At 41.1% G+C, this 128604-nt stretch overlaps 11 protein-coding genes across 17 annotated transcripts; 6 read left to right on the top strand and 5 right to left on the bottom strand.

The window, feature by feature from the left end:
• The first annotated feature begins 16190 nt into the window (after window positions 1–16190).
• On the top strand, window positions 16191–22466 carry LOC143426335 (uncharacterized). The gene is made up of 5 exons (XM_076899720.1): window positions 16191–16452; window positions 18425–18676; window positions 20892–21215; window positions 21662–21940; window positions 22030–22466. The coding sequence occupies exons 1-5, from the start codon at window positions 16436–16438 to the stop codon at window positions 22223–22225; spliced, it is 1068 nt and encodes a 355-aa protein (XP_076755835.1). The 5' UTR covers window positions 16191–16435; the 3' UTR covers window positions 22226–22466.
• Window positions 22467–24122: 1656 nt separating this feature from the next.
• Window positions 24123–25726, top strand: Ogg1 (8-oxoguanine DNA glycosylase). The gene is made up of 3 exons (XM_076894957.1): window positions 24123–24259; window positions 24671–24976; window positions 25041–25726. The coding sequence occupies exons 1-3, from the start codon at window positions 24156–24158 to the stop codon at window positions 25633–25635; spliced, it is 1005 nt and encodes a 334-aa protein (XP_076751072.1). The 5' UTR covers window positions 24123–24155; the 3' UTR covers window positions 25636–25726.
• LOC143423558 (SPRY domain-containing SOCS box protein 3) lies at window positions 24669–27215 on the bottom strand. The gene is made up of 5 exons (XM_076894970.1): window positions 26980–27215; window positions 26633–26823; window positions 26314–26542; window positions 26016–26243; window positions 24669–25953 (listed from the first exon to the last, which is right to left on the bottom strand). The coding sequence occupies exons 1-5, from the start codon at window positions 27068–27070 to the stop codon at window positions 25790–25792; spliced, it is 903 nt and encodes a 300-aa protein (XP_076751085.1). The 5' UTR covers window positions 27071–27215; the 3' UTR covers window positions 24669–25789.
• Window positions 27216–28867: 1652 nt separating this feature from the next.
• On the top strand, window positions 28868–30504 carry LOC143423719 (mitochondrial inner membrane protease ATP23 homolog). Its single transcript, XM_076895236.1, has 5 exons — window positions 28868–29088; window positions 29313–29358; window positions 29592–29673; window positions 29733–29957; window positions 30267–30504. Exons 1-5 carry the CDS (start codon window positions 28902–28904, stop codon window positions 30462–30464), a joined length of 738 nt encoding a protein of 245 aa, XP_076751351.1. The 5' UTR covers window positions 28868–28901; the 3' UTR covers window positions 30465–30504.
• Window positions 30505–32468: 1964 nt separating this feature from the next.
• Window positions 32469–34861, top strand: LOC143433337 (putative gustatory receptor 28b). Its single transcript, XM_076910639.1, has 8 exons — window positions 32469–32484; window positions 32748–33064; window positions 33210–33475; window positions 33694–33867; window positions 33988–34240; window positions 34331–34399; window positions 34477–34566; window positions 34631–34861. The coding sequence occupies exons 2-8, from the start codon at window positions 32780–32782 to the stop codon at window positions 34727–34729; spliced, it is 1236 nt and encodes a 411-aa protein (XP_076766754.1). The 5' UTR covers window positions 32469–32484; window positions 32748–32779; the 3' UTR covers window positions 34730–34861.
• A 1056-nt stretch (window positions 34862–35917) lies between these two features.
• On the bottom strand, window positions 35918–38221 carry LOC143429785 (PAT complex subunit CCDC47-like). 3 transcript variants are annotated; one of them, XM_076905579.1, is made up of 5 exons: window positions 38161–38221; window positions 36795–37791; window positions 36545–36716; window positions 36238–36462; window positions 35918–36179 (listed from the first exon to the last, which is right to left on the bottom strand). In XM_076905579.1, exons 1-5 carry the CDS (start codon window positions 38207–38209, stop codon window positions 36165–36167), a joined length of 1458 nt encoding a protein of 485 aa, XP_076761694.1. In that variant the 5' UTR covers window positions 38210–38221; the 3' UTR covers window positions 35918–36164. The 3 variants fall into 3 exon arrangements, with proteins under 3 accessions (XP_076761694.1, XP_076761683.1, XP_076761701.1); XM_076905568.1 differs by having other exon boundaries at window positions 35925–36462; XM_076905586.1 differs by having other exon boundaries at window positions 35927–36462; window positions 38054–38182.
• Window positions 38222–38614: 393 nt separating this feature from the next.
• Window positions 38615–42155, top strand: Klp68d (kinesin-like protein 68D). Its single transcript, XM_076905556.1, has 2 exons — window positions 38615–38981; window positions 39697–42155. Exon 2 carries the CDS (start codon window positions 39711–39713, stop codon window positions 41886–41888), a length of 2178 nt encoding a protein of 725 aa, XP_076761671.1. The 5' UTR covers window positions 38615–38981; window positions 39697–39710; the 3' UTR covers window positions 41889–42155.
• A 121-nt stretch (window positions 42156–42276) lies between these two features.
• On the bottom strand, window positions 42277–49535 carry LOC143429772 (uncharacterized protein CG7065-like). The gene is made up of 6 exons (XM_076905542.1): window positions 49389–49535; window positions 47823–47934; window positions 46743–47464; window positions 46447–46550; window positions 46256–46361; window positions 42277–46018 (listed from the first exon to the last, which is right to left on the bottom strand). Exons 2-6 carry the CDS (start codon window positions 47892–47894, stop codon window positions 43288–43290), a joined length of 3735 nt encoding a protein of 1244 aa, XP_076761657.1. The 5' UTR covers window positions 47895–47934; window positions 49389–49535; the 3' UTR covers window positions 42277–43287.
• Window positions 49536–50442: 907 nt separating this feature from the next.
• On the top strand, window positions 50443–62617 carry LOC143423677 (uncharacterized). Its single transcript, XM_076895181.1, has 6 exons — window positions 50443–50680; window positions 51265–51414; window positions 57227–57387; window positions 59661–59763; window positions 60859–61436; window positions 62225–62617. The coding sequence occupies exons 1-6, from the start codon at window positions 50443–50445 to the stop codon at window positions 62441–62443; spliced, it is 1449 nt and encodes a 482-aa protein (XP_076751296.1). The 3' UTR covers window positions 62444–62617.
• Window positions 62618–63871: 1254 nt separating this feature from the next.
• On the bottom strand, window positions 63872–104544 carry LOC143432568 (potassium voltage-gated channel protein Shaw). 5 transcript variants are annotated; one of them, XR_013103043.1, is made up of 6 exons: window positions 104374–104544; window positions 88878–89256; window positions 80634–80828; window positions 76842–77883; window positions 75974–76125; window positions 63872–64477 (listed from the first exon to the last, which is right to left on the bottom strand). XR_013103043.1 is itself a non-coding variant. In XM_076909266.1 (5 exons), the coding sequence occupies exons 2-5, from the start codon at window positions 89202–89204 to the stop codon at window positions 64419–64421; spliced, it is 1623 nt and encodes a 540-aa protein (XP_076765381.1). In that variant the 5' UTR covers window positions 89205–89256; window positions 104374–104544; the 3' UTR covers window positions 63872–64418. The 5 variants fall into 5 exon arrangements, 4 of the variants coding, with proteins under 4 accessions (XP_076765381.1, XP_076765379.1, XP_076765380.1 ...); XM_076909266.1 differs by lacking the exon at window positions 75974–76125; XM_076909264.1 differs by lacking the exon at window positions 63872–64477 and having other exon boundaries at window positions 75659–76367.
• Window positions 104545–117400: 12856 nt separating this feature from the next.
• Window positions 117401–124132, bottom strand: LOC143425159 (potassium voltage-gated channel protein Shaw). The gene is made up of 6 exons (XM_076897757.1): window positions 123826–124132; window positions 122361–122813; window positions 121086–121373; window positions 120472–120681; window positions 118433–118609; window positions 117401–117628 (listed from the first exon to the last, which is right to left on the bottom strand). Exons 1-6 carry the CDS (start codon window positions 124120–124122, stop codon window positions 117401–117403), a joined length of 1653 nt encoding a protein of 550 aa, XP_076753872.1. The 5' UTR covers window positions 124123–124132.
• Window positions 124133–128604: the final 4472 nt, after the last annotated feature.

The raw sequence follows: 128604 nt of genomic DNA, 5'->3' as shown, positions 1-128604 counted from the left end.
ATTCCGCAAGAATAAATTATTCCAGAATGTGAAGGTACACGACCAGTATAAGTATACAATACGAATAATACTCATTTCCATATCATCACCTTTCGCTGTATCATAAGAGGTAATCATTTTTAATCTTTATTATTAGGTTCTTTTCAATCCAATTTTTAATAAAGTTTAAACATATGCAATGAAAAGACTTTATGCAATATACACACACGTACAACCTCTTTCATTCATAGTTTCTCATGACAGTTAACATTTCAGTAGATCGTATTCGAAGCGGTTCCATTGAAAGTTCATTCAGTAATCGGATCGCAGGCAACGAGAAGGGGAATTTTTGCGCGGCAATTTTTCTCTACGCGCGCGAATAATTTCATAATCGAGGGTCAATATCACGGGCGCACGTCCGCGTGGACGCAATCGCTTTCATCATTTATAGCCGATATCTAGCGAGTTATGAGACGTGGGGGCATCTAGGTGGTACAGGGACAGAAACATCGTCGCCGCCCGCTCGGTTGGTCATCGTCGACGCAATAACGCGGACTCAGCAACTGATAAGCAATCCCGCACGTTAATGGCTCGCGCTCACGACTTGGCAAAAAGCCAATGCGTGCTAGCGGAATGAGGACCTTACAGATACGTTCATTCATTTTCTTCTTTTATCTTTTTCGCTCTATGTTTGGTGTATAATATATTGAATTGATTAATTCAACATATTATGTTGAATTAATAGTGCCAAAGCGCATTTTCAACATTTATTTTGGCTTTCAGACTCGTTTCTTTTTAATTAATATTAATCGTGTTATTCTGTGCTTATAATTATGCCTTAGATTTATTTTTAATTGGTTCTTTTTGCATGTAAACTCTCTTATATGTTGAACATAAATTAAGAGAATAGTCTTATAGAGTATTAGTAATTATATTTGTTCATAATTCTATATGTGATATAGAAAGAGTATACATATTCAAAGGGTGTATATTTTCTTAAAAATTTAGTCTATGCGAATAGCAGATCACAACTGAGATATTCAGATTAGCACGTAAAATATACCTATACTTATTTTTTTTATGAAATGTGTATCCGTTTAAGAGACGTTTACTCAGACTAAACATTCGTGGATTCAGATATAATTTACATGATCTTATTATAGAAGCTATGCCTGTTGCAGCTGCAGTATATAACTAACAAGTAACGAGGATTTTTACGGATGATTTTCACGGATTATACCAGCCTGACAAGATGATTAAAAGACCTGCGCATTCGCTTTAGCATAGCGTGACCCCTTTTTGGCACAGTAAATCCCGCAGCTTCTTACTCGACCCTTTCAGAAAAAAGTTTACCCACCCCGTGGTTAACTGGTAAGCGCCTCGAGCTGTCTGCACGCGCACCTGCTGTGTATATCGCCCGGCCGTTTCTTACAACGCTATACCACGACTTATTCCCTCTACCGATGGATAACTTTGCACGTCGTAGGGTTCCGCGTTTACGGTGGATTCTGTTAATAAATAACGTTGCACTTTGACAAGATGATATCGATCAAGCTATCGTAGAATAAACTCTCTATTTACTACGTGAACGAAGCGTATATTACAAATAACAAACGAGGACGTCTTTGTGCTGTTTGCTCTCTATTAGAGGCATTTCTTTGTTCGTCGTTCTCACCTTGCTGATTAGCATGCAGTCAGATCGGTGACTCGATCCTATTATACGATGGACACGTGAGGCGACTACGCTTGCAATCACGATCCGATCGCAAGATAGATTTTCCATCGAACAGCCGTAAGAAGGTTCACGATTTACGATTAGTCAACGCTATCTATCGGTGGGATTCTTTTGGATACCCTTTTATTTAGGTAATGCTTGTTAACTTTGCAAATTTTTCCACGATGCAATCGATGCTCGCAACAAACGAGCGTAACTATTCTCCAAGTTCGTGATAAATTGTTCAGATAAATTTCTGTGGATAACCAATGACTCGACGAACGATTTCCGTGGCAGAAGTCACGGGGACATATCGAAACCGCAATTTGTAAGACGAATGCGTTGTTCACCTAACCATCTGTTAAGTATGTTTCGCTGTGCGATAGGTTCGAATCCGACGATCGAGGGTTACGGATCGCCAGCGTCGGGAAGCCTCCACCGTTCCCTCTTTCTCTCTCTCTCCATGTTCCCTACCTTTCTCTTTTTTTTACGAGGAAGAGACAGCGTAGAAGCAGGGTGGAGACCCGAATCGTGAAGCAGTGGACCGTGAATGAGATACCAGGTTTGCCGTGCCTCAGTGTGGGGGTGGTGCCGTCAAACAACCGTTCGTCGACCATCCCTTCGTGGTATGGTCTCCATCCTCCGCAGGTCAGTTGCGATTTCTGCGTATTAATTATACCGCGATATACTTTGCAAACTTTTAAACAGCGTTGTTGTTTTCTATCTCCTCTTAAAATTCCAACCGATAATTGCTATCGTTATCAAGTTAATGCCTGAAGACACACAAGAACGTATCGTAGATTTATTTCACTTTCATCCCTTTTGTGAATGACAACGAAACGTTGTTCTTTAGTTATAATTTCTGCCAGTGTTGAGCTTGTGATATCTATTAATATAGATTTAAGAATAGCAGGTTGCGCAAAGGTAATATCGGTAGTCTAGGCTAAATCCAAAGGCGCACGATAGCCTGTACAGAATCAATTGGCCACTCAAGGTTGCTTCCGAGACTGTGAACGACGTCAAAGCAAGCGGACGTCGTAAGTATATACGTTCAAGACAGAGAATGCTTTGCGCTCTCTGGCTTTCGGAACAAAGGAGCAAACGTGCAGCGAAAAGATAAGGGATAGAGTGGTAGGGGTAAATAAACGATACCCTCAGATTTACTTTTCAATGTGTCGATTAACTCTCCTATAGAAAGATGCAAAAATATCCTTAATATCCACTTTTAATATCGAAATATACCTGATCGTTAGTAGCAAGTCCTAATATTTATTCTATCCGCGATAACAACAACCTTATACGATCGCATACGCGAAGCATATGATACTGTTTACAGATCGTCCCTTTGAAAACACGTGTTACTTCTGACACTGTTTAGAGAGAGAGAGTAGGCGTCAGTGATTACAAAGGGAAAGTAGACTAGAACGATAGCCTCGTCGCACGAGAAAGAAATGCACCTGATACAGTGGTTATCCGTGTACGCGAGATTAGAGTGCGTCAAGTTCTGTGTCAGTTCCCATTCGAAGGCAGAAAGCTGCCTGTTGAACCGGTAGAGCAAGGTAATCACGGTCTCGTAGTCGCAGACGGCGTTTTTCCGTCTGCGGCTTAATTAAAAGATGATTACCTAATGAGGGTCATCGATACTCCCGACCACTAACGAGCACCCCTGTCGTCGAGAACATCTACATAGCCAGCTATAATTTCGAGATTTCCATCTAGCCATATAGCACCATTCGGGACCGTAGGGATTTCTGAAAGCGAACGCGTCGGTATGCGTGTCCCTGAACCTTATACCACAGCAATTTCGATTTAGCAAATTTGACGCGGTAAATCGTGTTGAACTTTGAAGAATTAAGAGGAAGGTGATTCGTAACCTGACGCACGCTTCGATCACCTTGTCTTCTCCGCATCTTATCGCGCGACATCGCGTCTTTGTTCGTCGAATACTAGATTAGCCTAAATAAATAAGCGTGAAAAAAGGTTCGTCGACGAGGGAGAAGATTGAATTCGAAATAAACGCGCAGTATAGGGCAAGATTCGTGGCGGGGCGTTAAAAAAAATGATGCCTGACGAAAGGGCGAAATGTTTTCTCGGCCATATATCGCGATCAGTCGTTTCCACGCGATAGATCACCGGTCACGTGCCGCTGCGCGCCGACTCATCGATCACGATTAGTCGTACGACCTGCCAGAAGTTCATCGATTTTCGAGCCACCCTGAAATCAGCTCGTGTAACGACAATTCATGCGTTCATTGGACGAGAACGGTGGACCCTGTCCGCTAATGCCTCTCACACGAGTCAATAGAAACCTAACGTGATCAAAATTTCATGTACAACTGCTTACATGTGAACAATTCGATGAGAACATGTTATTCTAAATAAGACCTATGCCAAGCTTAAACACGTTTATTATTGTCTTATCGAGGAACAATCGTTCCACAGCAGGAAACGCTTATTCGACACTGGAAACAGATACAACCTTTTGATCTCCGATTCGATGCATCGCATATTTAAGCCCCCGAAAGATGCAGCGACGTTCGCCGCGATACCAAGCCGAACATACGCGTGCACTCGCGAATACCTCCTTTGTTCCCCTTCGTATAAATTTCTGAACGATCCCCGGGGTACTTTGCCGATCAGTTCGCTGTGCTCACTTTCGAATCAACCCGCCAGGGAGTTTCGCGTTATGTTTTCCCATCATCGAGAGCGGAAACGTCGGCCTCCTTTGATCTGGCGAACGGCAGCGTTCGCTTTTAAGCTTGTAAAAGTAACGGGCCGATGGTTATGATAACGATAATTCGATACTCGACACGGCGAGGCCTTTTACAGGCGCATGCCAATACTGCGTTCCTGTTTCTGTAGAGAGAGTATTCAATATTTATGGGCTAAGATTTAGTTCTGATTTACGAATAAAATTAGCATAAAATCGCGGTCGTCGCGTGTCTGTCGGTGCCCGTCAAAGATTTCCTGTGCAATAAATTACAAGCCGACGATGTTAATAAATTTAAGAAGAAAATGCTTATCGCGGTTTTTGTATGACTTAGAAGCCAATAATTTGTTGCCGGGTTAAAAAGTTAATCGGTCGAGTATTTGTCGTTGGGCAAGCGCGAATTCCCAAGACGGGGAAATGGTTCCCTTCGGATCGATCGCGAATTAATCCGACTGCTATCGCGTCTCGCAAACGTCATTCCATTGTCTCATTGTCCATTGGAGTGAAAGATAGCGATGGAGCAGTAGAGAACGAGAGATGACTTTCCTTCGTTCCTATCTTGCCTCCTTTTCAGATCCCATCCCGATCCTATTCGAGGGCCAGGGGGATTCCTCTGTTCTCTCCTATGGTCAACTAAATGCCACTGGTCAAGAATCGTAGCCACGACCTGTATCCACGGCTCATTTCCTCGATTGCCTCCTATCGCTTTTCCTATATTTATTCGTCGACTGACCAATTAAAGGGACCGATATTTCATTAAGTCCATCCCCGATCAAAAGGGAAAAGGCGTTGAACGTGTTTTGGAGATACGGACGGAATAATCGAGGCTCGATTTTATGGTTTTAATCGTGTTTGTAAAACGTATACAGGGTGTGTCGAGACAGACCAATGAATTTTGCGTCTCGTTCAATGCTTTTTGAACGTTCGCTTTGAAAAAATCCATGATTTTTCCACCTGTTTTTTTTTTATTTCCACATATTAAAATAATAAAAGAGTAATAGCTAAAATATTTATTCTGGGGCATCCTGTATATACGTATTCAACACTTAATCGGTTAAGTACGAGTAAAGTATTTTCCAACGTGTATTTTAATCATGCCTCTCAAAGGTCTCAATTTAACCGATCTGCCTTCCGTTACCGGAGTCGGTCGTTATCGGCGTAACATTTAGCGAACAAAGAACAGACCGCGGCCGTAAACTATAGATCAGATCGTCTCCGAGGATCAGGGCACGTAGATTCCTCGGGTGTATCCGCGTCGCTGAAAAAGGGCGTCATGCATGGCCTCGCACCAGGGTGTCATCTGCGCCCCCTACAGGCTCTGGCTCGTCTGTCGACGATCTTCACGGTCAATATAACGGACATCGTAAAATCAATTAGTGGCGAATTGTGCCGTAGCCCGGATCGTCTGCGTAAAGTTCCTCTTTTTCCCTGTGATCTTCTCCGGGTGCTACGCGTACCTCGATCATCGGTTCCAGCCCATGATCACTTCCTACCATGCAACCACCTACATACCCCTACCCTGTATCGTCGGATACATCGTCTCTGCTCTACCATTCTTTTTAAATTGCTCACCCCCTTCGCTTTAATGTGCTTAACGTTCTATCGGGACGCACGTGCTTGTGTGCGTCGTTACGTTTCCTTTCTAATTTGTTCGTCCTTCATTTCAGTGTCCTCAATATTCCATTGAAATATTCAAGGAATTTATGTTAATTCTTCTGGACATTCTGTAAGAGTTCATTGAGAACAGTTGTTCCTCTTTAATTTTCTTATGATCTAGAAGTTACCAAGCTCTCTTTAACTCCTTCAAGTACAGAGGGCGAGGAACGTTCTAACGTTGTGCAGGTACAAAAAGTACTTAAATTTAATTTGCCTTTTTTTTCCGAGAATATAACATTTTGCATAGGGATACTCGTATTCACAATATTTACATCGCTGGTTGAAGAAACCTTGTATCCCTTTGCAACAATTGTAAAGTAGAAGTGGCGGGAAACAGAAAATTGGGTCATAGTATACTCGAAGCAAAATGAAAATTACACAATATTAATAGCCTGCTTCGATCTTCCCAAGGCTAAAGTTATTTTTCACGAATTATTCCACGAATTTTTATGAGAAATGAATCGCAGTAGCAACGAGAAGGGGTGTCGTTTCGTATGTAGTAAACGATGAACACTATCGACACCGAAGCATCTTGGTTTCGAAATTAGACAAAAATTAGTAGCGTGTTATTACGTTACTTAAAACCCTGTAGATCGCTTTTCCTTCAACAATAGCTCGTAGTTAATAGCGGATTCTGTATGGGTCGGTGTCAGAAGGATCGCGTCATCCCTTTTCCGCGCGTTTCAACCCGCAGTAAATATCATCTGATAGACACCGCCACGGATGTTTCCCGATGAATTGATGAGATTGCCTGTTCATTTTCATTACCTTTCTCTCGTCCACCTCCTCGTTTCCCGTTGTCCTTTTTCTTGGAAACCACCCCCGCATGGAGAGGTCCTGGACGACATTCTGACAAATCTTCGGGCCCGTCGGCGTAACCGATCGAGAGGATTCCCCGTGACGAACGGCTTATTGTACGTGTTCAACAGCCGAGCGATTTTCACGAAACATCCCGCAAGGATAAAAGAATTAAAAAGAATGTTAAACATTGCACAAAGCAAACGCCTCGAGCCGGGGGAAATTTATGTTGTCGAAAGTGTAAATGGTTCGAACTGGCAGGAGAAGTTAGAAAAAAAGATACGTGCGACGATCATCGAAGATTATAACGTTCCCAGATTTTTTTATTTCCCCCTCAAATGGCAATGACTCGGACGCGCAGTAAATTGTACAAGTTTTTATCGTCCAAGGGTGGGTGTATATCTATGAAAAAGAGAAATAGTCCGCGTAAAAGTTTAACGTCCTTTGTGCGAGCGTCACCCGTTACAACGCGACGCTACTTTGGCTAAGAGCCGGTAAAAGTCGAAATGAAGGAAGTTCTCCTCTGAATTCTATTTCCTTCGTCAAGCGGTTTGCAGCCGGGGCTATCTGTTCTCTCCTCGTTTCTCGCCCCTCTCGTTCCACCTCGTTGTCACACACAGTCACCGTCTCTACCCAACGAGTATAACTCGTCCTCGGCAATAAATCAAGTAATTTTCGCTCATAATTACCGGCTCGGTAATTTTTGCGTGACCACCGATTATGCGTTGTAAATTATTCCACTTTTATTGACCTCACCGCTGCCTGGTATCGTTAACTGGTTCTCAAGCGGACAAAAAAGTTCAACCGAGTGCCTCACTTGCTAACCGCGATGCTTCGAAACAAGTTATTAGTAAATGGAATTTCAGGTATGAAACCAGTCATGTCGGTTTGAATAAGCAATACATACCGGGTATACTTACTTGTTGACACCTGTCCAGGTATCAAGTGCGTACCTTTTTTTTTGTACACTGTTAGAAGGTAATGCGGATTCCTCGTTTCTTACAGTTCATTCCATGTTATTGTATCCCATTCTTTTCAATTACGATTTTCTCTATTTCCTTCTGTTCCCCAACATTTTTGTAAAACTAACAAATCGCCTAAAATTTTTACGTTCTTCTTGGATCTTTGATTTCAGATTGTTTCAAAATTTATATCTCGTCCTCTACTCTATCAGCGATCCTGATTACATCTGGTAACGCCACGAAACGTGGTTAACCAACGAGTAACGCGAGTAACGTGGAGCAAGGTTCGTCGAAGGGAAGACGCACGCGTCAGCGACGAAATTCATTCCCCTTTAAGCGGAGTTCGAGGAGCAAAAGAAAAGGTGGCTCTCCTTGCGGTTACAAGTTACAATCCGCAATTCGGTGGCTGGGAGGCCTGGCTACACCCTTTCGCGAGCGACCGCGGCCTCAACCACTCGTGACCCGACCAGCTTCGCTCCGAGTGGCAAGTGTGGCGGGAATTATGCAATTATTGCATTGCGCCCGACAATTGCCGCGGAAAACGGCGAGTGCCTGAATGGCCTGAGTGTCTAGCGGGCAAAGGGGGCGAGAAACGGGGATTTCCTCGCCGATTTACTACCGCGATCACCCCGTACGTTTCGTTCCCCGTTTTAATTCATCCCCGACGGACGAGGCGCCGGCGAAACCACGAATCTGTACACGATTCTGATGCAATCGCACAGACGAAACGGTATCTATTTAAAAATGTTTGTGAAATTGAAAAATCCCGGTGAATGTACACCCTCTAACTTTTTATTCTTCGAGTATAGTTGTAGAATTATCGCGTACGAATATTGATAAAATAATAACGAAGAAGTACTGACAATCAGTTAAAGCATCGATCAAATGCAATAATTCTAATCTATTTTCAGAGTCAAGGCTGCATCCAAGATCGAGAATCGCACGATGTATTCAAATGGAGGAGACAGTACCGAGTAATACAGTTGCGTGAAATAAAGATTATCGAGATCTGACTTTGAAAGTACAATTGAAGAGTCGTTATGCAGGAATTCTGAAAAAGCAATAGGGGATCGGAGATTCACTTCGATCCCGGTAGATACGCGTCGGCTTTACAAGATTCTCAATGGTAAATCAGCTTGTCAGTCGCGGGCATTAATCAATCAAATTGATATACCGCGCGACCGTCTCGAATTTTAAGATGCGCCGCTAAACCTGACGTACATCGGTAAAACGCCAACTGTTTCCTGTGTTACGGTAAGAAGTGGTTCGCGCCAGAGATTAAGGTGTATCGTCGCTGTCGCGATCGTTGATTTCCATTAGGGGTTCGAAGAAGTTCGACCGACAGAAGGAAAAAAACGGGATCAAGCTCTTGTTAATAAAGATGCCGATTTTTTTGATGCACACCTACATGCGGGCAGGACGTAGATCGAGGCCATGCGCGTGCACGCACACTCGTGGCAATTTTAGGCTCTGTTCGTTTGCGTTCATGCGTGTTCCTCCTCGTGTATCCGTTTGTTTGCACGCGCGCCATTTTACTGAACGCGGAGAACAAGCCACGATTTTATATTAGAGCCCGAACAACGCTTTCATTACAAGCTTCCATGGGCATTAGAGATCTATTGAAGACTCGGGCCGTTTCAATGACTCACTGTTTGCAATAATCTGCGATTCGAGTGTTCGGCATCTATAGTTCCACCGTGCACGGATAAGCTTTAATCTTGGTAAAAATAATTTTAACCGATACTCCTCTCTATTACAATGGATCTCTTGGTTGCTTTCGGTGATATTATTTCTTCTGAGAAATTAGTGCCGCGAACCCTCCTGCAACGCCATTTATTTAATACCGCGTCAGACGAAATTTGGAATTAATATTTGTCATTCTTTTAGTATTTAAATTAAACTGCATTATATAGAAAGATTATATAGGAGGGTTATAATCATTTTTGTTCTTCATTATAGGATAGTTCACAGTAAATACTCTACCGTATTCTTCTTCAGTGCAAAGAGCCGATCGAATTTCTCTGCACGTTCAGGAAAGAAAACTAATTCCCTTAGTCGTGCAGTTTATTTTTTCATCGAGCAGAGTTTGCTGATTCTATTGTGCGCTGCACAGTGTCGGCGTAAATTAAGCGAACGTCGCAAATTACATCGATCAAGGAGTAATCGCGGTATATTTAATCTACGCGTAAAAGTTCCCCCGAGACTATCCATTCGAACCTGTCACGAGCCAATTTCGAGTCAGTAATTTACCATCGCGCATAATAACGAACCTGTTTGATTTGTATATGCCTGCCCGGTCGAACAATCGGTGTATTCATGATCGGATCCCTCTGCGCCTACCCCGAAACTTAATTACCCCTAAGAAAGACGCGGCACCTGAACGACCGGTTATTTATCCCTGCCGAGCGACGAAGAACTTCATTTAGTGGAACTGCTTCGATTAAAAATCATGGCTTCTATAAATTTTACAGCCCGATCAGAGACCATTCCGTCGTATAATCGATCGTACGGCCATTCTTCGATTCCATTAAGCCTCCCTGAAGGAATTTTTACGCGGAATCGTAAAGACTGTCGAATCCTATGCTCATAGAAATCGATTGTGCTATTAGGAAACGAAGAAAATTGGAAAAATGAATGAAACGATACGAAGATCGTCTGTCCTTACTTTGTTCCGTGAACGTACAGATATTTTGTTTGGAAAGTTTTCAGATGTAGATCAGATTACTCTTGGGAGTTGTTCTCCAAAGATACATAAGTTATAGTAGCAGATAGAGAAACACAGTAAATAGAAGACGTAAAATTGCAAACTTAAAAAGAAATACACACGTCGATCCGTAAAAATAATGGTAGCTTATTAAGGCTAATGCAACGTTCCATGATTTCATATTCCCCGTCGGTCTCCCGTGATAGACGCGACCGTTTAAATGGTAAAAACTATTAAATTATGTGCTTCGACGGAAGGAACGGCCACGGTGCGGAACACCGAGGTAGCCAGCGCTATAACAACGAGACGATCCGCAAATAAAGAGGATCTACAGGAAATCTGCAAACACGGCCGAAGCAAACGGTCCGAGCCATTAATATTCCCTCGTAGAATCCGAGCAAGGAATGCACGATGGCCCGAGTCTCTTTCGGGCCGAAGCTATAAAAATTAATTAGCTCTTGGAAAGAGAGGTCGAGCGGTGTCCGTGTATACACCAGGACTCGTTCACTAAAACCGTGAGGCCATCCTTAGTGGGATACGACCGCTTCTCTCTCTCTTCACATTCGAAGGATCTAAGCCTGGCGCTGGTTCGCGTGTCATGGATTCTCGATGGATGATCGATACGCTGAAACCTTTTCGCCGTGCTGTGTTCTTACAAGGTATAATTAGTCATTGATACCTCGGTCGTTGATGAGCAACGGCTACTCGATTCGATCTGGGAACGTTCTGTTAAGACGATTACGTGTCTACAGGAAAGTTCGACTTCAGCGTCCCGAGTTGCGCTGCTGGTTTTTTTTTATATTTGTTATTTTTACCGATGGAACAAATTCTTTTAACGTGATCGTAAAACGACCTCGAATGAAAATACTTAGCAGTGGATAAAGTTAAGATTTCTTTTTTTTAGGCGCAACGCTTTAATTTTATTCTCGCCATGGGTAGAATATGTATTGTTATATTGATGTTGCTTATACAGTGATTATTTCACTGTGCGTGGTGACGTATGCTGATAGGGAGAACAGAGGTACGTCCTACAGAAAATAAACGAGAAACGTTCGATGCTGCGCGGCATTGTGTAGCACGGAGGGAATTCGATTATGGCCAGTATCCACAAATTGCCTTCTAGTTAGCGGGAGTATCTTGCGGTCGAACTATCGCGAGATAATTACATTTCAGTCACTATAATGGCAAGTTAGTTACAGAGCGATGGATCTTCGTCGGGAACTGCAAACTGGTTGATCCGGCGCATCCACGGGGCAAGAGGAGAGCCGTCCCAATGTCAAACGTTTTATTCTTCAAAATGACGAACTACGCAGAATTAAGTACGTGATCGTTCGACTTTCGATGAGGATCATGGGTTTTAACATTTCCAATGGAAAGTCCGCGAGAGATTTGGCATTTGAATAAATTAAAGAGTAGAACGTTGGTCAATAGCGGGATGCAAGAGGAAGAGGAGCCAGGTGTAACGCGACAAGAGGTAATAGATATTTTCCCAAGATTTAAAAGTGTCCGCAGAAGTCGACCCGTCGGAGTCTTCTCAGACTGTGTGTACCGGCGTTCGTGCTGGAGTGCTCTTCGCCTTCGGTACAACAAAACCGTTTCTGTGGGAGAGTGAAACAACTCTGGGAACCGTTCTTCGGATTGCTGACGGAACTACAGGTAGAGATCTCTCTGTTGGGGCCTCAACAAAATTGGAATCCTGTTAACGTACAAAATTTATACGAACATTTAATATTCAATGATGTTTAATATGAAACTTGATAATTGCATTGGCGGCACGTTTGCTATGTTCACAACATGCGGTTCGTTCACTTATAGGTTCGTCACTTGTATGACATTCAGAAACATACAAAGCGTACGTTGTACTCTACAGAATGTGAAGCAATTTTGCCTTTACTTAGTCTCATTTTTTATAATCGCATTTGTAAAAATATTAATTTGTACAGAGGTCTGCCATTTGATTATAATTTATAGCCGCAGACACAGCAGAGAATCAAATGGATACCGTCCTCTGCCGAAAGGATGCCGAAACAGAAGCCCGGCTGCCGCGAAATGAATTTTACGAGGCAATCGAAAATCAGGAGGGGATGACTTTCGTTTGGGACTCGTTTATGGCACTCAGAAGCGTGCATACGGAGGACGGTAGCTCGTTCACGAACCCTCGAGGGCCGAACAATCGAGTACCCCAAGAACTACCTACTCACTTACGGACTCTCACCTCGACCGACCCTCCGCCCTCTCTCTTCCTCTCTCTTTTTATCCTTTTCCTTCACTCATCCCCACCGTTTCACAGTTCTGTCCTACAGCACCGAGTCATAACCGCAAGGAGTACAATGGGTGGAAACCACTGGCGGCTTTTCATTGCCACTTCTTCGGCCCGCCAATTAATTTCCGTCGCGCTGATCTCGTTCCTCAAGAAGGCCACTCAAGAGCCGCCAATGGATGAGCATAAATCTCGAAATCGTCCGCGACCCTCCAGCACCCCTCTCGCTTCCCGGTGGCTGCAACGCGTTTCACTCGCGAGGCCCACCTGTGTCGCGAGACGCTCTTGTGTTTACGACTGCCCAGTCATTCATCTTTTTATTGCTGGTTGCTTCGAGGCACCGTGGATACGTCTAATTGTTACCTGTGTTTTATAGCCAGTAAAATAAGCTGTATGGAAAGCATATATAGGTATACTAAAGGGTTGTGAAGAATTTACAATTATTAGAAAGATAAAAGTATATCACTCTTCTGCTGTGCTTTGAAATTCTCGACCGAAGCTTGGCTTTTTACAGCGTGAATTGGTACTCTTTAATAAAAAGTATTAGATACGCTATTAGATAAAGAATGTCACGCGAGCCCGCGAGAGCCAATAACTGACATTGTTATTGCGCCGTTTACGTAATCTGTCCCAAGTATTAGTATCGATCAAAAACAGGAACGCTGCTCTCGTTTTTGCTATTTACGTGGAAATTTCTAGACAACTGTCGCTCGCATCGTCATATGCGTACGTAACGCGCGAACGCTGCCAATGTAAATAAAATCGAGTAAAAGTTGTAAACAGCGGTGGGTGTAGAAAGTCGTAATCTAACTCGATGTAGAGTCTAACGACGGTAACAATAATTGATGCGCGATATCGTTGCGAACTGTGCATTATACATAGAACGGAGGGCGAATGGAGCAAGCCCGTGAGAACCAGGACAGATCTTTCTCAGGAGCATCTGCAGATGAGATGGAAATCGACGCGGTGGAAACGGCGGAGATAAGGAATGGCCGCGCGAGTGATCCATTCCGGAAGACGCGGACGGGTCTGAATGGGGTGTCTAGCTGGCGGAAAAATTGAAAGGCCGCGCTAATTCGCGCCGACAATGGTTCCCAGCTGCGCGCCGCGCTACGGGACGAAAGTTTATCGCGGTGGCTCGCGAAAAACGACCTTTGGCCGCGTGCCAATCGCCGCGCGATCTTTCTGGAGCTCATGGCCAATGACGCGGACCACTCTTGTCCCATCCGACTTGCATAATTTATTATTGACGAACCGTGGATACCTCCGACCGAACCGTGAACGTCTCGCCTCTGTAGTCGCGAAAAATCTCGCGATCGATCGAGTCTAAACTGTTTGAACAAGTGTTGCACGATTTCGATTAAACGAGACAAATATAATACGTAGATAATGTAAACACATTTATATGTGTTCTTAACAAATGATTAAATATTTTCTTATTATTTCAGGGTAAATAAAAGTAAAATTATCCATTGTGCATTTTACATACGTGGTGACTCATCAGAATTTTAGCAGACACCGAAATATTTTCTTCGGATAGAAAGAGAGGGATAATATAGAAAATATTTTGTATGCAGTTTAAATACTATCTAAATATGAGTATACGTATATCGTAATGAATATCTTTATCTCAAGGTTGCTTGCATCTGACTTTTCTATGATGTACTATCTAACTTTTCTTGAACATTGAGGCACAATTTTTAGCTTCGTAATTAAAGATAAGTATATGTAACACTAACTTTCTTAGTTATTGTTTAGCAAGTGTTCGAAATGATGATTCTTCATACCAATACAATTTTATCTATTACGTTTGAAGCGAGCAATAAAAAATTTGCGATTTAAACTACTTTCTATCCAATAGCAAACATATTTATCTACTTTTATAGAGAGTTATCTCGGTTAGTCAAAACTCTAAAAACACATCGAATTTTCTTGAAACTTGCTGCTTATCCAGCAATGAAATTTTCTATGAAATTTCGTTTTCGACTTGTCCTTTAGTACGAAATAATCTTCCGTCACGTAGATGTCATCCGCAGGTGCATCGACTGAATTGTTCAATTCAATTTTCTCGATAACGATATTCGAACTAAAGAAACTCTAATCTATACTCAAGCACAGGTATCGTTGCATCGCGAACACCCTGTACACGAGCGTTTGTAAAATGACCGCTCGACTAATTGGCTATCGTCACCATTTTATGCGTATAATCTTCTATCAAATTAACGACCAGAATTGCTGAACGAAAAAATAGCTGACGAAGCGACGACTCTCGCTTTCCGCGTCACCTCGCGCAATACATTAGAAGGAAGATTCCGCTAAAAACGCGACGACTGTTGCGCTGATGCACCGAACGCTCAAAGCGCATTGCGAGTTACGTTAATCGAATATAGGATGAAATAAATTGGAAAGTTTCCTTTTTTCGGTCACCGCGCGTTGACCTGTCCACCGAGTGGACCTCCCACCGAGTAACGAAGATCCGGGAACGGTGATTCGCAACGCGGAATCAGTGGCTCTCCTCGACTCGCCGCTGTGACGCCCGGTGATGGATGCACCGGCATTTACCAAAGTCGCTCGCGAGAGTCGCCTAGACGATAGAAGGGATCAGGGTGTAAAAAACCAGCGACTTCGCCGAAAGAAAGAGCGAAGAGGGAAAAAAAGAACGGGAAAGAGAGAGGGGACGTAGGGGAGGGAGAGACACGCGAGATCCAAAGACGGCTAGAAGAGGGAGAGAAAGAGAAACGGTGGAAAAAGGAAGGTGGGATCGAGGCGGGGGTGTGGAAGTGTACGCGCGGAATTCAGAAGCGGAAAGAAGGGATGGGAAAAAAAGAAACGAGGGATAGGAACACACGGGAACAGGGTGGAAAAGACAAAGAGGATGAGCGAAAGAGAGGAAGAGAGCGGGGATTAGATCTCAGGGTGAGTGGGTAGGATTGGATTTGGCAGAGACGGCTCGTTGGTGGTAGAAGGTGCGCCGGCGAAGGAGTAAAGAGGGAGGCAGAGACTTTGGTTGGTGTCCGAGTGGTGGTGGGGTTGCAGATGGGGAAACGCGTAGTGCCTAGGGAGAGCGGCAGAGAAGGAGGAGACGTAAGTGACAGAATACAGTAGGTGGTGGTGTAGGTGAACTGGACAACCACCAGAACTCTCGCCAGTATTTAAGGGAGAGTTGCGAGCGTAGCGCGCCAGTTACTACGGCCGATTGCCTCCACGAGGTGACACCGAGCCAGAACGTGTACACGCAGGTACATACACTGATTTACGGGAGAAAGAAAGGGCGCGAAAAGTCTCGGACACGTGGCTTGATTTTCGCGAAACATCATACACGTCGTTCATCGTTTCTTTCTTTCCGTTTTTTCGTTCGCAGTCAATCGAATAAATTTTCTCAGTGACCCCCCCGACCACAGGGATCAGCGAAGTTGGAGCCTGCCGATCGACGGGCCGAACGTTACTCGGGGTTGATCGAATCCCGTCTTCCGATTGTTGGGTAGAGGAAGTGACAGTAAGAAGGTGTTTAAGGCCGCGATAGTCGTTGAATATGAATGAATGTGCGTCCCTTGAGGAAGTTCGCCGCGGTTCACGGAAGTGCACGATTTATGGAAGAGTTTGAACCGCCGCGTCGAGGATTCTTTGGACTTTTCGCTCGTGGACCGTGCAGATGAGCGTGCTACGAAGGTAATTCCACCGAATAAAATGCCGTCAGTATAATTATTTCAGAGAAATAATGGAGAACGCTCGCGATAAATCGCCGACAAGAGATTAAGTTTCTGCAAAACCCGTGAACAATCTAATTGCACAACGCGATATAGATTGCGCTGTTTTGTATCTACCCGTTCTTATGAATTAAACGAACTGCCGCGATAACGTTTTCACGGAGAACTGCACGGACGTATGTGTCAGCGTACCGCGATTAGATATACATGAAAATACTACATCACGTTAACATTATATCTATATTGCATATTACATTACGATTACTTTTAACAATAGCTGGTTACCAAACGCCAGAATAATCTAACTTTTCACGAAATAACAAAAAATGTTAAAATATAAATAATTCACAGATACAGAAAAAGAAGGAAATTAAAATAGCTCTTCATTCAAAAAACGCATAACTGCATCAATAACTGCGCGTTGTTGTGCGAATAGCATCCCATGCTTAACTCTAGAGAAGATTAGGTATATGTGATGCAGTCGAAAACAGAACGCATGGAACGTTTAAGCGAACATATTTTCAGGAAAAGTGATAAAACGATAAGTACCACTTTTGCCAGAGGTTTGGCTAATGTATGTATTTGTTTATCATATTACTTGGTTTATAGAAGAACACCGAGTGCTCCAAGTTTTATTGCTGAGGTAAACTCTCTTCGATACATCTTACGCCGCGCTAACCGTGCAGATATTGTTTATCGCTAGGTTTATTTTAGCGGGGCATGTTTGCCCGACGAATGGCTAATGCCCCAATTTTTTTATTTCGGTCTACAAGCGAATTATGACGTGTACGTTTCAAGAAAAGAACTTGATTATTTATCAGACAATATCAATAATTATCTTCAGAAATATCAGTGGTCATTCGTAACTACATGTACACCTGCCAGGAAAGGAAGAGATTGTTCTTCATGTAAGAATAACAGTGTTTATTAAATCATTCGATGGAACTAGTAAACAGATCCAAGTCGCACACGAGTTGCAGATATCGTACATGCTAGTTACGTAATAGCCGGGGTAAGGAGGCGCGGCATTTTTTTTATCTTTCCGATGAAAAGAGGATGATTAAGCGTCCGATGGTAGACCGCCGAACAGTTCTCCGTGAACGACGAAAAGGAAACGACAGGGTCGCGGGTGGTATCAGCCTCGTGGTACCTTGTCGAAGCGAATGCCGCTTTAATTTCTTTAAATCGGAACAGAACATCCAGGAATTGATACATCCGTTACACCGTTCGACCAATTTCATTTACAACGTACGTTATTTAATTTACTATCAACTACGAAAAATCGAGATTCCAGAGAATATATACACTTAATCATTGGAAACTGTAAGGTTAAAAAAAAAGAATATTAATCGTGTCACTGACAAAACAAAACTTGTTTGCCGCTTCCAAAACGACGTACTCGGAAAAGACTATGTACTTTCTACAGTAATTTTATTTGCAATTAAATATAGTTAGCTATACGCGGACTATTTTTTTTATCGCTCACTTGTGCAGCTGTCCGCGATATTATCATTATAACGCAGCCATTAACTCCCTTATCATTATATTATATATTCTTTAATACCCGTTGGAAATAATGATATATTTACAGTCAACGAGTTTCGTTTCGAAGATAAACGATTGAAAGCTTAATAAGCAGTTCGCGAGCAGTAACGCAGGCCGATCTAATTAAGCGACGGTAATATTTCAATTGAACGCAAGCATATATATTTTTTTTTCCCACGCATTGCTTTAATACCGGAGAAGCTATATTCGGAGAGCGTAAAAATACTGGCCGGTAATGCCGGAGTGAACAGCAAGAGTGGAGGAGATGTAACATGAAACTCCGCCGGATTCCTACGGGCGGAAAATAAAAGGATAGGAATAAAATTGAATTTGCTAGCAGGCGTAGCGGTGGATAGCTTAACGAGGCAATAAATATCGCGTGTGTCCAGGGAAAGAAGGCGAATCGCTCGGATTCGGTGCCCGATGCTGCTGGCGTTGGGTCTGCTTCTGGTGCTGCCGGACGCTGGAGCCGTTCACCAACGATCGAACCTCCTCCCACCGTACGCGAACACCTCCTACCGGTTAGCCAAGGGTGCGTCTAATCGCGGTATTTCAGTCACCAGGATCCTGCAGGATGGGGAACTTGAACGGGTCATCCGGTTGCCTCGAATTTGCGCCAAGGAAACCATCGTCAATTGGGGGTAAACGATCATCCTTCTGCTATCCAACGATTACTTCTACGGTATTAGCATTGTTGTTACCTTTCCGTGATATGTTCGTACAATTTTTTATAATCCCTTTTTATATATCCCTTTTGGAAATAAAAAATTTATTTGACGGGGTGGCAAGCAAAATGTGGCTTTGTCACGCAATAGAAACGTATGCGGAATATCTCTGGTAAAGAGTCAACGCTTACAGTATTACAGATGTAAAATTTCAGATAAAATTCTCGAACCATTTCAAATCTAAGTTCTTCGCTATATCAACCGCGAATAAAATCACGACAACTGCTCCCTAGGAATTCTTTTGCAATCAGAGAGTTCGGTTGTTTTTTCGGTCTACGTTAGAGCAACATCGCGCTATCCTCTTTGCCTGGAATAACATTTCCTTCGGCTGGAAGAGCAAATCTCCTCGGGAGAACATCCCCCGGTTGCAACCCTCCCAGTGGAACCGGAGGAGTCACTGTGTTAACGAAGAGGAAAACAATGCCTCCTTTCAGCATTGCCAATACGCGTGGGAGACCACGCAGACTGGCTACGTATGCATTTAACATCGGTTACCTCTTTCAATAAGCCCCCGTTTTTACACCGGCCAGCCGATATCAGCCATCCTGTTGCAGTTTCCCGGACGCGTTCTTGTCACGTTTCAAGCTTACAGGAATCACACGACCAGCGCGCAATGCTAAATAGAGTCTCTTCAACTTCCTTCTATTCTTTTTTCTTTAAAGAAATCCGTGTCCGTATCAACACTGTGATTTTCCTCTCGATGGTTAAACGTTTTCTTCTATAGCAAAAAATAATATGGATTTTATCTTAGAACAATGAACACGTAAAATTTGCCTGACTCCCGCCGAAATGAAATGCTAAAGCTTCCAAAGAGGTGGACTGCCAGGCGGTCGCTATATCGCGGTTTCGCTCGATCGAAAAACAATTTATCGCGTTCAGCCGGTGGACAGCGGCCGCTAAGCCAACCATGGCCTTAAGCCGAAAAGCGGCAAGTTAAGTAAGCAAGGATTAGGCGGAAGCAGGAGAGCGAACATCGAGAATCCAACCAAGGCTGGCTGCTGGCCTCGGACCAGCGGTTGTAACTCATCTGCGGATGCTCTCACGAGGATACCAGAGAATTCCACGACCGCGAAACGTCACCTTGCACTTAAATCGGTGAAAGCCCTTTCGTTGTAACGAGAAAAGCGGCGCGGCTTGCCTGTTCTCATGATTCGCCCTTAACCGCGTCGTGGAACCATCAATTTTTCATCGGGAAACCAAATCTTCCACTTCCGCGTAGTATTGCTAGATCCCATCACAAGGTATTGAATTATTAGAGTCTGGTGGGACATCGCTGATATGGCTTAACTATTTCAAAAATGTCATCGTAATACTACCAATAGTTTCGCGGATATGATTTTTTTTCTAGATGGTGCATTTTATTTACGCTTCACTAATTTTCGCCCGTCTGTGTGATATATTCACAGGAAACGAATGTGTAGATTGATTCACCGATACTATTAAACATTGTCTTATCGTGGTTCGAACGTTAACGAATTCAACGACGACCGTCGAGGATGCTTATCGACGCATCGAAAGGTGGCGGGGGAGCATCAATCATAGGTGAACGTTAATCACTAGGAAACATCGTGTAACACGTGCGTGTGGCCAATCTAGCGTGAATTTCCCGCCCTCTGTCCGCGTTAGGGTTTTAGCTTCTTTAAATTCGTACGTCGTAGCGTCCTCTTTTGAATTAAAGAAGAGTCTCAGCGAGGAGAAAAATTTCCTTTTGCGATAATATCATAATTAGTTTTCGTTACTTCCGCGTTACTTGCGAGAAATGCGCGGTGGTCAGCGTACAGTTTGCTCCCTCGCAGCGGTTCGCTAAGTGTTAAGTCACAACTGTGATCGCATTCTACGATCACTATGATAAATCACTGTTAGTAATTTTTTTGTGCCACTTATTCGTGCTTTTTTGGGGGATAAGAATTGATTGGCCATCTAATATTTTGAGTCGATATACATATATAATATACAGGTATCTCTCGAATAGCACGATAGTTGAATTGTGCGTCACTCGAGAGATACCTGTAGTTGTAGAAGCGAATGCGTATATAGAGATTGAAACTGCAGATTGTAATCATTTAAAAAAGAAAGAAGGTGCACCACCGTTTAGATGCTATTTTGTGTAATTTGCATATTTCACCGGTAGAGATACAAACGTAGCACTGAGGCAAGTGTGGCTACTGGAGTCGGGTAGAAATTTGCAGTTGATATACGAGGGCGACACGTTGACCGACTGCGTGGACGAGAAATTCGCCAACGGCGACGAGAGTTCCTGTACGTCGAGTGCACACACGGACGGCGATTACAATGACAGGGTGTCCGTCGAGCTGTTCGACGTAGACGGCCAAGAGGACTCGTCGAGGATTCCGCAGGATCTCTCCTGGCTCTCGTCCACGGCCGAGCTACGTCACAGATGCAGCCACACGAGGAACAGGGCGAGGAATCAACTGATGGCCCAACATCGACGAAGGTACAGTTACCACGAAACCAGCAACAAAAAAAAAGAGAGATCTAAATCTCTTGCTTGCTCACATCTCTTTTTGATCATTTGATAATTAACTTTAATTAGTCTCTATATTTCTTCCTTGTACGCTTTCTGCCTGTGACCACCTTGATTCCAGTGCAATGATATTTGCTGTGTTTCCATAAAAATTCCACAAACGGTTTATTTATGTTGATTATCAGATGGATGCAACATCAGGCACTCTAAAACTGGGTATCGTGACGTAATATGGGTATATAATACGTAATATATAACAGAGACTCGAACTAGATGAATATAAACAATGCGTTCGTACGGTTTACTCCTATATAAATCCATTTGAAAGCCGTGTGTCCGATAGCGTGCAGACTTCGCGGCCTAAAAAGCGAGGCATTGGAAATTTCTAATATAACGATATCATGTTGGGTATACAGGAAGTATTCCAAGTTTCTGAACGGAACAGGCAACAGCCATCGGCAGAGACGAGGCAAAAGCCGTTCGCGAAGGGACTTACTGATGATCCCAGGCACACAATGGTGCGGCCGCGGTCATCGGGCTACGAAATACACGAATCTCGGCGGTTTTGGCACGGCGGACGCTTGCTGTCGCAGACACGACACAGCTTGCCCCTTTTTCATCCCAGCGTTCGAGACGCGCTACGGGCTTTTCAACTGGGGCATCTCGAGCATGATGCACTGTGCATGCGACGAACGGTACCGAATTACATTCAAACGAATCAACCGATAGATCGATACGAACAGGATCATAATCTATCCGAACCGTTTGGTTACCGTTTCCGTAGATTTCGCACGTGCCTGAAGATGGCTGACACGGCATCCGCAAATTTCATCGGCAAGATTTTCTTCGATGTTCTAAGAACGAAGTGTTTCATATTGAAACCGCAGAAGGTTTGCACGAAATGGTCCTGGTCGGGCAAGTGCCAGCATCACGACTACCGGAAGCAAGCTCACGTTCGCGACAATGTTCCTTATGATTAAACGGGGATTAATGCGTACTGGGGATATTCTTCTTCTAGAGATGCCGCTACCAATTCTCAGGGATGTAATAGTTTATCGAGGGTGTTCGATGATACACCGCGGGGGTGTGCTTGGGAGAACAGATCGGAGATAAAAGCAATCGTCCTCTTTGACCGTCTGATTACATGAACGACAATACGTAGTGGTCAGGATAGGAACAGCCGGTAAAACAGTTTCGATACAGTTTCCCGCGTTTAGAGTTTCCTTTACCTATAGTTGAATTAATTTGAAACTCCCGGTTGGTTATCTGAAATACTTGAAATTAATATTACAGAATTTTGTATTTTTTATTTTTAATACAGAGCGCATTAAAAAATCGTGGCACGAGTTAAGAAGGAGTGACTTCTCGTGCGAAACTTACAGTGAATCGAAGATGTGGAAGATCGATGTTTTTATACGAGACCTTGTTCTTTAAATAATCGACTGTGAAAAGGAAAAGGGCTTTCAATAATTTATAATTTAATTGAATAAATACTTGGTTCGAACTTATCGTTTTAATTCTGATTCATATTAAACTATGATGTTTACAAATCGGAACGCACTCGCTATATATATAAAACAAGACAGGTTTAGCTGACATACTATCACTAGTCAAGTGCGTGGCTACGAGTAATTGCATAATTGGTTTCCAGGAAAACAAAGTCTCATATAAAAAATTATAATTTCACATTATTCATTTACTTTTTCATTACTTTTTCATACGGTTTCACGATTTTCGGCCTACTCTATATGTACTTACAATTAGATTGCTTTCAAATTGCCAAGTTTCGGTGATAACGCATCGCACGTAAGTAATATTGCGAAAAGAAATCGTTCGAAATAGACAGGGTATAATTTCTATTATCTATATGCTAACTATGTAGTCGTTTATCGTCCTAAAAGATGCCAAATAAATTATTCTATAGATAAATTATAATGAGACTGTACATATCACGAGTAGCATAATTTTTCAGGCATGAAAATTTAGAAAATATCTATTATATATTGAAGAAGTAGTTTGATCGAATCATTATCGAAGGTGATCATTAAAAAATAAAATTGAATCAACAATTTTCCTCTAACTATACGTTCCTGAAATAATGCAGTTAAAGTGTTCTGCAAAAACATATTGTTTATTTTATGTTTCATTTTCTCTAACGTCTATAATAACACTTGTTTCGTATTATATAATTATGTTCATGCATGTATTCGGTACGTTTGTATTTATGTATGAATGAAGTATGCCGTTCGGATGTGTAAAAATGTTAGCAAAAGATAAACTCAGATCGTAACATACATCGATACGACATTTAAATATTGAAACATACTAACGTTTCCCATTATACAGTTTAAACGTGATTGAACAAATTTAATATGCAATATCTCATCGTATTGTATAAATGAAAACAATTCGCACATTATCAAAATTCTTAATAGTAGATAGCTCATTGTAAATATGTATCATAGGAAGCTACAGTATAAAGCTATCATCTTTAACGAAAGATACATTATAAAATAAAATTGCAATAAAACCTTACGAAGGATCGTGAAAATATTGTACATCGTTTCTTCTTCAAACCCTATAAATTTACTTACTTCGATTTATAATTTTAAGACCGAAATCCAATTTTAAGTATTCATCTGAATTCGAGCAGTGAATTTTTATTTTAATTCGAATTTAAATTAGAATTCAAATTTACGTGTCATTCTGCACGCATGTCTCTTTGTTATGAGAGCTATCAAAAAGGCGCGATTTGTTATAAGAGGAAAACAATTGTCTACAAACGTTAATTCTTTTACGGACAATCAGAATTTTATGTCGTGACAGTTATTTTCATTGTCTAGTATTTAATCTTGCACATTGTTACACCATATGAGTATCAACTTGTTAAGGAATTCGTGACGCTTGAAAATGAAAATGTACAAAAATGAAGTGAAAACAAGACAAGGAAAAATCGTTTGTCCGTCAACGGAGCTAAATTTAGGTGTCACCTTAAAAGGTGGTCAAAGTTTTAGGTAATCAATTTGTCAATTTACGGTTACTTTTTTTTTTAAGTAACATAACCAATATTTCCAATACATATTATGTATTTTATATGAGTTCGCCCGCGAAGTTTCAAATACTGATCATCTTAACTTTTGTACTCAACATTCAAACGTTACAAGAACTATTTACATGCCATTTTGTTCATTTCAGCATTTATATATTCATTAATAGGGCCCAAGTATATTAAATTACCTCTCAAATAATAATACTTTCACGTAACTACAAAAATTTGTTAATTTCAAATAAAGTATAAAATATGATCATAAAATGTTTTGCAGACATATGTATCGATACTTTCTATAATCACTGTATATACTATACTTGTTATTTATACTTGTTATATTTATTGTCTATAAAACAAATAATGATCATTTCTACAGATGGTCTTCTTATAATGATGGCTACAGAGGAGTATTTGACAAATGCATTTGGAGTCTAACACAGGATGATACTCATCTATCCTACGTAGTGCAAAGTCCATTGCTCGACTTTAGCAATTACGATCAAATTCTATCCAATTATTTCAGATTGGATGTACATTTGGAAGATCTCTGCAAAATATGGACCACAGCAGATCATCATTTAAAAGAATCCTTAAATATAACAAGTGGTGTTAGAATATTAAACCAAGATGTTGTGGAAAATTTATTCTCTTTTATTTGCAGCTCCAATAACAATATACAAAGGTATGCAAAGAAACATCTTAATTTGTACAATCATATTACTTCCAACAATATGTTGTTATTGTAGAATATCAGGAATGGTAGAAAAGTTATGTACATTTTTCGGTGAAAAAATTTGTTCTATCGAGGATAATGACTACTACAGCTTTCCAACTATAGAGGCATTGGCAGGAGAAGACGTAGAAAACAAGTTGAAGGAAGAAAAGTTCGGATATCGTGCCGGATACATAGCAAATGCAGCAAAACGATTAATGGAGCTTGGTGGAAAAGAGTGGCTCCTAAATCTACACAAGAAAAATAATAACTCATATACTAAAGCTAGAAAAGAACTAATTACTCTGCCTGGGATTGGCCCAAAAGTCGCAGACTGTATATGTTTAATGTCATTAGGCTACTTAGAAGCTATTCCTGTGGACACTCATATCTTTCAAATAGCTAGAGCAAATTATTTGCCTCATTTGGAACAGAATAAAACAGTAACACCAAAAATTCACGAGGAAGTTAGTAGTTACTTACGAGAATTATGGGGTCCCATGGCCGGTTGGGCTCAAGCTATTGTTTTTTGTGCAAAGATTGACAATCGCAGTAATATCACGTCGAATCATAAACGTAAAAATAGTACAAATAAAAAATCTCACAAATCAAAGAATTTTAAAAAATAACATATCTTTTACTCAAGAATTTTTTTTTAATGAATATTTACAGCATATGTCACAGGTTTAAAAAAAATGTATAAAGTCATGTATACCTTTACACAGTCTCTCTTTTATATATTTATAATAACTGCCGTTATCGCAATTAAAAAGTTAAAAAATTTTATGAACTATTTAAAGTAACGTCCATTGTACACACGGAATTATTATTATTACGTGCGCACTTTTCGTTTTCCTCTCTTGCACCAACTAGGGCGAAATCAAATTCATCCACGAACATACATTCTGTTAAGTATTTCAGTTTGGACATTTCTTGCTCCTCATCGTCTAAAAAAAAAAACAAACCATGTTTATGCCATAAATTATACATTTCTGTATAATGTACCTACTTCTATTAGTGTTTAATATGTCAGCGAAGATGCTTTCACTAAGGTGCCGCAATCCAGGAAACGTAGTCGATAAATATGCTTTGTCCGATGGTTTTAATACTGACAAGCATTCCATTTGTAAAGACACTGGTGCAGAACAACTATGAATTAACCTCATTTTACTTTGTGCAGCCGTAGAACTAACCATAGGATATAACTCGATATTCCTTAGTCCACTAAAGGCAATACCTAAACCAGGAAAACGTTATAAAACAAACTACAAAAATATGCCGTTAGTTTTGCAATGCATCAAACTTACCTAGTGGTTTTCTGTTAAGGAAAAATTGTAAGGTACCTCTCCATGTATCCAAGTGTACACCGACTAAGGTACCTTGCCCAAAGCATTTGCTGTAACAACGATTTTGTCCGTTGTGTTGTATATATCCCTGATAAGAAAAGCCAAAAGATTCTTGGTCAAGTCCAAGAAAAGAACAAAATACGTGATTTGCACTATTTAGATCCACTTTACTTGTTCCAACTCCGACCATCTGAAAATATGCAAGTCACTATTAATCAAAGCTAAAATCTTATATGTACATAAACTGTAAATGTATTATCAATTTTGATCAAGGACTAACAATATCTGTTCCATACGTAGGACTAAGCATTTCGACTTCCCAGTAATGATGCTTCCCTTTTTCTAGCAGTTTGTTACCTCTTATAGCTGCTGTACCATAACTGTATCCATTATGAAACTTAACATCTAAGTTATCATCTGATAAAACAATGGTACGCGTAGCATTTTCTCTGTCCCATACCCATTCGTATTCTGCTGAAATTATGTAAACTTTCATTCAATGAGAAGTATTAAAATGGTGTTATTAATTTAAATTAATATCAATGAATTATCAATGAATTATCAATGAATTATCATTGAACGAGAAAGAATAAATTTAACGTCAATCCCAAACAAGTATACTCTTACCGTTGTTTTCTTCGCAACGACAGTTTTCCAAATTACACACACAAAATTTTTCGTACTCAGGTGACCAGATATATTCGCTCTGAGAATTCATAATTTCACAGTGAAATATTTCGATTGCCCTTCGACTATTCCTGCACGATGAAATTACACTACACTGCGCTATTGCATTCTAATTTACTCAAAAGCGACGCTCACAAGCTTCTGCCGCGGAAGCAGAATTATTTATGTGCAGGAAGATATCGCGCATTGCGTCTAATACGCGATAGACGCGTGGTATATATTAAAGCGCATAAATTACTAATTACTAATTAACATAACGATATCACGTAATCCTTACTACACACGTGACTAAAGATAAAATTTTACAACTATTTAAACTCCGGATGTTTATATAAACAAACATTGTTAAACGCTTTCTAAAAATTAATGAATCTGTCTAAATAAAAATTAATTTGCTTTCACCTTTAAAATATTATAACGCGTACTCTTTGCTTTTAATTATACCGTATTATGAATATCCTGTATATATTTTTACATATTTAAATCTCCTATATAAACACTAAATGTAAACATCCATAAGCGCAATCAATAACAAATATAATATCAACTTTATGATAAACAAAAATTGTTGCATTCATAATAAAATAAATGATCGATAAGTTAAATATAGTTTTAATTATGGAAAACAATTACATGAACGATGTTATATATACAAATTTTCATTATCCTTTATATAAATTCTTCCAACTTAAATTCTTCTTCGTTTAAATTGGATAGTAAGATATAAACACTGTGTATTTTATTAGTTGTCTAATATCTGAAAGAGTGTGTGAAATAATATAAAAAAGCTGAAAAAAGCGAGCTCTAAATTATTGAAAAAGCGGCCTAAATAAGAGAGCAAGAAAATAAAGAGCAAGTGAGATAGAAGATCATAAGGCGTTACGATCCAGTCATTTGTAAGGCGCATGCCCATTAAATGTTCGGTTACCTCCAGATTGAAATGCACCAGAATAGCACGCGATGCTGTTCCAGTCCTAATATCGCCTGCCAATGATGTTCATTCATCAATTTTAACATTTTTCCATCTACATTATAAATGAATCTTAAAAATGACAAAACTAAACAGTTTATCCATTTTAATTCTAAAATAGATTAACGTGAAAGAAAGATATAGGATTATACTTGTTTCAACAAAGTTATTGTAATTTATTTTATATTCTCCGCTTTCGAGATAAGAGAGAGAAAGATATATAGGAAAGCTATAGGAAAGAGTGAGACAGATGCTGTGGACTCTACTCGGGAACCCCTGGCGCCATCTCTGTGAAAAGTGCTCAAACTGGTCGCACAGCGTTATCGACAGCGAAGTGAACTACTGAAGCACTACCATCATCTCTCGGAGAAACTCTGAAACTAGTCGGGCATTAGTTTCAGTACTCTTCACAGAGATGGCGCCAGGGGTTCTTGAGTAGGGTCTGTATCATCTGTCTCACTCTTTCCTATAGCTATCTTATATGTCTTTCTCTCTCGTACTTCCAAAACGGGAAATATGCGATAAACACGGCGCAAGTAACATCACAATGCTCTTGCTGTGGCAGAGTTCTGTTGTCGGGGCTATTATTTCTTTTAACAAACAAGATACAAGCCTTCCTTTAAATCACAGCTCCTCCACAATTTCGTTACTTAGTCACCCATAACGCCGAAATTAATTTGCGATAGCTCAATGACTCAAGGACTCAGCTCAAGGACTTTCCACAAAAATGGCGCCAGCAGATTATCAGTAGTTATGATTAATTTCGCCAATGACCACACAGATTGCGACACTGGTTTTGTTGACGATATAAGATTGGATTATAACCTATACTTTATTATTCCATTTAACTTTTAGAATAATTCACGATACAAATAAATAATTGTAAATAGTAATGACTGTTGAAAAGGATGAAAAGGCAGTTCCAGAGGAACAACATTATGAAGATTATTCTGATCTTTATCCAGGAAGAAAGGGACCTGTAAAGCGCGGTTTTTTTGGGCAAATTTTTCTCCTGGATAGACAAGAAATAATGGAGAAAACAAAATGCGAATTAAATGTTTACAATCGTTTACAGCATAGTAAGTTTCTATATATGTGTTTAAACATATTCTTTTTAAAAGTTCTTTTTAACAAAAGGGGGATAATCGTATAGAGACCGAACAATGTTCTTTGAGAATTAAAATTAGTGAACATTTTTCTATTATAATTTTGAACTGAAACAATTTTTAGTAATGCTGCATGCAAAAATTAGATTGTCAACTTTCAAATGAATTTAGAATTTATACATTTGTATTTATTTTAGGTCCTTTAGTAAAATTAATGTTGGCAGCATTAAAAAGCTCAGGATGGTACGTAGCAGATTATAAATTTACCTTTTGTGAATCTGTTGGAATGGAATCTGTTTAGTCCTTTTTTTATATGAAAAGATGATGTATGCCCAAGATAGCTTTTTTAACTTTTCTTTACATATATTTTTTATTACATCTGTTGATGCCACGTAGCACATATTGAAAGTAATACCTTCAATGGAGCAACTAGAATGCTTCATTACATTTTTGTATGTTCTTTATGATAATTTCAGTGAGGTTGATCTGGGTCGTCACATTTCGTGTGAAGTATGCGAAAAAGAAGTTACCGGTGGTTATGATCCTAAACTGAATCAGGTAAGTGTTTATTGTACAAACGTTTATACAGTGGCATAAAATGTTTTTATCTGTTCCAGATTATAATTTGCCAAAATACCTGTCGTACCAAAAATCGTGTTCAAAGTACTTTGAGTCATGAGCTGATACATATGTTTGATTTCTGTCGTAACAAACTAGATTTGAATAATATAGATCATTTAGCTTGTACAGAAATAAGAGCAGCTAACCTATGTCACTGCAGTTTCATGGGTGCAGTTACTCGTGGGCTTGCTGGACCTTTTCATATTAAACAAGCACACCAGGTAAGATATATATTTATGGGAAATAACAAAACCATATTGCATATTGTAGAAATTGTTTTATTTTATATAAATGAAACGTAGTTATTTTATTAACAACATATAGTAGGGATAAGTGAATTTTTTTTGTAGCACATCCGAATTGTAGCTTGAATAATCTATACAGGGATGATCTCTTCTTTTTCCACTCTTTTAATAATATTTTTGACTATTATTATTATTATTGAACCTTGGCAACATTGAGATACATCTTCACAGACTAACTTCGAACATAATTTACTAATTTGATTATACGTGTTTCTCTTATATTAGGATTGCGTTGCGGACAAAGCTATTCGGTCGATTATGGCTGTAAAAAATGTGTCAAAGGAAGAAGCAACAGAAGCTGTAATGCGAGTCTTTTTAAAATGTTATAATGACTTGGAACCAGTTGGAAGACGACTTCGTAGAAACTCGCGTGATATGGAAAAAGCATATATTGAAGGTCCATTATATGGATATTCAGATTGAAATACATTTTATAAAAGTTTAGTTTTAGTTTAAAGTGTAATTGTTTGTTTCATTTATTATATACCTCTTAATCTACTGCACGTTCCAAAAAAAAATATACTATAAATCCTCCTTCATTTTGATATCCAAGTATAATTAAATTCACATTATTGCTATCCTATTTTTAACTTCTTTCTGTAGTTTTCACCATTTCCATTTAACATCAAATTTCATATCTCGATTATATCTTCGATGATACCATCGGAAAGCTTAGTGAATAAAGAAGTATTCAAAAGTTTTATTATAAGTTCTTGTATATTTCAGTAAGTTTATTATAATTCATTGCATATTTTAGTAATTTCATTGTATTTTCTTGTATATCTCAGTAGTTTTATTGCAATTTTTTATATAATTCCCGCTTTAGAGGTAAGAGAGAGAAAGATATATAAGAAAGCTATAAGAAAGAGTGAGGTAGATGTTGCCTACTCTACTTTAGAACCTCTGGCGCCATCTCTGCGAAAAGTGCTCAAACTGGTCGCACAGCGTTATCGACAGTGAAGTGAACTACTAAAGCACTACCGCCATCTCCCGGAGAAACTTTGAAACTAGTCTGGCATTAGCTTCAGTATTCTCCGCAGAGATGGTGCTAGTAGTGAATAGTGAATAGTAGTGAATAGTGGTAAGTAGTTCTTGAGTAGTTTACTTCGCTGTCGATAATTGTGTGCGACCAGTTTGAGCACTTTTCGCAGAGATGGCGCCAGGGGTTCCAGAGTAGGGTTTGTAAAATCTGTCACACTCTTTCTTATAGCTTTCTTATATATCTTTCTCACTCTTACCTCTAAAGCGGGAAATATGCAAAATATCGCAATAAAACTACTGAAACATACAAGAATTTACCATAAAACTTTTGAAATATATAAGAAATTACAATAAAACTAAGGAAATATACAATTAATTACACTAAACCTTAAGTTTTATACAATACGAATAGTCTAAGATATATTCACATAAAAAATAGTTATATTTTTTATCCTAAAAATAACGAACACCGACACAAAATTAATATACATACATTTAGGATACACGTATGTATGTATAAAATATTAATTTGTGTACCATCATTTGGCTCTTATTAGTACTTCTGATATTATCTAACAATAAATTACATAGGTCAAGGTGTGTTTCAGCAGACACGAAGCTTTTTTAACTACTGGGAGAGGCTTGCGATACTGCTTCGAGCACGGCAATATATTAGTCTTCAAAGATATTTGTCGTTCAATGTTGTTGCGATAGCTCGATACCTATGACAACGCTATGCTACTTAATAATCTCAAAGTTCTTTTTCTTCAGTTTTTATATCGAGTTGAAAAATGTTTCCCTTGGTTTAGCACATACCTTGAGAGATTATGCTGCAAGTACTGGAGTCGGTCATACAAGTTGTAAAGAGATAAGAGTTGATTCCTCATCAAATATTATTAATCTACAACAGTTATCGCAATTTTGTTTTCTCATCACTTTGTAAACGTTATAATGTTAAAATGTAATATGTAAATAATAATAAGTTAAAATGAATGACGATTATAAAAGTTAATATTAAGTGTCAACAACTATTAATTATCAACGTATTCCATTTTTCACGTAGAGATTATTGAATAATGTAAGGTGTCTCATTTTATTTTGCTACAAGTTATATGTCAGTAGCCACTTAGAAAAAATGAATTAAACGACACGCGAGATCTTCTATCAGCCTTCAATAAGAATCGCGTTTGAGTCCATTATGAATATTGCAAGGCAATATGTCGATTATCTTTAGTCGTGTACTGGTAAACATCATGTGAGAAAGTTTATATTCTCCCAAGTGTTGTATCATATTCTTTCATTTATTCTGTAATTTGCGATGGTATACGATAGTTTGAAAGAAGAACACATTTAGATGCATTACTTAGTAATATGGAGGGAAGACAGCAATTGTATTGAACTAAGAAGGAAACAATGTAGTGTTATTTGTATTAACTAAACGGGAACAGTAAGAAGATAAAAGGTACGTAAACGTAAAAAGTATAGAATATAATGTGCGCGTTTCTTTTGCCGTTTCAAAGTTTTATACAAATATTCTATTTAACTCGTTGCCTTTTTATTTTTATAAATTTTGTTCTTTATACGTTCTTGCGTACATTAACTCAAAATGATCAGCTGAATTAATTTGCAAACACGCTTGTCCGTTTTCCGTTAATAAATACGAGTGTAGCGTTGCCTTTATATCATAACTGAACAGTCGTTCTAATTATAATAATATGTATTTAGAAAAAGTACCGAAAAAAATAAGGATAGAAGTTATGGCGTGGGAACCAAAGACTCTACATGACGCGTTGTTGCCCTTGATTTGGATCAATGGAATATTCGGTCTAGGTGTGTTTGAAATAGCAGGACGTCCACAATACAATTTGACTGTAATTTACGACTGCATATCTGCCATATTATATGTTATCTTCTTTTACGAAATAAAAATGAACGATGACTATAATTGGATTGCATACCAGGAGATCAGTTATGCATTTGTTTTTTGGGTGAACATTATAGTAGCCCTTGTTTCTATTATTCTCGGATTCATTCACACAGAAGTAGGTATTTTTACAAATACAAGCTATAAGCATGGTTTATAATGTAACATGGATACATGTACATATGCTTATAGCTTGTTCATCGATCATATAATTTTATTTAGTACCTTATATTGAAAAGATTAATCTTTTTTTCATACAAAAGAGTTGGAGAGAAATAATTGTAAGGTGCGAACAAGTCGACAACACTTTAGAAATACTTGGCCTTAAAAAAGATTATCGAAAAACTTTACGATATGTAATATATATGATATTTATGTGGATGATCGTAAATTTATGCCTTTCTTCAAGCACTTTAATTTGGTTATTAAACAAAGTTGGTGTTAAGTGGGGCATATACTTAAGTATTCTATTACATGTACCAATTACCATAAATATTTTGCTTGTCTTCAGTTTCGGTGTGTTTATAAAGTAAGTATAGTTCGTATCCTCTGATTTCTGTGGGATATTTGTGTTTTACATTATAATTTAAAAGGCATTTAATTTTCTTTTTGGAACGCGATTCGTTTAAAAATAATTTGAAACGAACAATCGATAAACGCCTTCCGTAAAAGTATTTTTTCACTCTTAAAGACATTATTTCAATTGTTTATTATCTTTTACTTTCACGTTATTAAATTCTACTTTAGAATATTACAGAACAAATTATACGAGATAAACGTAACTCTGTCTGAAATGTATCAGCTATCAAATGACATAAACATGAAATATAAGAAACAATCTTATACGAGCCACAAGATTATGGTTGCAATGAATTATTATAATCAGAATTCATTTACCCAGCATTTTCTTCAAGTTACAAGGTATATTCAATATTGTGTAATAATGTATAAAGTGTAACTTTATTCATTATGTAACTGTGTACAAATAATGGGCACCAGTTTGCAAAATGAATAATTATATTTCTGTTTGTATGTTTTAAGGCACGTCCATCTTGAGATTGTTAGAATTTCACGTAGGCTTAATAAAATATATTGTCTTCAATTTGTACTAGAATTAGTAGTGGAATTTACAATACTAATAGGAACGCTATATAATTTCTATTTCGAGTTAATGCAGTTACATCTTACGGACGTTTTAAAAAGTGATTCGTTATTATCGTTGGTATTTTGGATCCTAATAAATTCTACTAAAATTATTTACATAAATAATCTATGCACCGGTTTGTGTCGCGAGGTACAATCATTATTTTTTGTAACATGATAAAATGACTAATATATCCCTATATACAGGCATTTGTATACATGTAATATTAATACCTTATAGGCACAAATAACTGCACAGTCGCTTCGAGAATTAGAAATTTCTATTTTGGACAACAATATAAAAAGTGAGGTAAAGATTTTGTGTGTATAATAGTTAAGTGGAAAGTTTAGGTAAAAGTATTCTAATTTAAATGGCAATAATTTCAGATACAACAATTTTCATTGCAACTGATTTTATTTCCTATATACTTTTCTGCTGCCGGTTTTGTTAAGCTTAATAACGAGTTTACAAGGACGGTGAGTTAAATGAACACGATATTTTAAAATATCGCAAACTTTTTAATTCAATATCCGTTTTCAGTTTTTTAATACAATAGCGACTGACATGGCTATTTTAATTCAAATGAGTTCCACACCTAGTGCAATAAAATCTTTAACTAAAATAGTAAAAGATTATTAATATTTCAAAATATTAACATTTAAGCTACTTATTGTAATTTATGAATAAAACGAAAAATAGTAGAAATACTTTAATTTGACTTGAGTGGTGAATAAATATTTTATGTCAAGTAAAATAATAGGTTTTATAGAGAGTGTTCCTAAGACATCCACGTTAGGCTTGTTAACTTTGTACAAATTGTATGTAAAATATTTATAGTTTTAGTATAAACTGGCTATGATAAAATATTCATTTATTATGCATTTCCAGTGAAAAAGTGTACTATATATTTTATTTCTCTAAGGTACTATTTATTTGTATTTATAATAAATTGTACAATAAATTTATATTTACGTTATTTTATTAAAAATCTATTATTTTTACTTTAAACTTTTGAATAATTCCTAAAATTTTATAACAATTAATCAATACGTTAATTGTTGCTGTGTTGTACATTGCTTTATTCATAGTTTTTGAAATATGTAAAGTATAATACTATGTGTAAAGAAGGAAGTAATGATTTCATGAAGAAATGTTTTAAAGAAGAGCAACATTTATAGTAATTGATTTAAAAATTGGAAACAAAGTTTCATACTTCTACAGCCATTTTATGCATATACTGAAATATAAGTACTCAATGGTGCACTTATAACAGAAAATTTATAAACGAATATAAATATCTTAGTAATATTTTATTCTTAAATTGTATATATTTAACATTTTTTCATTCGTATTGAAGAAAATTAAGTAAAAGAAAAGAAACGAGCATTAACAATTAAACAAAAATTTGTACTCAAAAGATGGTATGTACACAAAAAATTCTTTGTACTTGTTGTTCATCGTAAAAACATTTGAAAGATATAAGAGAGGATGGATTTGAAGAAAAATCGTGTAATAAATAATATTGATATTAGTTCAAAACAACAATTACATACATATATATTATTTGCATAACATACTGTTGCATTTTTGCAAAATCAGATATTCTATATATTAAGTTTATAGCCTATCTGACATGTGATAATATGTAATATAATGACATATGCTTTCAACAGGAAAAAAAGGGAAGTATATATTTATAAATAAAAAATAAAAAACGTTAAAATAACTTGTATTAAAATGAATTTTGAGTAAAGATGCTGATTTTGAATTAAATTTTCAAAATATCGATTTTAGAAAAGGAAATCGAATTGGTTCTTTTCTAGCACTCGGTGTAAATCGATTCGTAAAATCGATACTTTTAGCATTCTTAATTTCAAGCACTGCCATACTTATCTATACGCTTCTGGCATAATTGGAAATTATTTAATGAGAATTCCATAATTTAAGTAGGTGTGTAAAAATGGTCGAAGTATAGCTTTACTGATATGAATGAAATCAAATATGGGCAGTTCAATTGAACGACTTACGGCTCTTCAGAAGATTCAACAAGTTCTCTTTAATTCATTTTATTTGGTCATAACGCTTTCACCTTTAGCTGCTTCCTTCTAGGAACTCGCTTTTTATCCGTTTAGTCATAATGCCTTCACCTTAAGCTGTTTCATTCTAGGTGCTCGCTTTTTAGCCAGTCTTCGTTGTTCCTTCTCTTCCCATTTTCTTTGCTTGTCTGGATCTTCTTCTTGTAATATACGTTCTTTTTCAGCTCTTCGACGTTCTTCTCTACGCTGTGCAGCCGCTTCAGCTCTAGCCGCGTGAGTTGTTTTTAAGAATGCCTCCTGTACTCTTAATCTATTTTTGTCCGCTTTACTTTTACCCTAAATAGAACGGAACTTTAATTACTAGATAATATCATATATAAAAATAATCATATAATTTTTGAAAAAAGTACATATCAACCTCTGTAGATAATTTGAAGCGACGTAATTTATGTAATAGACAGAAGGTTAATTGTAGAAGAAGCTTCAATTTTTCTTGGCCTTCTGCATTAATAGTACGTCCTTTAATACTTATATTCAGTCCGACAAGTAAAACTTTTTTCACTTCAGGCATTGTTAATTGAGCTGTATCTCTGAAAAAATTATACAAACCATTAGAGCGAACATGTTGTATATATATGTTCTTTGATTAAAAACTATTCATTGCTTACTCTTGCTGTTTTGGACCACTGAATTGATCGCTAATATGTATATAATCTATATATGGTGCGAATTTAGAAAACGCTTGCAGAACTCTTGTATCTAATATAGCCGATGCTGCCTCGGCAATTTCAGACATCACATAGAAACCTGACGGTAGACCAAATTTTTCACCAGGTCTCTTTTCTGGGCAATAAACGCTAATATCAGCCATGTCGCGCACTAAATGCATTGCAGTCCTTTTCGTGGCGATTGCTAATACAAAACTATCCATGTCATCTTTCGCTAACTCTACGCGTATATGGGCTTGATCATTTTGAGGTCGCACGAGTTGCGCTAAAACAGCAACTAAATCTTGCCTTTTAATCAATTTCAATTCGATTAACATAGAGTCGCATCCCAGTCTTCCCGAACAATATAAACTATAATGGGATTGGCTTTCTTTTACTAGACCATTCTCAGACATATTCTCATTCGACTTCCCTGTATCACCAACAAGGGAGAAATTATCCAGCAGCAGCTGTTTGTGTTCGTCGAACCACATCTCTGCTATACGGGCGTTCTTGGCACGACCTGCTATGTAATTTATAAAGTACACTAACAACCCGATGATCATTAGTATTTCTACGTAAAAGCTGTCCCATCTTGTACGCAAATGAAGGGGTATTTTTGTAATGGTTAGAGTAGACGGCTCATCGGTTTTTGGGCCTGTGTTTGATCCAGCTGCGTCTAATCCCTCGAATTCCTCTTCATCTTGGAAGTGATCGAATTCGCTGTCACCGTCGACAATTAGAACATCTTCTTCCTCGAAATCTTGATTATCATTCAATTCTTTAAAATGTTCCGCATTACGATCGTTGATCGTTTGCACCGGTTTCTCCTCCTCAAAGTCTTCAAACTCCGCGAACTCGTTATCCTCGGGAAGTTCTTCGTGAAAATGTGCCGTGACCCATATATTCGTTGCAACCAAAACAATATGAACTACAACTAACCACAACTTCATTTTGTCTGAAACAACGAGGAGCAACGAAGTGTTATTATTTTATAACGGTAAAAAAGAAAACGTAAGAAAAAAAGTTTACACGTAACGATACATTTATTCGATTTGAACGTAGGAATTTTATGCGATAATCCTATTGACGATAGACGTGTAAAAGTAATCTCCAAAATGTTTTCAGGCTAAAGTATCGAATGCTTGGATAAAGTTTCATTCGTTACGGTTTTATACATCAAATTCGTTGTTTTCATTGATTTAATGTATTATACTCACTTCAGCGTGAATTTTCACAGGTCGCTCTCAAATTTGTGACATTGGTTTCATTTATGAATCAAGTACAACAGTCTTTCTAATAAATAATACTATAACAGCACCCTTACGTGGAGGTGACTTGCACGCCACGAAGCTGATCACGGAGCGTAACGTCATTTCCTCGATCAGAAATTCCATATAATGATAAAATATGCTTCAAATAATTCTACTTAAATTTCGTTAACATTTAAGAAGTACAAAACACATATCCAATTTCGCGAATTCTGTAACAATCTTAATTATGTTACAAATTTATACGGACGATAACGAAAATAATAAGTTATAGGTACGAACAGTTAACTTTTACTTTCACCAAAATCGATTTGTTCGCCTGTTGGAAATTAAAACGAAAAAAGTTCGGTCGATTTTTCAACATAAATTAACTACCAGATGTACACATTTTAAATCAAGCAAAATATAAAGTATGTAGTAGGTCGATAAAGTAAACTTCTCTCGAGTAACTTTCGTAAACGAAATTCCGTACGACTATCTCGTGGAGTGTACTTAATGGTGAAGCGAGAGATCGATTCAGTAAGTCCGTGGAAACGAGTGAGGGAACTTCATTGCGCACGCCTGATTCTAATGGCTTTTCGCTGTCAAAATACGATGCGGTTGTTCCTGTCTTTTTCCGCAACGTTTCGTATATAATCTGAATGATTCGTTCGAGTATCGAGTCGTGATTAAAGCGCGGACCCGTGGCGAACATCGGATGAAAACAAACCGAACAAGTGGAAGTAACAAGATCGCGTGTTGACAATGTAAATCCTAGAAAGCAAACAATGGATCAATACTTTGCAGAGAAGGGTAACACGCGAATACGACGAAAATCCATCGCCCTTTTGCAATAATACATTCCGTGTCGTGCGTTCGAGACCTAGAAAAGGTAAGCGTATTATATTAGAGGAAAGTATGGTCGCGACACTTAGAGCGTATCGCGTAATGTTTGGTTAAGACGTGCACATTTTCTTCTCACGTTAAAAGTGACAGAGAGCGTGCAGTCACAGAAAATGTTCGAAGTTAAAGATAAGAGAAAAGTTCCTCGTCGAACGTAGAGAAATTGTAGCTACAGTTCTGGAAAAAATGTTTCTCATCAATTTCCCTGAATAAGTTTTCAAACGAAAAATCAGCGTATCGTGCTTGATTTGCTTTTCTCTGCTATACTCATCGACGTCGACAGAGTATAGCTTTCCACGTGAATAAAACAATCGCGTTTCGATTAATCAACGTCCATGAAACGGATCCTACACGTTCCATCCCACACTTAAAAGTCACTCAAGTGCAAACAGTTACGTCAACCGGCGTTTCTCGTTCGGCACTTCTCCGTTTAATAATAACAAACGTTGAAAACCATCGTCGATAGGATTAAATAAAACGTAACATCAAATTACATGCTTGGAACCCTTTATTCGTTTATGGCTGCGAGAATTACCATATCCCTAAACGAAATCAGCGATTACTTTCGCGATACGATCATATTTGACAATTTGCCGGTTTTACAATAGGCGGATTATTGATTTGGCGAACCATTGGCGAGCGCTGATGTCCGTGTAGCATTCACGGCTGATCGTTCTGTTTTCTTTGCTTGCATAGGTGCGCATAGGTAGCATCGGCCGTTGTCATGGATAAGTCGGATAACCAGCTGAAAGCTTGGAAGAAGAAGAACATGAAGTCGAGCGGGTCTGCGGACGTGGTGACTCAGTGCGTCCAGGTGGTCGTGCGATGCAGGCCGATGGACGAGAGAGAGCTTGGCCGTGGGTACACTCGTGTGGTCGACGTGTTCCCGTCTAGAGGAGTGGTCGAGATCCGCCATCCGCGGGACGACCCGTCCAGCGACAATGTGAAAGTTTTCACGTTCGATGCGGTCTACGATTGGAATTCCAGCCAACAGGACCTCTACGAAGAAACGGTCAGGCCGTTGGTGTCCTCGGTTCTAGACGGTTTCAACGGCACTATCTTCGCTTACGGGCAAACTGGCACCGGGAAAACGTACACGATGGAGGGTCTGAAGAACGACCACGATAGACGCGGCGTGATTCCGCGATCGTTCGAGCATATTTTCAATCACATAGGCAGATCAGAAAACATGCAGTACTTGGTACGTGCTAGTTACCTGGAGATTTATCAGGAAGAGATTCGAGATCTCCTGCAGCCGGACCAGAGCCTTCGATTCGAATTGAAGGAAAAGCCGGACACCGGTGTCTTCGTGAAAGATCTATCCACCTCGGTATGCAAAAGTGCCGCGGAGATTCAGCAGCTAATGAATACGGGGAACCAGAATAGAACTATTGGCGCAACGAACATGAACGAGCACAGCTCCAGGTCGCACGCGATATTTTTGATTACCATCGAGATGGGATCGATCGGCGACAGCGGCGGAATCAGGGTGGGCCGTTTGAATCTGGTCGATCTCGCGGGTAGCGAGAGGCAGAGCAAGACTGGTGCCTCTGGCGAAAGGCTCAAGGAAGCGAGTAAGATTAACTTAAGCTTGTCTGCTCTGGGGAACGTAATTTCGGCCTTGGTGGATGGTAAAACGACACACGTGCCCTACAGGGATTCCAAGTTAACGCGGTTACTGCAGGATTCCTTGGGCGGGAATTCAAAGACCATCATGGTCGCCAATATCGGGCCTGCGAGTTACAATTACGATGAAACCTTGACAACGTTGAGATACGCTAATCGGGCTAAGAATATTAAGAATAAACCGAGGATAAACGAAGATCCGAAGGATGCGTTGTTGAGGCAGTATCAGGAAGAGATTGGCCGGTTGAAAGAGAAATTGGCTCAGAAAGGTACGGTGCAGAAACGAAAGAAGAAGTCGAAGAGAAAGAAGGAGGACGAAGCTGTGGACTCCGAGTCTGAGGCAGAGGACAGCCGAGGTGAGGATAATAAAGTAGAGACGGACAAAAAGTTGATCGCGGAGCAATTGAAAGCTGAGAAACAGGAGACGGAAAATCTTATAATGAGAATAAAGGATTTGGAGAGCAAGATGCTTTGCGGGGGAAAGAACATCATCGACCATACTAACGAGCAGCAGCGCGCGTTGGAACAGAAAGCGGCTGAAATTGCCGAAAGGAAGAAACGGGAGGTTGAGATGCAACAGAAACTTGAGGACGAGGAACTTACGATGTTGGGTGTGAAGGAAACTTATACAAACTTACAACAAGAGGTCGACGTCAAGTCGAGGAAGCTTAGGAAATGTTTCAATAAGCTGCAAGTTCTGAAACAAGAATTGGAGGATGTTACCAACGACTTCAACAGGGACAGAAGAGATTTAGAACAAACTCAACATGAACTAATGAAAGAGTTGAAGCTGAAATATTTAATTATAGACAATTTTATTCCGGAGGAAGAGAAGAACAAAATTTTGTCGAGAATTCACCTCGACGAAGAAGACGACTGTTGGATAGTAAAGGACCCGGAACCATCCAGTATAGATTTGATAAAGAGACCCACGTCCGTTCCTGCTGCCCGTAGGCCGGTTTCGGAATATGCACGGATCGCTCTGGCCATGGGACGAGGTTGTCGTTATGCGGGTGAAAATATACTAAATTTAGATTTAGATATGCCAGCCAGAACGACTCTGGATTATCAGGGACCCGCTATTGCGCCCACGATCCAGGCAGTTCTCGAGGAAGCGTTGCGAGACGAAGGTGATATCGATGTGGACGCGTCCAGTGCTAAACTGAGATCGAAACCGCGTTTACAGTCGGCAAAAATACGACCTAAAAGCGTTGGAAAAATTCCACAGATACCAGCGCCCGTTTATCCAAAGACGAGAGGTCTTGTACCGAAGTAGGCAATTTTTTAATACGTTCCAGTAAAAAAGTCTGTAAAGAAACGTGTAAATATTGTACGAACTGCATCGTGAGCTTCGTTCGATTAATTTATACATATATATTTAATTTTATGATTCGTTGTGATACGCCACATACTTGATGTATGTATCGCTAAAGCGCAAAATAGCCAACATCTTTGTAATTCTCTAGTCAATGTGCACCGTACAGCCACGTGGTATTAATATATCGATTATTTCATTATCGCATTAATAAAAGATATAAATAAATATCCTGTTGAAGTCAGATTCCTACTCGTTTTTTGAAGACTGGAATATGTGTGCAAATTTTTGCGTTTTTTTTTATTCTTCTTCTAGCGATATCCGTTAGAATGGAAATCATGAGACGTAGGATAGAGTATGGTTCGTTTATATGTTTTTTATCCTTTTGATAATACAATTAAACTTATGGATAACTTTATCAGTACTATTACCGGGTTTAAAAAAACATGTTCCTTGGTATGTTCGTAGTTTCACGGAGACATGAAAAACTTACATGCTTAAAAATATTTACAAATTAAGGTTACTGTTTACTCGTTTATCTTAATACTCCTTTACAATTTTTTTTATTGAAAAATTACACGTAATTGTTCTTATTATAATATATATATATGTATTCATATATATATTTCATTAAACATTTAAAGTGCTTGTAAAAATAACATCATTACTTTCGACTCCTTTGAGATTATATCACACGTATCTGAAATTGCTAAATTACAAAGATGATGAAAGTATACCATCGATTAATAAAATTTAATTAACATTATCATTATAAAATTGTAAATGAGAGTAAAGACGCTTTTTTTTCCGTTTCAAGTTTCTTTTTCCTTTACTTACTTTCATTCCGTTGACATCAAGGGTCTCTTTAACACACTCCATTGTTAAGAAATCCACATTCACTCCACAAGCATGCCGTACACTTTTGAAAATCGTGGCGAGATACGCGCGATAGTGGATGCTTGATAAGCGACGCGGGAAATAAATTTGCTATGCACGAAGAAAAATGATAAGCATGAATGTAAAATTTATGCGGAAGTCCTGTGACAATGAAATAAGCGTATTTTTTCAATTTTTTCTCTTCACTTCTTATAGAAATGATCAGGATATTTTTGTTCAACGAGAAGTGGCGGAGAAGTGATTACTATCCGTAACCGATATTGGAAGGTATTTACATTGTCACTTGAATTAAATTAGAAACTCAATAAGATCCTGGTCATTTCTACGCATCAATTAAGATTCTTGAACTAGTAACACTTAAACATTCCCATTAGACACTGGAACAGTGTCTAACTAGTCCCATAACAATTGCAAGTGGTTTTTACCAATTACATAAGAGTTCCGTGTATTCTTACGAGTGATTTTAATAAAAACGCTGCTGTTGCACGTAATTCCCATACTGTTGTTGCGGTTGCTGTTGGGAATAACTCGACGAATGGCCACCCGGTGGTCCGGCATAAGTAGAACCATCGTAATTCTGTTGAGTCGGATATTGATTCGTTCCCATGGATGGTCCACTGTATTGACCCTGATTCCCTAAACCAGCATAACCTTGGTAATTATAACCATTGTCCATATAACCCTGATTACCACTGTAAACCTGTTGGGGATAGCTTTGGAACTGCTGACCAGACATATTTGGATAACTTAACGGAGGTCCTTGTGGGCGGGTACAAGATTGTTGATTACCCTGAATGTAATCTTGATTATAAAAACTCGACATCATACTCGCCGACGTATTGGACATTGGGTCTATAGGTTTTCCCATACCTTGTTCCGTGTTTTCACTTTCGAGTGGTTGATGCGATTTTGGCACGTATTTGCTCGGAAGATCGCCCATTATGTTAGCTATCAATCGCTTCGTTTCGTTTAAAATCGCATTTGGGTCATTAGTCTTCGTAAGTTCTTTTGTTCTTACCGGAGAACGAGATCTCGAATGTGATCGGGATCGTGTCCACGAGCTGGGCGAGTTAGATACAGATTTTGAGAATGCTCGTGACTTTTTCTTCGCCTTCTCATTTTCGCTAACATTCTTGTCGGCTGCTTTGTATATATCCTCGAACGTGTAATCGTCATCATCGTCTGATAGATCCAACTTCGTTTTCTGTTTGTCCTCATTGTCATTCTTGTTTTGCTGTTCTTCCTCGTCGTCGTTCGCAAACATGTCTATTTTAGGTTTCCATTTACTTTCTTGCTCGACGGGATTCTGATTTCCTTTGCGCACAGAGAACGGTGATATACTTCTACTCGATTTAATGATCGTTTCCACTTTTTCCGGTGTCGGAGACTTTATTTTCGGCGCTGACATTATCGAGGTCGTGCCCAAGTTCACGTACGCTCTTAGCTTCTCTACTCGAACCGGATCGGTTACCTCTAACTTTTTCAAGAAGTTTATGAGCCCGTGTTGTTCCTGTGTGCTTAAGTCTTTGAAATTCTGTAAAAGAGACTTTAAGTCTGCGTCCGACAAGCTCTCCATCCTAGAAGTTTGATGTTCAACTGTATCAACCGTAGTCGAAGTTGTTGGTGCGGATATAGTGTTCTGGGGAAGAGAATTATTACCACTTGCTAATCCCTTCACGAAATCTGCAGTAGTTACTGGTTTGTCGGAGTTTTTTGATGCTTCAGCCATTCCAACAACCGCGTTAATGAGAGTTTCTAACTCTTCCTGAGATACATTGGATCTACCTTGCGCGACGAGCGCAGCTGCTATCTGTTGAGCTATAGCTACCTTGTCCACGGTACCGACCCCGGGCACGCTAACGGGTTCGGATTTAATTGCTGGTGCAATAATCTCGACCGGCCTCGGATAAACCGTTCTAGATACGTAAGTCGTAGACCTGACAGCTTCTAGTTCCCGTTTCTTCTTTTTCTCCTCCTCCATTTTTTTTTTATTTTCTGCTGCTCTGTGCAATAATTGAGCAATATTTTGTATCGCGGTTTTAGTCGGCGTTATGGCCATTTTTTCTATCATTCCCGCGAATAACTGCCCTTTCAGTTTCTCTTTAACCGTTTCGAATAGTACACTTACTTCTTCATCGTAGAGCAACTCCTCGGCAGAATTGGGCTTCGCCTTTTCCGCAGCCAGAGCCTTCGATAGAAGGGAGACTATCTTTGGTCCAAGCGAGCCCAGTTGACCCTCCAGTGCTGTAAGCAATCTTAGCAAACCAACAACTTCTAGATCCTCCGTTAATACTTCATCCGGTATAGGGCTTGGTGATTTATCTTTTACTGGGTACGGTGTTGCATAATGTATCTGTCTTGTCCGAGGTGGAATACCTCTAGGGTAGTAACTACTTCTGTACATACTTCCCCTTCCGCGTACGTACGATGAATACGCATAATCACGTTCCCTGGTATCATGGCGATCGTAATAATCTGACTTGATCGTTTTCGTGCCCACATACTCCACCTCGTCGTCGCTTTCCACGCGATGACGACTTCTTTTAGGCGGAGTTCTATCGCGCCTGCTCGATGGGATCCATTTCTCAGGCGGCTTATCCTCCGGTAATTCTAATCGCTTTCTGATCTCCTCTTTTCGTTGCTGTAGCTGTTCGTTATGAATCTCGCGCATCCGTTTGTTCCAAAACTCTATCCACTCTGGCTTGAAGTCGTGTTTACTCGGGTCTTTGCCTTCGGCTTGCAATTCTTTGTACCGTCTGTTCCAAAACTTTTTCCATTCGTCCGGATAAGACGGGTGCTTCTCCGGGTTTTTCTCATGGAACTTCAACGCACGATCAAGCGTCTCTTCGGCACGTCTGATCTGGTCTCGATATTTGTCCCATTTATCTCGTTCCCTGAGTGGCTCGGGGGAACGGGACCGCGAACGAGTACGAGAACTTGTACGATCCCGCGAATATCGCGATTTACTACGATACTTTCCACTTTTATCTATCGAGCTAGCCTTACGACTACGTACGGGCGACCGTGATCTCGAACGCGACGGTGACGGACTACTCGATATGCTCGAGAGCGACGAGAGAGATTTCGTCTCGTCCGAGGGGCGTTTGGGGGATTTTTTCACGTTCTCTTCGTCTTTATCTAGGGGTTTACGGATATTTAACTTATCTCTCGTGATAATGCGGATCTTGAACCCCCTAAAAAAGATAAAATGTTTACTTAACAATTAACCTTGAGCGATGGGATAGGAAGGGATAGGGGACAGGAATATGGATATGATTATATCGTATGTATTTATTTCTTATAGTATTTTCGTTAAATTCATTAGAATGAATTAAGTAAGAAGAGCAAAATGATGATAATTATTAAACCAATCCTGTCAAATTCAAAAAGTATCGTAATATGTTAATAATTGAAAGTAAGCGTTAACTTACGATTTTGTAGTCTCTGGTTTCGCCTCGATTTTCTTCGGCGACTTTTCACTTTTTTTATCTTCACTTTTATGCTTATCCTCTTGCTTCTCATCGGTTGATTGAGAATCTTAATACAAGATCGTTGATCGATTGAATTTTTTTGAAAAAACGTAATCACGATAGATTGAAAGTATATATTATAGTATACTCACCTTTCTTCGAACCACTATTACCAGTCATTTCTGCCATCTTCTCTTCGAAGTTTGTTACCCATCGCACATCGTAAACATCCATAAATGTTAACTCTGGCGTTTCCCTGCACGTAGGAAACAGCCATTGATTTGTAGGAAAAGGCAAAGTTAAATTACGAAAGATATTAACGCGCACCTTGTCGAATGACATCCATTAAACTTTCGTAAAAACTTCGCAAACTGAAGTACTCGATTCGTACAATATCTCGATAGCGTATGAAGCCAAAAATCATGGGAATAAACATAACATGACTTACCTAAAGTGATAATCCTGATAAACTCTCTTGATATATTGTATCCTACTCTTTTCAAATTGGTTCTTGTCTACCAGCTGCGGTTGCAATCTTCCAAATCGTTCTTCGATCTTCTTAGCCACTAACACCGATATTTCATTAGCTCCACGTTTATAATTAGGCGTTCGCGGTAATTCCATAATTGCTCGCGATATCGTTGGAAAATGTCTATTTAGATAAGTTATTCTGTGATTATAACTGGTAATGTGAGCCATAACCGTACGAGGATCACCTCGTTTATCACACAAAACACATGTATAACTGGGTTCACAAGAATCGTTATCGACCAGTTCAAGCAGATATTCGAGACCAACGAGCGGAGAACTTCTGTGCCGATCCAGACTCATCTGAATCGTAGTCGTTCGAGTTATTTGATCTTCCATGCCAGGCGGTACTGGTTCTCCAGGTGCCAGGCCATCACCAATGGCAGTCGACTGCACAGGTGGAGATGCTTTTGCGATATCTGATCGTTTGGACCATAATAAAACTGGGTACGGCCATTCGTTTAATTTCATTTTGTGACGATTACACATATTATGATTTAGTAATTTATGAGCCCCGAACAGAGCTATATTACATATATGACACCATATATCACCATCTTCAGTTTCAGAGTACACAGGCCTGAGTGTGCCATCCTCAGCATTGACACTGCTCCTCATTAAACGTTTTCGATCATACTCTTCCTGCGAAACACAAATATCTTATAAAAGAGGACAGATAATTGCAATTTTAAGGCTATCGCAGAAAAATTAGGTGATACTTTCGAATGTGAAATTCGAAAATTCAACAGAAATATATAGTTTGAATAGTACCCTCATCTAGCAATTTCAGAGATGCATATTCCACATATTTGTGAACGCAGTACTACATAATGTAGACCAAAGATAAACGTAAAAGAAGTGATTGCACATGGAGAAACGAGTTAAAAATATTGAATTAAATTTGTTCATACAAGGCTGTTTAGAGCTATTAACATCTCTCTAAGTATCAATTATGAATAAATAACAATGTCTTTTACGGATAGTTGCTGTCATGCATTACCTTCTCTTTATCTGCCTCTGATAAATGAGAGGGAGTGCGACCCTCTATGTCAAGATCATCAAAGTTTTGCATGGTTGCACCCCAGTCTACGAAAAATTCTCACCGTGTTTTTCTGAAAACACAAAAGTGCTATGATGCTTGAGAATGATAAAAATGCAGCATTAGGATTGGCAAAAAGTTGGAAGATTGAACAAGAACTATATAAAAATAAATAATGCACCGATACTATAGGAGCATACCGTAGAAGTGTAAAGTTAAGAAATTAAAAATAAAAATATACGTTTATCTATCATGAGAAATAATAACTTCTAAATTTTTTTTGTTACGGCTAATATTCATGAATATCTATCAAAATTATTCTTAGCAGTAATGTTATTTTATGGGCCAACCCTGCAGCAGCAATATTTAATCATTTGCGGTCAATTTGATTCATAAATATTATTACAGTAAAGCTACAAATTTTAAAGAGCTATACTTACCCATTTAACGTCGTATAATACTATTATACTTAAACAATTTATATACACATGTAACATTATTTAAATGTAATGTTTCTATCGATACATTTTAATTTTATGTTTATAAACTAAACTCTCTCAGAATAAATTTGTTTAATGCTTATATACCGTGTGTTGTAAAATATTGCTGAACAGATAGTTTCAGCAATGCGAAGTACAACACAACTAAATCTTCAGTTTAATGTTCTTTAACTTTAGTTAAAGTCTAACGCATTTGTAAAAGTATATCAATTTTTACTTATGTACTTACACGCTTAGGCTAACAACTCTAAAGAGTAATTGGGCTCCTAAGGAAATTCATATTAATTCGTTCTTTAATATAAGACGAGATAATTTCTATCATTATTATTATCATTATCACTATTGTTGTAAATTTGCCGGGGCATAAAAGTCATTCCCCAGCTACTTACCAACATAGAAAGGAAACCTCATATTTCCAATAATTTTTCCACGGATGCACAAATACCACAAAACGTTTAACGAAGTGCACCATACAAAGACACTAACATTGCGCAAAGTTAAGACTTATAGGCTAACTTTGCGGCTTACAGTAAAAATGAGAAAAACCATAGCCATTTGTACGTTGAAATAAAATCGTGTTCTACATAGAACTGACACAGCCAATTTGAGTAACGCTGTGAGTATCATCGTTTCACAGGAGAATGAACGAGACTTATGTAAACAACGTGTCTTTTTATTAAAAGGTGCTCGCTTAAACAAATTATACTGCTACTAACATAATAATGAGAGTAACAAAATCATGGTGAAAATTACAGAACAACCTGTAATACGCGCAACCAAAAGGTTATATACGACCGTGTGTACGTGATTCGTAAAAATCTGACAACGTAAATAGTACATTTGAACTCACTTGGATCGATAGCCCGCGGGCAACCAAGTGATTAACGGCCAAATGGCGATCCCTTGATTTTTAATTAATCGTTTCTCTCCTACTCGTATCTATTTTTATTTGTTTTTTTTACGGTTATACGCATCAATTTGTAATTTCTAATACTAACAAAATAGAAAGTAAACAAGCTTGACTTACCAAGTTACCAGTCACGGTGATCACATTCAGTACTTGGGTACGTGTAGATTTTCGGTTCTTTAATTTTGTTTTCGATAAAACCGTACGGTGGCCATATCGAAAAAGAAATATCGAAGGAACACAAGTCTGCGCATGACTGGCCTGCATACACAGAGGTCGTGTTCGGTAATTAATTGCTGGCAGGAAACATTGTTACCAACATACATTTTTTTCCTGTATTTACAACGCTCGGTACATATAAAATGTTTCATTTGTATCTACGCAATGTACATTTGAAGGGAAATTACTGTTAAACAATTCCGAAAATATCGTTAATGAAGAAATTTCAAAACCAAATTATAATTTATAACTTATCGAAGACTAATTTATTTTACAAAATTAGAGAACAAAAGTTCGAGAATAATTCAATTTTATTTCACAAAAAATTATATTACAAACTTATATTGAGATATAGGAAGTATTTTTGGTATTGCAAAAATAATAAACGATGAATTTTTCGTCTGAACATTTTACGCCTAGAGTAGACGCTAATGCAGACAGGTGTGTAAAGCAGGTAGCATGTCGTTAGAGGTGGTAGGCAAACCTTATCGTGGTAGGATTCATATTTTCCTCATACACTCAATAGTATTATATATTTACAAAAACATTACATACATAATATACGTAATACGTATCGAGTTTCTAAATAGAAACTGTACAAGCATAGAAGAAACCTCACGATTTGTACACCATTAAAACGCATTGAATATTCCAATCGTTTCGAAAAGCAATAATGATAAATAACGCAGATTTTCGAAAATCGACACGATATTATAAACTGTAAAAGTTTGATCAGTAGAAGGGGACGGTAATTGAATAGAGGTGAGAGAATCCTCGCGATCGAGCCGATCAGCGGTACCGGTATCATCCGGCGCGGCAAATAAAACCGTAGCAGAAGGGGTCCAACATGTGTTCACGGTCCCAGACGCCTGTTACGCAGCCAGTCAGTCGGTCATCGTCTTTCGCTGGTGTACTTTAAAAAGATCCTCGTGCGAATGTGCCGTGGTGTTGAACAATGATCCTGAGGTGGTTCGCGATCTGCTCGGTGCAACTGGTCGTGTTGACAAGCGTCGCGTTCACGTCCCAGGCACGCTCGGGTGTTTTGTCGTTGTTGTCGTCCGGTGTTTGCACCCTGATCGTCTTCCCGTCCAGCACGCAGCAATGGTTGCTGCTCGGGATGAATCTCTGGCCGAGCCAGTCCGTCGAGAAACCCTCGGACGGATTCGATTTGACCGGAAATCCAATCTCGAGGGGTAAGTTCTCGGAGTGCCGTTTCGTGTTTCTTTCGTGCCTGACGTTCCGCGAACCGTTTTCAGAGTACCGTAACGCGAAATCGTGTTTGCCACTGGACTTTCTGTCCTCTTAATCTCACGCGGCTGCTCGAGTGTTTATCGCGATCGGAATCGCGCATTGTCTAGGTGATTTATTTCTCAGCGAAGGTAAAGATCGAACAGAGGAGAGAGTCTGTCGCGCGTGGGATTAAATCTAGCCTTGTCGCGAACGATGGTATAAAAACGAGACTACTGACCAAAAATTTCGTTCACGCGATTAAGTCAGTGCGTTTATCCGCTCGTGATTTCTGACATCACTCGAAATGAAGAAAATAGAATTAAATCGTGAACCTTTCGATCGTGCGTATTTGTACGAAAATTCGCGTCCAGAGAGCTAGCTAGCGTGCTGCGACAGAATTTCCGCACCGGTGCGTTATTTTTGCCGGATCACGAACGCGAAAGAAAGCAGACGATGAGAAACGCTTTCGTACGATGCGGGCAGGTCTTTCTCGCGTGCTGTCCCGTTTCGTTATCTTCTTCGAGTTCTCATTTGCAACCCCTTGCAGTTCTCAACTTCTTTCCCACTCCGGTGCAAGAGGAGTGCCAGTCGCAGGACAAACGACGACGGGGCATATGCATGAACACGTATGAGTGTCGCATTCAACGTGGCAAGTCCCATGGACGTTGCGCGCTCGGTTTCGGCGTTTGCTGCATATGTAAGTAGTTGCATGCTAACCGCACGCGGAACGTTGTATCACACACGTGCCGTGTGCGCTTTCCCGATTCGTTATACGTGCGAACGTTTAATAAATTCTCCAGTGACCGTTTCCAGCCGGGAAACAAACGATCGGCGCGTGAGCGTGATCTTTTCGAGGATTCGCGCCTGCGATTATTAATTCGTCGAGTTACCTGCATCGTCCCGTTCAATTAATCCTCATTTTTATCCACTTCTGTGATCCCTTTTCTTACACCTTTTATTTTTTCGTAGATCAATTACTTGAACATTTTAAATGATCGATTACGTTGTCAGCTATAATTAAAAATCGCAAATCGGTGCGATCAATTAGTTCACCTGTTCGTCTTGAAAATTACCATTCGTTAATGCTCCGTTAATACTCGAAACATGCAGCTTACCTATTAATTACGGGGTTGACGTAATCTTCTCATGCAGCACGTAATATCTCATCTCGTACACTGTTCACCGGTTAATTCCATGTATGCGGCGCACCTAAGGCGATGTAATTGGTTATAAGGAACCGTAGTAGGTGCAAGTTATACACACAATGCCTACCATGAAAAATTGAGAAAGGGAAATGGTAAAAAAATTGTTTAATATTTCTACCGTTTTTTATTCGAAGCAATTCTCACCGCTTTCCAACGCTGGAAGTCGGAACTGGCTTGATCGCATTTTAACCTTGAGCAAATTTTAACATTCATGAGTCTCATTATACGCGCATAAATCGCGACAAGTCACGTAATTTTGGGTAACATTTGCAACCATGTAGGTACGAATGTTGCAACAGGATTTACCCAGGTCCGTTCCCGTGCGAGAATTAAATAAAAAATTTCCACTCAACCCGCGCTGGCTGTTTCCACCCACATCGTGCTCTGTCAATCGTAAATTGCTGCCAGCCTTCCGTGCGACGTTACACCTATAAGTACACGGTTGCATTCTAATTTCGCGTGAACATTTCACGGATATCGTGCCCTAAAACTTTGTCCACGCGATGCACGGGGAACTATTAATAGCGATAGATGCAATTTGGGCAAAGATCCGTTCGCCTTCAACACTTTGCCTGGTTCACGATTTGGAGCAAAATTTTCTGGACATTCGACGATCGTGAAAATGTCAGATTTCTTAATTAAATCGACATCATCTATCGAATTTAGAGTGTCTTTGACGACAATTTCGTTAGATCGAGCGGTGATTTTAGTTAACGGTATCGCGGTGACCGCGCGTGCATCGAAAGGAACGATCCCCGAGATAAATACGCGCCTCCGTTCCACGGAAGCAGAAAAGAAACGAGGAGGAGAGCGCAAGAAACAGGAGAAACGAGAGTGGACCGTCTGAAACAAGCTCACGTTCCCGGGGAGAACGTACGGCACAGGTTATACAGTTATTTAATTGCCAACCGTCTTGCTGGTTGTCCTAGATAAGAGATCGCCGATCTTTCAGTAAATTTCTTTTTTTCGGGATCACCTTGGAAGGCCACGCAAAGTGCCCCGTTAGATCCTGCTGGCTGCGAATAGAACATTCCGTTCTTCCCTACTTTCCGTCCGTCTTTCCCTCCGTCTCTCTCTCTCTCGTTCACCGTGGATCGAAGATTGCCAGCTATCAACAAGTGATTTACGTTCGAACCGTTCGGTTCGAATTAGATCTCGGGATTTTTAAGTTCGCACAGGGTCGAGCACGTTCTCCGAACCTGTTGACTGGTTCGTTTCCTGCAGTCGTTCAAAACTTTCGGTAACGATACTTCCTTACTTGGACAGAACAAGTTTTTCTATCATAATTTAAAGTTGGGAGATCGCATCGACAGTTTTTTTTGTCACTATCGAGTCCAATTTCTAATTGATTAGATCAAGTACATTGTCGATGCGTTTTTAAGTTCGCTAATTATTTTCATTTGGTTTAGGATTCAATGTAAGATTGTTCGAACGTCCCGAATATGCTATGCGTTCTACGCGACAAATACCAAGCGAGATGCTCGCGTTAATCTATTCAATTTCGTCATCAAGACAAATGTTTTCCTCTTACGTGTTACGATAAGAAGCGGCTAACGATGAGAATGTAGACTATGACGATAGATTGCTTTACACACTCAACCGGTCCTGGTCCGTTCGCCTTGCCATTGACTTCTCCATCCATAAATCCAGAATCTATTGGCATCGTATTTCATAGGAACGCCGGACCGAAAGGCTCCTGTACTCGACGTCCACTCGCTAAAATTCAGATCATCTTATTCCTCGACGTTTCACAGTGTACAGACGACGCTTCCTGGTGGACCTTGTTCACCGTCCGGTGATACGTGAGCAAACGTATAGCGGAACGCTCGTTTTATTGTGGGCACGTGTTTGTTTTCAGGATAACGTGATAACCGTGTGGACCTTTCTCGTTCCGCGAAGATGTGCTCCTCCTGTTGGAAACCAGAATTGGAAACCCTTCCGGATACCTCGCGCCACGTGCTCCGTATACCGTGTTCGTTACACTTCGATACACGTGTATCGCGTCCTGTAGATCGAGGTGTATTGATTTTAAATCGAGCTCGAGCATGGAAACTCGTGTGACTTGAAAATTTGAATGGTTTCATAAAGATCGCCGTGCGGTGATACCCGATAATGCCAGTCCATTTCTCTCTGGTTTCTTTTCAATTTCAGAGAGCGAAGAGTAGTCGGAAGAGCGAAGAACCGGACGAATGAGGCGTATCAAATAGCGATACGTAGCTCATTAATTTTGAACTCTATACGTACACGTCGCTTGACAGACGGAAAATTCTTTTTACCATTATTAACGGTAAAATTTGAATACTTCGAATGCTTTGAAGCAACTGGACAACCTTGAAGCAGTCTGTCGTTCGTTAACGATTCGACGGGAGAGATGGTACGATCTTTCTGTGACCTCACGTTTTTGTAAATCGGCCTGAAGGGAAACTGTTTTCTGGTCAGTGAACAGTTCACTTGGAATTTTTGCTCCTGGACCAGTATAGCGGATAGCATCTTGCCCCATTAAGAGTAATGGCGTTACAAGTAGTAGCCACGTGTATGGAATACGCGCACACATAGGAACGAGAAATGATCCTCGATCAGTTTCCGAACCCCATGATACAACGCGATGGCGTAATGTACCAGCGAGTGAGGTTCAACTTTGTTACCTTCCTTATAAATTATTTAGAATACCGCAACGCGTCCATTTATTTCTGGAATTTTATTACTCGCATTAATCTTACATCTCTTTTAAAACACAGCTTTCTATTAAGAAAGAAAAGAAAACACAGAAAAAATATAAGGAAGTGGGGAAAGAAAAGTGAAATAAGAGGATGCGAGTAACGAAAAGGTCAGGTCTTAAAGGCCTAACGAGACATCGTCTGCCGCAGAGACACCGCTGCGTGAATTTTTAAGGTTGTCCACTGGCTTGTTCCCGCGAGGAGAAGAGGGTTGAAAAATGTCCGTGGTGAAGCTGTTAACCGTTTGCTGGGGGTCGCAGCCGGGTGCCTGAATAGGGCCGGCCCGTGACTCTAAAACGACCGCTGAATGGCTGAATGAGAACTCATTATCGGGGCTTCAGGCTGCTTACGAGAGCGTCACGCTTGCGATTAATAATCCCCCGCAAAAATAGTTTCCCCGGAGTTTCGAACATTTTCTTAAATGACCTACGGTTGATCCATCGCGGCCAGGAAACTACCCCACTGAATTTCTTCTAATTGTACACGTTAAACGATGATTACACAGCTGCCTGATCTTTCAGCCGCGCTTCTTCTTCGCGATCGGAAATGTGTTTCTTTCCCCAGAGTAAAGAATTTTCGTAGCTTCCCGCTTCTTCTCGATAGTTTCTACGAAGGCGATCCAAGATGGTGATCGCAGAAGAGGAAACTGGTGAAATGTTTGGCTGACAAACGGCTGAAATTTGAATATTTCTCTACTATCGTTTAATATTCCGACTCGATTCTGTTTTTTCCCTTATACTCGAAAGTATTACATAACGGTAAAAGGTATTTCGGAATGTACGTGGGCAGGAAAGATCGAATGATGCGTACTCTTCACGCGTCGTTACCGATGTATCCATGCACGAACACATCGAAAGCATACGTGTTATTCAATTTCCGGTTACAGTCACTGATCCACGCGCAGTTTCGGCGCTAGACTGGTTTCTTGGCATTAATCTATGTCCTGTTTCGCGCGTAAACACGTACTATCGTGCTGTGCATCATAATTCATCGTGGACCGTTGACACAGTTTCCCTGTTGTAGGAGTACAGTAACTTCTTTTTCCCGTTATCGTGGCCAGAATGTAATAAAAATATCACCGTATCCCAGCGCGGTATAAAGTGGTCGCGTAAAACGGAGAAGATACTTGAATACGATCAATCGTCGATTTTCAAACGGTCCCGCAAATGTGCTGATATTATTTATCTGCAATATACGTCGCCTGATGTTGTCGAAGGTAGAATCTCGAAGTGACGTTTCGTGTAATACGATTTATTCTTTAATATCTCGATGTGACATTGTACAAAATTGATGGCGAGTTCGGCAAACTGTAAAATAATAAGCGTCATTTAAAGAAAAAGTATATCTATATTATCAATGGACCTTTAAAGTGGCGCTCATAAAGCAATACGATCGTCAAAATAAAATTTATCGATACAGTCTTTCTTCCACTGTACGATACTTTGCGTCGATAAAAAGATATTCGCTGGTAGAGCGATTGTACGGGTGTGAATCGAGGAACCGAGGAACTCCTTCGTTCGACGTGATCGCCTTTAAATTTCCGTCAATTAATCGTCCATCGAGTTGGAGGATTCGCGCGTTACCGAAGCGAGAATGGCCCAGCGGAGAGGAAGTAAAAGAATGGTAACCGGCGCGTCGTGTCGGAACACATTCTGACCACGCGAACGCACTCGAATTCGTTGTTTCCCTGGCCGCGCAATAGAAACGCACACACACAGAAATCGGATCAATATTTTCCAACCGATATTCACCGCCGTAGAACAAATACGTTACTCATCCTTGTGCGGTGGGGATCAGAATACACCCACAGTATCCCCTGCTTGTCGTGAGAGGCGACTAAAAGGGGGAAGAAGGAGTTAACGAAGGTGTAGAGAAGAGTAACGAATTTTAGTTACGAAGAAGAACAATGTATGCAAAGATATTAAGTGCGAAAAGTGTGCAAAGCGAAAAGTATGTAAGTAGGGATGCGTAGAAAAGAAACAAAGATAGGAACGTTTTCCGTTGGGCAAAGTAAGAGCGTAACGCTCTTCACAAACGCCATATACTGGCTATAAAAGACTAATTTGTGAACCCAGTAGAGAATAATAAAACCGAGAGAACCGAGAAATACTTTACTCCACCGTTCCGTCGTGCGCATAGAAATAGAGCCTAGTGGCCTGTGCACATCCGTCGTTCGATCAATTCCTCCTTCGCCGTCCTCCTTCTTTTACACCGTTCGTTTGTCTTTCTCTGCTCGGGCTACGCGAAAGCCAAACCGAACAACTCGATCGAAGTTTACTTTTAAACGCGCGGTATCGACATTTGGTAAAATCTTTCCTCGATTTCTTTTGAAACGCGGAACCAATGATTTCTCAGGAAATCAGGGAAAGTAGATATTTTATTTAACCACGCGCGTAACTAAGTAACGATAGCAGCGTATAAATAATGCTGATAACGAGATTCTTCCTAAGGAAGCGGGATGATCGATTATTGACAGAGGAGTTCGCGATCGAGAACTCGCTGTTGATCGGTTTAGCTTCCAAGTTTAACTTCCCTCGTCGTCCCTCTTTCCCCTAGCGCCCTGTCACGTTTTTTTTTCTGTCACAAGTCACGGCAACTTGCGAGCAGGAGGTGCAAAATAATCTGACCTACGTGATCAGTCCTGGTTTTCCCAACCTCATTGACTGGCCCATGAACTGTTCGGTGGTCGTGCAGAAGATCGATAGGCAGGTCAGCCAGCTAAGGATCGATTTCGTCCACTTCAACATAGTAAGCCGATGCAGCTCTGTCATTCTTTGCTCCACTAACGGCATATTAACCCCTCTGGAAATACTACGCATTCGTGATTTCGCTTCTACGCGACACGCTTATTCATCGTACCCTCTTGCCCTTTTTCGCTCGTGCCGCAAGACGGTTATTGGCTGGCGCCAAATGTGAGGCCATCGAAACAGAGGACACGCAGCTACGACTTCCACTGGCAGCCTTGTCGTAATGTTCACCCTTAATTGTGAACGCAAGCAAGGATTTAGCAACCCAAATACGTTTCCCCTGTCCTGACAGCGCATCCCTATAGTCGACGTTTACACATGTATATAAACACGAGAAGGGAACCTTGGAGAACTCGATGGTGGATCGTGATTACATTGTGAACTAACTGAACTATTTTTCAAGATAGAGGGGACGATGAATTTTTAACGACACGCTTTATTGAGCACCTGCAACCGTTATGAAAAGACATTTATTTTTTTATGGACTGGCTAATGTAGGATGGTTTGTGATGATAATGGTCAGGATTGTATTTTTTTATGATAAGGTTGATAATAATCATTTTTGTGTCGGTGAATTATGGTCTTATGTTAATAGTTAATACGAATCTGAAAGGATAATTCTGTGTTAATATCACGCTTGCAACTTTATCGCGTCTGTTATATATGACAGTATATTGTTGTAAGTGACACTTGAAGTAAACTTTATTTTAGGATTTCCAGAAGTTCCTTAAGAAAAAGTATGTTACGGAAAAGTAGTATTAAGATTGCAAAAGGTATAATTGCACGTCACGGTACCAGAAAGTTGCACCGTGTAATTGAGAGTTAATGACAGCTTGGTAACCTGACTGTACACCGTTGTGGCAGCTTGTGGATTAAACTCGCTACACTTCTTTTTTCCTTCAGCACACGTCCAGCAAAGCGTTGGAATGGGAGTTATTGTACTTGCTTATGTCCATAAATAACGGCACATCGAAATATCGAAAACCTGGCTACGAATGCGTAGTATTCCAACACTATTTCATTCCGATCGATTAACCGGGAATGGTACAAGTTTTATTCAAATTGATCCCTTTTTAACCATCGTTAAAGATAAAACGTAGAACACAGTTTCCAATCAAATACTTCTGGCAAATATTGTCATCGATATATAAGTAACTAATTGTTTCGTATCGAATTGTACCGTGTTCGTCCAACTGAATGACCCATTAACGGAGATCGCTTCCAAGATACAAGTGAATTGTTGTTTTTCAGGTTTGACTTCAAAGATATGAAACGCTGGAAAAAACTCTGCGTTTTTCACTGTCTGGACAACAATTGTTATAAATCGATATGGATACATACAGTATTTGGCTACTAGGTTTCTACGTGAATGCATCTGTATCTGTATTGCTTTTACCAAATCTATTCCTCTTAACAAATTTTCGAACGATAAAAAGTGACATATATACCCGAGGATTTGAAATGAAACTGTGATAAAAACATGTTTTAAAACTGTTCTTAAACTAGGTTGAAACGAATCGTTTTTAGGCTTGCAGTGGATACGCGAGAATGGAGCGTAAGGAGAACTAGACAGTGTATTGTCAGACAAGTTTTATCCCTAATAAGGGACGAGCTCGGTTTTTCACAGAAACATTGTTTTTTCCAGGGAAAAGTTACGAGAAAATTAGAAAGTTTAAAGCTATGTTGCGTAAAATGATTTTTGTTTAATTTCATACTGGAAATACCATATTTCCGTTCTTTATTCGCGACGGAGCGATAAAGTCAACGAAAAAGTCTACGTCAATCAAAAAAATTAGCTGTCACGCTTATCCACTGCCAATAATATATCTTCAAGCTTTTCTTCGGCAACTTGCCAGGCGTATCGATTCTCTATCGATTGAAACTTGCAATTTGCGTGAAATGTTTCCAAAGCAATTAATATCACTTAATGACGGGAGCCGTTCTAAACCAATTGGCTGGGGTGTATCGACTAAAGCAATTGCAAATTCGATAGAAGGAGAATTGCAGAGAGAATAGTAATTTAGTGAAGATATTCTTGACAGCTGTTTAATTAACAAATAATTTAAAGGTTCTAACAATCTATTATCTAATAATTTAATTAAAGTAGAATGCAGTGAATGACGAAAGAATTTGATTCTTTTTATTTAGGCCCACCTGTAGCCAAACATCTTTTGTACATGTACATAGTCTGTATATATATATTGTTTGGTTGATAAAAATCGGCCGCATTTACTGCACGACTAGTTCATTCAAGCGACTTATCGATCGTCATAGGGTCAACCCAACTTCAGAACAGGGGTATGTGACGAAGACATCATGGAAATCAGGAATGGCAGGAGCGTATTTCAAATGTGCGGTTGGAACAGTGGCCAGCATTGTAAGTAAGGGTTCTCCCATACTTCGTGTTAGAATTGTTCGTTTATGCCGCACCTTCGTGCTTCAATCTTCGATTTTCCTCTTGACTTTAATACCTCGCGCGGAAAAATTTGCAGACATATCCTTTCTGTTCCACGGCGTTACTTTCCTGAATAATTTATTTTACATTATCGACTCTTATTTATAACGCATGCGTTGTACAATGTTAAGCTACATTTAAACGAACGCAACGAACGTTCAAAATTATTTTGACAAAATTTACAACCGCAACACTTTTCAAATCTGATATATTTTATTAGATAACACATCAGTGAAAGTAATAATACTTTCACTTCTATTCTCAGGCTTGTCGATCAATAACACGCATATGCATACCTACACTTCGAAATGTACATAAATATGTATGCCCATACACCGCGCGGATTATCATACAAATAGATCTAACTTTATTTTTCGCCCCGTTGATATCAGCACGGCGAATCATTCTGCTTTTAACCCTTTATACAGTGACCTGCAAGCAGAAGTTACACACTCGTTCATCTACTTACACTCTTTTAATTCTCTCTAAAGTTCTACTCTGTTCGATTGAAAGTTTCAGTTGAAGGGGTTGTAATCAACGGAAATTTTAATCACCCTAACTTAATTGTTTTAAACATTTTAGAACACGTTAACGCAAGAAACTTTTCGCCCCGCAAGCAAAGTAATATTCGATTACAAAGAATTAAAGCGAGTAGGCCAACAACTTCTTCCACGATCGCAATTTCATATCTCTTCTTCCTCTTCTTCGCTGGTTGCTCATCAAGCGATCCGCTTCGAAATTAATAAACCAACATCGCGCGATAAATTCTCGCGTAAGAAGTCCATCGTTGAAATCTCGCCGGACAATCAATCTCTCCGGCAAAACTGTAACTCTGTCAAGGTAAAAGGACATAAAAGGACACTGAATGCTCGAAGACGATACTTTCCAACGAGTCTCCCCTGGCTCGATCGTTAGAGAGGCTTGACTAAGCTTCGTTAGGGGTTCAATCGATCTTTTTCGATTCGAGCCTCTTTAGAGGCAAGTCAACCGTTCAGACTCTCGTTCTTTTTTTTTTAGTGTATATAGACCTGAACGAGGAGGACGAGTCGTTGACGTTGGAATTTCGGTTACTCGGCAGCCTACAGTCCAGAATGTGGGAGATGAGGATCGTCCAGTTGGATTTCGAGCAACGCGCGCCCACAGGTTGTCTTCAGCACTTCGAGGGCGCGAACGGTACCCTGAAGAGCTTGAACTTTTTGTTGAACGGCAGATTTCTCGCTGACCAGGATTACCTGATTTGTATTCGCCAAGAGAGAGGCATGTGCGGGATTTCTTACACACCCTGCACCCCTGACTCGTTCCGCATCGGACCCGCTAGAATGCAGTTGATGAACAACACCAATTTTAATTCCTCGATGATCGCCGAGGGTTTCAATGCAAATTCGACTGCTCAGAATGCGACCAACGTAGGTTCCATGAACGGTACAGACACGGATGTGGAGGGGTCGGGATCGAACGCGATGGACGAAGTTGGGGGCTCGATGGGCACGATCAATGGTACAGAAGAGGGTGCCGTTTCGTCGATTACGATGTACGGGCAGGAACGATGCAGGGATCGGGTGCTCATCCCTTGTGACTTCGAGGAGTTTATTACGGTAATGTTTTTACTTTGTTTTGTATGTGCTTAGAATCAGGGGGGATGTTGAAGTTTAATTTCTTTCCTGTTTGGGGATAGTCCATTCGTGGCTTCGTTTTGCTTTCCGTTAATCGCTGTGGTTTTTGTTATCCATTGCCTCGAAATTATGCGACGCATTATTCAGTGCGTTAACCGAGCGAGTAATGATTTTTGTTAATTATTTAGCCGGTAAAACCAATTCGCATTAGTGTGTAAATTGCCAGAGAAAATTTCTACGGAATAAAGCCTGCCGGAATGAAGAGAACACCATTTCCCTTTTTTAATTTCGTTAATTTTTCATAATTACGGACAGAGCTCCGGGCAGCATAACGCGAATCTATGCAAGCTCTGCGGTCCGAAAAATTACGATGCAGCCGCCTAAAAATACATGGAAAAAAAAATGGTGAACGTTAGTTCTTGTTTTAAACGTTACCCGCGTGCATTTAAGGTGCGCAGAGGCACGTTTAAAAAGGTGGACGCGATGTAAAATTCATGGCTTTTTAAGTGTTCGTAAAATGTCAATGATCGAGGCAATGTAAGCAACGTAACATTTCCAATGCAAACAAGAACTGTTCCACGGCGAGTAACTGTGGAGGAAGTCGATTAAATAATTCCTCGAACTGTATACGTACCGCTCGGAAACAAATAACCAAAGGAAGGAGCACGATGAACCAATCGTTTCTTCTTCGACGAAGCGAAAGTTAAATATCGTTAGAGCACGAGGAACCAAACGGGTAATCGAAATTTTCGTGTACTCACTGTTTGTAGCCTGGCAACAACGAGGCGGGGATTTGCAACCTTGAACACTGCGGCAACTCTCTGTGCGATCGAAACGAGCTGGACGAAGAAGGTAACTGCCGCGTGGAGACCTGGGCAACGCCCTTTCGTATCAGAGTGGCTTTCGGTCCTGGACAGGACACAGGGACCACGCTCGAGGACAATATTGGCATGTGTCTCATGTACGAGCAACTGGCCTGCGTAACCTGAACGGCCTTCAAGTGATAAATGAGTCGTGAACTGGGGTGGAACGAGTCCGAAATTCGTGCGAGTTAACCCCAAAGATCGATCGCGGCCGTGTCAATGTTTGAAGAATATAATTTGCTGTTTGCCGTGACCAAATCATTTCTTCGACGCGTCTGTGACTTGTAATCCGATTTCGCTAAAGTTTGGACGGGTTTTAGCGAAGCGCGTGAAAACAGTTTCAGAGAACCGATAGGATCGTATCTCGTGAGAAGAGATGTATCTTAGCGTGTATCGTCGCGCAAGTTAATTGTTCAGAGTTGTAAAAGCAAGATTTTCTGGGAATTTTAATCAAATTTATTTTACCGTTTTCATATACATTGTAACTAAAATTTATAATAACATAGTTCTACTTTTACAAGAGTAAGAATTGTTGCAAGTTATACAAAATGAATAGTATAATTAAATTTTAGAAATCAATTACATCACATCAACTGAAATCGCCACTTAGTGTATAAACATTTTAAAGCTTTAGTTAATAGTTATTGTGGTTAATCCCCTTTTATAAATATCACCGTCTGCAGCGTATTAAAATTAGTAATTTACACAAATATACACGTATGTATATACAGGGGGCATTAAAATACGCAACGCAACTCGAAAGGGGTGTGATCTTTCATGCAAAAATATTGTTTTCGAGAAAGTCGACTGTGAACGCACTTTCCCGTACAGAGACGAGAGTCGGCTAAATTGATTTCGTCACACTCTGTTCCTATTTGTAAACGATGTCATGATTTTGCAGCAGTGCCATGGCTTGTCCCTGAAAACCATTCTTACTATACCTAACTGGCTATTCATCATTGTCTCTGTGAAGCTATTACGATAGCACGTTACGTTAATTGTGGCAATGTGAATATGGTTCTTGCATTAGGTGCTTATGGTGACAATGCTTCTGCCACAGCCAGATTCTACAGAGAGCGATTCCCTAATCGTCGTCACGCTGACGGACAATTAGTGGATGCTTGTCGAAATTTCACGGTCGATTTTCTCGAATTGTCATTCTATGCTTTCGACTTGCTCTGGTGTAAACGATCACCTCCTTCCGAGTTGTATCACGATTTTCGTCACTGTCGATTCGTATTATTAATCACTTTTCTTTGATACTCGATTAAAGTAATATAATAAATGAAAGCTAGTAAAGGCGATACTAAGACTTTTTAGAAATTAAGTGAGTAAAAAATGAAAGCCTTTTTTGATGCGAGCAAATTTAACGCCATCGAAAGATTCAGGATATTTCAACGAAGGCAACTTTTTTAATTGCAAAGCCAAAACACCTGGGCTGTTTATCGCCAGGAATGACCAACTAAAATTCTGCCACACCATCGAAAGATTCCACCATGCTCTGCTGTCATTAAAATCGCCGTTCTAAGTATAAGATTATGGAGGGAGAAATGAAAATTGAAGCTCAGGACGAGACACTGTTGTCAAAGAGTTAAATAGTCTTTATTTACAAACGAACTAGCTTAAATCGCAAACGCAGCGCACAACTCTCGATACAATAATAGATATATATATAATTCGCCTTTTTTATTTCTTTTTATTTTCTTTATTTCTCTTCATCCTCGCCTCTGTTCTCTCGATCACGCGTCACCATCGTTGGTCACCGACACACGTCGATCTTAACCCTGAACGACCGCGTGACGCCCGCGTCTTTCGTTTCACCTCGTCCCACCCGACCTAAAATATATTCTCCCATCGATTCGCGTCCCTAAACGCGTGACAAGGAAACGCGTGTCCATCCCCCCGTCGAACTGTCGCGCGAAAGGGCCGACGATGGTCACGAAGGATCGCAGTGATAACGAGAGAGAGAGATAATGATGTTACAAGAATAAATTATAATGCTATTAAATACAATAATGAAGGTGACGTCACGCCGGGACTTCGAGAGAAACATGCTCCGACCGGAACACGGTGTGACGTTACGAGCTCCTCATCATCATCATCATCTGTTTTTCTTCACCTTCGTCCTCTCTGCATTCCCCGTCATCTTCATTTCATTCTCTTTAAGTGTATAACCGTACTGATGAGTAATAATAATAACGAGATTAGCAATAACCGTGGTTAAAGCGGCGACGACTTCCGGTAGCTTGGGGCACCGGAAGCGGAAGTCGTCGACGTTCATCGGGCATGTATGTAGAAGAAAAATCGTACCTCTATCTACAAAGTCAAAAGGACTGGTAAAACTTGTGAAAGGGCTGTGGTCAACGAACGTGTGTGTGTGTGTGCGTGTAGGTCTCTCTGCGCGCGTGTGGATATGTAAGGTGGTCGTGTGTGAGGAAGGGCTTTGAATCAGATGTGTGCGTTTGTTTGTACAGAGGCCTTAGAATACAGCATATGTCGCTACCCTGATACCGTACTGTGCTAACTCGTAGTAAGTTTCTCCCGTGTTTCGTACTTTATCCACTATTTTCTTCTCCTCTCTCAATTCTGGTTCCCTTTTCATCCCATTTACTTTTACCGGGAACTCTGTTCGATCGTTGGTGTTCGGCTGGAATGAAACACAAAATTTCCTCGCTACGAGTCGTGATATGTTGTGATATGTATTACTATTATTACTGTTTAGAAGAATTGGTGACTGGTTTGTTATTTATTGTATTCTTCCCGATTTTCTCTCTTGGTGTTGATTCTTATGGTATCGATCTTGGGTGACAACTGAATCGTTTGAGAGTTTTAGCGATTCGTATACGCGTGCACCCGTTTGTGGCTCTTCGTTCTTCTTCTTTCATTGGTTCGTTCGACGTGCAAAAATATTCGATTTGCATCTGGTTTTGTTAGTAGTTTGCTCCAACAAATGTTTACTTCGGGCTGTGTTAAATGAATAAATGTTTGTTTCTCTGAAATGGACAATTTAGAGTTAATTCGTGGAATAGATGCTTTATGTGTGTTGCTTATTTTCGTTCCAGATTTGCGATCATTTATTTAACGAATAGTCGATTTTAAACGCTTGGTTATTTTTAATTTTTTAGTTTTGTGGCCTCGTGTTATCATTTCCGCGTCTTTCACAATTAATGCTCCAGATAACAAAAATAGCCTCGAATAATAAAAAATATTTCATTTCTTAAGATATCTAACATTTTGCTGAAGCATTTTTTACGATATCATCTCTGGGAACAATAGGATTTCTTCTTTACACGCAACAAAGTGTTTTACATGGTACACACTATTTCAGGATGCTATATAAGCATGCTTACGTAAAATCCTGATTACTGCAACGTGTTCGTTATTTCAGTTTTTTATAACGAAGACCATAGTATGAAAGGTAAAAAAATCTAATTAAAAAGTAAATTAAAGAATGAGATGTTAAAAATTTGACTTTGCTCTTTGTATAGCTTCAACAAAATATGGTTTAGTTTCTTCGCTTTTTGCCTAAAATAATCGTGATTTATTTAATTTTAGAAATTCACACGTGTCGAGAAATCCCTAGATCAAGGGATTTATAACGCAGCCCTTCCAGCTTCTAAGGCCAAGCTCCCAGCTAAATATTCGTCCACGATCCCGTAAATGATCCGCGCGTCAGCGAATTTAAATATTTGAATATTTATTTTTATCTGTAACATGCGTCGATTAATTTGACACGTGTCCCTGGAACGTGTGCTAAAGCGCGCGGTCCTGAATATTTGCAAAACGTAAATTTGCCGTCGTTTAAATGATATCACGCGAGAAACACAATTCTAGCAGAAAATAAACACTTCGCGCACTTTCGATTAAAAAATGTTTACTTTCGATTCACTCGTCAATTACAAATTAGTTCAAATATAAATATTAATCAGTCTAATTGCAACAGAAATCTTTGCAGTTCGTATTCCTGGAAGTTTGTCTCGTTAGAGAACTAAATCAATAAAATAACTTCAACTTTTGTTTCAATTGTCCGCGACGTATAATTATACGAAATAATTACGAAATAATTATCGTAGAAAAATGTCGATTCATTCGATAAAGGCTGTTCGTCGAGACGCATTGCGTTTTTCCACCGCGATTCTCCATTAAAATCATTTAGCCACGGTGTACGCTTATGCAGATACCTGTTCAGGGGCAAGTTTTTAATTTTCTTTTGGTACACGTATATACTCACGCAACTTCCTCTAGTTTATCCCCCTCCCAGTTTTCTTTTTTTTATACTTTCTTCCCTGCAGACCTGCTTTTTCATTCAACCGTGGTAGATTTTGAACTTTCTTTTTCCTCAGAATAATAGCTGGACACTGGCTGGTTACAGAAACATAAAATTCTGCTGCTGCGTCCTTTTTCAACAGACGCAAATATACGCGTTTCAGGTTAAATACTTGGTCAAATTACCCTGCAAACCGGTTTCCCTTCCGTTAACAGTGATCGAGATTCTCGTGATGACCATGGTGCTACTTTAACATTAAATCATTCAAATTTTCTTTATATTACTCTATATAACCTGCTTGGCCAACGCCAAATATAATTAATAGTACAAAAGATCAAATACAAAGTGACTCTCCTTAACTCAGGCTTGATCAGCAAACAAAAAAGAAAAGGAAGCTTTAACGAATAATAAGCACATCCGACTATAATTCTACTTCTGATTACCCAAAGGAAGTCATAAAGATTCTTCTAATTGGTTCTCACTAAAAAAATTACAGATAGCCGATGTAACGGAATCTTGATTGAATCGATGGAACCGGCAGAACTGGTTTCTTGTGTTAGATAACAAAAGCTGATGGTTTACTTTACGAAAAAAATCAGAGCAACTTTAGTCAAAAGCGATAGAAATTCAACGAATCTAATTATCGTTTATAACCTCCTTGTATTACTTCAATTTTCGCATCAAGTACGATTCAGAAGTCTCCAACTTGAAGCCGGTCTCGTTGACCCGGAAGAACCGACCGAAACTCCCATCCCCTCGCGGCGCTTGTTTCCGCCGCTAATAACCCAAAGGTTGATGCACCCTGGAGTAACCTTCCGCTGTTGTTTCGTCGATTCTGTCAATTACAGTCGGTTCAACTACGGCCGATTGAAATTCTGTCACGGGGAACGGGCGTGTTCCGGCGATCTGTCGACGGATTCATCGATCGACCGTGAAACGAACGATGCTCTACGTGTATGTATAACAAGGGCTGTCGCGGGGTTCAGTCGACGCGGAGGGAACCGTTCGCGTGGTTTTTACAGCCACCAGGTTCCTCGAGGGGGATGTAAGGAGAGGATCAAATCAGGGATACAAAATTGACGCTCGTGTGTGGCTCAGATGACGGGTCACGTTCCATTCTACCTCTGTTCACCGTGAATCGAGTGGTCAACGCGAATCCACGCGCGTGGGACTCGTAAAGGTATCGGACGGGGATTTCTCTTCGGCTGGGATCGATCGAATCGGTGATTCGTGCCACGAGATTGATAGACTTTTTTATCCACCATCTGCGCCATGGTGGGGCGACGATTTATCGATGTGGACAGATTATTCCGTGTTGTTCTCAAATAAACATCGCTGCGGGCATCGGATTGATATTTGCGTTGGTAAATTTAATGTGCTGGGAATATTTATGGATTTAATTTAATAGTGCGAATCAACGATGGTCAATATCTGTGTGTTAAGTTTGTGTTAGAGGAGATGGTGATTTGGAGTGGTAATACTTTTAAGTTCTTTAAAATTATCGCTATGAAGTACTATTGTCCGATTGGGAAGTTATCGATCGAATAAAGGACGAGTGAACTTCCATTATCCAGAACGTACTGTTATTTGAAGCGATTTATCTTCTTGCTTTGTTCAAGTAAATGGTGTCTGTCTTATTATAGACGCGTAAAGATCGCGAGAAATTATCAAAAATATCCTATACGTTTATATGCTTATATACAATTGTTTAACTAAATAGGAATATTCAGTCGCAACGAAGCTATCATGGGGATTGTATAAATTTCCGCGTCGTTAATCTTATTGTTTAAAGTAGTCTTGTCACTTATTACCCTTGCACTCATTTATCTTAATTCCGTTAATCTGGAGTGGACTTCGAGTTCGCGAACTAAGTTACTCTTTATGCAATCAGAAATTCGCTAAATAACTTCTCTACTTCGGAAATTTTAAATCGTCACTTCATTTCCATTCACCGATACAGGAAAGTCACGGTTCAATTAATACGAATTGAGGGTTCACCTGTAGCTTTGAGAACACTTTCAGCGTACTGCTAATATATCGATAACCAATTAAAGGCTCGCTTACATAAAGTACCACCCGAAAAAGTAACCTTCTGTGTCATTAATTCCCAATCTAGCTTTTAATCCGCTCTAAAGAACACATGCCTCCTGAATAAAAAAAAAAACACCCGTGTAATACCATATTTAATGATAGAACGTGCGACACTTCGCGTGGCAAGAAAAGTAATACAGATATCAATTGAAAACAATTTGATTCGTGAACCACAAAAGAAAAGAGAACGTCGAACCACCGTAGCCATAAAAAGGAGTCCAATTGAATTGTTGAAATGTCCAGTGTTCTGTTTTTATGTTCGTTTCTTCATCACGTTTTTAATTAAATTAGTAAATAGTTTACTTTCTATTCGGTCCGAGGAAAGTTTGTATTCCCGAAATCTGGCTCTGCTGCTCCTCCTTATTTAATTTCCCGTTAATTAATTAACGTGGGTTCACCTGGTGGAACACTCCGCACAAATCGCGTAGGTGTGGTTGGCTGAAGAGAATCAGAGTCGAATTTAATCTCGTTTCCAATTCACGGGATAGATTTAACGTAAAAACGATTATTCGTTCGTCGTTCGTACGGGGCCTGCTGTACCGACTGTGTTAGAATGGATTAGTTATAAATTCTCGAACACTATTCGTTTAGCAAATTCGATTTCTCGATTTGTACGTTCTCGTTCGTTGACCTGTAATAACGTTCCATTCCCTTCTTCCATATATTCTATTTCATATTGCATTTAACTTCAACCACTAACATGCGTAAATTATTATTACCTCTTCTGAACAATTAATCCTTCACTTATCTCTATGGATAACATCGTTATATGTCTTTCTCGATTACTTTCACTTCCTCGTACCATCAACCAGGCATCATTATAATCGTTCGATTGTAATCATCACTTCTGGCACCCCGAGTATTAAGAAGTCTCAACGCAGAAGAAAAAATTCTTCTATCATTGTCCATTTTATCCAAAAACTGTTCCAGCAATTCGCGTAGAAGTCTGTTCACGCTCAATTTCGCTGGAAAATTACGCGATCGCATCAGAATCGACTCTCGCGACTCGCTTGCCGTCAAATATTCGACTTGCTCAATTTTTCACGCGTCCTTGGGACACAGAGGCAGTCGACCGTGCCGAAAAACACACGAATCCATCCTATTCGTGGCTCGCCTTGCTCCAGTCACCCGGTTCCTTTAGTGAATTTTTCAGAAATCCGGAAGCCACCTCGTCGTGGCTACGAGGGAGCCAAGGTACGCCCTACTGGCCGCTTGATATGCTTGTCTCGTACTCCCGTCACTTTCCACCCCCGCCAACAGCTATTGGTCTCTGCTTCCTCGCTTTTTCTTCCTTTACAGCCTGCAAAGGCACATGCACAGACAATCGTAGGTACAATCGACGCCTCCGTCCCACTTCCATCTTCCTCCGTCGAGCTGTCGGTGGGAGAGGACAGTGTAATTTTTCTTCAAACGCATTTCGAGGATTAGGGGGCGACCGTCTTAGAGGCAGGGGGTGGTCAATTGGTCCCGGCGGTATTCAGGGTGCGCACTGTCTATCTGTGTCTGTGTGTGTGTGTGTACGTGTCTCTGTGTTCACGTGATGTACGTATACTATTTGCCAAAAGATTCAAATCATTACTCGCTCCAAGGGACACGAGTATTGAACGAAACGAACGATTTTACAGAATAGCGTAATTTACCACTAAACTTTATTGTATCCCAAAGTTTGTGTGACGTACAGTCATCAATTGTATCTTGGAATTAAAATGAAATGATTGCTGTGGAATGGTATCATTGAAACGATTGCCAGATAGATTTCGCGATCCCAAACTTTTGGCTGATAGTACGTATGTACGTTTGACAGTTTTTTCGTTTCAATACTTTGTCCTCCTTTCTTTTGGTTCTTTATGTCGAGGAGGAGTTCACAGGTATTTGGCCAACCACGTTCCCTATGGTGCAGGCTTAAAGTGCTGTGTATGTGGTGCCTTTTAGGGGAAGATGAGAAACGCGAGGTGAGGATATTTTTGTGATGTCAAAATACTTGGATCAATATTGCTTTAACTGTTCCCTTCTGTTTGGTAATTGGGCGTGTAATCGGTGAGACAGTAATGTTTCAAGATTTAGTGTGAAAACTTCTATGTACAGCAAGGTTTGAAGCGGTAGTGTAATACAATATTGGGGTTCCGTTTTTGCAATTCTTGCGCGATCATCATGTAATTCGTCTTTTTTATTGCTGAATTGAATTTTTTCTGGATTTCTCATCGACAGATTCTTGAGAAACTTTGTTTAATTACTGTGTTAAAAATAACAGAAGAATACTTTCTGTACGAAGAAATTGTGGTAAAAAAAAATAATCCCTATTAAGCATAAGTATTGTGGTGTATGTGTGATGATGTAATGATGTGATTAACCACTACATTTCAACGAAGCGTATGTTGATCAAATATCTTCTTAAACTTTTTTTTTATATTAAAAATGTAATAAATAGAGGCATAAGGTGTAAAAATGGATAATAAATGTCCATTTTACATAAACATATGAATCAATATTAATATAGAAATAAAGTACTTCCCTCTATTACTTCAGTCTGTTGCGGGTTAATATTTTAAACATTAGAAATATCAATCCTTAAACAGAACTGATAGAGAATAAAATTCCGTTGGCAATCATATAATATCGCCTCATATCAATGCTCATACTTTTTATTAATATTGATTCGCAGAGTTCCAGTAAGCGGACATTTAGCGTACATTTTCATCCCCTTATGCCCTCGAATTCGTCCCTTCATTTTCGTTTAGAATCACCCTGTATATCATGTATCATACAATACGATTTGTATTGTCTCGCTGTAATTTTTCAGCATGGATAAGTACTTATGAACTGTCGGCGAACATTTGTGTTAGCTCGTGTACGTCTGTGTGACAAAATGGACGACTGTGTGCGCGTGTGTACGCGTGTATACCGATGCACGCGTTTTTTGGGTGCGTCTGTGTGGTAAGTGCGTCGAAATTGTCGAGCCTCGACTGGAATTCAGCTTTATTGTTCCTCGAACGTGCCTCGAACGATATTACATAATGTCTTTTCATTCTTCGAGGGAATCTCTGTCGCCAGTGATATCGTCTCGTGTTATACAGACCAGATGGCTCACTTTTATTCACCGCCTCTACTAGTCCTCCTTCCTTCTTCGAATGGTAGCAAATTTTTCCTTTCTTCTATGGGGAACATTTTCCGCTAGTTTCTTTGTTCCTTCTTTCCCTGGCTTGCCTTCTACAGGTTACCCTTTTTTTTGTACAAAGCCGTTAATTAGTAACCTCTCGTTAAGAGTAAATTATTGTCACGTGTATGTTGGTTGGATTGGGTCAGGTTGAAAATTAGATTAGACGGAGAATTATTTTCTCTAATTGCAACAAGATACCGTTGTTGACGTGCTCGATGAACTTTTTGCTGGATTCTTTCGTTTTGCTAATGAAAATGGTATTAATTACTGGAAATAAACGAAAAACGTGCTACGTTATTAAAACTTGAGCAATATTCCCAAAGAGTGAAAAATCCTGGGGAATCTTTTGTTTTTGTTATCCAAAGGGATGTGAATCTTATTTTCGTGCAATTATATGGATCGTAATTTTATTTATGAGGGGGCAACGAATACGTTTAACGGCTGCAGACTCATTTCGTGCGCTGCAATGTCATCAGATTCTACTCGTTTTCCAATTTAAGAACCAGGCGACCAGAAATATTTACGAAACTCCTAAATATGCAATAGCTCGACGGACGGCACTGAATCGATTGTACAATTTTCCCTGCATTTCTCCTGGTCATACGAACTCTACGCTTTGGACCAATAATTTTGAAAGACCAACGATATCTCGCATCCAATGAAAGGCTGATCATCGATTCCATTATAGAAATTAGCGTATCGGTACTTCGTACAATATACTTATGTCAACTTTGAGCATGTTACGTTCAGTTCGCTTTTATTCGTTAACGTAGAAATATTCGATTTGAGGTGATGTAAACGTGTCAAAACCTTAAAATAATTTACGTTCACAATTGAAACGCGTTAGGAAAAGGTGCAAGGATCATGATTCGTTTCGTCTCGACAATTTTCAAACGTCAATTCTTAATCAGTTCGAGGTTGCGTGGGTCTAACTGAAACTCCAGTCCCTTAATTTAATATGCGAATCTCTACGAAAGAATCACTCGAGAAACGATATCACTGGTTCTAGAAAAAATAAAATGGCGACCTCAAAGATAGCGGTACCATGTTGGTATCGTGTATAGTAACGAAAAGGTACGGAGCAGCCTGTATCGTCGCAATTGGATCGCGATCGATCCGAATATTTACACGTACGTGGACGTATGTGCGTTTCAAACTCTGAGGTTCATGCTTGTGTATCATGACGTGTATCCGCGTCCATCGAAGATTCCTCACCCCATCGCTGTGTTCGACTTTTGTCTCATTTCCATCTTCGAAACGACATCCAGCTCTCGTCGTACACCGAGCGAACTTTTCCACCAACGTTTTCAATATCCGACGACCGACGCAGGAGTTTCGTCCGTGCAAAATTCCCTTTTCCACCCGACATTTTCCATCGCGGACGATCGTTTCGTCCGGAAGATTCTCGGACAGAGGGGATCGAAATAAAGAAGGACAAACATTCGTTCATCAATATTTAAAGCAACGATTTCGGTAAATTAAGGCCAGCCTTTTATCCGCCCACGTCCAGGAGTCGCCTCGCGAGGGGAAGCCGAATCCTGTCGAGGTGGTTGGAGGTATCTTCACGGTACGACGTCGAATCCTGACAAAAATTCCTACGAACGTTCCGAACGCAAATATTTAAGCTCCTTGAGACCCCCGCCAGTCTCATTACGCGGCTCCTGCAGCATTCACCGGATACTTTCAGGAATTTTTGGCAGCGAAGCTCTGCTCTACGGTTCATAAATTATTCGGCTTTGACGAACACGAAGGCTTTCAACCGCCGCGCCTCCAAGCTGACAGCCGATGAATATTCCTCGCCGCTTTAAACGAGTCCCTACGCTCTCTTACCACTTATGCACGAACACTTTTTATATTTTCCCTTTTCATATCCCTTCCCCTCTTTCTCTTTCTTATAGAGCTCCCTTCTTCCTCTCTTTCTCTCTCTTTCTCTCACGGTTCTTCTTTGAAAATTTCATTTCACAATTATTTCTTTACGAAGCGACGCGCGAATTCATTCGTTTCTTAGAGTAGGGATGAAACAATGCAGCTTCAGTGGACGCGTGATCCGACGAACTGTCGTTCTTACCAAAATACGGCAGATTAACTCAAATCGTACTGTTTTCAATTAGCACAGCGACGAGCAAACAAATTCTAATCTAGATTTTCCTTTTTAGAAAGTTTTGCGTTTAACGTAGCGAACAACCCCCTCGACTCGTGTCTCAGTTTGGAACAGCAGCCGCGGATACACGTGTCCATTGAGATGGTGGCCTGACTCGCAATCAGACGCGGTACTCTGTGTTTCTTTCGTGAACGATACGCGAGTGGATGATTCGTGTTTACTGGAATGGGAGGAAGGTGATGGCGAGGAGATAGAACAGGCAGGGAACAGCGGGGGAGAGTAGAGATCGGCTATTGGTACAAGCGATAGGAAAAAGAGAAAGAGATACACAGCTGAACGATGGACCGTGAGAAGTCTCTGAATAATGTCAGATCGGTGCACGCGAAATGTCGGCGCCCCTTCTCGTGCCTCATTTATTAAGGTTCTCCGGCTTGTTTGGTCGCCGGATTTTCCCACCTTCTTCGTTTCTCTTTCCAGTTTTTCTCTGCCTTCCGAAAGGTTAACGGCTCGGAGCGGACGTGATTTAATTAAGAGCTCCAATTAATTGCTGCCTCCAGCAGCTTCTGATTTAAAGTATGACTTTGCTTTCGTCGCTGCTAACCTGCCGGGGCTGTTTTTACGCCCCCCCGCGTCCGGTTTTAAGGCTTTGGAACGGTCTTCAGTATCGCCGCCAGCGGAGTTGCTTGTTCTTGGCAATCTAGCGAGCATTCTGGTTTTGTGCACTGGAGATTTGCACAGCGTTCGCTTTAATACATTCCCAACGGACCGGGGATGTCCATGATTTCGTTTCGAACGTTACTTCGCGTACTTGTTACGATTAAAGCGTTCACATTATGGACGCGTACGCGTAATTTCCATGGAATAAATAAGTGTCCATTAAATTTAGTATTTTTCTACCGAAATGAGGTAATTAATATTCTCTGCATAATAAGCGTACGGTTCTGTTTCAATTATAACACGTGCACGTACATGGAATGTATTTCTAAGGTTTCATATATTCTTCTTCGTTGAAGTACGTGTAATGTCGAAGAAAAATTCATGAGCTTCGAATCCACAGTTATATAATATGCTACGAACGTACGGAAAAATTCTCGTTTTCCTCTCTTTTATCATCTATTCACGATTTTTTCTACGCCCATAATAATGTCAAGAATATGTAGCCATTCGTGCTTCGTACGAACCAGAAGAAACCACGGAATGCTCTTCGTTGTTTTATTACGTGAAACAAGCAACCTGGCTTACCAAAGACATAGCAATCAGTTTCTGTAACACTTCGTTGTAAGTGTAGGAAATTTTCTCTCGATAATCGGGAATTCAAAGAAATATTCCGAGTTTTTTCTCGCCTTCTCTTTTTTCTGAATTTTTAAGCAAAAAAGTAAATACGAATAGTTGGTTGTTGGCGCGTGTAACTTTCACTTCACATTTTACGCCGAACATTTGTTTCCGTCGATATTAGGAAATATTTCCAAAGAAACGAGAGTGCGATTGGATCGAAGGACCCTCGAAGACCGTAGCAAAGTTGGACTAAAATATTGGGGGTGGGTACTTCCGTCGCAGAAGTTGCTGTACGAAATTCAGCAAATTCCGATCGATCCGACGTAAAAAGAGACTCGACCGTATCCGTGCTCAAGCCTAACCTTTCAGACGCTCCCAGCTCGCGAAATTTTCAAATTTCACCAATCTCGAAACCCGAATAATTCCCTCGTCGCCGTCGTCGGCGGGGAGCGTTGGAATTTCACAGCCAAAATTTATTCCAACAGTCACGCGCGATGTCTGCGAGAAAAGAAGATGGAAAGAAAAGAGGAAGAAGCCGGAGAAGCCGTAATAATTCACGCGTGGTCGCGATGAAAGGCGTCGCAAGTGGTCGCGGTAAAAATCCGACATTTCATCTGCAGCGATCTAATATTCCCTTATAGACCGTGCAATCTTGATACTTGCTCTTGAGCTCGTTCCTCCGGCGATCTTTCCCCTCTCCCTCTCTCTCGCGCGCACATACACACACACACTCTCTTTCTCTCTCTCTCTCTCTCTCTCTCTCACCGTTTTCCCCCGTTCGACTCGTAGGTCGTCCCGACGCCCCGGTCGAGCGCGCCTCGGCAGTGGAGAGTAGTGTTGGTTCCAGCTTTCTTAACCCAAACCTCCGGCTGTCTTGGTCCCGTTGGTCCGCAGGTTAGAGTTCCTCCGGTCCTCCTCTGGAACCCACCGTACAAGAAGAACAGGAAAACAAAGACACTACAGACTTTTCCGCTCGGGCGACAATTACTGCTAAATTGCCTTGGGTCTCGGCTAACGCCGCTGTTTAACCTCTCGTTTCTCTTTTATCCGTCTTTCGTGCCCTTTCTCTCCCCCTCTCTCTATCTCTCTTTTCGCTCTTTCGCACCAACGCGACCTGTCTTTGTGCATGGTAATTGTTGGACATACACGCGGCCTGCTCCTAGAACGGGGCAGTACAATGGGGTAAGAAATATGCGGCCTGGGATGACGGATGTCGCGTGAGCACACCCGCGGTGGCGGTTTCAGACTTGTCTGAGGGGACTTGAAGGTTCTAGGTGTTCTCGAGGGGACATGCTGGTGCTTTGATTACAGGTTTCGCTCGAGAAAATGGGGTGACGAAATGAGATCTTAATTATTTACAATAATCTCCCTTACTGCTTAACTACCCTTGCTAAGAAGAACTGAACGCACCAGGAGATATCGATCGATTCTTACGCGAAAGCGTCCAAGATATTCACGAATAATCACTATCAATACCTCCATTACTGTTCGAAGCTAATCTAACCAACATAACGAAAACTCTACACAAACGATACCACCGAATGAAGATGAATATCGAAACGATGAAACTCCAGCCAAGAACAAATGGTACTCCTATCGAAATCGTCAGCAAGAACAAGTGTGGGGAACTTACCTGTTTTCGTGGCGAACGACACGTCCTTCGGATGATTGGTCTTGATAGCGTTCATCCGTCTGTTCTGGGGCCCCTGGCCCCCAGTGCAGCCGACGCCTGGCGTCTGTCCAAGGCCAGGGGCCAGGCCACCGGCTCCCGAGGTCGGTCCACCAGCCTGCAAATGCTGCTGGGTGCATCCTGGCGGTCCCGTGCCGCCTGGCACTCCGCCTGCGCCCAAAGGCGCCCCAGGGACCCTCACTCTCGGCTGCTCGACCGGAAGTACGCGGCGCCTCTTCTTCGGTAGCTTGGCTCGCGCCTGCGTGTGACTGTAATACATCGCAAAGTTGCTGACGATCACGGGCACCGGCAGGGCGATCGTGAGGACACCGGCGAGGGCGCACAACGCGCCCACGAACATCCCAACGTAGGTCTTCGGCACCATGTCCCCGTAACCGACCGTGGTCATCGTGACCAGGGCCCACCATAGACCGAGCGGTATACTCTTGAAGTCGTTCTTCGGATTGTACTGGGTGCGTTCCGCGTAGTAGACCAGACTGGCGAAGATCACGATGCCAAGGACCAGGAAGAACACGAGCAGCGTCAACTCCTTCGCGGACGCGCGGAACGTCTGGATCAGGATCTTCAGGCCGGACGAGTGCCGGGTCAGCTTGAACAGTCTCATGATTCGTATGATGCTTAAGAACTCGAGGATGTCCGCGTTCTCCAGGTGGGAGGCGAAACGTTGCAGCGCCAGGTCGAGGTAGAAGCTCAGGGTCGCGACCATGTCGATCAGGTTCACCGAGCTCTTGATGAACACGCAGCGATTCGGGCTCGCGGTGATACGTATTAGGAACTCGATGGTGAACCAGGCGTTGCACACGCACTCGATGTAGAAAAAGAAGTCGTGAGCGTTCGTATGCGTTTTGTCCACCGCCCAGGAGCTCCCGTTACCCGTGTTCACGGATCGGTTCACGATCACCGGCACGCGCATGTCCGGATGCGTCTTCAGGCAGAACGACAGGATCGAGATGCAGATGAACAGGACCGAGACTATGCTGATCACCTGTGGAACAGTCGAGGATATTCGATTAGATTTTTCATTAATCCTCGTGACTTTTCTCAATAATTTTATTAACTGTCAGTGATTTATTTATTTTATTTCGATTTTATATTATTTGATATCGTATCGTAGTGATTTTAGTCTTTGATATTAGTCACGGAGGACCCATCGACGCGTAACTACTGTTTCAGAAGAGTCGTTTATTATGCGTGTCAGTACGTGGACAAAAATCTGAATGTGCGATGAAATCTCGCGCGAGGATCACGTTCAACCGTAAAACCGGAATTGTCACGGGGATTGCCCAGGCTAACTCCTTGGCAAACTTTCGTGGGAAATCCTGTTACCGCCGGTGAAACCGCGCCCCGTTCGTCGCAACAACGTTAAAAGTTCCACGCCCGCTACGTGATCAGTCCGTTCTTATCCTCGCGGATCAATTTTCATCGAAAACTACTTTTCCACCTCGCTATCGAACGCGTCGATCGACCAACTTTCGGTGTGAATGAGAATTTACGTCGATGGCTACTTTGGTGATTCTGATAATGTTTCGAGAACGTCAAGCACGTTGAATATTTTCAGTCGAAGTGATTGGGAGAATGTGCTGCGATACGTTTCGTATTAACCCTTTGCGCTCGAATGGCGACTCTTATTCGTCACGATGTTTCGCGTGGCAACTCGAGTGGCTGTATTTACGCTGAATTTCGTTATCTTCAATTGATAGATGCGAAGTATTGGTTCGAGGAATTAGGCTGTTTATGTTTTTGGTTGGAAAGTTACATTGTGACGTTAAATTCCTCTACGATTAGTCCTGAATACAACAAGTAGAACAAGTGTAAACAGCAATTACGTATCGAGTATGAGAAATAGAAAAGTTAGTGTAATGGACAGTGATTCCGGAAGTAACAGCGATGACTCACAAGATCCTGGCAACTCAGAATGCCTTGGTTAGTGTTTTGTATAATATCACACCAAACACCATGACAGAACTTGAATTTTGATAATTATCTTTTTCAAAATGTTAATTATTCTATAAAACCATTTACGCGCGAAATTGTCTCGAGTTGCAGCGTCGCCCGACCCGAAAAAGTCGTCAAGCGCAAAGGGTTAACTCTGCGAGCAGGACGATCAAAGTGAAGAGCGATAATAGCTGAAAGGAATTGTCTAGAGAACATAGGTAAGACGAGATGAAACGAAGGTAAAGACGAAGGAAAAGTAATATGAAAAGTAAATTCCAACTCGTTTACGAGATGTACTTTTTAATTGCTTTCTCACTGTCGGATGTAGAGTTCCATCTTCAATCATAAATTGCATCGATAACACTGTCAGATATCGTGTCGAGAAAATTCTAAAAAAGTTCTGTTAAACTAATAAACAAAATATTACACGCGCATACATATACATATAACGTAGGAATTTATTAAATGTATTTACGCGAAAATAGTCTTATCGTATATTAAAAAATGTGTTATTTCTATTGCGATAGAAAGAGTTCGATTGTGGAAGTATTTTCTTGCGTAAAGGAATTTGTAAATTTCTTCGCTTTCGCAGAATGAATCCTCTATTGAGAACCGGTTAGAATTTTATTATCGGGAGCAGAACTTTCTCATTCAGCATAAACATGTTTACAACGAAGCCGTACAACAATCGGAACTTTTCAGTTCGATTCACTTCTTTGTCGTAATCGGCAGCAGGGGGGAATAAACGAAAGGCTATTTCTACGCTGAAACATTCAGAAGATGATTTGAATGTACTTTTTGTTTTATCGACGACTCCGCTGTTTTATGGGGATTCACTTGTACACGTTTGGCTACTTTTTCAATACACTTTGCGCATATGCAAATTGTGAGAGGGTGTGCGAACATTTAAGATTAAAAATTTTGCTCCGTCTAAAATGTAGGATACAAAAATACACTTTTTACGCACTCTGTAAACACATCAAGAGACTAAGTACTAATAGTTAAACGTAAATGATAAATCTATCATTTTAAATATCCACATAAACGACTACACGTAATAATTAATATTCACATTGAACGTTAACTCTTGACCAGTAAAACGGAATACTTAGAACTCAAATTTTAATTTATTCTATTCCGTAATTACAAAGTTCCATTTGAATGTAAAGCAGAAATCTGTTTTCAAGTTCAACAGCGTCACATAAATAATTTCGATGAATAATTTATGTCACTACGGTAGAATTACACCAGTTGAGAGTTGACGTGGAATATCAAATTCATCGATGCAATTTAAATAAGGAATTGATTGGACGACATTTATATGAGAGGTCAAAATGCTTGAAAATAGTAAATAGCTATCGAAAATGATCGAAAGAGAGTTACGTGAAACGCTATGAATTTTAATTAATCCCTCATTCAGAGACACGATACTGGAAATATCTGTCGCGTTACTATTATCAGTAGATACACAGTGACTCTATCGCTCTAAGTAATAAGTACAAATGCTTGGCGCGACTGTCTGACCGGATATAGCTCTATCTACTAGCCACTACCGCTCTTCACTGTCTAGTAAGATTTCAATCTCTCGCACAAAATGTCTCCACTGACCAAATCAGAAATGGACAACTCGTTTGCTCTCGAACGAGGCTTCTACCCTAGGCAACAATCACCAGAGTTATTCCGCGATGCCAGATGAGACGTTGACAGATACGCGAGAACCGCAAAACGCGCGAGTTGTCCAGATCTGGGCTAAACGAGCCAGGTAGACACGAGGATGTACAGAATACGAAGAATACAAACCTTGGCTGCCAACGAGGAGTAGGGTTCATCGAACAGCGACCACATCTGCGGCTTGAGCTTTTGCCACCACGTGAGGGTGCCCTCGTAATACGCCTCCTCGAAACCGAACTTCCTCGCCAGCTCCTCGTCGGTCGGCTTCTCGGTATCGAGGTCCAACCTGTCGAGGACTGTCAGCGTTTCCTGCGTGTCCCGATGCTAGAAGAGCGGGTCGGGGTGGAAGAGAGGGGGATGCAACAACGATCGTTATTCGTACCTGCGAAACTCTCTCGTTCTCTCGAGGGTGCTTATTTTTTTTTTTTTTTCTTTTTTTTCGTTCGTGCTTTCCTCGGGACACAGATAAAGCGCGTGCAAAAGCGTACACGTGAGTCTCCACATATGGAACAAAAAAAAAAAATCATTCCAACTTTTCTGGCTACGGCTAAAGTCTAAACCACTGGTCTCGAAACTGGCGAAACCGAAACTTTGCGGAACAGGCGTGTGTGCGGGGAATATTGGTTATCAAAAGAGAGATACGACTGGGTCGAAAGACATTGGAGCGTTCGCTTGGTTCAGCCCACGCGTTTTATCGTTACCACTGTCGAGGCTCTGGCGTGAAAGCGGTGACCTTTCTCGGATAAATTGTCTTAACGCATCGCGGCTGGTTTCATCAAGGGTCGAATAACACACTGACAATGATGTGTGCTCCGCGGTGCCTCGTTTGCATAGTAACAAGTACTCGCGTTCCGGTTCATTGCTTAGCAATCACCACTCTTGCTTCCGTTCCGATTCATCGTCTACTGATTAAGGGAGTTGGGAGGCAAAATTGATCAGTCGAGTAATTAAAAAAACATATACATGTAGTTATTACCACGTAAATGGAACGCGTCAACGTGCAACGTCACCATTGATTAAATTAGCTGTAATGTTTTTATGATACGTTGAAATTTTCATTCATTACACTCGAAAGCCTCAACAGTGGCAACTGTAAAAGAGCCGACAATACGACACTGATCGAATCTACGTAGACACTTCTTCGCTCGCGATACACCATTTTCAACTCTATTAGCGTCTCTTCTCTTCTTAATGACCGATCAGCTTTTATTTCCCGAACGCGAGTTTTATTTCCACTTGTTCCACTCTGTTCCCGACTTTCTCGTTCCTCCAGCAGTTTGTACACGTATTTCATTGCGCTCGGAGGGGTCGAGTCTCGAAGCATCGTGGTCTCGAGTTACCCCACGTGGGGCATTTGTTACGGCTGCCACGTGGAATTGCCGGTTTCCCGGGGTAAATGGCATCGCGTCGGTTTCCAACGCGAGTCGAGAGTATTTCTTCGGCGCACCTCCAACCGCCCCCGTTCCCCTCGTTCCTTTGTGTACAGGAATCCTGGCCAATCTCGCGCCGTTCTGAATTAATGCATCACTTTACGAGCTGTTTCTTTATTGGCGTCGATATGTAAGGGGGACGAGAATTCACCACTCAAGGACAATGCACCGAATTCGTCGAAACTTATCGACCATTCGTTACTGTCTATCCGTTCGTTGGTTTTTGTTACTTCATTCGAGTCGAATAGTTCTCATTGAAATGTCCACGATATTTAATAAGGGAATTTTGTAGCAATTATTGTATCTCTTTCAGACCAACGATGCTTCTTCTCTTCTAATACCAACGAGGAGAGTTCGTTTCGAAACCAGCATCATCGACACGGACGCATCTATCATTCGCCCTCGCATTGAAATTCGTTGAAGGTTTAACAAAAATTTCACAACAGTAAATTCATCCACTACGAAAACAAGGAAGCGCGCACTTATTCTCCTTCTGTTACCTGTTCTACGTAAAAATGCAAAATTGAAAAACGTAAAAATGGTACTCTCAGCAATTTGAGAGACGTAAACGTGAGATCGAGGCAGCTGAGATCCTCGAGCTCATCGGCAACCTTAAAGGTGACAACAAACTCTTGTCTCTCGTTTCGAACATACACGTATGAACTATGCAATATTATTCGATGCTCAGATCTCTGATTTGATATGAAACGAATAACATGTACGAACAATAATAGCAGGGTACGAGTAACAATTATCTTCCATTCAAGAAGACAACTGATTTAATCACACACTTCCCTTTCACCTGGTGAATCAGTCCACGATCGTGCGTGTCAGCCCTGCTACTGGTTAATAAACAACAATCGCATCGAGTACATTTTTCGAGACAGTCTTTTCGTTCGCATACCGCGAGGGGGTGGTAATTTTATGAAAGCGCGCTCGCTCAGATCCCACTTAAGATGCAGGCTGTACAAAGTCAGATTACGCTTAACCGACAAACGAATCACAATTGGGAACAGAGAGCAGGCGAGTAAGCTGAGGGGCGAAATTAATTTGTACCCCCGATGTGGAGTGTACGAGCTGCGTTTCACCGAGTCATTCAATGAATCGTTCCGCTGGGATTCGCGCCTTCGTCTCACGGTTAATCCTAATCACCGGAAAATTCGTTCCCGCTTCTTTTTTTTTTTTTTTTGCCTCTCCCTTTTTTTTTCGTCCCGACCTCGTTTTGTCGGATTTCAACGGGGATTCGATTATAATCGTTGCTCGTTTGTACGCCGCTCGCGTTGCGATCGACGAGATTGTTTGGGTTAATTGAGCGAAACCGATTGGGGCTTCGACCCTGCCGCCTCTGCGGCACCGCTTCTCGTTCCTTTCAAAATGTCACCCAATTTCGAGAAACAAGGCGCGCGTAATGTGAAACCGAAATACCGCCTTTTTTGTGGTCCCCTGAAAACAAATCGTTGTTGAAAAATTGAATGTACCAACTTCTATTCGTATTGATACGGATTTTTGTACACTTTGTACTAATCGAACGCGGTTTGAGTGGGGTACGATAACGTGTCACGATTTTTCGTTTGCATTCGGCTATAAAGTTCGACACTGGTGGTGGGTAATTATAATAAATTCGTTTGAATGTTATTTCACGATACGCACAGTGGCGATTACTCGTTGAAACGATGGCTAGGCGGTTCCGTTTTAACAATGGCCAATAGAGATTACGAAATTCCTGCGCGCGGTGCATCGAAGGAAATTGTAAAACGATGTAAACGAGCCATTGAGAGCTTAATGCCTCCTAAAAACGGCCGATAATTGCGAGCGAAAGATATATGCTTTATTTAAAACTTCCTCCCCGCTATGTCGATAATGAACGCTGGAATTATGAAATATTCATGTCACGCTGAATCTCTCTAGAAACTGTGTCGAAATTGTTCCACGATGCTTGGCTACCGATTTGCTTGCGCCCTCTCTTGACTGTCGCAGAATCGTCCTAATTAAAACGTGAAATAATGAGAGTACTCGCGTGAAAACAAACATTTTTTTTTGTTCAAAATCTGTTCGAAAACACTCAGATATTTTGTTATTTGGTTATATCGTTAAGCGAAATATTCGTGGATTTAGCGTTAAATATTTTAATCGTACGATAATTTCGATAATGCAACGTTTTTCCAATATTTGTCCCTTTAAAGATGCAAATAATTTGGAACGAAGGATCGAGCGGAGCTACGCGCCACGGGGCCGCGCGAATTCCTCGGATAATTCGGGGACAGTATCATACTTTGAAGCTAATTGAACGTCGATTGACAATTTGGACAATGTACAACGTACGAGAGACGCGTGGAATGCTATGCCACGATTGCGGCTCGCGAGTTTACGAATTATTTTATTCGAACGAAACGGGGAAATAAAAGTTGGGGCAAGATTAAGACGCGAGACCAGTAAGATCGCGTTCGAAGTTTGGCTTCTGGAAAAAATGTGGTTCAAGAAATTCAGTGAAGAACACGTGCGATATACGATATTCATCGCGTGTCTCACACTGTTTAATTTTATATTAATTAAAGAACGGTACATTAAATATTTCCAGTATCTATTGCAGGCCAGTTGTATCATTGTTAGAAAATATTAATGTTAAACCGATCTATCGACTTAAAATACCGCATTCCCGTAGCGTCATACGTCTGCTCATATTAAAATACACATATAGGGGAGGAGATATTATTATTAGATACACGTCGTAAATAATACGAGAGAAATTATCTTCTTATAATTTTCCATACGTGTATCCCATTAAAAAGTCGCCTCGAATAACATTCATACGTCTGAGCAATCGCTTCGCGTTACGAAGATTAATTAAAGGGATGTACCGATATTACGAATACACCAGCGACACTATTTCTAGTTAATTATTTTTAGATTAAAAATTGAAAGTCTTTTATTACTCGTTCTTTCCTGCAAGATCGACTGATAGATTATATATTTATTCTTTACTGAAAACGCCTTTCTTATGTAGATTAAAAGGTATATAGCTTGCTGAGAACGTAAACGCCAGACGGAGCTAGTTTTTGATTCATTTTCGAGGCTATTATAAGCTTACGTCCAGTTAACATTCTTCGATCGTAATCGCCTTCTAGAAATCGGTTTACGCCAGTCTCGTGATGTAAGCTGTTTTGTGCTATCTGTTTAAAGTGTCGGAACAGCCAACTACCCAAGATGATCAGGTTTTTCGATATTTACAAGCGTTGAAAGATCGCGGACAATTCGCTCGCGTGGAGTTAGGGGATGATTCTTGTCCGCGTCGCGAGAAAGATTCGCAGACCAGTTTGAAATTTTCACGAGGACACACGAAACGTTTTTGGTTCTTTCGTTGAGGAGGAATGCAGAGATCGACGAAAATATTTCTCTGCCTAGACAAACGTTCTTACATCAGCGAATGTAGGCCAGTTCTAGACACGGGGGTGGTTGAGCGTAATTTGGAAGGTGGTCGAGTGAAATTGAACGTAAGGTATTTTTTTTTTTGGTACGGATATAATGGACAAATCGCACTAGCAAAGTCTTGGCGGTAATTCATAAATGAACGCCATTATTCTAATTAAATAATGAATTTAACTATGCTGAAACAAACTGAGCGATTAACATTGTTTACGCGCGAGCCGCGCATAATACGGGTGACGGAATTTTATCACGTTCATGGCGTTTCAGAGATAACATCTTAATCTTCTATTGTCACGACAGTCGTGTTTGTATATTTGCGTCACAGTATGGCCCGCATGATTTATGGCCATGCGCCCAGTTTTCTACTAATTTGCGAAATTATGATCACTCTGGTTACTTTAACGCTACAGTTTTTATTTGTAGACTTTGCATTTTTAGGCGATTTGTAATAACTTTGTGTATAACAAACGAAAACACTTGAATAGTTAAGTTCCTTTAGCCACATTCTTGCTTTCACGTTCAGCTTAAACACCATCCAATTAAATTATCAAACTACCAACAACCACATTGTACTTGCAACTTTATATTGTGAGCTTGACAGAAGCTAAAATTTTATTTTTAAAAACGCGAGCTAGATATTTCGAAATTTTCTAAACGATAAAAAATGTTGAAGTTTCACCATAGTCGGAAGTGTCGTTCAATTTACACGTTGCATTACTTCACCAAGGATCGATTATTGAACTTGAATAAACTAATGCTCCTATATTCTCGTTCTATATAGCTAGGTGGTTCCTAAGCAGGCGATGTTTCCTTCGTTCCATCGTCATTTTTTCACTTCCCCTATGGCACCCCTATACGTCCAAGAAAACCTCTCGCTCTGTTATATCGAACGGAGGGGTGACTTATTCCTCGGAAAGCAAAGAGCCATATAAATTTCAGCGAAAGTACAAGCCTCGGAAGAAACGTACCCCACTACCTTATCTATATTCGCCGCCACAAATCAATGGTGTTTAATCAGAATCCAAGGATCACCTACCCCAGACGGTTATTTACTTTCCAGATAGCCCAACATAAATTTTGTTCCTTCTCCCCTTTTTTTTCATTCGAAGCGAACATGGTCACCCTTGCAAATCACCATCATTTGGCTCTGGTTCCCTAAATGGGCCATAGAAGATAACTGTAGGGGATGTAGTACCGAAAGGTGTTCCTCGTGTACGAAAAAAAAAATATTTCACAGCTTAGATCGAAAAGAAGATATAAACTTGGTTTCAGGTTGATGCGATCGTGAGCTTAAAAATGTATTCTCATTGTTCGTTATGATATCTATTCATGTTTCGCGTGGTATTGCGATGTGTCGTTAAACTTTTAGTCAGTGGTACAGGTTGAAGTAAATTTTTGTTGGGGTGAAGTTAAAAGATAAAGGATTAAGTGCGCGTTAATAACACTTGAGATAATAACTATGCTGGATTATGAAATAACGTAAATATACCGGTAAAAGAAAACCCATTAGGTCACTGATTATTCGACGGCCGATGAAGCAATCGATCGTCAAGCGGATAATTATAGCCATAAGTTCAGGATAATTGAATCCTCTGTCAGCTGAGATATTTGTTTTACATTGGAGTTAACGCGGCGCTTTTTTTCGCCGTTGTAATTTCGAGAGACAAATAGGAACGAGCCCCACGTTGCATTAATTCATTTCAATATTAATGACCAAGAAATGAAGATATTTCAATCTGTTATTGGATAATTCATTTACGCGCCTTTCATATCTCTTTTCCATTTTCCACTTATGAATAATGGATTATTAACCGCGTTACTGTGTACTGTAATATTTTTCCTAATTGCCTCTGGAAGACAGAGACGCTGAAAAAAGGGGTCTCTCGACGGCAGCGAAGCGATCTGATAAATTTCATTTTGTTTCGTAGTCGTTTCGGCTGGAAATTAATTCATTACGCCCTTCCGTCAGCTTCGTATCATCGCCGTTCGTATCTCGATAGTGCGACGAAGGAAACAGAATGCAATTTATTTGATCAGTTCGTTTGATATTCCGCTGCCGCGGTAATGGAAGTTGCTTCGTGGCCCGGAAGGGCGACAGTAATTATCGTGAGGATATTAATCAAGAATTTATTGAGAAACCATCGTGTTTCGAAGAATTTCCCAATCTTCGCCAGTGTTTCGTGTTCTTTCGCGAATTTTACGTACTTTCATTCCCCAGCCTCGTACACGGTGTGCTAATTGTCCAGAAATCGGCAATCGTGCGTGCACTGTACAAATTTCAAACGACGAGGCGAGAAAGTGAGACATTGCGTGTAGACGGGTCGTTCAGTTACCCCTTGGAAGACGTTTTATGAGGTGACTCTCGAATTTCGAGTAAGATAGAAAGCAGAAATAACAGAAGCGGGGTTTGGCTTTGATACTCGAGAAAAATGAAGTTCTATGTGCAATTTCGTTATTCCTGATGCTCGTCTCGTCTCGATTCTTATGATCAGGCTACAAGATTTTACTTTAGCAGCGATCGAACGCCGTCAGACTGATTTTTAAAGGACGCGCGATGAACCGATTTCATTTCGCCCCTGAATCGACGCGTGCAATTACAATAGAACTGCTCGAACGTTAAATCGTGTATATCCTGCCGGCAAATTAAAACGATATTTATCGATAATCGCGAAATTGTAAAACAGCGAATCGTGAAAAACTTATAAATCGATCGTATCGAGGTTCTATTGTGAATATAATTTTTCTTCCGCTCTGTACCACCGAGGGACGTTGAAATTCGAGTTGCTCGATGAATTTATGAATAAAGTAATTTATCGCACCGAATCGATTGATGTATACATATATCGCGTCCTTTAAAATTCGAAGGACTCTGAAATCCGTTTGGTGAATAATGGAAATGCAGGATGATGTAATCGACATTATACGATCCTAGGTACACGTGTTGATGATTCTGGATTGGCAATTAGTGAATAAAAAGGTATGTGCGCCGATTATATTATACAATTTGCATCATATAATCAGTGGCCTCGTCAACGGTGTATGTACACTATTAATCAACACACAAATGACAGCATGATCAAATAAAATCGTCGCCATTTGTGTCAGTCACCATTTGCACAGTGCAATGCTTCAAGTATTGCGATTATTCATCTAGATTGAATATAAAACAGTATTATAAACATACGTAACAAACACATTCCCATTATATTGTAAAACAATGCGGTATTTACCGACTCGGTTGCGGATGCGGATTAAGAGTAGCTCGACGAATCTCCAGCATTAATGCATATACAAATTTTCCCGTAAAAATACTTGTTCTTCAATGGAACACGATGAAAATCAAAAACCATATACAATAAGTAAATCGATAAATCGCGTTGTACAAAAATAAATCACAGTAGCGTTACCATCTTGATCGACACCCGCGAGCAAGTAAAAAACCGCGTCTACGAGTGACGAAGTGAAACGCAACAAGAAGAATGAAGGCAACTAATCGCGTTGAAGCGCGTTGTTGTACCTGGGTGTAGGTCATCCAGCAACATGGCTCCACCTGGTTGGAGTCGAGGCCCCAGAAGTCGAGCTCCTCCTCGAACAACGGCCCGCAGACGTCCGTCGGGTAGTGGAGCTTCCCGGTGCGATAATAGTTGAGCACCTGGGCGAACACGCCCGGGTGCCTGTCGAAGAAGTACTCGTTCAAGATGGGGTCGTAGTTGCCGAGGGCCTCGGTCAATTTCGAGAGCCTCGTCGCTGGTATCTTCTTCAGGGTCGCCTTGTACGTCTCGTGCCGGATACCGCCCACGTTCAGGACCACGCGGTTCTCCGAATCCGTGTTTAGAATGCTCATTTTGATCGCGGCACTGCTATCGCCGGTCACGACTCAGAGAAACCCACGCGACCTGCAACAGGGAAATCGGAACACGCGTATTCGGAAGTCGAGTTGCATCAACTTTTTCCATTGGTGTTTCGAGTCTGGTGCATAATGTCACGCGTGTGTACAGAGAATTTCGTCGAGAGCGTAGAGAGACTCAAAGGGTACGTATTTCAATTTCTTAAACGGTGAGAGCGATGTTGGTCGATGTTTATTTATGCTTTTGGAGGTCCTGTTCGTAGATGGAAATTGTTAGCTGTAGTCACTGGTAGAGAGAATACGTAACTATTTGTATACAGTAATCGATGAAAATGAGGGTACGTATGCTGTTTATTTATGCTTCTGAAGAGTTTGCAGAGAGATGTACGTCTGTAGTAACTCAATGTATGTTCGAGGGAAAACAGAATAGTCAATGGACTGATTCGAGTTTTTATCGATAACCATCTGCGAGCAGAGTTTTCATGCTGAGTGCATTTACGAAGTCATCGAAATACAATCGGATGATAAGCATCCATCATTAGCCAGCGCAAGATGTCTGAAGGAAGACCTCTTCGATCACACAATTGTGTACCAAAGGTCTCGAACTGTTCTGGCCATCGAGTTATGTACATACTTGCATGTATGTCTAGTCTTTCGAGAGCCCCTCAATCTCGTCCACTTCTATTTCCGTTCGTTTATACGGACTCGCGCAAATCTGTTGTTTAAATACGAGAGAAGAACAATATCTCTGGAGCCAGGTGGTTATTCTGATCTCACTGCGACATTGGTTGTCCAATAATATCAGATATCAATCCTGCGGTTTTTACTTTTCTTACTAGTAAACAGAGGGATGTATATTGAAAAGTTAAAAGTTCGAGGTTTGTTTTTCTTAAGATTAGGAAATTTTTATGAAGAACGAATCGAAAATGCTTCGAGCACTCCGGTAATGATTTTTTCTAAAACGTATGCGATGTAATTAGTTCGTGAAAAATACGAAAGAAATTCAGCAGAAGAATTACGCGCTCTCGATGCATTTGATCGCACAAAATGGCGCAAACGTCGCCTACGTTCCACCATTTTTTCCCAGTAGTTGAAAACGGATCCAGAAAGCACTTCTATAAGGTTCGATGCTCTCGTTCCCCGTGTAAGCCGATTTCCATGCGAGTTGTTTCCAAGAGTCATCGAAACGGCGCAATCGGATGCCACTTGCGACGATGATGCACAATCCGAGAGATTCGAGTTACGATCCTGTCGTCAGAAGCTCAATTTAGTCGACTTTAAACGTTCAATCTTTCTTGTCTGAAATCTGCTATTCGCTAAAAATTCTCTTGCTCTGGAAAACGTTTTGGATGCTTGCAAAAAATTATTCGGTTTTTCATTTTCGTGCACCTTCGTCGCTTAAACCGTACTGGCTAATAATATAGCGAAAGGTTCGCGTATAGACGAAAGAAATTGAACAAACGTAGAATTTATCGCTCGCCATGAAAAACACCATTTCTATTGAAAAAACGTTCACGCGGAACACGCGACACGACTCTATTACGCGAAAATACTGCGCAAACGCCTGCCTTTACAGCTGCCATTTAAAAGGCGAACCAGCGAAAGTGTACGAAAAAAAGCTCTCGTTTTACTTTTCCATTCTCCCACTGATAGGTGTCGCGACGTATCATCTCTGTTTTTAAACTGTTTTCAAAAAAAAAAAAAAAAAAAAATCGCGAAAAGAAAAAAGAGGAAAATAAAAACCGCTCGGAGAGCCTCCGCGCGTTTGTTCCGCTGTTGTTCAAAAAACGCAACAATTTCGATCGCCGCGAGGGCAAAGCGGCATAAATTTCCATCATACACACACGGCGCACGAATCACGTTCGTCGACGCGCGAAGGTTTTAGCATTTTTCTGGCTGCGTTCGATTCACAATCGGGTCGCGATATCGGACGAGTCGCGTGCGTATTTTTTTTCTTCCTGTTTCTTCTTTTTTTTTTGTTTTCGGTAAATGAAAAGTTTACGCGACCGCCGGGGAACCGATGAAATCCTGCCAGCGAGCACTTTTTGCCGGTACGTTTGATTTATAGGGGTATCGGTCATCAATAACGGGGAATTTAATTTTCGGTCGTTTTAACTCCTCGCTCTTTTGCCGTCGATGAAAGCCAAGTTTTTCCACGGGGACGTCCGTTCAATATGGAGCATAGTCATCGAGTGCGACGCGATTACCGTGGATCCGCGCGGGGTCATTTTTCCTCGACGTCACGACAAGCTCGAAGGTGTCTAATGCATGGAAAATGACGTTTCCGTTTCTGCGCTCCCATCGTGCGGCGTCATTTTAACCGGAACATCGATATTCCTCCTTAAAAGTGGCGTCGCGAAGATTAGTGATCTCGATGAGAAGGCGTGGACGGAGTATTTGGAATGGTATGGGTTTTACTTCTTAGATTCTTCTTTTATTCACTGTTCGACTATGGAAAGTATTGTTGGAATTTTACTGGGCGTTGTGCAACGTCTCGAATGAAACATTTAAGCGCAGATCGAGAGAGAGAGAGAGGAATTTGCTTACATTTTAATCCGTTATTCTTCCGAAAGTTAGTTAAACTCAATCAGCAAAGTTTTAGCCCTCGAAATGAGTGGGGGAACAACAGGATTCGAAGTAAAGTCGGTGCTTAAGGTAACGCGATTTCAAAATTCTTGTAAACGTTGAACGTTCGAGTAATCTTGGGTGAATTAAACTAAATCGATTGTACTCGTTTACTTTGATGTTAAATAAAAGGAAAGATCTTCCTTCTATCTATGTAAGCATGCGAAATAATAACGTTGCCCATTTGCCTCTCTGCTTTTTCCAACAAACATTCTTCCCTAATTTATAGACGCTCCTCGCTTCATAAATCCGCTAATATGTCAAGTTGTTTTTAATTTGCCTGTAACCAATACCGAATTCCCGGAAAGTTATGAGGCTCGCGGATATTTTCTAATTATACGCCTTCGTGACTCCGCCATTGACGTGCGCATATTTAACAATTGCACTCAACTGGGACAACTAAAAATACAAACTCTTTAATCCTCCATCGCGTCCAACTTTTCATCTTCGAATGCACGGTACTTTCCAGACTAATTTAGCACGAGAGAAAAGAAATGAGTCCAACTTGGCCGATGGCCATAGTGAAAGTGAACTCGATAGCCTCGACGTGTGCGCACATGTTCGATATACCTGTGACAACTATAAAAAGAAGCTCGTTTTGTAAAACAAATGAAATTGCTCGAATTATTGGAAATTATCTGAACATTTAAGGGCGTACGATGTTTCGTTGCTCGACCAGTTTTCGATCAAAATTGCCTCGAATCTGCGTTACGTATCGAACGTCACGCGAGGATACCAACGATCGGTATTTCCAAAATTGTCGAAATACTGACGTTACCCGCAGACTATTAACACCTAGACGAATCGACCTGCAGCGGTATCATTTGGTTAGTTAATCCTAACGGGTGGCAAATGGACCGCGTGATGAACACGCGATACATGTTTCAAAGCTCGTGACGTTTATCAGCGACGCGATGATGCTCGAATCTGATCAGCACTTTATTTACTCGAGTCCGTCGAGTTCCCATAATTTCCATTTCCTAACGCTTATATGCTCCCTTGAAAAGTACGAATAATATCGCGCGCGATATTGTTAGCGTTTCGAACAAATAGAAACCGGAAATCTTTAGGGTAGAGTATCAACGACGCTGGAATTTCCATTGATGGTGAATTACTGACACATGCTTGATAATACATGACGGGATTTCTGGTGGGTTTCCGTGAAGCCGTATCAAAGGGGCTATTGAAGCGATATTCCAATTCCGCTCGAGCATGATTAATGTATCAACTGCTGCCATATCCGATCGTGCGATTTCTTAAACGCGTTTCAAGGAAAAGCGTCAATTTTTAGCAGTGAAAAATTTACTATAAAAATCGTACAAACGAATGAATAATAGTTGCGATAAATGTCGTTTCGTTTACCAGTTGGGCTGTAGATTCAATTGTATTCTAATTTATTAGAATTTCGAAAATTGTAGTACTTACATTTTAACTTGACTGCTATTAACGAGATTCTTATGAGAGAGAGAGAGAGAGAGAGAGAGATAGAGGAGAGTGTACTGCGGGCATCAAACGTACGTATCTATTTTCCACTTTAAATATACGTCCAACTTTTCATTCTGCGCTAGTAATTTCAGAGCGTCAGAGTAACTTTGCCTTAATTTAATTCAAACGTCAGCGCGTATTAGTCTGAAGCATTAAAATTGAACTGAAACAAAAGTACGTTGGTGCTTCTGGCATTAAAAGCTTCTCATTTCGATGTTGCTGGTAACAATTCGTATAGGATTCGGTTCAGCGTCGCGCTAGAAATTGCAACAAAGTAGCGAGAAAAGGTTTACAATTGTTTAGACGTTTGCAAAGAGACGTAGTTCGTTTCAAGAGAGCACGATGCGGTTTCATTCGATTTCGAACGAAGCAAACCAAGAACGATGCGTCGAAATACCTCACACCAGGTCTGGTTGCGTTTCTGCTCACTTTTGCCTCGATTCGATTGCGCCATTTCATTAAATTAAAGCTAATTGGAGTTTGACCGCGTGCGAACGGTGCATCCTACGCCGAAAGTTCGACTTTGATCTTGAGTAATTTCGACTCGATCACCTCGCACGAGTATTCTTTTTCTCGCGCCCTCTAAGAGGAACCCTTGTTCTCCAAACACCGCCAATAGCGATCATCACGCGCGTTGTGTACACGAGGCCTTCGCTTGGAACGACCCCAACACGAAGGCGTGCACAATTTAGAGCCTTAGAGGCGTCAATTAACCCTTTATTTGAACGAGTAACTGGCAATTAATCGAACGTTTCCCAATAATCCCATGAATCCCTATTATCTGTCGATTGCTAATAACCATAACCCCTCGCGTGTTCTTAACGTAATTTCCAACATTGTACCTAGAAAATCTATCATTTCAAATGCGTCATAAAGTACAGAAAATTAATGTACAGAATTCCTTCTCTTCGTATTCACTCTATTACTTCAATATCGTTAAAAACATAATTTGTCTGATCCGCGAAATGCACAACAGAACGCAGTTCGATCATCAGAAATTGAAAAGTGGATTAACGCGCGGCTAAGAATTATTAATGACCATTCAAAATACAATACGTACGCAGAGAGCAGCGGAATACGTTAGCTGCATCCTAAACTCATGACGATCCTCGCAACACCGAGGTTTCCGGGGTTTACCTAGCAACCTCTTTGTTTAATCTCCGGGCTTGTTTAATCTCTAAAACAGCTTACGAGGTGTACGGTATTCATTAGAGCCCCGGTTACGTTAGAAATCAGTGTACTGTCTGCGCCACGGGGTACTTTATTATTCTTCGTCATGGATTACCGCTACGAGCATTCAACCCTTCACAGCTGGCAGGGACGAACTCTTTCGCATTCGCTGGTCGCGGACTCAGGATGACCTATTTCAGGAGACGATGGACCGTTGGCTACCTTCAAAATCGTGTTCCAAAGGAGGCACTGTGGTTCGCGAGAGCGTTTCACAGATGGAACGCTCACGTGTTAATATTTCTCATCGAAGATAAAGTGAAATTTCAAGTTATCTATGTGGAATAACTAAGTTGCTAGCTGAATGTTTCCATTTGAACGAGAATCCATTTTACGCCCAAGACGTTCGAAGTGGACTGGCAAAACTGAGAGATTGGACGTTGTTGAAAAGTGTTGTTCGATTTCGAATAATACAGCGAGTACCGCGACTTTAATGGCGTTAATGGAATTAATTCAGCGAAGTCGAAGCATAAATTTCTCTCGAAGCGTTCGTCTCGCTTCTGACATTCGAACTCGAGCGACTTGAACTTCGCCGCGTACACCCTCGTACGTTGAACCTGTTTTCTGGCTAAACGCTTATCTATCTCATTACCGTAATCCACAATTATCTGATTACGTAGTAGATTTACAATTCAGGATTCCAACGGCTGTTGGCCTCGTTTAATTACGACCGTCTAACGGGCCGCGATGCCCGGTTTCAAGTAATTGCAGATTATTAGATCATCGGCTATCGCGTGGCCCGTTCGAGTGATTCGTTGGATCCCCGTTTTTCTTTCCTACGTTTATTCCTTTGCTTCTATTCTCGAGCGCGTTGCATGCCTTTAATCACGATTTGTATGTTCGTTCGATACTCCTTGCATATGCAGCGGAACCTTGATTACCAGAACAGTGAGTAATCGAGGGGAATTCCTAAATTTTTTTCTTTTTGCAAAACCTCTCTTCGTTTTTGTTCAATATCAACGTACCTCGAATGTTTTAATGCGAGAACAGTTTTTGTTCGCGCGGAAGCAGAGTTGTTTGATCGTTCAAACATTCAATTATTCGAATAGCATGCGTCGTATTTATTTCGAATAATTCTACTGAATTCTATTGAATTTTTTTCGAGGTTTTATTGTCTCACGACTTAGCCACGTGTATTTCGAATCAACGAAACATGGTCTATTCGTTGTTTAAATTATCAGTAGCTAGCGCTGAGGTTGTTACGTATTGCTTCGATTATTTTTGGAAATATAACGGTGCGCGTGAAATCGTGAATACGCAAAACGGCAAGGAAAAGGACGAAGGATAATGGTTGAGGGTGGGACGAACAAAGAGCGGAAGAAATAGTGCTCCGTAGATGGCCGTTGGTTTCCAGATAAGGCGAAACTAGACGCAAACGCTGTACAGCCCATTACGATAACCCACAAATGATAAGCAAACATCGGTAAAAAGTTTTTCCTGGCTTTTTGTGTTTTGTCTCGTTAGGGGTTTTTAATATACCACGGCGGAGCTGAACAAGGCTACGATTTTAGGGCAAGCGTGTTTCGAAGAACGTTCAGTTGACGAAATTCTGCAGCGATTTTATATCGAACCGCGATAACACGCGCGATAAACTTTTATTTGTACGTAGAAGGCAATGATATCGTTCAGAGATTATTTGTTTAATCTTAGCGCAAGCTTGCGAGTTTGTATCTCGCGTGTTTCAACCCCTGCGAGTTATAGTCCTCTATTTATTCGACGCTTGGCATTGACAGGTTGCAAATTATTCTTAATGCAAAGTTAATTTACCTCGAACGCTGAGATCCCTATCTGCTTTGGCAAATAACGAACCTAGTAATAACATTCTGGACACGATTTTCAATTTACGTCACGTTCGATACGTTCGCTTCTTGCCGTCTCTCGCTCTGATAATTTCGAATCAAGTTACAAAATGAATCAGCAACTTTTATTTAAATTAATACAATATTTGTCGCGGTGTATCGCGTGCAGTTCGATTAATATTTATAGTAGAGGAGAGTTAGATAAAAATCTGGGTCAATTAAGAATCGTTCTACGCGGAAACAGTCGGATGTCTGACACATGATCGACCTGTTTCACTTGCGGTTAAAGTGAACGTTGTAAAGAGACTAGAATTTTAATTGCCAGTTCGAACCAGCACGTTCAATGCTTTTAACATCAACTCTGTACGTATGTACGAATGAATTGGACAAAAAATTAGCACCTGAACGCTTCATATCAGATTGTGTCTCATATTTATGAAACAAATTAAACTGAAAGATATTATTCTGAATGTAGTGACGCGAAAAATTGTATTTCTTACTGGTGAAACTTCCGCTAATGGGGCAAACAATGTCATAAAAGCGTATCCCTGTATTCATTAAAACTTTTCTGCGCCAAACCGGAGGGTCAAAGTCTCGCTCCCCTTTTAAGAGCTTTAAGGCTTTATCTAACCCCCTTATGGAAACGCGCGTTCACCCTCGTCGAATCTAATCCAATCAACTTAATAGAACCATACGGAATGTCTTTAAATTCCCAAGTATCGATCAGAGGTGAAAAAGGATGCGATCATTTTTCAAGAGACGGGATAATAGTCGAGATTTTTAAGGGATGTCGATAGACGATCGAGTCGGTCACAAATGTTAAAGGGATTCAAATCGTACCGTCCGATGTGGAACAGCGGGATTTTTAAAATTCAAATTTAAAAACTCTCGTCCGTCTGAGAGAAACGATAACGATTCCATCATCTCTGGATGTGATCCGGGTCGCGCGAATGATATTTTTCCCGTGTTCGTCGAAAGGAAATTTCGTTCCAATTGAAATTGCATAGGAGTACGATCCGTGGCGGAGGTATCACACGGTTCTAAGACTAAATGCAAATTCTCCTCGCCCGCTATTTCCGCGGCTACTTGTTGTTTTTCCATATTTCCATCGGGACACGTCTCCAGGCGCTTTATAGAGCGTGATAATTCGTTTCGCTGTGCTCCAGTCAGCTGTTCCGTTGTTTCCTTTTTTGGCTCGTTGGACGGGATAGAATTTGTCAGTGCATTACGTTATTACTTCCGTTCGCGTCGGGAATAATTTTTTATTCCTCCCAGCCAGCGTGTTATCGTGGGAAAGAATTGAAATTTATCGAGTGGAAACGCCAATTTGGGGGATAGAAATTCGGAAATATTCGAGACGCGGAGCGACGCGGAGGAAATTTAAAAGTTATATGGGGACGATTATTCAGCGGGTCTGCTCGGTTGAATTCACCGGAAAATGAAGGGCGGTACGTTAATTTTTTAAATTCACAGTTACATTCCATACCTTTTCTCTCCTAATTATTATAACGCCGAGAGTATTTCAATGCGCAAGCTTTAATTGCAAGTAGCAATCGCAGAGGCGTGCGAGCACTTTTCAAAGAATAAAAAAAAAAGAGAAAAAAAAATAAAAAACAAAGGGGTCGAAACGATAAAATAAAAATAATCTACAAGTGGTTTCGACCTGAGCCAGTGTGCTCGGGAGGGTTGCAAACTACTTCATTCTCGGTCAACGTTCGCCAGGAACCACCTGCCAATGTGACTTCGTGCCTGCCTTCTACGAAATCGTAAACTCGCCGATCGAGTTTTACTTTTCGAGCGAAATACCGGATCCTGTGGAAGCCGCCTCATACCCTTCGCTCGATAACAGTAAAGGCGAAGGGAAATTTCTCTCCCTTGGATGAACATCGTAGAGAAGAATAATCGCTCGAACAGTCTCTTCGAGACTCAGTGCGAAAGCTCAAACGCTATTGGCATCAATTTTTAACACAGTCTTTATCTATGCGTACGATTAATTTAATAAGAGATGATATCCATTGTAGCTGGAATAAAATCGCAGTTAGCTGAGATAAGCCATAATTTTATACAAGAATTAGCAGTTTGTGCTCCAGCTACTAAACGGGACAATAAATAATCAGAAATTAGCAGAGGGGAAGGGAAAGTCGTGTCTTTGTCTACTCGAGCGTTCCTTTCCTTTTTATTCTGTTTATTCTGTCCAGTTTAAGTGCGCTCCTTCTTATTTTCCAGTTTTCTATATCTCCTTTACTGACTGAATATTGTGGCTCAACGGAGCGAGACATCTAATTATCTGGCTCGCCGTTTCAAGTAGGAACGAATATTCGAAACAAACGGCGTGCGCTTTAGAAACGACGGAGACATATTTTTCCTGAAAATCTGACCGATAATTGTTCCACGTTCCCTGTGACTTTTCACGAATGCGATATCAATTATATCTAAAGTGAAAGACGTTTAAAGATCGCGTAGTTTTCAATTTTTACACAAAAGACGTCGGAAAAATGTTTGTGGGAAATGGACGCCTTGGAAAAAGCGATCAGTCGAAGAGACGATACGCTGGTCACATTGGATTATACTGAAATCCAATATTAATCAGCAACTGCGCAACTGGATTTAATTATATTCAATTTAATTATAGATCAACAAGGGATGAAAATTGTTTACGTACGGATGATATTTAATCATGTAAATTGTGAATATATAAATTAATTGATACGAGGAAATATAATCTCTGTCGACATAATAATCTTATTAACATAATTCTTTGGTCGTAAAGTCGAAATCAAGTTCAACGACAAAACGAACACGACGCGTTCAGTGCCTAGCGTTATCATCGAATCTCTAATCAGTACTAATTATCGCCAAAGTTTGTCGTAAACGAAATATTTTCCTCACCGTCACGTTTATCTACAATCTCGAACGATAACGCAGGCACAACCGTTTCCGACAGTCTTCAAAACCGAGCCCATAAATCCCTTGATCACAGCCGTCTCTCCACACAGCCAAAACAATATCACGTCATCCCGTAATCCACTCGAAACCTGTTCACAGTGTGACGAAACTCTCCTTCCCCTATATCGAGCGTGTAAAATAAAGCTCGCCTTGCTCGGAACCCACCACGCCTAAACGAGCAACGAACCGATGGCGAACGACGATCGAGTGCGTTCAATCGAAGGGTTTCTACAGTTCAACAAATTCGGGTTTATTGGCTTTGCAGCAGACCGCTAACGAGAACGAAAAAGGGCCGTTGTTACAATTGGAAATCTGAAGAGTCGTACGCGAAGCTAGCCACCGTAGAATCCTCCCCTCTACAACCCTTCACACAGTATATTATTAACCCTCGCACGGCAACATTATCTGTAAATTACATTTATATTCCTGTGTCTTTCTCTTTTTTTATGTTTTTTTTCTTGTGCGAGGGGGTGACCAACAAAGCTAGAACTAGCCACCGTAGAATCCTCCCCTCTACAACCTTTCACACAGTATAATATCAACCCTCGCACAGTAATGTTATTTGTAAATTGTAATTGTATTTTTGTGTCTTTCTCTTTTTTTCTTTTTTTTTTATTTCTTTTGCGAGGGGTTGACCAACGAAGCTAGAACTAGCCACTGTAGAATTCTCCCCTCTACAACCCTTCACACAGTATAATATTAACCCTCGCACAGTAATGTTATCTGTAAATTACAATTGCATTCGTGTGTCTTTCTCTTTTTTTATTTTTTTTTCTTGCGCGAGAGGGTGACCAACAAAGCTAGATTCGCGAAATAGTAGACGAAGGCAATCCACGTAGGCATCGAACATTATCTGTAAATTACATTTGTATTCCTGTGTCTCTCCCTTTTTTATTTTTTTTTTTTCTTGCGCGAGAGGGTGACCAACAAAGCTAGATTCGCGAAATAGTAGACGAAGGCAATCCACGTAGGCATCGAACATTATCTGTAAATTACAATTGTATTCCTGTGTCTCTCCCTTTTTTATTTTTTTTTTCTTGCGCCAGATGGTGACCAACAAAGCTAGATTCGCGAAACGGAAGACGAAGGCAATCCACGTAGGCATCGAACATTATCTGTAAATTACATTTGTATTCCTGTGTCTTTCTCTTTTTTTCTTGCGCGAGAGGGTGACCAACAAAGCTAGATTCGCGAAACGGTAGACGAAGGCAATCCACGTAGGCATCGGGGGTGCGCGTGTCACGTGTACGATCACGAAAGCTCGTCCGCCTCGGCGTGGTCCAATTGACGAGGCGGCGGCCGGAATACGCGGCGCGGAGGGCGGCGCGGCGCGGCGCGGCGGTGCCGCGATCGAATTCTAGGTCGGGTTCTCCATTCGTGCCGCCACCGTGGCGGATTTTCACGTGCACGTACACGAACACACGCGGCTGGTCGCGTGTATCGCGTGAATTCGATGTAGGACAGTGTTTGTCAACCTGGCTCCGCTCGTTTGGCAAACGGATACACCTCGCGGTGGTCAATTTTACGAATCCAGAGGGGATCGAGTAGAAATGTCCAGCTACATTTTTTTCCCGTACGATCAACGTGCACGTTGGATCGTTTAAACAGGATTGCGGAAAGCGTAGAGGAAATTTTTCCCTTTCGATCGTTAAGATCCGCGTCAGAGCGCGTCGCAAATGGTGGCTACGCGTGACCCGGATACACGCGGTTCTCGAGGATTATAGTAATGACTCGCTGAAAAATGATGATCGATAATGGCGGCTGGAGGAAAGGGTTGTAATAGCGGTTCAGGGTGAACATTGCAAGGGTCTCGCGAAGAAGCAGGCGAATTGATGACAGTTGGCCGCGTGATAATGTTACGTGACGAATCGCGTGCATTAGAAGCGAAAGAAATCTATGATAGGGAATTCTGTTGTGCAAACTCGGTTGATGGCAATAGGATCTGTAATTGTGGTTTGCGATATGAGACCGTGGAACGAGGAAGTTCATTTGTCCGCGGTGGACGAGGGGTGTACTGTTTTTCTTGCTGGCCGACACGTATCGTGTCGGGTGGGCCACTGGTGACTCATAGTGTTAATGAGGGTGAAGCTAGGATGGAATGGGACCAGGATAGAAAAAGATTAAAGTGTCCGCGATTCAAGTTTCGTCGCAGTTTCCTCGCGAATAAGCATTCTGATCTGAATTGCTCGCGACTTTTTCTTCGAATTTTATTGGTACCTTTAATTTTCTTCCTGCGACCCGGGTGGGATCGAAAATGACGGGGCAAAGGAACTGTCGACGAAGTTCTAGGGATATTCTTTGAAATGTGCGCGGGCGGAAAACAGGGGGCACGAAAAGATGGGGGAACGACTGAAATGAAAGTTCAATGAAGGGGGTATTGGTGCTTGCGAAGGCATAGCAATCGAATGTCTGTAATGTTACTACATAGCACACTGGCGGTAGTCTTAGTATTAATGGCATTCATGGAATCCTGAATTACATCAACAGTTGGACAAACTGATACAGTACTGTATAGTACATATTTGTAGTTGGGCATTAAAATATTAACATTTCCATCTTTTGCCTGGGTTTAGTTGGCACGAACATGAGGTTAGCAAATGCTTATTAAATTCGTTTAAATCAAACTTTACTTAAACCACTTTCTGAAGTAAGAGACGTCTCACAAACACTTTCTAACTTTTATAAGAAGCATAGTGTAATTAAATCCCCCGAGGGAATAAATCATTTTACCAACTTTCGTTTATAATATTCTCGAAAATGGAGTACAGAGTTTGGTAAAATAGTTACTCTAACGAAACGTCAAACAGGTTACTTCGATTTCTTGGTAAATTTGTATCTGCTTCAGATTTCGTTGAAAAAACAGGAACGAGAAAAATATCGGAAATTAGCGGTCATCGTAAACCGTGTAGAAAATCGTCGCGACGAACGTATAACAAATGGCGGAAAAAGCGCGCGCATCTGTGTAATTAGCGCAATGAATGGCTCTGAGCGACGATATATTATCCGCGAAATTCGTGCGGTGTCGTGCCGAAGCTGGCTGCGTTATGTCGCAGCGAAACGAATTAACAAAAAGAAGGGACGTTTACCAAGATTGACACGATCGTATTCGACCGCAGAGTAATTGCTTGATCCTCCTTAATTTCACCCCGTGCCAAGAAGCTCGCGAACGAAATTTCCCTACAAATTTCGCCTCGCGTTAAACGCGAGAAAATTTGGAACAATGTAAATTCGCAGGCACGCGACACCTGGTTCTCTTGGAGCCAAGAAGCTACGATAATAAACGTAAACGCTGGAGAACGGACGAAAATTTGAGGCTCTTAAGCACTTGCTGTGCGAAGTTAACAAATCGTTTAAAAGACACAACGATAATAAAAAAGGGATTCGAAAACTATACATATTTAATAAATCACTATAGATTTGGATCACCTAAAGATTTATATTACTAGCATTTTGCAATTATTTCCCAACGAACGATCATCTAAAATAATGGAAGCAACAGAATGAAAATCCTACAACGAGAAGAATCGTCGACGCGGTTATTAATAATGGAAAATCCGAAATTGCAGCAGTTAGCGGAACTACAGCAGGGGTGGGCTAACCGCTAGATTCCGGAACACACGAAATTCCCATGACCGCAGCCGCCAAGAGATTCCCCCTCGGCGGAACGATCGACGTGATCGCGCTGCGAACTGGCCGAGCATCGATCACTGAAATCGCGGCACGGTTTGCACCGTGGCGGTACGATCCGTATCCGAGGCACTGTCGGACGATACGGGTGGATGGGTCGACATCGTTCGACGAAGGTTGTTGACCAGTCCGAGAGGAGGTAACGCAACGTGTGCAAAGACAGAGGGGCGCGTGCTGTCACGAACGCAACGAGCTCGTAGAACTCGCTCGTACGAGCTGGTTTACAAGCCGTCCTGAGCGGCGGCAGTAGCAGTCGACCCCTTGTCGCGAGAATCGATAGTCTGCGTGCACGAAACGCCGATAAGCGCTCGGTACGCCCAACGACATTGCCGTCGCGATTCCTTCTTTCGATCGTCCACGTTGAATTACCAGCGAGAGAACGAGGAGGGGTGGTGGTTGGGGGTTGTGTGGGGAATGGAAGAAGAAATAGGAGGCTGAACGGAGGGTGAGAGAGGGAGAGAGAAAGAGAGTGGAAAGGACAAGGAGGGACTAACCTGTCGAAGCGGCAACGAAATCGAACCAACAACCGGCAGTGTGGGCGGAGGGGTAGGTCAGGCGGCGATCGAGCGAGAAAGCGAGAAACTGGTGAATCCGATAAATCAATGAACGAAAATACCCCCGGTGTTGGCAACGGAAGAAAGAAGGTACAGGCCAGTGGTAGAGGTAAAGAAAGTTAGGGAGCAGTGCATCGAACCGACGGTTTGCGAGAAGATTGATAAGCCCACGGAGCGATTAAGACCGAGGGGTGGTGGGATCGACTCGCGGAATCTACCCACGCTATCCGTCTTTCTTTCTTACGCGGTGTGTCCCGCAGCCGGTGTTTGAACGAGTTCGCGGTCAGGCGGTGAGCGATAAAGCAAGAGGAAAGAGAGTTGCCAGTAAAAGCTGGCTGGCGCTCTAATCAGCCAGCGGGATCGCGTTGCTTCCACGGGCTATCCGTTCCATAAGTAGAAAGTTCGCAAGTGCCCACGCGAGAATATAAAGTATCACGGAACAGAGAGGGTTTTTGCAGGGTTGCATGACGAGGGAGGAATCCTCGTTAAACTTCCCCGCCTCTCGAGTGTCTCTCGCGATAAAGGCAGACGAAACGAAGTTGGGGGTTGGAACGGGAACGCGACGGGCAGAGAACAGCTACTCGAGACCGGTGATATCCGTCGTGGCAGCTGACGCGCAGAGTCAGACCTCTTTGGATATCTGGCGAGGAACGATCGCGGCGGCGAGGTAAATCGGCCGACAAAACGCGGTGAATATAATTAGTCGTCACACGGCGCGGCGAGCGGAGTTCCGCTCGGTTCGGTGAGCATTCGCTAGCCGAGAATCCCTCGGGGGCGAGAGGATCCACTGGTGGATAACTCCGCGAGCGGTCCAAGCGGAAGGGCGAAGGGAAATCTACTTACCCTGGGTCGCGCTCTCTTCATGTCCTCGGTGCTCCTTCACGGCATCTCGACGACACTATTCTGGTTCCGTATCCTCCATGTCGATGCTTGCCTCCGTGACGATGGCGCTGGTCGAAGTGCCTGCACCGTTGGCTAACACAATGGACACTAGCTTGTTCCGGTTCGACGTTACCAGCTACCAGGGTGTCCACCGTCTGTATCCCTGTTCGAGTTCTCTTGCGAGCGACTCCTCGTTCGCGTTTACTTATAGCATCGGACCGTTCGTCACCAGCAGGCTTTCGTCCGTTACTCTCGGCTACCGTGGTAACTCGGTTACCGGTTGATTCTCACCGTGCCACCACCCGAGACCAGCGAAAGGTCATCGTTACTACTCGGTTCGTGCCCGCGACTCCAGGTAGTTGACGACGCCAGGAGTAAGGCTCGGCTTGTCTCGACTCGTGCGCGGACTGAACTGACCTCGAACCAAGCCGCCGTTTCTGTCTACCGTTAGAGACTTCGGGAAGGGGTGGCAGAAGGGTGAGCGGCGGGACAGGGGTGCCACGGAGGGAAAAGAGGCGCGCGCAGAGGCTCGAGTGCGTATGCGTTAGGGTAGTCACCACGACCACGGCGACGGGAACGATGACGACGACGACGACATGCACGTTGGGCTTGAAAGGGGACGTGGTATCTGGGGTTACGCGAGAGCACCGATTTTTTTCGGAGCCTGCGTTCCTCGTCCCTTTGTTTCCGCGTTTCAAGCGAGGGGATGTGGATGCACGCGAGGGGGAAAACGGTACCCGGTTCTCCGGTTATTTCGTTTCGGTTTCGCGAGATATTTTCCTAACCGTGACTACGTAAACTCGCTTGCTTCCGGCGTAGCCGTGTTTCCGCCCCGCGTCTGCAACAGGGAGATGTGTTCGCGGAATGAAATTTAATTACGGTTACGCTTTTAAGAACCTCGAGGTCTGTTGTTGGGCGATTATTCAAAGAAACTTGTCAGAACTTGCTTATCAGGGGGGAAGGAGGATAATTGTGTATTTAAGTGAACGAGTTCGATAAGTTGTTCATCTTTTTCGTATGAAACTGTCCTCTTCTAGTTAACGCTGTCTTGTTTCTCGTAATTGCACCTCTGAACGGGGGTAAGTTCGTTATTGAGACATTATGAGGTGACAGCAATGTTGAAAGGAGAAGAAGCACGCGTGTATACTACTTCTGGTAACCGTGATCGTAGCCAGTGAATTTGTATCGAGGGAATTAGAGGGTGCGTGGATTTCAGCGGTTTCGAGGGATGCTTTGGTTTTCGGAACGGGGCGGTTGTTGCGTCGAGGAACGCAAGCTTCTTTGTTACGGATTTCAACCTTTTAGGGTGAGTCTCTTTAGAGCTCGTTTCGACTAGGTCGTGTGCTAGTTTCTCTGAACGTTGGACTTTTTCACGATGGGAAATAGGTCGATTTTATTGAATCGTTCGTATTATGTCGATCCTCGCGTCAACGAGATATTCATTATTATATTAATTGACGAATTCTGACGTAGCAACTGAATGGTAATCGAAAATGTTTTCTATAGCTCGCTGTAAACTACCCAATCGATCACTGGTTATGAAAATTTTACGAAATACTCTGGGCAGAAAATGTTTTCCATTTGTATAAATATTTGAATTTTTCGATGTATGCAATCGTACGTTTCCCCTGTGTGATATGAATTTTATAAAACTCTCGTAGCAATATCGAGTACGAACAATGTTTTTCGTATATCGTAACCAGCGTGTAAATAAGATTATACGTTTTTGCAGGTATACCATTTTTTACAAAATGAAAATTTAAAGAAGTAACGCTTAGTATTATTCTAAAAGGAATCGATCTTTTATCAAGTTTATGGAGAGTCGTCGGTGGCTAAAGGATTAACAGGTAACTGTGTATGCTCGATTCATTTACGAGACAATAGATTTCAGTATTTTAATTGCGCCTTTCGTGCCGTAATCGTACCATTCACCTAGATTATCGCCTACGTAATAGCATTACCTCTATCGGAATTTGAAACTGCAACAACAAAAAACTGAATCGAGTTATTCGCTTGGAATACCTCGAAACGTTAAAATCCTTCGATTTCATGGTTTTCGTGCGAGCAAAATGTTTGGCCACGTTTTCAACGTTTCAGTGAACGTTCATCACGTTTATATCGAACGAAAATAAAGCACTGTAGTTTCAATTGCAATTTGGAATAGGGCGTTCATGCGAACTTGGAGGCTCGACAAATAGCAAGGCAAAGTGCGGTGTCCATAAATAACATTTCGAACTAGGATGAATTTAAGGACATTAAATCAAGTGCTTCATTAAATCTTGCCTCTCTGCTAGGGACTCGAAGATATCCAATGTCGATGTCATCGTTTCAGAAGAGATATTCGTATTCGAGGGTGGTGATCGCATTCAAGGGTGAGAGACTGAAACGTCCACCTCTTCAATGCGTAATTCGTCGATGATATCTACTTTGTATCCATTACGACACAACCAAATTTTAACACTCTTAACTTTCGCTCGTGTACCAAACAATTTTAAATGATACATTTTTAATCAATTTTTCTTTCTTGTCGAGACAATTAAGGGATTGTATTTTCGACGAGGGGTAGACGAGGTATAATTAAAGGAATTAACGTTTTTACTAAACGCTTAACTCGCTGCGTCTCGTATGGAATCACATAATATAATTAGAGTAATTCAAATTATCCGATGTGAGATACTTAATAACATAAATGGATGTTACACAATGAGAGATTAAACGTAAAAATGTAAAGGAATAAATAATTGTAGTTTATATTTCGCTACTTTGGCTGCAACACTGGAGACCTTAAAGAAGATGGAACGATTGCAAACATGCTTATTAAGTCGATATACCTCATCGTATATTAATTTTTCTCATAGAAGGTATTACAGTGTACCTATTACGAGGTCTTTGTTTTCTCGTTGCTTGTTTTCTGACCGTAATTCCTGATATCGAGAAATATGGATTATGGTAAGAAATTGGAAAATAAAAGTAGCAGTCGATGCCACTGATTAAAAATTGGAATAAATGCATGTTTCTAACAGTGTTCTTAAAAAAGAACATTGGATACTGATTTTCATTGCCCAAGTGAAAATGGTGATCGGTTTAACGAAAGCATTTGATACGTGTCCCATTTAGTTAATTTCGTTCACGTCTGGCGGTTTATCCCTTTATGCTAATTAGGCGATTATAATTGCGATACGTCCGTATACTACATCAGTGATAAATGAATACTTTTTAACTTGACATACGTACATTTTAACTGCGAGAGTCGCCAAGTTACATCATTGTTACACGCCACAAGTATTTCGCGATGTTTCATTTATCCACTCGCAAGTAAAATTGATTAACAATACCGATGCATCTTTAATCTCTGTCCTCGACCGTCTCAGTCGTTACGTCAACCCTTTTCGACCTCCCCCAACCCCTTCGTCACGCTTTGTCCCTCTCTCAGTTTTTCTAACCCTTCTGTTTCTCAACGAGGCGTCAACATCTTAAAGGGACCGTCGCGAATAAGGCTCGCCAGATGACGAGGGGCAGCAACGATCGATTCACGAGGTGCTTTTCGTATCGGACGGTGCGATAGAAGACGCGTTCGCGAAATAAAGCTTTCGTGCTTATCACGCGTAGTCGACCACGTACCCATCGCTCGAAGCATTCCTGGAATTACACCTGGATTACGCCCAATACGAGAGGTTTCGAAACGAATGGAACCTGATTGTCGCGATGGATTGCTTCACCTCTACCAGTTATCGCGCCAATTAAATATTCCGATACCCCGCGAATTTTATCGTCAGACTTCGCCACCAATTAGAACAAGTCGCGCGATACGATCTTACAAATTTTCAACGCCTGTTTTCCAGGCAAATGTTAAAGAAATGTAGCGTGCAGCTTGACGAATTACCATCGTCCTCGAAGCTTAAAGACCCGGGGCTGGCCTTTGAAGGAATTGCAAGTAGGTAAAATTTAATTAGTGCCACTCGACGGAATCATTAGTAATTAAGATTGAAAGTGTCGGAGCGGCCATTAAACTGGTTTTCAACGAGAGCTATTAATTCAAGCTTCCCCCCCAGCGACGCGCCCCGCTTTTAACGCGGATGTTGATCTTACCCGTAAGATTTCCAATCGCTCCTCAGGTACGTGGCGGCCGCTAAAAGTTCTCGAATCGCTTTTGTACGCGTTGCTCCGGTTTAGCCTGGTAATTCCTGCGATTGTGCTTTCTCGAATCGATCAACGATAGGCCCGTAGGTGGTACCGCGTCTCGTGGCTCGAGGCCAGCAGGGGATCCCAAGAAGGTTCTCCGATTGAATTTAGGGCATCCCAAAAGTGATTTCGCGTCGAAGACGCGAGTCGAATTCTTGCTTTGCTTAATACTCCTTCGACTGTAAGAATCCGATAAAGGCGAGTTTAATTCTGTCGACGGAACGCACGTGAACGACGTCGTTGTTAAATGTCACTTCGCGGATGACTATTTTGATAAGCGCGTGCTTGGTAATTTGTACGTGCACCAGGAAATCTCAGAGAATACCGATAACAGGCTGTGCTCCGCCAGACAAAATGCTGGCTTCGATCGTTGATTTAATAGCGAAACGTTCTCCGCTTAAGCCAGGTTTTAAGGTACTTCCTGGGAAGGATTCGGCGGTTCATACATTTTCAACGATACTAGAAAGAGAAGTTAAATCGTATTCGAGTGTATTCGATTATGGCTCTCGAGATGGAAATCTTCTTAGATCTGTCGAACGCGATAACGATTCGAGTAATTTCATCGGAGAGGACGAAGTATCGAGTTGGGACAAGAGTCGAAACTACTCGAAAGTAGATTTTTATGAATGGTAAAAGGGATCGAAGCTTTTAAAAGTTGTGCAAAATAAAAGTGGTTGGTTGGCGAAGAATCGTTCCTGTGTCGGTTCTTAGTTTCTCGAACATGCTTCTGCGACTACGAAGGCAGATTTTGGAAAACGTAGTTCGACGCAACGTCGTAGGATATGAAAGGCAAAAAACTGCTCCTTCTAGCCTGCCAGTTGATTCCAAATGCGGTTCGGTCTGCCGTCTTATTACGGCCACTTCAGGTCAGGTTACTTTCCTTAATTTGACGTTGCTGCTCGAGTTCTGAAGTTGTGCTTTTAGCACTGTTAAGGCACTTTCAAACGGAATCCTTAAAAAAAAAAAAAAATAAAGAAGTGAGAATATCCAGACAATAGTTCGTTCTAGTGTAATATAGATAATTGTTTAATATAATGTAAGTTTATAGTTTCGAAAAATAAATTATTAATCTGTGAATATATCGCTGCTGCTCGAGTTCTGAAGTTGTGCTTTTAGCACTGTTAAGGCACTTTCAAACGGAATCCTTGAAAAAAAAAATTAAGAAGTGAGAATATCCAGAGAATAGTTCGTTCTAGTGTAATATAGATAATTGTTCAATATAATGTAAGTTTATAATTTCGAAGAATAAATTATCAATCTGTGAATATATCGCTGTTGCTCGAGTTCTGAAGTTGTGCTTTTAGCACTGTTAAGGCACTTTCAAACGGAATCCTTGAAAAAAAAAATGAAGAAGTGAGAATACCCGGAGAATAGTTCGTTCTAGTGTGATATGAATTATTGTTAGATATAATGTAAATTTATAATGTGTCGAAGGATAAATTATTAATTTGTGAATATATCTCTGTTGATCGCGCGCGATGAATTGGTAGGAAATCTAGCGATTTAAATTGGGACTTGATTTGCGGCTCTTTTAAATCCTAAAAAGCTGTGATTTTCAGGACGACTGATCATCAATGGAGTACTACATTTGAACTGGGTTCTTTCCCTCGTCCTTTCATACCTCCAGTTCTTTTATCACGAGCGTGGTTTGTAATTAATTTAGTTACGTTCTTCAATCGCGTGGGTTTTGCTTTTCTTAAGATACGTATAGGATTTAGATTTTATTACCAGTAACATGTGAATAAAATATTCACGTTTTCAGCCATATTATTTTACATTGAAGCTGATTTTATGATTTTATAGTCTTGAAATATCACGTGAACTGTTTTGAAACGTTAAAACTCATTAATATCGAACTCGATATGTGTTGCGGTTACGTCTGACTATGTACAAGTATATTCCACTTACACTGCTTGACGTAGATTCTCTTCTAACAGTTTATGAGAATAAATTAATTGGATAGATTATTAAGTATCCTAAACATTACGATGGAAATAAGATTCCAGTCCGTTGGTAATTGTTACGCACATATAGACACACGCAATGTACGTAAATACATTGTAACGACAGTTGGGTAAATTAACATTACGTGATGCGCGTTGAATTCAGGGCTCGATCCATCGCTGTGAGCGCTTCATTTTGTTTACGTAAACTATGCAATACATGTGTCGCCGTCGAGAGCAAACAGAATTCTACATAGAGAAATACCGTGTCCCAGTAAAGACAGAGGGAAAGATCAAACAGGCAAACAAGATGAGGCAAATAAATACCAAACGAGTAAATTGGCTTACGATTAATCTCTTTTCTTGAAAACAGCACAATATTTCTCGACGTTCCCGTAAATCCACCGCAGTGGAATAATTTATTCAACCTATGGAGTGTCGCATTAATTCAGATCGTTTTCTTATTAGAAACGGGGATCCCTTTCGACTTCGCGTATGGCGCGAAATTGCTACGCCACAATTTGGAGGTAATATGTACACACGCTGTAGTTAGACATCGCGACAAGCAATATGTTTCTGCTCTCTATTTCAACGAGAATATTACACGTGGCCAATATGCTACCGTAAGATAGCATCGATGTCGAATAAATTACAGTCGAGAGTAAGACCTCGTTAACCGTGCAAGATCATAGGTAACAAGAGTAACCAAAGTTATCAATTTTGTACTGATAAATTCGATGAGACAAGTATGATGGTTCACAAATACCATTTCGTGTAATAAAAATTATTTTCGAATTGCAAATAAATTCCTAGCGTACAGCTTTATCAAAGCATCGCTCTGACGGAGCATTCTAAAGTGCAAGAGAAAACAAATTTTTCAGCTTATTTTCAGATCTATACAGTAAAACGTGCATCAAACAAAGGTTTTTCTAGGGTCGACTGGTAAAATACGTTCAGCTTTTGTATCGCTTCGATGCGTATCCATTCTAAAATAATACATATATTAAACAATGAATTTTCAATCTTTTTTGGGTGAACAACGAGCAGTGCTCTTCAAATTCTTTTTATCTAAAAATTTAACGCGATTACCCGATTTTAACCAACGATCGTCGAAAGCTGAAGAGCTCAGTTCCACTCGATCAATTAAGAACTGCTATGGCTCGAGAACTTGTAGCAGATCCTCGCGCAGAGAGCAATTTCGTCTGATAACGGGGGTCTCGAAACGCTCTAGAGGAACAAACGATAAGTCGACTGGTCCAAAACTTTTGTTCGCCCCCGTATTTCCAAACAGACAAACATTACCGTTCTACATCGAAGTCGGTGAACTGCGATGAACTATACGCGAAAGTCGATGAATACCGAGCGGGAGCGGGCGTTCCCTTTAATGCGGCGCATAAAAATTCGCGGACCCGACTCATCGACATTCTACTTGGTTCGCCGCGGTTGCCATTCGAAAGCTCTTCGATACGGCTTCATATTACGCGTACATAATCAACTGTGATATCGATACTCGGTCGAAGCTGCGGAAAGACCTGCGAATCTCATTTCCCTCTCTCTCCACCACGATTTCTATTTTCTTTGGTCACGAGAGCCTTTGCATGCAAATTTGTGACCCGTTTCATTGATAGATATATCGAGACACGTTAATAGAGACTGATTGATTTTTATATTAAGAAGGAGGGGTGGTAAAACAATATTTAGACGATACAGAGATCGCGATGTTTGTTGATCCCTGGAAAATTCGATATTTATTGTGGGGTAATCTTTGAAAGTTTTAGTGAGACATCGTTGAAGTGAATGAAAGACAGTTTTCTGAGATAACAGTGGCTTAATAACATGTACGAGGTACGAAAAGGAAATTGACAGCAGCGAGGTTACCGTTTTCTTTCTGTGGTCGCGAGGAGAAAAAAGGAGGAGGATACGTTTCAAGGAGTATAATGCACTTTATGCCTCTTATTCTTCTCTTAGCCTTACGACCACAGTGTCCTCCTAGCGAAGGACGAGGTGAAAAACGAAATTGGAAAAACCTGAGAGTTACGTGACTGCGACGGTAAATTGTGGACGCGAGATGACATGACGCGAGAACACGAGAACAAAGATGGTTTGAATTAATCGAAAGATGATTTTCACCTTATAAGCGACAAGTTTTATGACAAAAATTTCGCACATCATGTTTACGTGATCAAGCGAAACGAATTACACGTTAAAGTAGGCTTAAGCACTGTTTAAACACCGTCATATCGCGTAAAGATTGCATCTTGCATATTCAAGAAGGGTTGCTTGGACTTAGGGATGGTGCATTTCCGGAAATTTCTTTAATTAAACTTCTTGAATTTTATGTGACAAAGAGAGATGTTGCTTCGCTTCCGCTCAGCCAAGAATGCATCTCCGCGAATGAGATTAAAGAAGGCGTTTTAAACCATTTTTGACGGACTCGAGGACGGTAAAGCAGGAACTGAATTAGAATAATTTTTTATTAAATTTCGTAGGAACGGAAGGGAAATATTTGCGTTAGTCACGGGAAGCTTCGTCCGCTGGAGGATTTCTGTAATTTCAACGAAAATCGTTTAAACGAACTCGCCAAGGGGCACGACAGGCCCTAATAAAGTATAACGAACGAGCAAATATAAACAATACGTTATCAATCGCGTTCTTTACACGGCAAACATCTGCCAATTAATCTCCGGAAATCCTCGAACCAGTGTCACAGCCTGGAAGCTTGTGGATCTTGAGACGATTGCAGCGTTAAAAGAAGAAATAAAGTGGACTAACCTGAGGATTTATCGCGTTCGACAATATTGACAATTCTCGTGGCAAGTTGTATTTTTCAATTAATGACAAAACAACCAACGCGTGCAGAAGTTAGATTCAACTATTTATTACAAAATTACTCGTTCGTATGATGGAAACTGTGGCTGTAAAACTATGTTCGAGAACGTCGAACTTTTCTTATTCTCGAGGGATTTATTCGATTCCACATGTGGCACTAAATTGCCACGTCACAATTCTCAGACGATATGTACGCCGAGTATATATGTACAGGTTACGCGAGGGATTCGCGGGAAGCAATATCCTCGGACAATTCCCCGGCAGTATTAAAAAGAAATAGACTGATCAAGTACCAGATGCTCATCTCGGCTCGGCGGCGCTGCTCCCGAAGGGTTAAAGATCAAGAAAGCGAAACGACGACGAGGGTGGCAGATTTCGCGGGGTTGTCAAAGAAAATTGAAAAGTGGAAAAGTCATAACTTTCTTGTCCTCGCGATTCGTCTGGACGCGACAAGCGAGTGGAGTAGGTCTGCGTTGATCAGCCTCGCGTGGACTGGATTGATTAGTTTTGGCGAAAGCTATGGTTCCGTTGCGTTCTCGACTGAATTAAAATTACTTTAGTCGATTTAGATATATCGATTTCGAGGGAAGCAGAAAAATCGATCACTTTTTCAGTCGCTTCGACGCTGACAGGCTCAGCTCGCTGTGTCAGATCCACCGGAAATGTGCTCGCGAACTTAGTGAAGACCAAAAGATCCACGTGGAGTTCTGGGGTGGAGGTTGTAGGCCTAGTGACAGGTCGTGGAACCTGCGAACGGGGAAATAACCTGGACAGAAGAAGAAGAAGAGTCTGGTGGGCGATACGCGGTGCGCGCCAGGGGTAGAGGAAGTTGCGTTTACTCGCGTATCACGTTAGAAGAGGTTCAAAGGTATACCCGGGGGGCCTGTGACGGTGGCCAAAGCCCGTAGAAGGGGATGGTGGCTCTCTCTGGCTCCTCTGCCCCTGAGCAAACTGCCCTACCGGTCGATGCCATACGCTTGCGCCTTGACGACGCCGTCCGCGTCAACTTTCCTTCGCCCTCGGAATCTCCTCGCGTTTGAATCGGTGATTAAAGTTTCCCTTCTCTGCCCACCCACCTCGTCTTCCGTCTTTTCCGCCTCCTTCGCCCTCCCCCTCCCCGCTATCTATCTTTCTTTCATTCATTTCATAAACGCCGCGGTTTTCCTTCGACCTGTAACGAATGGACGGGTTGCACCTCATTGCCAGCGAGATGCTTTCTTCGTATACGGGGTGTCGTGCACGTAGCGACGGACTTTACATCGTGAGAAGCCTCTGAACGTCGAGACGCTGTCGAGAAAGTGCTCTTTTGAAAAGCCAATTCTTTGGAAAAATGAATCCACGATGGAGATCAATGAAAGGAGTCGATCTTTCGAGAAAGCTCTGCTTAACTTGTATATAATGCACGTGATTAAGACGACGTACCCGTTTTGTGCATCAAATGAATGCTCTGGTCGGGACGCAAGGTGCGCGAACCAGAAATTTTCAATAAAGATCGTGGTTTCGTGGATCAAAATGAGGACGTAGATCGTATCGATGCGGTACGAAGCCAGACGCCGTAGCACCACCCGCGTCGACGCTGGCTACTAAGTCCACACGCGCTTCAATTGGTGATTAAAGTTTCACCTCCCTTCCCTTTCGTTCTCGTCTTCAGCCTTCGTCTTCCCTTTATTCCACCCTTTTTCTCATCGCTCTTTTATCTTCTTCGTTCCTCCTTCCCAACGTTTTTGTTCCTTCCGTCTGACGCTTCTGTTTCCTCGTTGCAGCCGACGATGAGGAAACCCAAACGGTGGCCAGAAAGCACCCCCGTTGGAGGAAGGGGCTCATCGTATCAAATCGCGGTGTTCCTCGCGCGCAGTTTCATTGAGGCGATAACTTTTCTTCGCAGCGTTTCTTGGTAATTCCGCACGCACGTATCTTGAACGCAGAGGGGAGTCTCATTTGTTTTCTTCTTCATTTATCTTCGTTCCTCGAATCATCAATTTTTTTCGAGACACTCTCCGCGACGTATCGAGCAGCGAAAGGCACGCTGCGTCAAACTCGCGTTAAACGCACGGGATCTGGGCAAATATAAAGGCAGAACGGAGAGAAACACACAGTGTCGAATGAAAATGTGTCGACGTGGAAATGGAAAAAAATGGCTGGGTGGGGAATCGATGCGTTTTCAGCGCAGAGAAATATTGTACAATGCTGCACAGTAACTCGCGATTTAATTAATGTTACATTTATATCGCGTCCAGACCCTTTCTACTTTCATTTGGTAATATAATCGAGTTACCCCTTTTTTAATGCCGTCACATCCTTCCAGCTTTCGCTGACTTCATCGTTTAAATATTCAAAGCGCAGGAACAGTGACGCATTTGCGAAAACTCCAGAGTCGTGTGAGCGTCCGCGTATAAATAAAGCATCGCGCAGTCTGAGCAACTAAATATACGTACCTACGTCGTATCGTCGCACCGTGCAGAAATTAATTTACCACGGCGACAAAATTCTACCAGATATCCTGTAAAAGTCTCCGCGTTCAATTTGCGCTCGAAACGTGAATAATTAAATTGTTTAATGAAACTGTTCATTAAACTGAAAATTCATAATTCACTTCACCCCGCGCGTAACTGCGTTACGTAAACAGATTAATATGTATTTTAATACGGTTCTGAATTCGAATGAGCTTCTGTTGTCGGCGATGGGGAACACGTATCGTCGAACGAAGTTGGTTGAAATATTTTGCGTGATACGCAATTAAGTGGGTGCATTCCATTTCAATTCGCGCGTAATCGAACTTCATGCGCGACACTGTTATAAACATGTTCATCCGTTAATAACCTCTGTTGCTGAAATTAAGTTGTTTCCGATGAGGAACATCGTAACATTGTTCATTTCAAGATATGGGCTGAAATTTAATACGTGAAAAACATAAATTTTGTTGTTCCAGAGCGAGTAATATTTATGCGCATATTATAATACAAATTATAATACGAATTAATAAAATTGGATAGAACTTTATGAAATATACTGATTCGTTATTTATATGTTAATAAATTATAATTGAATTGTACCATGAACATATCTGTGGATCCATCGCAACAATCGAATCTAAATTCATCGAAGAAATAATTCAGTCAAGCACGTGCTTACTTTCGCGATGAGAATTGTAAAAGACGAAAGCTCATCGCACAGATTTCACTCAAGACCACGTCGAAGTTCCCATCGCGCGCTACAATGAAACTTACGATCACACGATGAAATTACCGTGGAAACTGGAAAGTGGGACAAATTTTAAAGATCGAACCCACTATCGAGGGGATTTCTCGATGGAAGGGGAAAAAACGGGGGAACGAGTCCGAGGAATTAAGTTTTACACATGTTCCATTGTGAATCCGAGCAGAATACGAGCCGCGCCATTGAATCGAGCATCATTGTCGAAGACGGAAAAAGGAACCTTTATTCCAGACGGAAGATAATACCAAACGAAATGGGTTAAGATTTGCGATGTCCTCGTGTAAAGCACGAAATAAACAATGACTTTTTTCTCGCTCAGAACCCACCCTTCGCAGGCTCGTCATCATTACGCGACACCCTGTACGTTCGATCCGTACATCTTTTCCTCAAATTTGTCTCGCAAATCTATTCCTCCTATTTTTTATTGCTTTCGCGATATCATTCGCTGGTACGCAGCGCTTCTTTTCACCTACTTTCATTTTTACTCGAACACGATTGATCACCTACCATTCGGTAAATAGGTCGGTTATACAGGGACGTGGTTAGCCGCGTCGTCTTTCGACCAAGGAATCCGTTACTTTACCAGAATTGTTCTAATTTTATACAGAATCTCCTGATCGAATCGCCAATATTAAATCTCGCGATTGGTTTTATTCATTTCTGGCGTGGTTCAACGAATCACTGTAACTTCTCATACGAAATGTCACCTAAAAATGGCACCTCACCGATGAACGCAGAAAATGCGTCTAACAATGTACAGATCTCAACTATTTGCAATTACAGTAAATATCGTTTTATTTTTACATTCAATATCGTTCTTACATTGATTCTGAATTGTCAGACGCGATGATGTAAGCTTGAGCCACGTCTGTAAACGAACTTCCTGTTTTCGTCTCGTCTTCTTGAAACGTGTCGCCGCTGGCCCCATCAACCACTTTACTATTTCTCACGGGATTGTCGCCAGGTGGACAAGAGCTGTACACCCCGTCAGAATTTATGGTCCCCGTGACGGCGGGCTCTCGTGGTAAATTTATTACGATATTAGGCTGCGGGAAAGAAAGCGCGATAAAAAAAATTATGAACAGATTAGCTTTGACAAACGTCCAATTAGTGGAGACGCAAGTGAAAACTGCTGGACGATTAAAGATGATCTTACGTTTCGAACGAGTGGACAGTCGTGCAAACTTCGTTTTGGTACTAATTGAAAAATACTTTCGTGAGTGTTTTATTAAATTTGTATCCCGATACTTTGTTCAGCGCCAGTTAGAGACGCTGCTTACACGTATAATATTTCTATCGAAGGTAGGGTGGGTCTTTACACGGCACTGTTGCATTTTACATTTCGCGTTCTCCGCGCGAACACGTTTCAGACATTTCTTAGCGAGCGTATCCAACGACTAGCCCCAGTCTCTCTCGGAAATTGTAGAAGCGAGCCTCATTTTCCTCCCGGGAATGTGCAATGGGTGAAAATCTCGTCGCTGCTTTATTTATTAATTGCGCGACGCCTGTATCGCGTCGGAATAAGATCCTCGTGTCGCTGGTTGCACGTTCGCTAGGGCCGAACTTTCTTAATATGCGAATTATAAACGGGCAGAAACGCGAGGTAACTCGTTACTGCGTTAATGGCAGTTGTACACATCGAAAACAAAGTAATTCAGTCGCAGAGTGATTAACGTCGATTCCATAGTTCCAAATCGAGTTACGTCGACAGCTCACGCGTTACACTAAGATTCAATTCATCGCCAGAATTTTATTACGATAGGTGGTTATTGAAATTTCATAGTTAAGAAAAAAAATCTACGAATTATATTGGACAGATTAATTAGAATTCTATTTTGATTAGATCGCACCTGTAAATTTAGCACATTCTGCAATCCTATGGTCGGTGGCCTAGGTTCCAGTGTCTTCGTATTGGGCGTCAATTGGGGTTGAAAACTGCCAAAATCCTGATAAGTCGAACATCTCGATCGCCTTGGCACCTTGGACGGCAGCACCCTTCGCCTCTGTTTTGGTAATTTGCTACGCGCCTGAAATAATACATCATCCACCACTGGAATTATTATAATAGAATTTCAACATCATTCGTCAGCTCGACTAAAATTAATTCCACGTAATTGATCGATGCAAATCGCACGATTCGCACGTCCGTTCTCCCATCGAGAGCTCGATTACCACCGCGCGGAAAAAACCACCCCTGCGCGCGATATAAGGGCGCGCGAACTTTCAGCGTTCAATTTTCACGGTGTTTCCCGAAGAACTTTCGAAATGCTCGCGAGCGGAACTTTCGAGTTTCCTTTAAACTCGCCAGCAACGAATCCCCGCCTAATCTTGACAGAGATAAAACGTTTAATACCGAACTTCGTAGACAGCCTAGGGGGCTATTGTGTATTATTTATTCTCGATCTCGCCAACGATCTAGAATATTTCGTAATCGATTAACTCTCTGATCGAACTATCGACGATAGCAGATATTCGACAGAACGCCATCGTTTATTATGAACAGACCACTCTGATGTTCAATCGCATCCCTCTACGAAACGGAAGTAAGTACGCGAACAAAAGTTCGCCAGATTTAACGCGTTGACGCACATTTTTTATTTTACGATTGTATGTTGTACGTTTGGAAGTGAAAATTATCACAGTTGGCCAGTTTTTCTCAAGAAACTTTCGACGGCTATAGACGTCATTCGCGTCAACGTGTTAAGAAACGAAAACACAAAAATCGTGAAAATAAAATTGGGCGCAACGAATATGCTTTTCTCGTGGCAAGTGAGCGGTCAGAGGGTTAATTGGACAGCGACGTCCGTGCCAGTTTCGAATGCGTATCGTTGTCGTTTCGACGGATGCATAAAAAATGGACAGCGAACGAGACTTCCTCCCCGTGGAAAGTTTCAGATTGGCTCGCGAAAAGTGTGAAAGTTCGCGTGCGGCTGAATGGACTTCCGCTAGCCTGTTCTCCGCGGACACGTATCCACGGTACACAAGCTCGCCCTCGCGTCTTCCGGCGGCTTAATTCGATAAGAAAAAAGAAAGAAGGAAAACCCTGGCGCGTGTTCGCGTGCGAGCCTCTGCTGGCGTTAAAAACCTCGCTCGCGGCATGTGATTTATGAAAATATATTAAACGGAAGCGGTTTATTGAATATTTCCCTAATTATACCCAGATTTATCGGGAACATCACGCGGATTTGTTGGAGGCGAGGAAATTGGTAAAATTCCACCGTTTTATTTATAACTTAGCGCAGAGTTATTGGTGTACGAAAAGTTTAGGAACGTGCATAACGTTGCACGAATGAAATCGATGCGGATACTCGATACCGTACGATATCCTATGGTTACTCCTCGTGTAGTCGTTTAAATTTTGAGTCCCGAAATGGCAGCATTCGTTGTATTATCCTGAACTTGCCAGATATCCTACTTATGGAGAAATATCGTGCAACAGATATAAGCTGGCCTCTCGAATGCGCTGCCTTCGGTTACGCGCGGTTCCCTATGCATCGAGAATCTATTACGTTTACTCGCGCAACGATATAGCTTTTATGGACGCGCTGAGACTGAAACGAATGGGCCAGATGCTTCGCTGGAATGGGAGGTTGTGCAAACTTTTACGAATTCACTGATTTTACTGTTTAGCGGTCGTAACTCTTCGCGTGCTAATTGATCTACGGTCTCGTGCGTCCCGACGGCGTTACCTCCATTCGTAACCGGAAGTATAATAAAAGGTACCGCGCAGCGCCGAAAGTTCGCAATTCCCGTGGCGTACGCGAATCTCTAATTACTTCCTGTTAATCGTTCGTCGTTTATTTATACCTCGAAACGCTGGTTAACGAATCGCTTTGCATATTCCCGGTGAAAAAGCGGACGATCCGCCGTGGGAACGGCCGGTACGAACCTGCGTGTGTGAATAAAACATGGAAAAATTGCTGACGATAACAGGGACCGGAAGAGCGATCGCTAAAACGCCTGCAATAGCGCACAGTCCCCCAATGAACATGCCAGGAAAGGTTTTTGGTGTCATATCGCCGTAGCCAACTGTTGTCATGGTCACCAAAGCCCACCAGAGGCCGCGTGGTATGCTGTCGAAGTCGTTATACGGGTTCTCCTGCGAAACAAAAGTGGTACACGATGGATCGCCTCAAGATTTATGGATTCCAACGATACTATACATTTGCAGACTGCTTTCTACGTGTCAACAGTACGAAACAATAATTTTATCAATAATTGTTTATGAATTGGACACTTAGAACTGGACCAGAAGACGGATGAAGGAATAATCCCACGATACATCCCCTTTAAACGAACTCATTAATTGTTCGATTAACCAAGAGTACACGGTTAAACTTTCGCAGAACCGAGTAACCCCTTTTTCCAATTAGAACTCTCTGCAGCATCGAGTTTACACGATCTGGAGATCTCGAAGTTCGACAAAAGGAGCCGCACCGTTGACACAGGAAAGTGCATGACCGATTTCACTCGGAGAACTCGAATCCTGCGCAAACAACTCACCTGAAGACGTTCCGCGTAGAAGACGAGGCTCGCGAAGACGACGATGCCTAACACCAGGAAGAAAACCAGCAACGCGAGCTCCTTGGCGGACGCCTTGAACGTATGGATCAGGATCCTGAGGCCTGGCGAGTGTCTGGTCAGCTTGAAGAGTCGCAGGACCCTAGCTATCGACAGGACCTCGAGGTACTGGCTGGACTCGGTCAGGAACTCGGTGTAGAAGCTCAACGTGGCGGCTAAGTCGATCGCGTTCAACGGTGACGCTGCGAATTTCTTGAAGCTTGGGCTCACCTGTGGTTAAATCAATTTTTTTCTTCAGAGTGCCTTCGAATATTGCGAACTTTGTGTATTCTACATCATTTTGGGTGAAATTAGAAAAATGGTGAAACAAGGAATTTTTCTCGACGACGAAGTGAAATCGTACGGATGCGATAACTTTTTATTCTTCAGAGTGTCTTAAAATATCAGGAACTTTGTGTATTCTCATTCTTCAGGGTGAAGTTAGAAAAATGGAGAAACAGTGAATTTTTCTCGACGACAAAGTGAAATCGTACGCGTGCGTACGTGGACGTTAAACGAATCCTGACGAGCTTCTGTTCTGCGATACTTTCACCCCCAACCCGGTTGTAAATGCGAATTCAATAATTACGCGATTGATCAGCACGGCTGGAGGAATGATTTATGCAGGATTCCGTGGTAGCCGTGGAAAAAATCTTGCACGCTTTGTCATTGTCGATGGGATGCGATTTTTCGCACGTAAGCACGTACCACGGCGAGAAGATCAATACGCGAATTCGCGCGCTGCTCCCGAAACGGCACGCGAAATATAAATTACACAAATGATCTTTCGTGTATTCGCGTGCAATGTCGCTGAACGTCCGTCCATTATTCGTCTGATTTTTATTAAAACCGCCCAGTGCTCGACGTACCGAAGCGTCGTTACGTTGCAGCTAATCAAGGACTGAGGGTGGTGGAGAATCAAGACGCGATGGATTAAAGCTGCGCGATATTTCACTTTAGCTTCTGACGTGGACGAATGTATTTTAGCTTGCATGTTTGTAGAACTCGAGAGACGAACACGTGCTTTACACGCGTAATTAAACGTACTCATAAATATGTATACGATTCTCGATAAATCGTTTCACGAGTTTCACGAAACTTCTTTCTTTGACGTAATTGAAATCGCAGAACGCGCGCAATCCTTCGTGATCTATTCTGGTACATTTAATCGTTCGACTGATCTTCAAACGAATCGCGATAGAACAGTTCGATACGCACCAAGCAGCGAAGAGTAATCTCCAAAGTGAACCACGCATTGCACGCATGTTCAAGGTAGAACAACACGGGATGAGAGTCGACGTCATCTTTGTCCCGCTTCGATTCCGATCCCTGCGATCCCTCGTATCGTTGATTGTTTCTCGACTGCCTCGCCGTCGTGTGACTCTTGAGGCAGAAGCAGAGCACTGAGAGGCAGATGAAGAGTATCGAGATGCACGCTATGCATTTCGCCGCTGAGGAGGAGCAGGGACCATCGAACAGCGCCCAGATTCTTGGCCGTGCCTTCTGCCATTTTGTCAACGTCCCTTTGTTGTACTCCTCCTCGAAGCCGAAAAGTCGCGCGACCTCTTCGTCGCTCAGCTTCTCACCCTCGATGTCCAGTTTGTCGAGGATCGCCAGCGTCGCCTGGGTGTCCCTGTGGATGCTGTACGTGCTCCAACAGCATGGCTCCACCTAAAACATTTAGATGTATCTGTTGTCTATTGAAATACTGACGATTAGAAAATTTCTCTTGGGTTGCAGGCGTCGATCGTTTCTCTGATAATAAGTTCTTCGAGTCGCGATTCTCTGCGGTCGATAAGACAAATTGCACGCTCCTGCGGTTCCCTCGTTCGCTTATTATCGAACGATTATCAATTAGAAAGTGATATCTTAATTAGCGCGAGTTAAAACCTTCTGGGACCAGTTTGGGGAAAAAACTGACGACGATCGGAGGTGGGAAGGTTAATTGGTATTGATTAAACGATATTAATTAAGATGAAATGACGCGGGGAAGTAGAAAATGTGATTTCTGGTACTTCATACGTTCCTTAACGTTTACTTAATTAAAAAGCATGCAGCTGTACGATGTGTTAATGTAAAATGGTTTTCATATGGATTGAGATACTTGGCGACTATTTGACGGATTAATTCGAAAAGGGATTTGAAATTTGTTCCGCGGTCGATGGCGGTCAGTTCGCGCGCGTAGTCCTTCGAAATCCAAAATCAAAGGCGACGGGTGTTTGTGCAATTCAAGCTGTCGTCGGACAAACATTTCCGACCCGTAGCCGCGATAGCGGTTCCATGGTTTCTGCATTTTGAACGAGACATTTTCCGCGGTATCAAAGCACACGTGTATCCGTGCTGAAATTCAGGAAACGAGGGGGCAACCAACGCTCAGTTATGAACCGTTAATACCGCTGTGAAATAACGCTGCAACATTTCCAGCGACCATTTAACGCAACACGGATGATTGTCAAATTTCATTACCAACATTCCTTACTTTCGAGCAGAATAACGAGCTTGGTTTCTTTCAAGCGAAGGTATTAAAGCTGACGTATCTATCCAGCGCTGTTTCTCTTCTTATCGCAGTTGTAAAAAATGTAGGGAAAACGTGTCTGCACGTGTTCTGTAGTGTTCGAAGCGTGAATCGTTGCAACGTCGCGAGGGATATTATTCGCGAGTGAGATAAAAGTTGGCTGCGAACCTGATTAGAGTCGAGTCCCCAGAAGTCGAGCTCCTCCTCGAAGAGCGGACCGCAGACGTCCGTTGGGTAATGAAGCTTACCAGTGCGATAGTAATTCAACACTTGGGCGAAAACGCCCGGATGGCGGTCGTAAAAGTACTCGTTCAGAATGGGGTCGTAATTGACCAGCGCCTCCGTTAACCTCGACAACCTGGTGGCGGGTATCTTCTTCAGGGTCGACTTGTACGTCTCGTGGCGTACACCGCCTACGTTTAAGATCACCCGGTCGTTCCATCTGCCGTCATCTAGCTTCCTCATTCTCCTCGATTCTCGTGGATCGCATGGTAGAAGGAAAAACGCTCGAGAGATAACGGAGAGTTGTGGATCTATACGTGAGAGATACGATATGAGAGATGATCCTCCTTGAAAAAGTGAACGAACATAACAACATTTTTTTAGCCATTTTTATTCGAGATATTTTTCATTAAAATTTTCAGTGACATATAATTACGTAATTATTGTGTAATTTTTTGTTTACTCGTTGTAACAATTATCTTGTCGTATATTCCTCTTTTCGATTAATTTACGGTATATTATTCAACCAGTAGAAATTGTTGATCCTCCATAAAATGCTAGCTCGACGGAACCATTGGCTCGCGAACGTTCAACAAATTCCACGCGCTTCTGAACCATTTCATTCACTCATTCACTATTTCATTCATCGTGCAAACATTCAAGAATGCACAGAGAGAGCGAGAGAGTCCTCGTGTACACGCGTCTACGTACGGTGTGTCTGTAAATGATTGATACACTTACCGCGATAAAACAGGAGGAAACTGTAAAGCCTGCTCGAGTCGCCCCGCGGAACGCTTTTCGACCGTTCGATTTCGAGATATTATTAAAGCGATAGGTGGTCCAGCTATATACTAATATAGTATAATGTAAAAATAGTACGTGCGTCTTTGGAGTTTAGTTTATCGAGAGCTGTCGAGTCTCTAACGGAGCTCACATTGAGCATCTATAAATAAGTACTTTCCGTAGTTTATCATTCGAACGGTTCCAGTTACTATAACTACATCGAGGTGTAACAAATCACAGTTACGCGTGTCGTTCGCGAACACCCCGTAGATTTGCCAGCTCGCGAACGAAGACCACGCGAACACGCGTCGATTCTCTTATTCTACACTCGTTGGCGAACAAGTTCGTACAATGTTTTCATATCGCTGTATAAGCCGACGATGCTCGAGAAAGCAATCAAAACGCACTTTAGATTATTAGATTTACAACGACAGGGGGCACAGCTTTCGAATGCATCGCGTCGCACAGTTACATCCACTGATTACGTCGACAACTAGTTCTCTATGATCCACGAGAAAGGAGTTTGGTGGCTGGCGTTACAACACCCCTGGGAAGCATTGGTCGCCAGGGAAAACTGATTGGAAAATAGGTTGGAAATAAGAACCGTTCCGCAGGGAAATATCAACCATCGTCGGCTGTGCAATTTAAACGAAACCGCGTTCATTGAAACGTAAAATCGTTATATCCCTTTAATAGTTGTTTATGGATTCGAACGAACTTGTCCTCTTCTTCTCATTCATCTCTCTTCGTTGAGCATCGATTCGCTTTTTAGTTGGGAACAACGGAGGATCCGATTTGGAATATTTTATTGGAAATTATGGCTGCGATTGATGGATACGCGAACGTTCCTCATGATTCAAATCGTTTCATCGCCTTAAGTCAATTTAAAGATTATTATTCAACACGTCTGACTCTATTCACGCGCAACGGTTTCTGATGAAAGGGTTACTTGACCGTAGTGAGTGATGTCTGAAAATAATCATTTCCCAAAGCTATTTCTGATCAAATTCTAATAGATTCTTGTGTTTGATTTTATACGCGTTCAACTAATTTTTTATGCCACGATTTTCTATAAAGTATAAAATTTAAAGATGAAACTTTGTTACTTACCAATTATCCACTGTATTAGTTAATTATATATTTTTTAAGTTTCAAGTAACTGTACAATGTTTGGTAATTTATGAACGATAAATGAAACTCGTAAATCACAATGTCAGTAATTAACACACATGAGTAATCACTTCGTAGTTAAAATTCACGGCTGTCCCTGGTCGGGAGAATGTCGATGGGTCCTCGCGACTGATCGAAAAACTCGAATCTCTCGGAGAGGAATAACCCACAGTGCGAACGTGGTTGCGAGTTCTATAAATTCGACTGTTTATTTGTAAAGCCTACCGCGAACGTTGAGTCTACCATCGAACCAGGAATCGACGAAATCGTTCTCTGTTAGCTAGCCAAGCTGGAACGTACATATTTGTTTTTCCAACGAAAATCGCTCGTCGTTCAATTTGACAATTAATTGAATCTTAACGAGATCATGCGTTACTATCGAAGATTGTCCTTGCACAAGTACCGCGTAAATTGATCAATGTTTAGAATTTTTAACGAATATAAAATCGAAAACTGTTGCTCTTCAGTAATTCGTATGAGAATATGCATTGTGTTTCACGATGAGAAATAAAATCGAGTATAAATTGATCTACATGCAAAGGTCGATCGAAAAGAAGGAACACAATTTTTTTACCTGGAACTTGGTTTTCGAGGAAATTGACTTTAAAGATTTATCGAGTACACTCGGGAAATTCGCTACTAAAAACGAGAGAAAGAAAGGTTGAATACCACGTTTTATAAAAAATATGAATATAGTAATGGAGAATAGAATATTTTAGTTTGACATCTCGTTGTCGAGAAAATTTAATTTTATTATATATATATATATGAAGTAAAATTATTAATAATTTAACGATAAGTTAGAAGTTATAAAGTTCATTCGAGAAACAAGTTTAATGATTAAAAATTCCGGTATACTTTAGTTTCAACAAAACCCCAGATGTCGAGCACAAAAGCTGTCTCTTTCGCGTGGAATGACCTGTAGGCTATTTTAATCTTTATATTGAGACAGAGTCCTGACCAGGTGGACTTTTTTCAAAATTAAAATAGATTTCCTGACTGCCAGGGTATTTTTATATTTCTTTGCTCTTTGTGTATTCGATGTTTAAGATTTAAAACACATTTTTACATATATCTATTAAAAAACATATTTCCAACTGAAATAAAATATATCATATTTGCTTAGACAGACAATTTTTAAATTAAGACACATTTATAGTTCGACAAGTTTACTTTTCTATTGAGTAATTGATAGTTAATTAATAGATTATATATATTTTTAAAGATTCTATACAACTCTCTCTGATGTTCATTTACATTACAAATGGAAGTGAAATGTGTTAAAAATTTATATTAGAGAAAGAAAGAGCGTGGAAGTTTGAATTAATAAATATTTGAATACAAAGCGGTAAATTTTCAAAGCGGTTTAAATTATGAATTCTGTGCTGAATCGGTAAATGATACTAAAATATGTAACAAAAGAATACATTATTTAATAAGTTCTATATTTCGTCGTTTGTGTGTAATACAATAAAGCGCAGACTTTTCATATCTATCGAATATACTATCCCTTTTAAATGATAAAATGCATAACGATACTACTATGTTTGGTACGTACAATCGGTATGTTAACATAAAATAATAGTGTGCAAGTGTTAAATATAATAGTCGAATCGGTAACATTGCGAGTGATACTAAAATGATACGAAGAATTTCTTCTTGGAGCCTGTACTGATAATAACGATTTGCGATGTCGGTACGTTATCCACCATTCGAAGTTATGGAGTGTCTGACCTCTATGTGGAGGATCCTATACTACTTTAGGGGTTGCAATGCAGAACCAGAGGGTTGTTACATTTTGCCAGCGTTTTCTGGAACAGAGAAATGAAAAATAAAATATTTTATTAGAATTAGAATGGCGAATGTTGGTCATGATTTTTGGAAAATTTTATAGATCACCAATTGATTATTTATTTATATAAATATAAACGTAAAACATTTGAAGGATTATATATTTTTCTTAATGTAGTCCTTGAAATGTTATATAAAAAAAAAATAATAATTGACAGTTGTACACTTTACATATAGGTCAATCACTGATAACTAACTCATTCCTTCCAATGCATAGGCGTCACGGTTCACCCATTGATCGATGGCTCGAAATACGATTCTTGTTGTTTTATATTCCGTAGCTGATATGCTTTTTCCGAAATTGCCAATCCGTTAACTCGTAGGTGACGCGTGATGCGTATTGGATTTTTCGACGAAACGCAATCACGTCTGTTAATTGCCGTTAACGACGGCCTCCCTTTCTTCGATAGGAACCGAATCAATCGTGACGCGAACAGTTGTTCCGTAGGTTTTGTTGTTCGTATCCTTTTTTTCTTCGTCCTGCACGCAGGTGTTGGTGGTATTGTTTAGAGAACTGTCGACGATGAGAATCATTGTTCGAGTTTTTACGGGTTGGGGGCTCAGTAGGCAAACGGTTTCCTCGCTTTGGCAGTATTGACGCGATTCGTTGAATCTATCGAATACCATTTTCACGTTTCACTTCGCGTTAACTTGTGTTACCGTTGTTCGGGTTTAAATGCGCGAAACTTACATATTCGCTTAAATTGTTTCAGTACGTCGACTTTATCGGTTCGAACAGCTGTTCGATAAACTAAAGTACACGTATATTTTGTAGGAAAATATATCAATAATTTTTAATTCGTCCTGCAGAAAAATTTGCATGCTCCTGTAGGAGTCAACTTCGCGTGCCATTTTTCCCGACTTTGATAGCAAATTTTGAAATTGATAATGCACTTAATCCGTTATTTTAAGAAGTGGAGT

Source organism: Xylocopa sonorina, chromosome 1, assembly GCF_050948175.1.
Source record: "Xylocopa sonorina isolate GNS202 chromosome 1, iyXylSono1_principal, whole genome shotgun sequence".
NCBI lineage: Eukaryota > Metazoa > Arthropoda > Insecta > Hymenoptera > Apidae > Xylocopa > Xylocopa sonorina.
The sequence above is the reverse complement of the archived record's forward strand: the minus strand, read 5'-3'. Positions and strand labels throughout refer to the sequence as shown.

What these genes read in the sequence shown, in the direction of transcription:
- LOC143426335 (XM_076899720.1), top strand. An exon ending in ATGGCCCAACATCGACGAAG is followed by an intron (nt 21,216 to 21,661) that starts GTACAGTTACCA and finishes TTGGGTATACAG; the next exon opens with GAAGTATTCCAAGTTTCTGA. An exon ending in CACTGTGCATGCGACGAACG is followed by an intron (nt 21,941 to 22,029) that starts GTACCGAATTAC and finishes CCGTTTCCGTAG; the next exon opens with ATTTCGCACGTGCCTGAAGA.
- Ogg1 (XM_076894957.1), top strand. Translation starts at nt 24,156, where the DNA reads ATGAAAATGTACAAAAATGAAGTGAAAACAAGACAAGGAAAAATCGTT. An exon ending in AAAGGTGGTCAAAGTTTTAG is followed by an intron (nt 24,260 to 24,670) that starts GTAATCAATTTG and finishes TCATTTCTACAG; the next exon opens with ATGGTCTTCTTATAATGATG. An exon ending in TCCAATAACAATATACAAAG is followed by an intron (nt 24,977 to 25,040) that starts GTATGCAAAGAA and finishes TTGTTATTGTAG; the next exon opens with AATATCAGGAATGGTAGAAA.
- LOC143423558 (XM_076894970.1), bottom strand. Translation starts at nt 27,070, where the DNA reads ATGAATTCTCAGAGCGAATATATCTGGTCACCTGAGTACGAAAAATTT. An exon ending in CTACGTATGGAACAGATATT is followed by an intron (nt 26,543 to 26,632) that starts GTTAGTCCTTGA and finishes GCATATTTTCAG; the next exon opens with ATGGTCGGAGTTGGAACAAG. An exon ending in CCTTAACAGAAAACCACTAG is followed by an intron (nt 26,244 to 26,313) that starts GTAAGTTTGATG and finishes TTCCTGGTTTAG; the next exon opens with GTATTGCCTTTAGTGGACTA.
- LOC143423719 (XM_076895236.1), top strand. Translation starts at nt 28,902, where the DNA reads ATGACTGTTGAAAAGGATGAAAAGGCAGTTCCAGAGGAACAACATTAT. An exon ending in TTACAATCGTTTACAGCATA is followed by an intron (nt 29,089 to 29,312) that starts GTAAGTTTCTAT and finishes TATTTATTTTAG; the next exon opens with GTCCTTTAGTAAAATTAATG. An exon ending in ATATTAAACAAGCACACCAG is followed by an intron (nt 29,958 to 30,266) that starts GTAAGATATATA and finishes CTCTTATATTAG; the next exon opens with GATTGCGTTGCGGACAAAGC.
- LOC143433337 (XM_076910639.1), top strand. Translation starts at nt 32,780, where the DNA reads ATGGCGTGGGAACCAAAGACTCTACATGACGCGTTGTTGCCCTTGATT. An exon ending in AGTTTCGGTGTGTTTATAAA is followed by an intron (nt 33,476 to 33,693) that starts GTAAGTATAGTT and finishes ATTCTACTTTAG; the next exon opens with AATATTACAGAACAAATTAT. An exon ending in ATAACGAGTTTACAAGGACG is followed by an intron (nt 34,567 to 34,630) that starts GTGAGTTAAATG and finishes ATCCGTTTTCAG; the next exon opens with TTTTTTAATACAATAGCGAC.
- LOC143429785 (XM_076905579.1), bottom strand. Translation starts at nt 38,209, where the DNA reads ATGACGTTACGCTCCGTGATCAGCTTCGTGGCGTGCAAGTCACCTCCA. An exon ending in GGCGTGCAAGTCACCTCCAC is followed by an intron (nt 37,792 to 38,160) that starts GTAAGGGTGCTG and finishes TCGTTGTTTCAG; the next exon opens with ACAAAATGAAGTTGTGGTTA. An exon ending in GCTTCAAATTATCTACAGAG is followed by an intron (nt 36,463 to 36,544) that starts GTTGATATGTAC and finishes CGTTCTATTTAG; the next exon opens with GGTAAAAGTAAAGCGGACAA.
- Klp68d (XM_076905556.1), top strand. Translation starts at nt 39,711, where the DNA reads ATGGATAAGTCGGATAACCAGCTGAAAGCTTGGAAGAAGAAGAACATG.
- LOC143429772 (XM_076905542.1), bottom strand. Translation starts at nt 47,894, where the DNA reads ATGCAAAACTTTGATGATCTTGACATAGAGGGTCGCACTCCCTCTCAT. An exon ending in CAGAGGCAGATAAAGAGAAG is followed by an intron (nt 47,465 to 47,822) that starts GTAATGCATGAC and finishes TGTGTTTCGCAG; the next exon opens with GAAGAGTATGATCGAAAACG. An exon ending in TAATAGTGGTTCGAAGAAAG is followed by an intron (nt 46,362 to 46,446) that starts GTGAGTATACTA and finishes TCTTGTATTAAG; the next exon opens with ATTCTCAATCAACCGATGAG.
- LOC143423677 (XM_076895181.1), top strand. Translation starts at nt 50,443, where the DNA reads ATGATCCTGAGGTGGTTCGCGATCTGCTCGGTGCAACTGGTCGTGTTG. An exon ending in ATTTCGTCCACTTCAACATA is followed by an intron (nt 57,388 to 59,660) that starts GTAAGCCGATGC and finishes CGATCGTCATAG; the next exon opens with GGTCAACCCAACTTCAGAAC. An exon ending in TTGGAACAGTGGCCAGCATT is followed by an intron (nt 59,764 to 60,858) that starts GTAAGTAAGGGT and finishes TTTTTTTTTTAG; the next exon opens with TGTATATAGACCTGAACGAG.
- LOC143432568 (XM_076909264.1), bottom strand. Translation starts at nt 89,204, where the DNA reads ATGAGCATTCTAAACACGGATTCGGAGAACCGCGTGGTCCTGAACGTG. An exon ending in ACTCCTCGTTGGCAGCCAAG is followed by an intron (nt 77,884 to 80,633) that starts GTTTGTATTCTT and finishes ACTGTTCCACAG; the next exon opens with GTGATCAGCATAGTCTCGGT. An exon ending in GTCGTTCGCCACGAAAACAG is followed by an intron (nt 76,368 to 76,841) that starts GTAAGTTCCCCA and finishes GCCCCGTTCTAG; the next exon opens with GAGCAGGCCGCGTGTATGTC.
- LOC143425159 (XM_076897757.1), bottom strand. Translation starts at nt 124,122, where the DNA reads ATGAGGAAGCTAGATGACGGCAGATGGAACGACCGGGTGATCTTAAAC. An exon ending in GGGGACTCGACTCTAATCAG is followed by an intron (nt 122,814 to 123,825) that starts GTTCGCAGCCAA and finishes TAAATGTTTTAG; the next exon opens with GTGGAGCCATGCTGTTGGAG. An exon ending in AGAATGTGCTAAATTTACAG is followed by an intron (nt 117,629 to 118,432) that starts GTGCGATCTAAT and finishes TCTTTCCCGCAG; the next exon opens with CCTAATATCGTAATAAATTT.